At 46.1% G+C, this 136060-nt stretch overlaps 5 protein-coding genes across 5 annotated transcripts in view; 3 read left to right on the forward strand and 2 right to left on the reverse strand.

Moving 5' to 3' along the window:
• Positions 1-2685: 2685 nt before the first annotated feature.
• Positions 2686-21037, reverse strand: LOC307075166 (protein FAM222A-like; the record flags this gene model as incomplete). The annotated part of the gene is made up of 3 exons (XM_079735670.1): positions 20884-21037; positions 10090-10242; positions 2686-4226 (listed from the first exon to the last, which is right to left on the reverse strand). The coding sequence occupies exons 2-3, from the start codon at positions 10214-10216 to the stop codon at positions 2686-2688; spliced, it is 1668 nt and encodes a 555-aa protein (XP_079591796.1). The 5' UTR covers positions 10217-10242; positions 20884-21037.
• Positions 21038-23445: 2408 nt separating this feature from the next.
• Positions 23446-47623, forward strand: cplane1 (ciliogenesis and planar polarity effector 1; the record flags this gene model as incomplete). Its single annotated transcript, XM_079735671.1, has 48 exons — positions 23446-23526; positions 23636-23771; positions 23859-23978; positions 24143-24375; positions 24668-24771; positions 24880-25036; positions 25486-25589; positions 25769-25951; positions 26489-26738; positions 27192-27386; positions 27669-28510; positions 28802-28992; positions 29124-29204; positions 29428-29592; positions 29987-30154; positions 30610-30835; positions 30950-31062; positions 31263-31492; positions 32034-32198; positions 33085-33232; positions 33637-33746; positions 34151-34300; positions 34462-34573; positions 34779-35130; positions 35422-36297; positions 36638-36943; positions 37032-37177; positions 38052-38308; positions 38480-38824; positions 38931-39623; positions 40126-40304; positions 40393-40471; positions 40569-40629; positions 41024-41152; positions 41416-41472; positions 41571-41683; positions 41979-42213; positions 42569-42813; positions 43241-43340; positions 43695-43865; positions 45104-45140; positions 45261-45392; positions 45785-45977; positions 46245-46300; positions 46397-46567; positions 46723-46841; positions 46941-47260; positions 47462-47623. The coding sequence occupies 48 exons, from the start codon at positions 23446-23448 to the stop codon at positions 47621-47623; spliced, it is 9798 nt and encodes a 3265-aa protein (XP_079591797.1).
• A 655-nt stretch (positions 47624-48278) lies between these two features.
• On the forward strand, positions 48279-90740 carry wdr70 (WD repeat domain 70). The gene is made up of 18 exons (XM_079735741.1): positions 48279-48323; positions 48915-48968; positions 49071-49154; positions 49275-49365; positions 49531-49741; positions 50129-50188; positions 50294-50427; positions 52336-52489; positions 54850-54926; positions 64667-64841; positions 73610-73709; positions 74811-74895; positions 75493-75631; positions 83260-83360; positions 83744-83823; positions 86038-86154; positions 87439-87601; positions 90228-90740. Exons 1-18 carry the CDS (start codon positions 48299-48301, stop codon positions 90313-90315), a joined length of 1938 nt encoding a protein of 645 aa, XP_079591867.1. The 5' UTR covers positions 48279-48298; the 3' UTR covers positions 90316-90740.
• Positions 90741-96456: 5716 nt separating this feature from the next.
• On the reverse strand, positions 96457-99867 carry gdnfa (glial cell derived neurotrophic factor a; the record flags this gene model as incomplete). Its single annotated transcript, XM_079734614.1, has 2 exons — positions 99630-99867; positions 96457-97055 (listed from the first exon to the last, which is right to left on the reverse strand). Exons 1-2 carry the CDS (start codon positions 99847-99849, stop codon positions 96457-96459), a joined length of 819 nt encoding a protein of 272 aa, XP_079590740.1. The 5' UTR covers positions 99850-99867.
• Positions 99868-132114: 32247 nt separating this feature from the next.
• opn4xa (opsin 4xa) overlaps positions 132115-136060 on the forward strand; it is a gene marked incomplete at both ends in the record, with an annotated part of 12474 nt that continues 8528 nt past the window's right edge. Inside the window, 1 exon segment of the mRNA XM_079735884.1 lies at positions 132115-132248. Within this exon segment, the coding sequence (XP_079592010.1) occupies positions 132115-132248 (134 nt within the window).

Genomic DNA, 136060 nt, shown 5'->3' on the forward strand with positions numbered 1-136060 from the left:
TGTATTTCGACCAATAACGTTGGTTGGGTTGACGCGCGTAACACGGAATGGGTCTCTACTGGAAACAACCGTCGGAACCACAGCAAACGTGATATGGCTGACTATTACTATCGGATCAACGAGAGGACTGGTAACTGAAACGATAGTCTCGTCTTCCCCTTATCGGCATCCCTCCTTGACCAACAGCGAACGCTAACTCGGCCGTAGATGGTAACGTTAAACGAAACCTTTCCTGTGTGAAGTTAAAACAAGCAAAAACGTCCTTATGCGGACAAAAACTTCCGTGGACGAACCGTCTGTAAAGGTTTAAAGTCCAACCTATGTAGTAGATTGACCGCTGTAGACATTTGTTTAAATCGTGCTCTGACACCTCCATCTTGCGCTCGCGAATTTGTTCATTACCGGGAGTTTATCTCTGTTACAAACCGGAAACGCCGCATAACCCCGCCCCTCTGACTTTCTGGTTTCCTGCAAAGGCGCTGTGCAATCTTCCCCAGAATTATTATTTGGGTATTCTTGTCTGAAATAATTCATAACAGAATAGTAATAAATTGACAAGAATTGTAGGTAGACTTTCACATTCCCTGACAAATAATTGCTTTACGAGAGGACGTTTCTATTTACAAATAATAGAATGTTATTCATTATTCAAGGTAATATATTCTTTCACAAATTCTTTTATCCCAGTGAATCCATGTATTCGTCAGTGGCACAGTTGATCGTAGAGAGGACCTGTACCTTCTCATTTCCATATAAATGGTCCCTTCAAGGTTTTGCTTGCTTCTCCCTGCTATGAACCATATCACCACATCTAGCAAAATGTACTCTTGTGACTTAATTTGGATCACTTATAATGTAAGTATCATCTATTCATCTCAGCATACAAACGTTAAGTGTTTAAGTAGTATTACATTATCATTTAACAGCATTGAACCTATGAAATGAACAATATTGATGCAAATTATAAATATAATTAATATCCATTTACAATGAATGCATGCACATATAGTTACACCTCACATCTATAACTCAGTTTTACATGTTGAATTTCCTTCAATGGAAATATGATGTTTAGTAATGTAGGCTACTGTAAAGTAATTTAAAATTGACAAATACAACTATTGATTCTAATCAGCTTCATACCCTATACCAAAAAAACAACAACAATAATTTGCCATGTTTATAAAAATTGATTTATTTGACAATCTTATTCAAGAATAGGCAAACTGGGTAAGAGATTAGGGTCTTACATTGCAAACGTAGTTCATTTCAACAACATACTCCTATGTAGAGGGTTTACATGTTGATATATTATAATTGCACTTTATAATCATGAAGACAGTTTGTCATGTAACTGGCTGTTGAAAATAAATAGTACTAATGTAGCCAGTACAGACGGACAGAGACGCACACACACGCAGTCATACGACTCACACCATCACCAACAGTATATAGCCCTACCAAGAGGTTCTCTATGAATGATTGAGATGGTCTGTGTTTTCTCCAGTGTAAATCTCTAGCAGACCCGGTTGTGTTGTTTATAACAGTGCTTTCAACTTTCCAGTCACATTAATTTACTACCACTACTCATAATAATAATAATAATAACAAAAAAGAAAGAAATATAAAATACTCTGACATACTGAACAGCCAGGCCTTGGGTCTTAAACGTGGCCCTGAAACGCAACAAATGGCACATCCAGCAGATCCTATGTACCACAGTCATGATTTGAATATGACATTATTGAAACAGTGGAATGCTTGTATTGATTTAGCATAGACCCCCCCCCCCCAACACACACTGTTTCATCAAGTCCATTTGACTACAGAAATGACATGACGTTAATCAGAGTACACACACCGGGGTTATTCACATTTCCACAAAATAATTTAAATGCGACTTCAACCGAGAGAGCAGCAAGTGTAACACGCACGCACGCACGCACACACACACAAACACACACACACACACACACAGTAAAACTAGCCTATGCGATCGGGGGAACAGCCAACGCTTGGCAGCACAGGAATCAACAATCATTAAAGTAAATAAATGGTTACACAACAATAAAGCAGCAAAACAATTAAATACATATCCCCAATAAACAGCAGCAAAATATGGGATGTAGAAAATACACGATATATTCACATGTATGTGAACTATTTCAATGTATCCATATCATTGTTTTACAAGAGCCATGTTACCGCTTACACTTCTGCAAGTTGGAGAACGTTGAGCGTAGTGACGTAATGGATGCTGACTCTGACCCATCACACTTGGTGTCTTGTTTGTCCAGAACGAAACATGTTGTTACAACAGATCGTCAAAAATGGCCTGCAAATCCCAAAGTAATGACTGATTATAACATGATGCACGGCATTGGTATTGTGTGATGAATTGAAGAAAAAATATGAGTGTTAAACATATTAATGCAGTCCCTTCTGGCTTAACTTGTTAACCTTTCTACAAATGCATGCACTGACTAAAACAAGGCATGTCTCGTATATCATCTTCTTGTTTGAACCGATGCACTGCTGTCGACACAAGGGACTTCTCCACCCACACACAGAGGTGTGTGTGTGTGTGTGTGTGTGTGTGTGTGTGTGTGTGTATGTGTATGTGTATATGTGTGTGTGTGTGTCTGTATGTGTGTGAACCTTTTTCAGGTTTGCTTGATTTTCTCTTCACCTGTAGACAGGGAGCTGGATGTTGGGGTGGGGGAGTTGGTGGTGTGGGTGAAGGTGGGGGTGGAGGTGGGGGTGGTGGTGTTGCTCCAGTAGTCTGGCCAGCCCCAAGGCCTCATAGCCGCGGCCCAGCATGCGCTCCTTGATGCAGGGCGGGTGGATCTCGCTGATCAGGCACTCCAGCGACTGCAGGCTACTGCTGAGTACCGAGGCGTGGCACAGGCCGGGGCCCAAGCCTGGGCCCCCACCGTGGGGCCCCATGCCGCCGCCACAGCACACCCCCTGCTCCGCACTGTAGGCCTGCTGGGCGGTCGTTGATGGATGACACTGGGTTGGGTGTGGACGATGGGTGGGGTGGTGGTGGTGGTGGGGATCGAGGCAGTTGTGTGGGTGGGGGTGACCCGTGTCCCTCGGCAGGGCCAGCTCCTGAGCGTAACAGTCGGTGAGGGGTGCGGCCGCCGTCAGGCCGTCCCAGGACGGGGCGTGGTACCGAGGCCCCAGAGAGAAGTCGGCGGCGCAGGAGCTGATCTGCTCCTGCCCCGCCCCTCCGGTGCCCGCGCTGAGCGGGTGGGGCCCGCAGGAAGGGCGGGCAGAGCAGCCCAGCGGGAGGGAGGACTGCGGGGACTGGCCCACCAAGCTCTCTGCTCCCCGGCCGCCCGGAGTACTGCTGAACATCCTCAAGGAGCCCTGCTGGTACTGCTGCTGTAATTGATGATGTTGTTGTTGTTGTTGTTGGTGTTGGTGTTGGTGGTGGTGGTGGTGGTTTGGGTGTTTGTGCTGCCAGACACCGTACTCCCCGCCCTCCAGGTAGCCGACCTTGGCCATGTCCGCGCTCTGGGTGGGCAGCACGGCCCCGGAGAAGGCCAGGCCGCTCTGGGGCGGGGCCACCACCCCCAGCACGAAGCCGGAGTCGGAGCAGGCCACCGCCGCAACCGCCTGGTGGGACGGGCTGACCCGGGCCCCGCCCCCCCACGGCGGGGGCGCCTGGCCGGCGGCGGCGGCCGCGTTCCCGCGCCGCATCAGGGCACCGCGCACCTCGCTCAGCCGGGACCGGTCGTGAGGAGGGGGCGGGGCCTGGCCTCTGGCGGTCGCCGCCGCGGTGCCGGAGGACGGGCCGTCGGGCGCCAAGACCCGGGCTGTGCCGGCGCCGCCGTGGCAGTAGGCCGTGTGCGGCTGGCCGTCGGGGGCGTAGCAGACACCGCCGCCCTCCGGGGGGCCGCTGAACGGCGGCGTCTGAGGGGGAGGGGCGTGTTTAGTCCTCCTGCCGTCTGAGTTTTTCACCACTGCCTTGACCAAGATGGCGGAGCCCTTGACCACGGCCAGGAGGCCGCGGGACCCCAGCGAGGGGGGGTGGGAGTAGGGGCTGAAGCGCTGGCCCGTGGTGTCCAGGCCGTTGACGGTACGGTTGAGCTGCTTGTGCTGGGGCACCCGCACGTTGTTGGGGAAGATGGTGATGGACAGCGGGCTGCTGGCCGTCCTCTGGGCGAAGGCATCAAGCTCGGCCGGGGTGGGGTAACGAGTCGCCGTGGAGACGGAAACCCCTGATAGGGAAAGCATCGAAGAGGGGGGACGGAATAAATGGTGAACAAGGATAAACAGAAATATCAGCTATTGTGGTAATGTGGCCCAAACAGAGGCCAACTTTTGGATACTGTCTACTTTGTGTTCTCATCGTTTCTTTTCCAAATGCGTTAAAGGGAACAAGGGATGACAACTGCCCCTCTTTTAACTCATTTTGGAGGAGAAAGACACCGCGGGCTCGGTTTGATCAGTACTTGATTGAATTAATTCAGACTTATTTCGGTGCACAATCAGATTATCCAGGGAAATCATGGAGAGGAACAGAGGCAAGAGAAAGCGAGAGAGAGGGAGAGAAAAAAAAGAGGAGCTAATTTTACAACGGCTGATAAAATGGAAAGCGCTTGGTTACGAAACCTTTCGCAGGTAGATGTGACAACATGCGGTGCAAAATGTCAAAAGAAAGTGCTAGCGATGGCAAGGACGCAGCGTTACATATAAGCGTATAAAAAAAGGATCCTAGGAGATCGTAATGTGGCACATCACCGGATTAAACACTTCAATTCGCCCTGTCTGTTCTACTGCAGTCCCATTCAATTCACCCCAGTTTCAACCCTTTTAAACCCAATATTACTTAATCACTTTATGAACCTAATTTGACACTAATGTAAAAGACCTAAAGCCCAAGTTGGGAAGGGAGAAAAAAAATAAGTTGAGGGAGGGAAGCAATCACCCGGAATACTGCGATTGAACGGTGTTAGGAAAGGTTGGAGAGACAAAGTCGGATTGGATTGAAGCGCCATTATTCATGCAATTTCATGGCTGCTTAGCTCTCGGTGACAAAGGAGAGGTGGTAGAGGTTCTCCATTTTAAACCCTATACATCACACCTGGTGGGGCTAACCACTACTGTTTAGAGAAACACCAGCCTGGTAGGGAATCTCCCCCCCAAAAAAATACTGAAAATAACCTAGATTACACTGTTATACGTGCAACTCCGGACCCAACCAGGGAAACAGGGCAGTAATCGTTTGGTTTAGGGATAGGACGGGAAGGAAACACAGCCGACAACAACACATTTAATTCCACGTCCACAATAGGGAAAACCCTATTCCAGCCGCGCAGGAAAGAGACCCCTCGCATGTTGTCCCCTTATTTGAAATTGATTTGGGAGTTTCATTTCATTCTAAGCTTCCCTCGACGACGAGCCACCAACTGTGAAGATGATTCAATCTAAAGCATCCATCTCATGAAGGAAATGGATTGGGTGTTTAAAATGGAACAGAAAGTGGCGGTGAGGTGGGAGTGCTTCCAATATATCCAGAGATCCCCCCCCCCCCTTCCCCCGTGGAGAGTCAGAGAAGTAGCAGGGGTGGTGGTGGAGGAGGGAGTGGGAAAGCACCGACCTCTGGTCGAGTTACGAGCGGGGCTGGATGGGCTTTGTTAAGCATCACAACAGCGGTCCAAAAGAAAAAGCCCACGTGAACGTCTATCACATGTCTCCCTGACCCTGTGAGGTAACCCCCCCCCCCCACACACACACACATACACACTGTTGTACAACACCAGATAGACCCAGCGAAGGAGACGGAGGTCGTAGGTAGGAGAAGACATTGAGTAGCGATTTGTTAGAGATGTCTTATGCGAAAAAGTGTTGGTGGATTTTAGACTGTATTTCCGTGACCTGCCCCCACGCTGGTACTTATCCTACTATGTATAGTACGATATATAGTACTTATACTGGTACAAAAGTGAGGAGAGTATATACCAAGAGGAAAAGTAAAGCCTTGTCACCTTATTTGACAAAAACAAGCACGGCAGTTTGGATACATCTTCAAATGGATGAGAGAATTTGTATTACATAATGCAATTTTATTGATTGAATAGGTACTCAGCGGTGAATTAAGGGCCAAACATCTAAAGATGGCTCAAAGACATAGGCAGAAAAAAATGGCATTTCTTGCCATAAAACATTCATTAATCACAAAATAGAAGATGCACTAAAACAGGAGAAAATAGAGAATAGAGTCAATTTAGAGTTAAATTCTCAACCAGCTGTTACTAAACTACAGGGTCTTATATGAAGAGGAGAAGTGGATGTTTGTGTGTCTACCCAATTATCACGTTAATAATAACACTGGAGCTCGAATTGACCTCTTCTTTTTTTCCCCCTCGCCTTTAAATAGATGCAGCTAAGTAGCGGCTGATGTGAAAGAGGCTGCAGACAAGACACCCTGCTGAGCGGCACCATGCAGGGATGAGAAACAGGTGTGCTTTCACACAAAACACCCTAATCCCTTTGCTCTGAGGAGAGACGACAGACACGGATAGAGAGAGAGGAGAGACTGAGAGAGAGAGGAGAGATGGATAGAAAGGGAGACAGAGAAAGGAGAGACAGAGAGGAGAGACGGGTAGACAGAGAAGCGAGACAGAGAGAGGAGAGACAGATAGAGAAAGAGAGACAGAGAGAGAGGAGAGACAGATAGAGAAGAGAAGCATAGAGATAGACAGACAGTGAGATAGGGAGAGAGAGACAGCGAAGGGAGAATGGCGGGTTATCTTACATTCTCAATTAAACGCTGTGGCTAATTAACCGCAAACGTGAAGGTGGCCTGATTAATCATATTCTGGAGTGTAGGCGGATCAAGTCATATCTGTTGATTTATGCGTGGTTGTGGGTCTGCGCCTGAATAAAAGTAAAGTAAATCTGTGATGGAAACGCACAGCAGGAATAAGAACAAAAAACCCATCTCAGATGTTAACCTTGTCACGCTTTGAACAGGCTAAACCCTCGTTTGGCTCACACACACAGAACAACCCTACTCTCAAAAAAACACTTTAAAACTGGTTAATCTCAGTTTCGTTCCTGGGTCACGCTCAAAAGCATTTCAGTCTTGAACCAAGAGCCCGAGACCTCGTTGTTCGTGAGACATTTGAGTTAATCACTGATTTACGGTTGGAGAACCAGGGCCCCAAGGCTCGGCTGGAGAGCAGGGAGCGGGCCTCGCACACTTGCTCTTGCTCTTTCTCTCTCTCTCTCTCTCTCGCTCTCTCTCCCTCTCGCTCCTTTTCCCTCTCTCTGTCTCCCTCCTCTTTCCTCTCCCTATCTCTATCCTGGCCTTCTAGTTCAACACATAAACACAGAGGCAGGAAAAACTGTCAAATAGACAAGATTAGATTAGAAACGTAAACGTCGTTCTACAATTGACAGAAACCTGCCCTTGACAACATTCATTATCAAGGTTTTAATCATCCATATTGTATTCTGATATTATTGTATATTTAGGTTACTCCAACGTTAATATGTAATAATGTGCTTCATTACAATGGAATGTATAAGACGAATCATTACTTGTCTGGCATGTAGCATAAACACGGTACCACAATTAAATCGATGTCTTCTAAATGTATTTCACCTTGAACATGAAACTTTACACAATTGTTTTTTAACACACCAATTTCCAAGTGCTTCAGCCGACCTTCACACACACACAGTGCAAATTAACCGCACATTAAAGAGCTTATTCTTCGTTGCCATGACAACACTCTCTACGCACACACACACACACACAGTTTGGCTTAATAGGCCAACTCATTACAAGCATGTAATTAATTGACCGCACCTCTATTCAGCTGGCGGAGCAGCTTTCTCTAAATGACTATTGTGCTGGTCAAGACCTGAGAGGGCAACAGACCGCACGTTGACGTATCTCCCAGGTTTTAAGACAAGACCATCCTAACTACAACACAAAAATGTACTTTTAAAAAATGTATCTCAATTAGGTCAATGTTCCTGCTCTGACAAAATTGTGGCACTATTCTACGACTTGTATTTAGTATATTACATAGTAGTAGTCTGCATTGTAGTGTATCTACTACTGTGCCATAATGTGACTGTTATATATCAATATTAATGTACTATAGGAGCAAGCCTTTTTAAAAAACAGTTCCTATACGACTCACACACATGCACACGGACAGGCACTTGCGCGCGTGCACGCACACACACACACACACACACACGCACACACACGCACACGCACACACGCACACACACACACACACACACACACACACAGACAACCCCCCCATCTATAACCCACTCTCACAGTCAGCACTTCCTTTTTTTTTTTGCTCAATCTCCTTCCGCAAACACGCACAAACACAAACACAACAAGTCATTCACTCCAGTTTGTCGTCCTCTCCTCCATCTCCTCAACCTCCTCCTCCTCCTCCTCCTCCTCCTCCTCCTCCTCCTCTCCATTCCGGTAAAGTCTTGTCGAGGGCCCATTCAGTGAGCCACCGCGGGGTTGAGCACTTAGCGGTGTTTGCTGGGGAAGACTCTGAACACCAGTGTCACTCCACATTTGTTTCTGAGACGTTTGGCCCCGGCTTGCGGGCTTTTGGGGGGGGGGTGGGTACGGGGTCGGAAAGTGCTCCACCGAAAAAAAGGCTCCTCTATACAACCACAGGCCAGCAGCGTGGGAAAAACAACGTTTCCAGGCCCCTTTATCCCCCGTCGAAGGGGACTCGCGGAGGGGCAAGGCATTAGCTCAATAAATCGTTTGCGCTCGCTTCGGCACCGAAGGCGTTGACGAGAATTCAAATGTTCTGCGACGCGGTCACGTTCTGATGACCTTAAATGAAGATTGCTGTAAAATAGGCTCACAACGTCCATAAACCAAGGTGGTTTGCCCTGGAAAGTTTGAGTTGCATTAAACAGGATTCCCAAAATACTTTATTAGATGAAGCTGCCTGCATGGCCATAGGCACACGGCTGGGATTGGACGAGAAGTTTGCTTCATCTGGTTGTGTTCTAAATGTCAGGCTAGCGCTCCGGGCTAACAGCGGGAGGGGTGTGTGGGGTTGGGAGGAGGAGTTGGGGTTATTCAGTGAGAGTGTTAGCTGCTAGCAAAACAAGGGTGGGCGAGGAGGGGGAGGAGGAGGGGGGTATGTCCTGCAGGTAAACAGTGGGAGAATGGCTGTGATGAGTTCTTGCCTGGGGCGAACCAGGCCCTTCTGTTCTGGCGTTTAGCAGACAGGTGCTCCACTGATTCGCAATTAATAGTTAATAACAGAGAGACAAAAGGGGTGTTTTTTGACCCGAGGAGGTAGTACGTTAGAGGAGGAGGAAACACGGGCAATGTGGGTCATGCGATACGTTGAGTTGAAAAGGTCTTTGCGTAACCATGTTTTTTTTACAAAAACTGCAATTAAAAAATGTTTCAGGACTATATCTATTAACACACTGGGCTCACAGGCAAACCAGGCAGAATGAATTTTCCTTTTGATGATTACCTATTATAATGAGCGCTGATCGGAGACCAACATGCCATGGTCACTACATTTTCGATTTCCTTGTTTTTGAATTGCTTCATCTCGCAATCGCATAACTGTGTGTTTTACAATCTCATGAATGTTTTAGAAGCACTAGATGAGGATTTGTCAGTCCTGTTTGCTTCAGGAATATTGCCAGATAATTAACACGGAGAAGAACTACATGTTTATTTTTCAAATCAATATTGTTCTTGTTCGGGGTTCGCGTCTCGCATGAACCACACAAGATAAACATAGATTATTTTGTAACCACTTTAAAAACGTGAGGTTTTTTTTTTGGAGTATGGGGAAAGGCAATTTCGGTCCACTTTGAAACTTCTTGCAGGGTCGGTCTGACAATAAAGTTCACTTTGACTTTGACATCAACACAGTCAATAGACACCCATAAGGAAATCCTTGTGACGCTTCCCAAAACAAGAGACCCACCAATTCTTTATTTGCTCTTCTATTTGTTGTGAAGATGTCTTATAAATACAGGCGGTCCCGCTCAAAGCTCCCCTGATGTAGGTCAGGATGAGGCAGGGACAGCAGGAGACTCGGTGGGACTCACCTTTGTGAGTGTAGGGCTGTGACGTTGGCATGGCGAGGGCCAGCGGGGGCATCACCTCCAGAACCCTGGTGGTGCATACCAGGTGCTGGGAGGAGAAGTTCTGGTGGCGGGGGATGCAGGCCAACATGGTGTCTCGCTGCGTCGGAGAACCTGCTGGGGATGGAGACGGAGATACATGACACAAGAGTCAATATGCGCTTGCAGGAAGGGAAAGGCGATTCAGCGTATTTCTGTGTGTTTATTTATACTTAGGTCGTATCGTGTTTTATGCGAATGTCAACAGAGAGATGTCTTTATGATGGTACGAATTCTACATCTGAACATTAGATTTAAAAAAAAAAATGAATAAACTGCAAGCTGGCGGAAAGGGTTAGGCCTACCCCACAGGGCCCTCTCTATTCGCACATCAAAAGACGACACCCGCTCCCACTTGCACTTCAATAGCCTTCTTCAAACCGCGCTCACGCATGGGCACTGTGAACACGGTTACAGCCGCCCACCTACACCCCCAAGCCCCCCAACCCCACACGACCCGAGCAGAAACACACATCAACCACCGCCAAAATACTACACATGTAAACCAGTACTTTGCGGTGGTGACTACACAGCCCTCCACCCCCCCCCCCCACCCCCACACACACTCCGCCCCCCTCTCTATCTCCACGTGCTCGTTATGATGTCTCTTTCCCCGTCGTCAACCTTGATCTGTCAGTCGCCAGCGCCAGATCATTTACAAAGGCAACTCTTAGCCCCCCTGCGGCGAGCCGCCTCTAATCTGTAACTGGCGTGTAGAACAGTGTTTCTTTTTTTTAATCCCCTCTTCTTTTTAAATATAATTGCTGTATGAATTGAAGCCAATATTGATTTGCACGGGGAAGGGGGGGGGCGGACTCCGAAAGCGGCTATTTTCCTTTAGAACGGGCGTGTGCTATTTGCAGAGATAAGTATTGTCAGACGTAATGAGTGGCTGAGTGTTGGAGTAACTGCCTCTTCCCCCCCCCCCCCCCCCCCTCCCTCCCCGGCGCCGCTGATTGCAGCCATTTTTCCTGCACTGAAAACGAGGTATTATCTACACACACCCGAGCGCATAGATAAACGCGTCGGAAAATATTCCCTTTCTCTTTTACTTTTTCCCCATGCAGTCAGCAAATCTAAAGGCTGGAAGAGCCCATCGAAAGATGCACCCCCCCGCCCCCCCTCCCCGAGGCCATCAGATATACGCTATACTGAACCAGAAACGAACATCCCTGGAGATAAACAAGTAGCCAAGCGTACACATTCTGCCATTTCCATTCGCACTATTTCAAACTGCTATCTCCTCTTGAAAAAAAAGAGGGTCTCGTAATGAGAACGCAATTAAATCGGAATACTTTTTTTTAAGGCAAAACTACAACTAACTGGCAGGCGACTAGAAGCTTGGAACAAACACATCCTCCTCCACCCCCCTGCCCCCCGTCAGGCATCCTTGATCCTGACTGGCTCATTTCTCTTCTGCCGTTTCTTCTGGGCTGATTGTTTTCATTTCTCCCTGCAGCTCCAGAGGGCGGCTCAAGTGATCCAAACATAGGATGGAGTGTTCGCTGACTAGCTGCAGAAACATGATTACCTCCACCTTCCCCATAGGCAAGGGGGAACAGAGCGGCTTTCATTGTAGTCCCGGGGAGGCCTGAGGAGACCACGTCTACTCCACCTTCTTGATTCCCATCAGTGACAGGCCAACCCCCCACTGCTCAGAAAACAGCGGTTTGAATCGTCTCGGCACACACACGCGTATCTGAAGAGCTAAAAGCCTGGTTGCCCCGTGGTCAGGCTCCATTTTGAAAAACAATGGCAATTTTAAAAACAGCCTGGCCTTACCACACATTTAGAGATGGAGGCTTTGAGGGTTTGGGGAGTGGGGGTGGAAAGGAAGCGGCAAAGAAAAGAAAGATAGAGAGGTTTGCTGTTAACTACTTTACAACCACAAGAGAATGCAAGAACAAGAATTGATTCCATTACTGGGAGAACATGAAAAAGAACAAAGAATCGCAATCCTTTGAAATAACATTACAGTTCAAAGAGAGAGAGCGAGAGAGAGAGGGGGGGGGGGGAGAGAGAGAGAAAAGAGAGACAGAGACAGAGAGAGGGCTTGATTATACTTAAGATAGTTCCCCAGACATCAGTAAGAGAGTGAAAGCATAATTGATGACTTTTTCTCTAATCTCAGTCACACAAAATGTGAAATCTGACATTTCTGTGAAAATTCAAAGCTCCAACCCGACGTGGGATCCATTATTTAAGAGCCCGCGTGCTCCACGGACCAAACATCGGTGCCGCTGAGAGCACCGTTATAATTCTTTCCCTTAAAAGTTGTAGACAAACCTTGACTCAATTCTGCGGTATATGATAGGTAATCCTAATAACAACAACAACAACCCATTTCTCCTGTATAAACACGGATCGCCTTACGCTATGGAACGTGTCGTAACCAAACCATCTCCTATTCGCAACCGTGTTGTCCTTCGAGCCCTTTCCTATCTCAGGTCTCCCTCGGACACATCGATGAGAAGGAGGGAGGACAAAGTTTGGGACAGTCAAGGACGTTGACTCCTTGCGGGCTGTTGGCTTGACACAAGCCGGGTTGATAAGCAGCGTTATCGGGGGGCCCCGATGTGGCCCCGCCGCCGAGGGCCTGCCAGAGAGATAAGCTCCCCCACGCTCAGCAGTCCATCTTTTGTCTTCCCAGGTTTTTTTTTGATAAGGGGCATTTTGGCAGACAAATTGGCCTGTTCCAGCGCTGCTGCTGCTTGACTGCATTTGGAGGTGGTGGTGATGGAGGTGAAGGGAGGTGGTGCAGGCAGAGGCTACAGGCTAAGTCCAAAAAACGGGCTGGCACATAAAATATCATATAAAAATGTCTCTCTTTTTTCTTGCGTTGTGTGTTCTTTTCCCTGGGATCCGGGAAGTAGATCTGACAAGACAATGAGGTCACCGCCACAGAGATGAGCCGTCTCCTGCACCGTCACCACTTCAACATAAATGATGGCTCCGGTGTTCATCATCTGAAGAAGAAGTCGGCAGTGGCCGGATACCGTTTCGAACGCCAGCGTTTTGAAGATCGTGTTTTGAGTTGCGAGGAGGAGGAGGTAGGTGAGTGGGGGAGGGGGGAGGGGTTACAACAAGCATACTGTATAAGGTTACCCGACATCTTCTCTCGGCCCAGTAACCTTATACAGTAATCACACTGGACTACAAATCACATTTCACAGAGAGAACCATCACTGGCTGCCGACCAGAAACGGATCAAAAATTCATATAAAAGGGGGTTGGGGGACGTTGGGGTTGTGGGGCAAGCTGCCCGAAAAAAATCGCAGCTAATGGATATTCTGATTGATGATGGAGAAGTGCTGCACATCAATATCTATCTGGGAAGGGGGGGGGGGGGGTGGAGAGGAAGGTTGAGCGCCGAGTGAGTGACACCATCTGAAAGCCATAAATTACAGCAGTCAGCCTCGACAAGAGGGTCCTGTCTGACCTTCTGGGGGCTCACGGCTGAGGCTGAAGCACCTGCAGCCCGGGGGAGGAAAAGGCAAAGAGTGCCAAGACTCTGCCTTTTAGCCCGCAGATAAAGACCACTACAGATGCATACCAATTCACACACACGCACACACACACACATATACACACACAGACACACACACACACGTGTATTAACATACACACACACTTTTTGTGCTTTGCACGCACATGCTTAGAAATATGTACACATGTACACACATCGGAACACACAAACCCACATGCATGCCACACACTTAGACACACACACAGAACCTAAATTTGGATTAGCATATGAGTGCTATGCTAATAGTCTTCCTTTTTCTCTTTCCGCAGAGGAAATGGAAGAGCAGTTTTGATGATGGAGCAGAACGGGGAAAAGGGGGCACTAGCATGGAACAGTGGAGTACAAAACGGATGGCGGGGTTAATTTAAATATAAATAAATGATTAGCATGGAAGGCGGGCTAGACCGGCTCCAATATAGATGGAAAAAGCGTGGGAGAAGGCTTTGTGGACGTCATTTGAGCCACAACCTACAATAAAGTAATGGAAGTAATGTACCAATACATCACGTTGCATATATACATAATATCCATCCATCCATCCACCCATCTTTGCATTGATATATCTATTTATAGATACACGTGTGTTTGTATATCAGTGTTAATATACAGCCTTGGCAATAGACCCAGCAGAAGTCAGCCTGACTGATGGCGACAGGACGAGCGATTTGACATCCGACACAGACAGACCTAGACAGCGAGCGGTTCTGCTGCAGCTGCCGAGCTCACCGCGGTGCACTCCCCCGCACGAGTCCCCCCCCCCCCCCCCCCCCCCCCCCCCCCCCCCCCCCCCCCCCCCCCCCCCCCCCGCTTTACCCTCATACATTTTTAATAGAATCTATTACTCGCGGATTAGCCTATAAGAGGCTGGCCTGGTTAAATTCTCTCTTAATAGTTTGCATAATGGCCATGAGAGCAGCAAACACAGGAGACACACAGATTTCCCTCGTATGTGTTCTTTGCGATTAGAGGGAGACGGACAGAGAGAGAGTACCAGGGAGACAGGGACAGAGAGAGAGAGAGAGAGAGAGAGAGAGAGAGAGAGAGAGAGAGAGACATACACAAAAGGTTGAAAAACAGGACATCCAAGCAAGCTGGAGTGACTCTGGCTCTTCCTCATACAATAAGCACACTCTGTGGCCCCCGGCAGCTAACAATGACACTCATTCCCACTGAGATGAATGCTGGTAAGAAGAAGGAAAAGGTATTACAACGGTGTTAGCGAGAGGATTTCTGTACAATTCATGCACATGCTGAAAATACAATACAATAAATTACAATATTACATACAATGGCAGTGTAGGTTGTAGCATCTCTAGTGAGAAAACTATGCAGTATTTGTATTGGGCTGAAAGGGATGGTGTCTCACAAAAGTCATTGTACATCCAGTCTGGTACAGCTTTGGTGTATTGTTAAAACCTATTTCCTTCTTATTGCATTGGGAATGCAGGGTTTGATATAAGAAACCAGAGATGGACATTACAATCTGTGTTTTAATGGCCTTCGATTTCTTCAAAGAAAATAAGTTACAACAAGTGTTAAACTCTACTCAAATCAGTTTGTGATTAGTGATCGTATTGGGATATTATATAAAATGAATGTTGAATATAGGTCAGGATAGATGACTAAATTAGTTCATTATGAATGTAACCATGCAAATTAGCTTCCATTCCCAAAACATTTGTGACTAAGGTTTCCTTTCATCTTTTCACATCTCAATATTCATTGGTCTAATAATAAATTTGTGGTTGATGTAATTAACTATCTACAATACTTTATAGGCTTCATTTTAATTTGGGTCATCATGCTAACATGAATAAGACCAGTAACATAATATTGTATATAGGTCAATAAATATTCTGGTCGTTCGAGAGCCGAACATGCAGGAGGAGGATTACCATGTAATAGAGAATGCTTTTCAGTAATATGAACAGGAAGATGTAATATTGACCAACATTGTCCAATGTGTTTTCACAACGTGAATGCCTTTCCTTATTTGCTCTAACTTAATCATGGCGAGAAGTAAAATTGCACGCTTGAATATATAATGGCCCTTACGGAATTCGAGCTGACATCTATCTCAATGGAATCACTTACATATATGACAGTTGATTCAAAACAATACGCCATCTGGCATGGCGGCACAAACAAACCAGTAAGCATAATTGAGAGGAAATACCGACTCAGCCAAAAGAATGTCATACTTTTCACAATCGACGATGGAGTGATGGAGGCTTTTGATTGCAGCTTTGAGACTTTGGTAACAGCTAAATAGGTTTTATAGTTGGACGGTGTGGAGTAAATTTGTTCCAACTGAATTTGTGATGGAGATCTCCAAATATGCAGAGAGAGGGCTACTTCTAGCAAGGACACATAGTTAAGCGATCCAGTCATATTTAAACACAGTCTTTCATTCCAAAACCCCACTTTAGCTTTGGATGTAGGCCTATTCAACCTTGACTTCAAGCAAGGAAATACTGACAAACCAATATGTATCTATATACCTGTTTATAAACATGTACTAGTTCAACAGGCAACAAACATTTGCACACACACACACACACGCACACACACACACAGCTCAAAAGGGGTTGGGTGGAGGGGTAATTAGGTGTTATCTTGGTGGAACAACCTTGGTAGGCAGCAGGAAGCCTTGGACATTCCCAGATCTGCTGTCGCACACAGACGTTGCCAAAGCAAGTAAGAGAGAGAGACAGAGAGCCGAGAGAGGCTTGACCAATGCTAAGTAAGCATCAAATTATGAGGGAGGGTGAGAGCTTATCTTATCCTTATCTGCATATGTGCCACACTCACTGAAACACACACTACAACTCACTGAAGGACCTGAACACTACTCGCTTTGAAAGTCAAAGTTGTTCTGTTTGTCTTTGAGTCGTCTTACCTATAGATATCCTCAGTTCATCTTATTTTTCCAACTCATTATCCTTTGTTTTGTGTTCCACCTTTGTTGATTGTTATTTTTTTATTGTCCTGTCCTTTAGCTTAACCAAGTCCAGTAAGAGTCTTAGTATTGATTACCATTTTTGGTTTTACGTTAGATAATCTCTGACAGTTTTTCATCTTGCTTACTTTGTTCATCTTTTTGTCTTGAAGAATTAAAGTAAATACTTTTTTGTTTAAACCTTGGTTTGAGTCGCCTTTTCAGTCAGGAACCTGATCAAAAAGAATAAAAAAGAAAAGTGAGTGAGCGAGTGGGACAGGGTTTGTTAATGAAGATGTCCTGAGAATGCCACTGTACATTTTAAGTTAATATATTTCATATTTGCTTTTAAAGTGATATGAGACGACAGACAGCTCTGACAGCAGAAACAGGAAATTTCCACTGCAGGAGGGGGAAAAACCAAACTCTTGTGCCAATACGCAGAATGTATAATGTGACAGATTCCTTTATTAAGCTGTTTTGAAAGTATTATATTTTATGAAGCAGATATGTGTGTGACTGTTGTGATTCATATAAAAAGTGCTTTGGAAAGCTCCTTTTATAGCAGAGCTTGATCAAAATGGTAAATGATCATATCTACTGTGCCACTGCCTACTATCTGAAACAGCTCAGCTTATTAAAGAGCTTCTGGCTTGAATAACACCTTGCCCCATAAAATCTATAACTAAAGTCAGATGTGGTTGCTTTCATTGGCACTTGCCCCAGTTTCTACAATAATACTTTAATGCATTTAACCATTGTGAATAATTATCCCAATATAGTGGTTTCTTGGGATGTTTTTATTGTATTCCTTAAAACCCCCATTCCCTGAGCTGATTCAATCCACACAGCAATACTGTAGTACAGCCAGCCCACAGAGCTGTCTCAACCATTCTCTCCATCTCCTCTCCTCTCTCCCGTCTTCCACCGCAGCTCATTACACTGACAACCGGGTCACTGATTCTTTCAAGTAATTAAAAATGAGATAAACCTGAGAACGCTAAAGAAAAAGGATTACCTCTATATTTATATAACACACACATATATATACTATATGTATGACTATATCTCTATAATATATATACACCCATATATATATACATATATATATATAACTATATATATAAATAACTATGATTCTATAATATACAACAATATATTAATGCATTAAAAAAACAAACAAACATATATATATATATATATATTCCCACACATGGGCCATGGGCCATAAGGCCATGGCCTTTGAATTCGCACCACAAAGTGACCAAATTGAAAAATAAATAAAAGCAATATAGCCAAGAGGCTGATGGGATATGGACTTCCTCGGTTCCCTCCCCTCCCCCCACCACTGACCCTGAAGGCCTAGGCCGTAACCCCACCACGCTGAACCCTGCCTCCCTCTAACTCTCTCATCCTATTAAAATGAAAAGACCAATTAGGCAGATTTCAAAAGATGGCAGGCTGTCTCTAATTGCACATGACGTCCTTTGGCAGATGGAGAAGAAGACAAAAAAAAGGTTATTTACCATGGACCCTGAAAGATATGCCTATAACATCCAAAGCGTGGAGCAGCACTGCATTGTCCCTGATAGAGTAGCTCAGCCCTGTGTCCCTTCCAACGGAGGTCACTTTACATAATGTGTTCCCTGCACGGTGGACTTATTGCCAGCATTACATTCAGATCACAGCACCCAGCCTGAAGCTACAGGCCTATAGGTTACGCGGGAGGAAAACACAACACATGTTCTCTGTCGGTCATGCTACTGCTTTCTATAATAACATCGCTAGCGCCAAAACAACAGGGTTGTTTCTCCCTCAGAGGGAACAGCTTGTTTGAGTTTAATTTAATTTAAGTTCAGGTAAACCAGCTTAACTAAAGCTCAACCTATGGCCAGTAGGACAACTGGAGATAAACTGCTGATGGGGTGCGAGTCGGCCGGTGTTAAAACTCCATATGTGCACACATGACAGAATTCATGGACAGAATACAAATTGCAACAGGTTTCTCTTGTGTTGGATTTTACCACCACATAAATGAAAGAGCCAAGGGCAATATCCTGGAAATGAGTAATCCATTGTCTGAATACTGTGATGTATTACCAAGGTACAGCTTGTCTGGCTTCTAATGAAATTAACATCCCTAGCCACCACTATTCAAAACGTAGAGAGGCTATTAAATGAAAAAGTATGTCGAGGATAAGTGAAATGGATTGAACGTCAAAGCAAGATATATAAACAAAGCAATCATCTTGGTCGAGCAATGGCTTTACGTTTTCCGTTGCATTGATTACAATATGGTAACCAACCATGGAACCAATGTTTATCACATAATTGCTCAATTTGAACCGGAACCAGTGAACCTCTAAGTCGAATATATAACAGTGTTAAAGTGGGGGAGAGCGGGGTACAACCTAACACGGGGAGCAAACTAACGGGAACGTATCGATGTTCCCAGGGATCTATGTACTCAGGGTCCTAACCAGGGTCCTATGTTCTCAGGATCCTATGTTCTCAGGATCCTATGTTCCCAGGGTCCTATGTTCCCAGAGTCCTATGTTCTCAGGGTCCTATGTTCTCAGGGTACTATGTTCTCAGGGTCCTATATTCTCAGGGTCCCAGGGTCCTATGTTCTTAGGGTCCTATATTCTCAGGGTCCTATGTTCTTAGGGTCCTATATTCTCAGGGTCCTATGTTCTTAGGGTCCTGTGTTCCCAGGGTTCTCTCAGGGTCCGATATGTCTAGGGTCCAAGGGTTCCCCAGTTGGGAACCTATTGTGTTCGGGTCACACAATTTGAAGGGTTTTTATTTCATTTCTAAAATTATTTCATGATGATGATCATCATATTTCAATTTTATTTCATGATGATGGTCTCTAAAAAATGCCACTGTTTTATTGTAACAATCTCACTGTATTGGTATTTGGACATTTGGGCTAATGTCAAGAAAATCCACTATAGATGAACAGCGTAAGAAAACCAACTGACAAACTAGATACTTAATTCATGTGTTGTGATGTTTGTGTGATGTGATGTTTTTATGTTAGTTAGAAGACAGATGCGAAGTGTGAAATTTACATTCAAAAACATGTATACTAGGCTAGTTTTCACCTAAAGAAGCATTAAGCTTCTTTACAATCTACAAAAATGATAAACATTAAAACAATTCGATTTTGATTTCTAAATATATTGATATTGTCTGAACCTTGGACTTTCAATACATTATTGCTCCAATTGCTGAAAGGGGCAAATCCATTGCATAGGCTACCGTAACCTACTCTTTTGTGCACTTAATACTAATACGCCTGCAACACCCCGTCTCTGACCAATAGATGATCTGACACACGCACTAAAGCGTGCAAGATAGAATTTCACACCTGGTCTATAATCCATAAGACCCTCTGCTGGGGCCAACCTTCCACCTCGGCTGCCACGGGTGCAATGAGGTGCGATGATCCCACCTCCGGCTTAGACAATAGAATTGGAAACTAAGCTTTTCGGAGGTACCTCTGCAGAACCAATAACATAGGCATACTTCAAAGGGTTTCCGGTAACCATTGAGATCCTGGCATGTAAAGACCTCTTTATTGGGAGAGAAAAGCACGGCGTAAGCAGTAGACTATATTGGCTCGACTTTGACAAATGAATACACTTCGCTTGTTTTAAAACAACCGAGAAACTATTCCAAGGACATCGAAGGAATGATTCAAGCTTATGCATATACCGTGCCAGGAAATGGTTCAATAAAAATAAATCATATAAATAGCCACATAGGCCCAATGCAGGATTCAAAGGGTTTTCAGTCTGCAATGATTTAAGTGATCCCATGACATTGCCTATAACTCTTTAGTACTCCCCTGTACATTTGATATGCGACATGAGTCCAGCATTATTACTACTACATTGATTCATTTATGAGAAATGTTTAGGGATGCGTTATCACAAGAGTAGCCCTTAGATGCATATTGGCTAGAAGGGCGATAACGGAGCAATTCATTAAGGCGAACTGAACATATAGGCTACCAATCACATGCGTTGTTTGATAAAAGCAACAGCGTTAAACTCTGTGGTAGGTTGGCTACATAATAAAAGCACAAAATATTTTTCAATAAACTATTTCCTATAATATCAAAGTCAAGTGACTTTGCTAAAACAAAACAACGTTATGAATAGAATACTCTTGCCATTAAAAAAGCGCACATAGGTGTCCACCAAATGATCAATGTAATGAGTTAGAAATGAACGCAACGGTCACTTACAGTTTTATCTTATCATAAGGCTTGTTTATCTTTGGTTCGAAGCGACTGATTGGTTATTCTCTTGGTCGGAAGGCGTTTTTCCTCCGCAAAAGCAATCTCGCCACAAATATCCTGATACGTGAGGGAAAATTCAAGGGGAATATCCATTGGCGAGGTTAACTCCATGTAGATTGCTTCTATGTCATACCCAGGTATATGTTGCTTTTAACGACTAGGTTTTGTTTAAAATAGCTTCCATCTCCTTCCTTGCATCCAACTAAGCTAGGCGACCGTGATGTCGGAGTAGAAATGATGAGTCCACCGCACCGCACTGATGAAACCGGCTTCAGTCCAATCAATCAGGAGACATTTGAATATTCCCACGGTTCAGCCAATCGCTTAAAAGAGAAGGCGGTAGTTCGGTGACGATTATTGCGTCAGAGCAAGCGAGACGTTCTCTCGCGGTAAAGAGCACACTATTGTAGTAGGCCTTCCCATGGTAGTACCCTACTTGCCTTCATTCACAATAATAGTAGTAATAATACGACAGTATAAGCAGTCAACATACAAAACAATGTAATGCACCATGTCTGTTTTCGTCAACAATTCAGCACAATGTAAATGGTTGATATAAAACAAACGTGGTTATGCTGTTATATATATATATATATATATATACACACACACACACACACACACACACACACACACACACACACACACACACGTGTGTGTGTGTGTGTGTGTGTATATGTATATAAATATGCATATAATATAATAATCATAAATGCAAGGCTACAATCTAGGTATCGTAGAACAACTGCACATTTGCTTCTGACTACTTAATATTGTCCACTCTCATCCAATCGGTAACCTATCGTGTGTAGGCCTGTGGAACATAAACATTAGAAGCAATTCACTTACTGATCCTCAATTACCATTACCATGCTTTGTTATAACCTTTTTTGATTATACTCCGTTGAAAGTCTGTCACAATGTGAACCAACCAGTACCAGCAAGTAACTCAACAAAGAAAACACTTTTGTATCCTTTAATATGCCATGGACACACAGAGTGAACCTAAAATAGACACAGTTGTTGTGAGAGATTATAACAGTGTTTCTAATGGCATGTTAGATTAGTGGCCAAACTCTTTAAAAACTGACGTATTAAAAATCACATGATTAGGGTATTAGTGTTTTGATTACTCAAGTTGCACTAAGATGCTCATGAAAGAAATGGGAAAACAGAGATAATATTGTGTATTCAATAAATAGCCAAGTGTGAGAAAATATGAAGTCTGAAAATAGCCTTATGTATAATGTAGGTCGAGTTATTATTGTGATACTGTGGGACCATCAAAACAACATTTCAAGGCTTTTCAAATTTATTCTGACAGTATAAAGGAGGAATGGAAATCAACTGTCAGGTTTATAAAATTGTGTTTGTGTATTGTTAAAAAGTTTCACATTAAAATATGGCCAGTGTACGAAAAGTAGCAACTATGAATTTCGAAAACCCATTTTCTATTCAATAAGTCAAAGAAGCCAATATCCTGAGATAATAAAAAATAAAAAAAACACTAATAAAATGCTGTTCATCACCCAATAGGTATGACAGGACTTAATGAAATATGTGTGTGCCCGGATGACAAGTAAGGAAAGCATTTGACTATAGTCTGGGTGAACCTGGCACCGACAAAAGCACACCTGTGCCTGACAGGCACTGAAAAATAAATCACTCAGGTTCTTGGCGACATCTTTCTAACATCAATACATATTATTGAACCATTCTGCCCCCTGTTGGCATAAATAAGTTACACATAGATCTATTCACGTCGAATACTTGACCTTTTGTAAACATACTCTTAAATTCAATAAATCACTGTGCTTATCCGTGCATAAAAATCCAATAAATATTGATTCATAGGTTATTAACTATGGACATTTTGGCACTTATTTTGCAGTTTGTAGTGAGATGTTTACGTTGTCAGCTGTTGCCTGCAGCTCGGCGTGAGTCCGCCCTGGTTCCCAGGGAAACGCTTTTAGCTTCGCTCAGAGGGATCATGGGAATGAATGTGGACGGAGGGAAATTCGAAATATTTCATAAAAACTGTACAATACCGTACCTACATAGTTCATTTTACTCGTTCTCAGTTGTATGTATGTGTGTGTAACAAGACAGAGGAGTGAGATGCGGTTTAGAGGCACATTACGGCGTTTGAATGGTGGAATTAACCTAGCTAGCTAACTTAAGCTAGCCAGTTATGCTGGAACATAAACAAGAAGACAGCAGAAGTCAACACAGTTATGGTATGATAATAACTCAGTTTAGATAGTTGAATGCATGAATACATAAATGTTACCGTGCAATGTATTAATTGCTTTGAATTTATAATGTTAAATGACTATTCAATATAACCGTTTGATGGTGGTCAGGCAGGAAAAATAAGTTTGGAAATCTACATTGGGTTATCATCTTGCTAGCTGCAGTAGAACTGTTGTTAGCATCTTCTACTTTCGTTTCCTTCAGCCTAGATGATTCCTCTATAATCAATTACGGGACATATGCGTTTCCTCAAAAATGGAGCTGAAGTTGGAAGTTGTCCTGTCATCCAGCATCAAAAGAAAGAAACCATGGCCGCGATTCTGCTGGCTTGGTCAGGTAAATATACCTTGTTTGTGAGCAAGTGGTCACTGGCTTGGAACAATTCTGTCTGATTATAGCTATTGGTACATTTGAATCGTACGAATGTGTTCACTCCATCCACCAGGAGAAGGAGGCTGTCTTCCTGTTGGATGACAAGCGAATCAGTGAAATCAACATGGTGACTGGTCGCACTAAGAAAAAGACCCCTAAACTACATCCCTTGCTCAATACTGTGGTCACTATGGCAGCATCTCAGACAGGTAGGGTTCAATTCTACAATCAACGCAATGTTTAATTAGCATGGTATCATCATAACACTTCTAGTTACTACTTGTTTTTCCCCTCAGGTGCATGGCTTGCTGGACTGCTGGTATCAGGGGAGCTGTTTCTATGGAACAGGGATAAAGATTGGTTGAAAACTGCTTCAGCAGTGCCAGAAGTAGCACAACTGATTGCTTCTGTTAAAGGTAGATGCAGTTAGGTGTGCCCAAAAGGCCAAAGGAACCATATAAAACCAATTGTTGCCCTAAGGACAAGATTACATCTTGATTGTGCAAGATTTTCATCCATGTTGTGATCACAGTGCACCACTCTCAGTTGTCTGGATTCAACCTTTTTCTGTTGTTTTCAGGGAATTCTCCCCGTTTAGCCCTCCGTGTCTCAGGGGACGGGATGCGCGTGGTTCTTGCAGCGGTTACAGGGCCCATATACCTGTGGGAGTGTGCTGACGTCAGGGATCTGACGAGGGTGCGAGATGGGGCCGTCGGGGGACGCTGGGCACACATACAACCCGCTGAAGATGCTGCTCTGCCTTTGCTCAAAGATAAAGAAGCAAGCCAGCAAGGCATCTTTGTCAAGAATGAGGTTTCTTATTTTACTATTACTATTTTATTACAAATTGATTTTGCTGTTTAGTTCTTTAGAATGGAACTTTATTTTCCACAAGGAGAAATGTGTTGTGCACAGGGTTGGCAAAAACATAAAAACTTGTCTGTACAAATCACAATAAAACATTTTTTTGACATAACGGGTAAATATACCTGATTATACCACTGTTCATATATTTCAAGTGACCTTACAAAGTAAAGGTCATTTGAAATATGAATTGAAATAGACTGTATTTGCTTGCTGTAATTTGTAATGAACTTCAAAACAGGCTGTTGGGGATATCTTCTTATCAGCATGGGTGTTCACATCTGGGAACAAGCTTAGCATTACCTTCCTGAAAGTCCGATGGGAGGAGGTGCTGGCGAGAGAAGTGTGGTATGTGAGAGAAATCGTATCCAACCATTGCATCGTTAAGGGTGAATCTGAAGGCGTTGTAAATCCGCTGAAATCCCAGTGTTATAACGAGCCATTTCTGTGTAGTGGTGTAGATTACAGCGTCAAGTGGGCCACCAAGACGTACCCCATGGCCAGTCTCACTCCGCCCTGTAAGCCAGTGAAGTCCAGAGGGGCACTGGTGCCAGCCCTGTCCCCTGATGGTCGACTGCTCGCTGTAGCCTTAAACCAGAGAGACCCCAGGGTGAGTCCCAGCCCCAGTGTCTCTGTAGCCACAATTGTAATTGCCACTTTAACCAGGGCTGCATGATTAGGACCAAAAATGTAATGGTGATGAAATTGCCCGATATTGTGATTGCAATAATATATTAGGATTAACAGCTTATCAATTCAATTAATATCCTGTGGTGCCTACTGTATATAAAACAATTAATAATAATAAAGCAATTGCTGAGTTGCAACGGTTTGTCATTTTAATTTGAGTGGGCGTAGAACAGCTGATTAATTTATGTTTTTCTAATTTCTTTTGGAACAAATGTATGAATTAATTGCAAACTCTGGCAAAGGCCAAATTGCCATTTTCGATTAATTTGCAATCAATGGTGCAGCCCTACTTTCAACGACTAGTTCTGTGTTTGTTTGTTTTGCATTTCTGCATTTGCTTACTGTTATGTTGCATGTCTTGTGTTGCAGGCTACACAGGTTCTCTTTGTTAGCACACAGAACTTTGTGTCAATAGCCAGAGGATTAGGCGGATGTGGGAGCAAGAACTTGACTATCCCTTCTAAATATTTAAGGTATGGGTGGAAATGTGTAATTAAAGTTCAATTATTTCATATTGATTGTTTGTACCTTTAGAACAAAACTAATTAATCTTTGAATATCCTTAATAAAAAAAAAAAGTCATTAGTAGCCCTTGTTGGATGGCATTTGTCTAATGAATGGAAATCTGGTCATGATGCTCTATGGTCCTCAGATCCTACTGGGTGGGCGGTGTGAGCTGGTCTCCCACAGGGCTCTTCCTGGCTTGTGTTCTGAAGAGAGGGTCCCTTCTCATGCTGGCACGGCTCGGAGAGCTGCTCAGTCTGTCCAGCTCCGGCTGCAACGTCGACTTTGGGCCCGCCCACTTCCTACCACTGCACCCTCTGGTCACCTACAGGTAGCTCTCTCTCTCTCATAATCACTCTCACTCTCTCACTCTCACTCTCACTCTCACTCTCTAACTCTCTCACTCTCACACTCTCATTCTCTGTCTCTCTCATTCTCTCACTCTCTCACTTTCACACTCTCACTCTCTGTCTCTCTCATTCTCTCTCTTACTCTTTCTTTCTCATTCACTCTCACGCTCTCACTTTCACACTCTCACTCTCTCTCTCTCATTCTCTCTCTCACTCTCTCTTTCTCATTCACTCTCTCATCCACTGACTTGCTCTCTGCCGCTCTCTGTCTCAAACACACACACATAAATATACATTTTTAAATAGGGAAATACATCTCAAATGATTAATATTTGTTCCCTTCTTTTAATCAAAAGTTATGAGTGCAAAATGCACCTTAATTTAGGCTTTACAAATGAACTGGAACGAGACATCAACCCATTCCATTATTTAGCAGAACCCCCGTCTCCATTTCCACCCTCTATTCATATACGGTCAAATGATATAATTCACCCACAAACAACCTGTCCTTCACCCAGGCCGCCAGAGTCCTCCCGGGGAGCGGAGGCTTCTCTCTCCAGCTCCAGCGTGTCCTTCTGGGACGTGCTGAGGCAGCGCTTCTCCGTGACCTGGCACCCCCGGCTCTGCTACCTGGTGGTGTCCGACGGCTACATGGTCACGGTGCTGCGGCTGCTGGACGGGGCCACCCCGGCGCTGCTCATGACCGCCCTGCTGCAGGAGGCCAGCAGGGACATGGAGGGCACCGTCCAGCGGCTGGCGAAGACCCAGGTGAGAGACCCAAGGCCTTTTGACATGGTCCTTTGCAAAGGTTTTTTTCAAAAACTGTTTTGAAAGTTGCATCACTTGTTAAGATTTGAACTAGTATAGTGATCCTAAAAACACTATACTAATCAAAAAGGGGAAAAAATCTGAAAACTTAATTAAATTGTTAAGCTTCACCTTTTAAAAAAGAGAGAGGTACGGGCTGGCCAGAATCTTTTATTTATAGAGTATAATATTGGATGTGATTTTATTTATAACATGAGTAAAATTTCCATCACTCATTGACTCCGGGCTAGCTTAAATGTTACTCATTGATATTTTAATCCTTAAAACTAATTTGAATCCAAGCTGATTTAAATGGATTCAATGCATATATTATAACTTTACCATGCATTATTTTCTTTTTCATTGGTCTTCGAGCAATACTGTATCCCATTGAACTTCCTCTTCTGTTCTCAGACGAATATTAGGGCATGGTTGGACTCTGTGTCTTGCCTGGGCAGCCAGAAGGAGGAAATGGATCCCTCTATTACGTCTGGACCCAATACGCTCCAACCTAAGGCCCCTTCACCGGCCCATGCCAGCTCTCTACCCCTCTTCCTGCAGGACCAGGGAACCATGAGTGACACTCGCGAGCTTCTTCACAAAGCACAGGCATGTCTAGTGCATTTCATATACTTATATGCACGTTGGCGTAAAATCACATGTTTTTATTGGAATCTAATGGATAGTCGTGATGGAATGTCTTTTCAGAATCTCAGCCACGATAGACTGTTCTTTCATTGATATCCAACTAAAACAAGTTATCTGTAGGTTGTTGTTAAGCAAGGCATCCCTAATGAGATGCATGGTCCTGAATACACTGTAAATCGCTCTAGATAAAGTAGGTCACTTATTTGTGTTGTTCCTAACCTAATATTAGCTTATTTGTTACAGGCTTTTTTTGAGGACGACTCCGATGTCGACGTGCGTGCGGCCGGTTCGCACAGGGAAGACGGCGGCGTTTTAGAGTTCGCCTCCATGTTCGACACGCTCCACGCCAGGCCTCACCCCCACTCGACCGGGTCCCCCGGGGGGCCCGCGGATCCGCAGGGTGACCCAACGGCGACCTGGGACTCCTCCTCAGCCACCTGCTCAGAGAAGAAGACATCTTGGTCTATGAGGACCCTGGGGGGGGTCAAGGTTCACCTGCTGACTGCCTGGGCTCTTGGGCTGTCTCTGGGAGGAGCGTCTGAGGAGCACCAGTACCTCCTGACCCACACCGTCCGCCTTGTGCTACGGCTAGCCGCCTTGCTTCATTTTACCGCTAGCACCACCGCCAGCACCGCCGCTGGCCACACTGGTACAGGCGGCGTTTGCGGCAGCTCTCGCGTCTCACAGCTTTTCAGTGCCTTCCTTGTGTTCCTCTCCTGGGACGCGTTACACCCCGGCGGTCAGAGTCGCCTGGCGTCGGTGGTGGAACTCACCCAAAGGCTGGCACATCTGCTGCTGTCCCCGCTACCCGATGCCTTGCCCAAGGGTCGCTCCGGCTCACAGTTATCGTCCCAGAGCATATCCAGCGCCCTGCGCGTTGTGAGGCAGGGGGCAGACAGTCTAGACCACGCCTACACTCTCCAGCAGAGACAGGTCTGGGCGTCTGCACCTCAGGGGTCCGGTAAGGACAGACCCACAGAGCTCTGGTCTTCTGATGTTTACCGTGTGCCTCTCCTACAAGACTTCAACGAAGGGAGGACTGAATTCAGTCAGTCGCTGCCCGTTCCTCAACGGCCGTCTAGCAGGTAGATAAGGTCTTGTTATCTCGTTGTTCACTATTTGGTTTATTCAAGAATTTAAAAAGAAACAGCAGAGATATTAATATACGTTCCCATTCCTCCCTCCCTTTCTCCCACCCTATCTATAATCATATTTAAGATTATTTATTACACTGTTAACTACAATAGAACACACCATCGTCAGCTTGAGCAGTCATGCACGTAGTAATAGAAAAACAAATAATATTCTGGTCATCGGGCCGTATGTGAACGTGAGGTGACTTCTTTGTGTGTGTCATCCTGTGTGTGCGGGGGCAGGCTGCTGGGGGCGTGGCAGTGGCTCTACAGCCTCACCCAGCGCTACATAGAGGAGCTGCAGGGCTACGCGGGCTGCGACGGCTGGGCGGAGGAGCAGGGCCAGGCGTCCGTCGTGCTGTCCCAGATTCAGGAGGCTCTCCAGGGCACAGGGGCCAGGCTGGAGGACGGACCGGCCCTGCTCAGCTGTCAAGGTCCGTCTGACGGATTACCGCTCTGCATAATGTGTGACACATAGAGTCAAGGGCTGTACCCTGGAACTTTATTTTTATGCTTCTTTTGAAGCAAGCGTCTTTATCATGTCTGTGTCCCTTTTTCGATTTAGGAGAACGCCACTTCTTGTTTGGGTCATATGCTGAGAGTGCAGACGCATGGAGGTCAGAGATGTGGACCGAGAGGAACATAAGTAAGAAACGGTTACTGCAGTCGTTTCGTAATCATCATCAATAACTGTCAATAATGTAGCATCAATAATGTTTACCCGTGTCAGGGTTGATGTTTACTGATGTACTGTGTGGACTGCTTGTTCTACATTTCGCACCTGGGATTAATGATGTTAATCTTATTTAAATAAATTATTTTTGTGTGTAATGGTCTCATGGTATTTGACGTGTGTCTCTGCGTGTCAGGTAGTGAACGCAGCGTGTTCCAGGAGACGCGGCTGTGCCTGGCCATGCTGTACGGACTGCTGTTCCAGTACCGTCTGAGGGAAGCCCAGGCCCTGGGGGACCGCATGGCCCGGCTGGTGCTGGACCCTGCCCCCCCCGGCCCGCAGAGCACTGACCCCACAGAAGGTCTCCTAGATAATGTTATCACATGTCTTAGGGCAGAGCAGACGCCAGCCAATGGGTTGAGGCAATGTCTAGCAAAATCATTTTTTTGGTAATGGGGGCACGGATAGTGGGATGGTTAGAATGTTTGATGGAAGGTGGGGGGTTCTCAGTTTAACGGTACCTTTAGGTACTGTAAGCATCTAATCGGTTGAGTCAGACAACTATGGGTAACCTGTCTCCTGTGTTTGAACGTCTGCCAAATGCCCTAAATGTAAATGATCAATCCTAGTTTATTTTACTGCAGACCGTTTAACAATCAAAAGCAGCTACTCCTTTATATCTCATATGAAAACTCAGGTTTGTAATAGGTCCACAAACCGATCTTCCCTCGTGATGTTGTGTCCTCCTGGTGCAGGCGGGGCCCAGGGTGAGTCCTGGCTCCCGGCTGACCTCCACCGGGACGCGGCCCGCGCGGCGGTGCAGACCCTGGCGAGGTTCATGGCCTCCTACTTCACCAACCAGCCCCTCTGCATCCTGCCCCCGCACAGCGTGGAGCTGCTGCCTCCGCTCCACCTGCCTCACGGTGAGACGCCGCTCCGCACCGACTGACACACAAGTGAGGCTGAGGACAATCAAGGCCTACAGGTCCGCATTGCCAAGTATAAAAACACAAACATCTGGAGAGAGAGTATCTGTAGGGATCTCAAAGACCCCTTTTAATTATTTTATAGTAAGGGAGAGTTACAAATCAGAGACACAGAGATTGTGCATGAGAAAAGTTGGTTCAACATCCAATTCAATTAGGAGCTGAAGAACAACAATAATAATAAAAAAAACATCAAATTTATTTAGCGCTTTTCCCAATGCTCAAAGACGCTTCATAATAACAGCTAAATCATACGAAACAAGCAATGTAGCATGAGTCAGTTTATGATATATTCTCTCGGATAGAGTTTGGCCTTTCTTTATGAAGGATACTGCAGTTTTCCTCCTGTATTTTTCCTGAATTCTTTGGGTAATTTTGTATATATATACCAGAACCCTCCGTGGGTCGCCTGGTGCCCCTGTGCCAGGAGAGGGTCTCCCGGGCGGTGAGGGAGCAACACGTGTCTGACGTGTGGACGGTGGACTACGCCCAGGACCTGCTGCTCATAGGCGGGCTGCTGCCCGAGGCCGTGTGGCTGGCCGACCGCCTCGGAGACTGGAAGACCGCCGCCTCGCTCAGCCTGGCTTATACCAGCTTCCGGGACGAGCACTTCCCCGGGTCAGTAGTACTCTGCTTATAACCAAGAGGTTCTTCTCTAATACCCTTATAAACTGCACTGTATGACGAGCTCTCATAGGTTTTTCGTATTAACAGGATCTTTTATTTTTGCAGGGTGTGGTTGAGAGAACTCCATTTCCCAGCAGCCTTAGAGACAGGAAGTATTCTTCAGGATCAGCTGGATTTTCTTCTCAGTCGAAACGCTGACTCAAATGAGACCGAAGGAGGTAAAAACAACTTCAAAATATCTTTACCCTTCTCTAAAATATAAACATTTCATATGACATAGGCTGAAGACAATTTTATTTTTTATTTTGTAACATGTTTTTTTGTGACATGAGCATTTGTGGCATTTTTATTACTCATATTTATGCAATTTTATAATAAAAACATTTATAATCTTTTACTCAATGACTCTTTTTTGAAGGCTGTTCCCCGGAGTGGTCGGAGGGTGAGGACTGGGACGTTGTGCAGGCCTCGGTGCAGGAGATTCTGAAGGCCGCGGTCATGGCCGGGGTGGACGTGGTCTCAGGGCTGCTGTCTGACCTCATGGAGTCGGCTAAGGCCCTGTCCTCCTGTCTGCCTGCCCTGGTGCCCCAGGAACTCTACCTCCCTGCCCCTCCACTGTACTGCCCCCAGCCCGCCTCCAACACACAGGTGGGCCTCATGCGGAGAACCACCACATTATATTATATATCACTAGATTAACAAACGACAAGTAGGGAACGTAACAGTGGACAAACACGATGGTAGCATTTAAAGACACGATGATGCAGTTAGCATAAATCCGGAATAAATATTATTCATGGAACATAAAAACGGACAAGGAGTACTGATAACAACATACAATGCATATGAATATGTTAGCACACAATATTAACATAACCTTTAAAAGCTAGGTAGCTAAATGGAAATGTTAATGTAACATTTCTCCTGAAAATGAGGTAAGAAAAAACACCATCTGTCTTTTTTAACCTCTTTCGGTTTCATATGAGCCAGCATTTCGGCCGAGAAATTATAAATGTTAGTGAACCCCAAACCCGATATAGGAGTAACATCAAAAGGAACGAGCAACGTAGACGATTTATAATATATATTTCACAGTAATGCATCATTTTTACTACATTGCTACAAAGCGATAACAAAAAGGTAAGCTCCAGCACGCTGTGACCGCGAGGTGCGTTGTGTCCCCGCCCAGGACCCTTTGGGGACGGGGGGCCGTCCCTCGGAGGTCCCCTCCCGTCACAGGGTCTCCGCCGTGCTGCAGAGGCTGCTGCTGCTGCTGAGGTCTGCTCGCTGCTGCCGCCCCGCGGCCCGGTGGTACATCAGCCAGCTGCGGCGCGCCAGGCACCTCCAGTACAAGGTACTGCCCCCCCCTCCAGTACAAGGTACTGTCCCCCCTCCAGTACAAGGTACTGCCCCCCCCTCCAGTACAAGGTACTGCCCCCCCCCCCCCCCCCTCCAGTACAAGGTACTGCCCCCCCCTCCAGTACAAGGTACTGTCCCCCCTCCAGTACAAGGTACTGCCCCCCCCCCCCCCCCTCCAGTACAAGGTACTGCCCCCCCCTCCAGTACAAGGTACTGCCCCCCCCCCCCCCCCCCCCCCCTCCAGTACAAGGTACTGCCCCCCCCTCCAGTACAAGGTACTGTCCCCCCCTCCAGTACAAGGTACTGCCCCCCCCCCCCTCCAGTACAAGGTACTGCCCCCCCCTCCAGTACAAGGTACTGCCCCCCCCCCCCCCTCCAGTACAAGGTACTGTCCCCCCCTCCAGTACAAGGTACTGCCCCCCCCCCCCTCCAGTACAAGGTACTGTCCCCCCCTCCAGTACAAGGTACTGTCCCCCCCCCCCCCTCCAGTACAAGGTACTGTCCCCCCCTCCAGTACAAGGTACTGTCCCCCCCCCCCTCCAGTACAAGGTACTGCCCCCCCACTGCCCGTCCCCCCCCTTCAGGGCAGGGGCTGTCTGGGGCTGTGTGGACTGTGGGAACCTAGTCAACCCCACAACGTTAACAGAAACGGATCTCTGCTAGCTTAAAGTACAAAAAAAAGATTCAATGCAATAACGTTCCTGTTTGCTGTATTATCTGTATTATTTGCTGTACTATCTGTATTATTTCCGTTATTTACAAAGTCGTACAAAGTGTTATTTCAGGATACTGCTCTTTTCTTGTACCTTGCATGTTGATTTGCACTGTACAAACCATGTCTTTGGTGGTATGCTTTACACACGGATGCATTTTGTAACCAGATCAAGAAGAAGTACGGCCACCCGTGTGCTGCTGAAGAGGAGGGGGTGTTCCCAGAGGGGCTGGGGAACCTGGTGACCCGCGCTGGGTTCTTCGGGAAAGGCACCAATAGAGACGGGCAGCTGGACCCCGTCACAATCCAGACTATAAGTAAGACACCATCTAAATTACTTATGTATACTCGTCCACATGTTAAAGGTGCTGTAGGTAAGATTGAAGAGCTGAGAGCTAAGAGTGTAATTTATTAAAAAATGGAACAGCCATCTGTCAGCTATTAGTGAGCGTGAGAATATCTGGTTTGAGTTGGGCATGCCTTTGTATGAGACCTTTTATGTTTGAGACGGATCCCGGCTCATATCTGACCAATCAGGGTATCTCTTCCCTGATTGGTTTAAGGAATCCATCTGGCCTGTCAATCACAGGCACATGAAATGCAACACTTCTCAATGGTGGAGAATGATAAAGAGCGACTGACCATAGAGGGAGGGGACGTTTTCTAGGACGCTTAGGTTAAAAATAAACTCAGTTCTCTCTTGTGGTTTTGTTTGTTTCAGGCTGCTTCAGGGACCTGTGTGGGCTCTGCTGGCTGCTTCACGTCAGGGACCAGCTGTCTATATCCTGTCGGAGGTATCAGGCAGCCAGGCACGCTCAGAGAGACTCACAGGTAGCCGCTCCTTTACACATGTGTTTACCTAACTACCCTATGCAGTAGCAGTACAGACGATAATAACGATAAGGATAACCATGATATTGACAATCAAACAGCAGGTATATTATTGAGGGTTAAACATGATTACTACTAAAAGCTTGGGATACGCACCTGTGCTTTTTAGTCAGATGCCATGTGTGTGTGAGAATGAACGAGAGACGGTGACTAAGGAAGTTAGAGGAAGAGGCGTCTCTCAGTATTTTAATGGACCCACCTTGATACCAGGGAGAGAGGCTTTTGCATGTTCCTCACAGTATTTGGTTCGTCAATGACTTTGAGACCCAATGGGGATTTGTGATCTACAAATTCCCCTTGGAGCACTGAGTGATCCATCAGAACTATTGTATTCGACCTGCTAGGAGTTTGATGACCCTGAGATGATCTCTTCCTGCGTGGAAGCGGTCCACTGGGCCTGCAGACTGCTGCCCTTCTCCCGCTTCCTCAACGCAGAGGAGATGCTGCAGGACGTCCTGCTCAGCCTTGTGTCCGAACTACCGCCCCTTTCTATGGTGAGTACATCCCCAGCCTGCCTGCAGCCCCATCCCACGCTGCCTTCAGCCCCGGAATAACGCTGCAGTGCATGGCCCTCTCTCAGCCTACCGTCACCCACATGAGGATTATTTGATGTCCATTCAGGTTGACATGTCTGTTCGTCATCCATCCCTCTCAGGTGGCAGACACTCTGGTCCGGGCGTTCCCAGCAGAAGAGGAATCGGTGCGGGTTCCTCTGAGGGAGAAATACCACTCTCTGCTGGAGAGACTAAAGAACTGCACAGTGCTTGGTACTTGCATGACATCTGCATAATTAATATCTGAATGCTTCATATATCACCTTTATTGTTCACAGTGGATACTAATGGTTATAGAGGGGTAATAGATGATACAATAAAACGAAACATAAATCGATATGATTTACTCTTTGACCTTCCTCATTCATTCCCATCCTTACTTTAATCAAACGTGCCGCTCTGCGCTCTTATCTTGAAGGAGACCCCGGGGAGGCGAGCAGTGAGGTCATGATGGTCACGCTCCAAGTCAAGAGGAGGCAGAGGAGGAAGGACCTGCAGCGCCTGCAGAGACACCTGGCCCCGCCCCAGCTCTTCCTGTGGGAGAGGGAGGAGGAGGAGGACAACAGAGGTGGAGGAGGAGGTGGAGGTGGAGGAGGAGCAGGAGGAGGTGGCCGGGGAACGGCCCTCCCGGGGCATCTCTCCCTGGGCACCAGTCTGAGTGCCAGCACCCTGACGGACCGGGGGCAGCCCATGGTGTACAGCGACGGAGACACGGCGGAGAACACATCGGAAGCTCTGTCTACGGACCTGCCGTCCAGAACCACCGCCAGGTAGCTCAGACCTATTTATGCTATCATAGATATGTATATATGTGTATCATTGACCAGGCAATCATCGACCAGGCAAGTTAATTAATAAAAGATTTGATTTATTATTATGAGAGGCAGAACACAACAAAAACCCATGAAAAATACAACAGATGCAGAAAAACAGGGATTTAAAATACAATACCTCACAGATATTATTCAAGCATCCTCTCTAGCAGTTGTCTTAAAAACAGGAATGGATTCAACAAGATTTATCTGAAAAGCGGATAATTTGTGTTTCGCCTTTTTTAACAGCAAACGAGTGCAAGACGGCGTCAAAGCAAAGAAAGCTCCCTCCAAGACGCACAAGGTCCTCCGAGCGGGGCGGGACAGGGGCCCGGCCTCCTCCAAGCAGCCCGAGGCTCCCCAGCCGGATCCTGACCGCCCCGCCTTACCCGCGGTCGGCACCTGGGAGTTTGAGCTGGACGACGAGGAGTACCCGCGTTTCCTGGAGCTCTTCCTCAGCTACGTGCTGGAGAAGGACGGCTCGGAGGCCTCTGGGGGGGAGGACGGCTGCGAGCTCCCCCTGCTGCAGGGCTTCACCGCCCCGCTGCGGGAGCGCGAGCTGCACTCCCTCACCTTCGACGTGCTCTCCACGCTGCGCCGCCGCCAGCGGGACGGGGGCCGCGCCGGCAGGAAGCCGCCCGGGACCGGCCCCGACGCGCCCAGGCCCGTGTTCAGGGCGGGACACTGTTACAGAGCCGCCCCTGTTCGCGAGGTCGCCCGATCGGAGCCGCCGTCCTCCGTGGCCTCCACCCAGCCGTCCATGGCCTCTCTGCCTGGGCTGAGCCCTGGGAGGCAGCAGGGTCTGTTTGGCCTCCAGCAGCAGCAGCAGAAGGCTACTCCAGCTCCAGCGTCGAGCACCATGGGGGGTAGCGTACGATCGGCCCTGAGCCCCAGACAGAGCGACGTTCCCTGGGAGAATCTGTCTGAGAGCTGGGCCTTCGGCACGCCCGTTTCCACAGAGATACGGGCAGATCTGCAGCAAGGCCTGGACTCCAAGATGGAGGCACAGTTCCCCGAGCTGGGCCGCCTCCTGGAGTGGATGGTCCGCTGGGCCAATAGGAGGACACCGCTCGGAAACCATGGCATGATGAAGAGGAAGAAGAAGAGCGGGCCAGAGGATGGAAGGTAGGGCTGGGCGATCGCTGAAACCATCTCCAAACTAACTCAAATTATCAGGTTGAAACTGTATTTTTTATGTAATTCTTCATTACATGTTTTATAGAAATTGCAGAATTTAGAAAGAACAGCTGGATAACATATTTGTACATTATTTTATTTTTGAACAAATTCTATTTGAACATTTTGTGTGTTTTTTTCAAGGGGGAAATTCAAGGTTTTTTTTTCTGAGAGAAACGCTGAATAAATGCATCATGTTTTCAAACTCAAAAATAATCCTTTGAATAATCATGATTTCAATAATTGACCAAAACAACCGTGATTATGATTTCTTTCCATAATGGAGCAGCCCTGATGGAGGGGCGTCCGACGGAGGGGTGGTGATCCGGGTCAAGGCGTCCGCCCCGGCCGTGCTCACGGCGCTCAGCCTGCTGGAGCACAGGCGCTCCGCTGCCCTCCTCCCGCCCGCCGACCCCGGTACCGGACCCCCGCGGACCCCTGTGGCAGAGCCACGCGTCAGCTCGGCCCCGGCGCTGCTGCCCGAGGCGGGCCGGAAGCAGGCGGAAGAGTGCAGCGTCGACACCGGCTACCCGGGGTCGACCAACACCCCGGTCACCCTCCCTGATCCCCGGCTGATACCTGAAGACCCGTCGTTGTATGTGTGCCGCACCTCTTAGACGTTTAGACTTGGTTGTCTGTGTCTACATTGTTTTGTTTGACATTCGATCTCGATGTCACGTCAGCGCATCGGAAGAGGTGACGGAGACGGGGGCTTCTCGAAACACAACGGACCACACCACCCAGGAAGCTGTTACTTATGACTCTGAGATGGGAACGATGACGTCACAGCAGCCCTCACTGTGTGACCATGTTGTAGCTGAGGAAGAAGGTACGCTGTTATACTGTGTTATTGTGCCATTATAGTGGTTCTCTTGGTAAAGATGCTTAGAGGTAAGTGCTATATTTGAGTGTCTTCTGTTGTTCAGGGATTCCACCTTGCATCTCATTCTCAAGTGTGTAAATGCATGGAAGAAGAGATGTAGCGACAGACCAGGGCTGTTTCTGGGTTGTTTGTTTGCAAAATCTTTTGAGAGTTGTTTGTTGTGCCTTTTTACAACTCTCCAATCTTACCTACAGCACCTCTATTGTAACCCAATCTCATGTCATCCTATTTTTGTACATTTCTATAGAGCCCAGCAGTTCCAGTCAGGACACAAGCGCCCTCTCTGTTCTTCCTGTTGATAAGCTCTGTGGTAACACCCAATCACTTGATACAGTGAGTACCCCTTCATAGGATTCTTAATTACATTTTCCTCTGTTTGAATGTGCTCGTCATACATGACAAGCTTGTTATTCATGTGAGCTTTAAAAAGCGTGGGACATTTTTAACTAAGGCCTGTCCACATTGTTATTAACTATCTTAGTTTCTCAAAATAATATGACGATGCAATTAAAATGTATTCATAATGTTTCAATTACTTCAAGTGCTTATCTTCCCCTTGATCAGGTTCTGAAACTGGAGGATCTTCGTTGTTCAGAGAGAGTCGGGGAAGCATCCAGCGCAACTTCACAGTAAGTTCTAAACCGCAGAGCAGGGGATCGATTTAAACGTTGCAACTAAATCAAAAACGGGAATAGGGAACCGACAGACCTGTTTCACAGCCCTGCTTCGAACACCACTATTGATGATTAAGACGACAGATTTGAATCTCCAGTCTTTGCCCATATTTCACCCAGTGTTCCCAGCATCCCCGCTGGGCCAGAAGCGCCCAGTGAGCCCGACCCTCCAGCCGCCCCCCCAGTGAGGGAAGCCCAGGTTGGGCCTGCACCACCTCGGCCCTCCGACCGGTCCACCCCGCTCACCGTCCGTCACCCAGCTGACCCTCCTCACCCTCAGCCCTCAGAGTCCTCCAGAACCACAGCTCCCCCTCCCGTCACCATGGTGACCAACGACACTCCAGCCCCTCAGGCTGAGCCTGTGAGGCAGCTCGTGAACGATGAGCTCTTCAGGATGGTCCAGGTATAACAAGAGGGTCAAATAGAAGTTAAATAAAAAATTCAATAGAAGTCATCCGGTTGTAATTATTCTTATTATATTGGTGAAAAAGCCCTTGGACTGATTTATGTTCATACTGAGAATCGAGGTGCAAACTCAAAAGTGTGTGTGTGTGTGTGCTATATCGTCTTTCAGTTGCAGCAGATCAACTTCATGAGCCTCATGCACATGGTGGGCTCCACCTTTGCCAGCCTCCCCTACATGCAGCTGGCCCAGTCTAACACACTCCTGTCGCAGCCGTCAGCGGCTCAGCCCGCCCCCTTCCCACCCTCTCAGCCAAACACCTTCTTCCCTCCGGTCCGCACCAACACCTACGAACAGCTTCAGACTCAAGCTGGCGTCCCACTGCGCTCTGAACGCAGCGATGTTCTGCCCAATCTGGCATCCACTTACAATACTTCAGCTGGGCCGGAGCCAGACAGGCGGACGGACCATTCTTCCACTTCCAGGAATCATCCCGGCAACATCGACAGCGCAGAGGTAAATTCTTGGATTGTCTCTTATTGTTTGTGCGTTGTGGATGAGTGGTTGTACATGGATCTTGTGTGTTTTGATCACTATGACAACGAGATCTTTTGGTTTCCAGTCGATGCAGCCGTTTAGGGTACAGGCCGAGCCCCCAGGAAGTCCTCCGGGAGAGAGTCGGCGGTTGATCCAGACCTCCCAGGGGCTGCAGGCCGCCCTCGACCGCGAAAAACCTCTCCCCTCCATCCCCATGCCCTTACCCTCTGACCTCGACACCACCAGCCACACCACTCCCTCCCTCCTCCTCCCGGGGCTCAAGCTGCTCCGTCTTCCCCCATCGCCCGATTCCCCCGTCCGACAGGCCTGGGGGCCCGAGGCTCCAGACATCGGCCTTCCCCACCCCGACCGACGCGCATGCGACGAAGACCGGGCAGCCTCGTTCTGGGCAAACGAAGAAGAAGAAGTAGAAGAAGAGGAAGTGTTGTTTGCTCCACCAGCCCGCCACAGTCAATATTCAGCCATGGGCTCTGGACGTAGGAGAACCCGGGCGTCACGGCCCTACTCCAGGACCTCCCAAAGGGCAGAGATGTCATCGCTTCCCCACCCTGACCTTCCAGCCCGCGGGGCCCCGCCGGTGGTGGGGCTCCGCCTGCTCAGCTGTCACTCCCCGACGGCCCCCACCCCAACCGCGTTCCCCCGAGTCTCCCGACCGTCCACCCACAGACCGGTCACCACCCTCATCCCTGCTTTCAGCCAACCACCACCACCACCACCCACTATCCAGCTGCTATACATCGACCCTGAACCTAGAACGGTAGGAGTTGCGGTTGCAAACATGATTAAATATGGTGTCGAATCTAGAGGCTAGGGGAACAGACGTGGAAATGGAAAATAATATTCATAAGAATGTTTTATTAAGTTCATAATCCCATGGGAATTACACCTAACAGAGCAATACAGGTCATCGTAACTTATGCTTCATTGGAAAGGGAGAGGTGAGGGGGAGGGTGTTTAGTTGGGTGCAATCTGCAACTTAACTTAACTAACTTGGCACTAAATCCTAAACACGGCACCTTTTAATGATGATAATGCGTCATTGTTTCATCATGTAGCAGACGCTTTTATCCTAGGTGACTCACATTGGCACTTTTTTACAGGGCAGGTAGGGGTGAGGCAGATTGCAGTTAGTTGATTGTGGACATTGGGGATAAAACCCAGTACTGTTCCTACTGGGAGTCAGAAACACCCAACTATCCTGTCCCCCTAGTACATATTTTAAAATCTCTTGACTGGCTTGACCTGAACTCTCGTTTCAGGTGTTTCCCCGCTCCACTCCTGCACCCGAAATCAACTATGTGGACCTTCTGCAGGACCTGAGGAGACTAGACCCTGAGGTTAGGACCCCATCAGGCCTCCAGCTGATCTCAGTGAACCCACCACCAGAGAACCGAAGCGGAGCAGCACTCCTTGATGCCTCGCTCTCTTCCCGCAAAACGTACGGCCTCAACGCTCTTCATAAACGTTTATATTGTTTTAGACGGCATGTTTTACACAATTCGCTTACGGCTGCTTGTCTTTTAAAGGAGGAGTAGAAAAGACAGGGCGAAGACCGGAGAGAAAGTCACATTCAGACCGGAGGAGTCGATCATTCCCACCCAAGAGGTAGGTGATGATTACCTATACCTTTTGATCTGTATGAATATGTATGCATATGACCAGCTCATCGATTGCGACACTACAATGTAATTGTTGTTCTTAGCCAAACGATGGACGTGCCAATGATCAGTCTGCAGTTGGCAGAGACTTGGCTGTTCCCTTTGGTGAGTGTCTTCTCTGAACATTTTATTTTCCTCTTAACAAGATTAATTTAGGACTAGAATGTATTCTTTTTTTGGTTATGTGTGAAAGTGTGAACTTACTTTAAAAACACTAAGTATAATACAAGCCAAATGGAAGGAAGTAAGAAACCAAGCCGACGCTTTAAGTAGTGCAACCCTTTTCTGTCAGACAAACTAAAATATACCACAATCATGGGAATCAAATGGAAGTGATAACAAAAACACTTTTCAAAAGTATTTTTGTAGGCGAGGTCAAAGGCGATAATAAATGCGATCAAGACAAAATGCATTCACAGCAAGCACCCTTCAGGTCTCAGGCTACAACTCGTTATTCTTCCGTCTAATTCTTGGATTAAATCCGTCCTCCTCGGTCCAGATGATCCCCTGCTTGTGGGTCAGAGGTTAATGGACAAGGCCTACGCCACCTCAGCAGAGCTCCACGCCTTTGCCTCCACACACAAGAGCCCGCCAGAGAGCCATGACGCCTTCACCAACACGGACCCCGGTCAGTAGCCGTGGAGCAACACTAGAACGACCTGAGATCGAGTTGGCAATACGTTTAGCAATACGCAACCAACATTTTTAGCAATATACCCAAAAATGCTATCTTCTGTGAGTTGATAGGGTCTGTACTAGAGACATGGATGTATCATTCATAATGCATAAAGATGGCATTAGATTAACCTATACACTACCAGGTGTGAAAATGTATTTTGTTAATATCCTTTGAATTTTGATTTTTCTGTTTCTGATTTTGTGTGTGTTTAGCTGGGCAGTCTAAACTTGTGGATAAAGCTGTATCTGCAATTGCTTCAAACCCTGAATGTAAGTCATGTTTTCTACCACCAACAACATTATAATGCAGGTAGATTTCATCATGGATAGACTAATAATCGGTGTGTGTGTGTGTGTTATCGATTCAGCACAACGGCCTTCATTGGTTTCACCACCAGAGGTGTTGATGAACCACTGGCTCCCCAGAGAGAGCCCTGTCCGGGACACAGAGGAGAGCCAGAAGAGACCCCAGCAGAACCAGGTGATTCCCCCAACATGTGAACTCCATCAGTCGTTAGGCTTCTTCTATTTCATCATTGTGTTGCATTATGATAATTGATGAATTTATTAGTATCAAATAAAGATTAGCATTTTACGAAGTGACTGAGTATTGGCTTTTAATTTGTCTTGTCAAATCAGCTTGTAATCAAAGTTTTGGAAAGCTGCAAATAATAATCCAATATACTTATTACTATTGATGTTGCAATTGTTAGCATTAAAGTGTAACAGTCATAACGGTCCCCACCTTTCTTGTGTTTCCCGCCCCTCTTGGTCAGGATTCGCCCAGCCGGCAGTTCCTGAACGTAGTGGACCTGGAGGAAGAGGAGGAGTCCCCGCTCAGAGACCCCGCCCCCGGGTCCCGCCCAAGGTCCCAGCAGGACATACCGCACCCGGCTCCCTCTTCAGCCCAGCTCCATCTCATCGCAGCCGCCGTCGTGAGCAACGCCGCCGCCGGGGCGGGTACCTCAGACACATCCGCCGGGGAGATGGCTGAGACCGTACCTCCACCAGGTAGGGCTCTGGGTTCTGTGATGGGGCTGCTGGATCGTCTGGTGGGGTTCAGGGCTGTTTGATCCCCAGCCGTAAGGTTCCGGGTTCGAAACACAGATGTCTGCAAACTACCTGTAGGCATCCTTGTGCTGGATGCCCTACCACCTACCTGCTCATTAATGTCATGTATCAAAAGATATATATACAAAATCGAAACATTATGCATAATATGACATTATTTAACTATAATTATATAAGATGCACATAAGCGTCAGCTAAATTACTCAGTGGTAGATCAATTAACTATATATTCAGTCTTATTATTTCCTTTCACGTACAGTAAAATCATCCCTAATGTGTTTTATGCTCTCTGTAGATCTCCCAGACCCCCCTCTCGTGACGTCCACCGGCGATTGTGTGACGGACGTTCTACTGCAGGGCTGGCCGGGGCCCTCTCACACCGGTAGGGCCCCTGAACCACAGAGCCCCGGGCCCCTAGGGGCCTCGACCGGGCCCCAGGGGGCTCACTTCTCCAGCTGCCTGACGGAGATGGACGCCCAGCTGGCCGCACTGCAGAGCATCGCCGACCACATGGAGACAGAGTTTGTCAACTCCAGGATGGTAGGGTGCTGTTGTGTGTTGTGTGTTTGTTGTTTATTTGTTTTGCTAGAGTTATATGTCCGTCCATTGGGCTGCTAAACTCCTAGAGCAAGGAGGGTAAGTGGAATGTGGGTCGCCCTTTGAGACTGGATCTTTGATGAAGGGCGATATATAGATGTTTATCTTGACCCTGATCCTACAGTTAATCAGATATGTTTTATATATAAATGTGTTTCAGTGTTATTCATTTATAAATATGCACTGTTAATTGGCTGCTGCCGTCTGCCTGCCTTCACAAGGTATTGTTGAAAAAAATAGGTTTTTAATTTACATAAAAGTTTATTAAATAAGAAAATCACAGAAAGGCCGCTTAATGGTACATATATGAAGGCCTGCTGTTCTTTGTTATTACATTTTGCTTTACTTGATGTTGCCTCTTTCTCTTCAGTTGGTGCCCACCATCGACACATTGACCCCGGTCTCGGCTCAGGGACTCGATAGCAAGATGACCCAGAGCAAAACAGTCAGCCTCTTCCTCCCAGACAAAGGTGAACCTCGACTGTCTTAACAGTATCAGTGTGTGACTAGATTTTTAAGATACTTGTAGTATCTTAAATGAAAACATACCATTTTCAGTTTAACTTTCTTACCTAACTTAAATATAGTGTTCTTCTCAAATGTATCTATTTTTGTGTATTTTTTTGGTAATTTTTTCCTAAATGTTTAGTTTTAAACAGATTTCTTGTTTCTGTTGTTCCCCTTGTCGAGGAAATTGTATTGCTGTTTTTCCCACAAAAAGTGTTTTACATACAAAGTTGGATGAATTGAAGGTACACACAATGTGAGAACCATCCATTAACCCTGCCTTATCCATTTGATCTCATGGCCCTTGTCTTCACCAGCATGGCGGTCGCCCTCTCGTGCTAACAAAGAGAATATGTCTGAAGGAAGGCAGCGAGGACGCTGTGAAAGTCAGACCGACTCATCAGTTGCTAAGAGACAGTCTCTCTCTCTCTCACCCCTGTCTCCGAACACCCATAGAGAAGCTCCGTCCAGCCCTCGTACCCCTACAAGTAAACTCTAACTGACTTATTTAAACCTGCTCGCTGTGTACGGTTTCCCATTAGCAGCCTCTACTGGCTTTAGTAGTAGCTACAGTTATGGCTATTACATTTTCAGACTATAGGGTCTACTCCCCCATGGTGGGGAAGGGGTAGAAGTGGACCAGAATTAAAGTATTTATAGAGGTTAATTCACTGAATGGGTTGACTCTTGGATGGGCACACTTAATTCTTTATTTTCTTTTTTTAAATGACAGTAACTAGCTTTAGTAGAGAGGTTAAACAGTGCAGGTTTAAACACACTGACACGTGCACTTGGCTTCTCTGCATTGTGCACCAGAATGATTATACTTCTGCAGAGGCCTTTAAACTCCTGCCAATTATGGTGATCCATCTTGGGAATTTTATAGGTCACACACTTGCAGAGTTGTTTTGTTGACAAAATATGCAACGATAGCACGACTGTGAGTTTCTCTTGGAAACCTACCTGTCTTTGGGATCAACTGCTATGTGCTTGTGTAAACATGACAACGGTAATGAATAACGTCTACGCCTAAAAAATACTTTAAGCCGGCGTATCCAGTACCAGATTGATGGCAGATTTCAGAGACATCATAAGCCATGATACTAATTAGTTAAGTGCCACCCTTAACTTCTGTCCACTATAAAGTAGCCTGCAGGTTTCAGTTACCGTAAACATTGATCTCAGCTCGCGTTACGTGAACACCAGAGCCCGCGTCTGGTCGCGTCGATACAACCACTAATCCATCGGCATTCACAGCCAGCCGACGCGGCGATGGTGGCCTCTACGGTTTCTGTCCTAAGGTTGTCTCCTGGCAGATTGAGAGGATAGTATGTCTTGTGATCTGTGAGTCAGGGTCAGGGTAAGGGGGGGGGGGGGGGGAGGGAAGAGTTATCCACCCACACCCCCTGTCTCTCGAAGGCTCTCGTCACCCAACACTATGCACCCAACCCTCAGGCTGCTGTCAGTAGGTGCCAGGCCAGCAGAATGCCCTCAGCAGACACTAGGAGAGACACCAAGCAGTAGTAGTTTAGATTGTAGAACTCAAGGTTGAAATTCAAGGACAGATTAGGGCCGGGCTATTTCCTTTAAAATAAATCCTCCTAAACCATTAATTCGAATTACGATTCCAAATTGATTATTTGCGAAGCTCTGGGACAGATCCTGTTTTGAATCGCTACTTTTGCCGTTCTCTATTTTGTTAATGATAACTGTGTTGTATCAACAGGCACGAAAGACCACAAGTTCCACGAAGCAACCAGGATGTAAGTTGGCGGATGTTCAGGGATTTATGCCTTTTATTGATGTTATTCATGTATTTTCCTACAACACACGATCCATTCACTCTAACCCTCCCCCCGCCCCCCGCTGCTGTTCCCCTCCAGGTCGGTGGACAGCAGTCTGGGGCTCAGCGGGCTGAGTGACATGACTGATATCCTGGGGGAGCTGGTGAGGGAGGGGGCCCTCTCCCCGTCTGACCTGGAGGTGTCCCACGCCCAAGCTGCTCGTCTCCACAGGTGCAGTAACTCCCCTGCTGTGATCCATGACCAGGACTACCTTAAGGCCTAATCATTTAATTAACCATGTTATCCAAAGTGAAGTCGGGAGTTGGTAAAAACGACCAGATTTTTAAAAATACAGCTAGAACGAATAAATAAAAATCAGAGTAGGGAAAAAGTTTCTACAGCTAGACCGAGGCCAGGGTAGCTAGCTATAGTAGTCAGAAAAAACATCTTGGTAGAAATTAAACAGTTTTTTTATGAGTGCTTCATAGTTACTTCTCAATGATAACACAACTAAGTCAGCTATGAGACGGTACACAACTAGGTCACACAAAATCACAGCCCCGAAAGCATACGAGTGTCACCACGATGATCGTCTGACGACAACCCGTGTGATTGGCTACCAGACTGCAGCATCAGCAGCAGCTACAGCGAGCGGATTGGTCGCTGCGGAGCCGTGCGGCCGATGACCGGGAGAGCGGCAAGGAGCTGCGGACCTGGATGAGGCGGAAGCAGCGAGAGAGACAGGCCTCCTACCAGAAACAGCGGGAGGAGATGAGGCAGCGGGAGCACCGGCCGTTTGCCAGCGCCAAACCACTGGTGAAAAGGCCTTTTCATTTTTTTGATCAATGCATTTTATTGCTGCACTGCTTTGGGTTGGGTTTTTAGTTGTGCTATGTTCTTTTATTGCTTTTTCTTCTTCTGCAATTGCACAGAACTCAGATTGTCAGATTGTTATTTCTCCTTCTTCTGACAAATGTATTTATTGTAGGTCCCTTTGGATAAAAGCGTTTGCTAAATGCCCTAAATGTAAATGTAATCTTTTTTCGTCTTCCATTCATAAATCCTGATTCCACCCTTCCACAGAATACCACTTTCACGTTCCAGGCTGCGGTCAAGAAAATCAAAGAAGATAAAGAGAAGTATGTTCCCATGCTCAGCGTTTACACACAGTGGGTTGCGTGGTGTCCTTATGTTGGTGTTCATACTGAAAGCATTGTTCGGTACCTCTTTATCAGGGTGGTGCTTCTGGAGCAGTACAACCAGAGGACCAGGGATGCCTGCCTGTTGGTCAGTGATCTGCCGCAAGCTACGTTGACCGTGCCCAGCGCCGCACGGACAGGAAGTGCTCTCTCCCCCTCTTCTATACAACCCGCTGCAGCGCACATCTCCGCAAGTTCAAGACCCAGGTAGTTCTCCGCCATTCAACCGATTGAGCTCAATCGTCGTCTACTTATTGGGTCTCTTAAGGGTTATGTTACCCTCTCATCTGGATATGATTTTAAGAAACGCGGTTAACCAAACTGTTTGTGTATGGTTTATTTTTTTTGTACTCAAATTCTAGTCCCAAGGTCCAGTCAAGACCATCACAGCCCCTCTTTTATCCCTGGGAACAGCCTGAACAGAAACAAAGATGGCGATCACCTTTGGAGAACCAGCAGAGATTTGGACTACATAGACCAGGTATCAGAAAAAAAGTTTAACATTATCCATTACATGCTTCATGAAATAAACTATTAAATGATTTGGGGATCATTCGGTAACTGTGGTTTCTTGTATTAGTGAGCACCCTGCCGAAGGACCGTCTGTCTCAGGTGACCCGGCGCGGTATGATCAGTGAGGCGAGAGGCAGGGCCACACCGCACGGGCCGGCCAATCAGGGCCGAGCACCGCACAGGGAAGGCCCAATCAAATCGGCGATGAACAGATCTCCTTCCAGAGCGGCCTCTGCTGGATGGAGAGAGAGGAGCGACGAGATGGAGAGAGAAGCGAGGCAGGAGATGGAGAGAGAAGAGTTGGAGAGAGAGGAGAATGAGGCATCAACCTCATGGAGCCCGCCCCTGGAGATCCCCAGACACCTGAATGGGAAGGAGCCTAAAACAGTAAGAATGGCACCCTGTCAATCATTCATAGTTAAATACCAGAGGACTTAGGCTTGCAGATGTGGCACTTTTTGAGGAATGTCTGCATTCTTTGGATTTTGTTAATTGGCCTCTAAATGTCTGTTTAGATATCTGTATTGTTGTTAATGTTTTAAACAAATTAGTTTTTTTGTAAAACAAAGCAATAAATGTGCTTCACAGGGTCTGGCTGGGCTGTCTGAAGATGAGGAGGAGGAGGAGGCGGAGGCGGAAGGAGCCGAAGAGATGTCTTGGCTGGAGAGGCTCTCTGACACTGACACAAGTAACCTCAGCAAGATCGACTGGGCTGAGATTGAAAGACTGGTAGCCACAGAGGAAATTTGAAGAATACTTTCCAAAGTGCTTTCATGACTTTTAATTGTCAAGCCTTAGTACACAGACTTTTTGTTATTTAAAAATATGTGCCTTTACACAAGCAACACCTCAACACATTTTTGGAATTGCCTATTTATAAAGTAATTTAGGCTTGATAGATACGGCAAGATATGAGTTTGTTCTAATGCGATGCAGTATGTTATCATTTTATATCTGTCTGCTTATTTTAGGTCATTGTGTGACTATTATTTGTTTCAGTAAAGTGATTAGGAGAGAATATTTTGTATTTTTATAATTTATTTGTGAAATCTAAAAATAATAAAATCGTTTTTTTTATTAAATGTATATCAGTGAGAGTCCTTTGTCAGTTGAAGAAGATTCATACAGATATACACCGCACAAATGTGTGGTTATGGGTACACAGTAAAACTTAGCATCTCATATTATGCCTATTGGTCTACATAATTTCGAAAATGTATTTCCCCATATATGTATTCTCATATATTAATTCTTAGTTTCGGAAGGAAAGGAATTGGTAAGCTTTTTCTGCGACCCCTATGCATAGGAAAGTCCGTGCTTAGGAACCTTCCTACGTATCGAGTTTGTAAGAGGGACATTAACATTTGGGACACAGCCTCGATGTAGCATTACTTCCGGGCTAAAGGCTGCCTTGCAAACATCAACATGGACCCTAACAAAATAAAAGAAGGTACCGCGGTTTTACATTTCTTGGTTTATATTAAGTCTTGTACGTATTATGAGACTCAAGTTTTGGGTTCTAAACGACTTGGACATCTTTATGCAATTAACCATCTGGCTAAAATGTTAAAATGTCTGATCTTGCCTGTTATTAAGGTTCGCTGTGTTGCTGTTTTGGCTCCATGCAAGAATAGCAATACATATTCATTTAGAATAAGTTGATGTATCATCTACTAAATGATGCGTATTCACCAGATTATACTTACATAGTAACTTGACGACAATGTTTTAATATGAAAACAAGAGCTTGGCTAAAATTTTGCAGTCAACTAAGTGAATCTCATTTAATGACATATATTTCCAGGGACTATTCCACACATAAGTTCTTAAATATTGAGATACTATTTGTCAGATCCTTAAATTATTCACATGACGGATGTATAAGCATACAAAGCAGCCTCTGTCTGCTTGAAGGAAGCAAATGAACATCACAGTTTTTCTTGGCCTTTGTCTTTCGAACTAAGAATGTGTTGAATTAGAATATAGGATGATGTGGACATTTGCTCTGAGAGACTTCATGCCAACTTATCTTTTCTTCTAGACACTATGGATAATGATGGAGAAATGGCCTCTGTCATGGGATTCTCGGGCTTTGGTATGTTGTTATTGATATTTTTAACACAAAATACCTATATATTATAATAATACATTTCAGACCGCACCAAAGAGTAAGACTAACTTACTGGTACTTCTTCAGGTAAGAAGGCTCGCACATTTGACCTGGATGCCATTTTCGAAACGACTCGAAGAACCGCCATTGAAAGGAGTCAGCATGTATTAGGTGAGTTACAATGTCAAGAAGAATATATCTGCATAAATTCATACACACGTATACTACATACCTCTCTTAAATATACCTAAACTCTATGTCTCTCCCTCACCATCATCTTTGCCCTCATAGAAGAACGACAGAAAGAGGACGGAGCGTCGAGCTCTCAGTCCAAGAAGCCTGTAGCTCATTTAAAGAAACCTGCAGGACCCGCAAAACCCAAGTAAACACTGATGAGATTTCATTCATTTTCATTGTAAGCTTAACTTTTTGTGGACCCTAGTGAAAGAGGCCTAAGGACTGTGGTTCAACACATGGATCATGTGAGATTATTTTATAAGTCTTCATTTATGTTTACATTTTATTTGAACATCTTTTTTCTGCCCAGGAAACAGCAAAGCGAGAGCAGCAGTGACAGTGATTCAGACAGTGACTCAGAGCTCATCGGACCCCCGGTTCCGCCCCCGCAGGAAGAGGACGAGGAGGATGACGAGGACATGGTGGGGCCGCCGCTACCCCCAGGTTACACAGGAAGTACGGCTCAGGAGGACGAAGACGATGACGAGGATGATGGGGAGCCAGGAGAAGATGAGGATGATGTAAGTTATTAAGCATGTCAGCAATGGCTCTCCCCTTTGATTTTTAATTTCTTCAGTATATATTCAGTATATATTCAGTTCTAAACTTCAGGTAAAAACGTTTCTTTATATCAAGGTGGTAATAATTAGGAGTTTAACTCTGTCCACTAGATGGCGACAAAGGAAAATATGATTGCTGGTTTTACAGAAAAATGATTACCGGTATATCCATTTTTTATGTACCTGTGTTTTCTAAAACCAACTTTAGTGCCTTATACCCCATGTCTTTAAAATGACAATTTTCTCAACACATGTGTAAGGCGGGACGGTTCGCATCCGGTTACATTATGCATTATTATGTTTGTGTTATTGGAGTCATGTATATATTTGTGTACACTTATTTCATAGAATCCAGTGAAGAAGATTCCAGACACCCATGAAATCACCATGCAGCATGGCACGAAAACGGTAAGCGTCTCGGTACATTTGCTGCCTTCTTATTGTCCAGTATTTGAAACCTTCATGGATGGTCTCTAGTCTGTAGCCAGCTGAATGAGTGTGTTGTCCTCCCAGGTCTCAGCGCTGGCTTTGGACCCCTCTGGAGCCCGCCTGGTCACCGGGGGATTCGACTACGACGTACGCTTCTGGGACTTTGCGGGAATGGACCAGTCGTTGCAGGCTTTCAGATCCCTGCAGCCCTGTGAATGGTTAGTCCCATTCTGTCCGATCACATGATGCACCTTTTATACCAGATGCACATATTGTAGTAGTTACTCACTCTCTTTAAGTTCACTGAGCATTTTTTCCCTTTTTGAAAAATGTAATTCCATAAATTATATTTGTGAACATGGTTTAAATCTGGCGTAGACAATGAAGGAGAGGGTTATGGATCGTTCCACTCTACAGTCACACTACACACCCGCATGTAATGGGGTTGTCCACTAGGTAGAAGCCGTGATATGTGGTAAATGTGATTGGCTATGGGACATTTCATGGAACCAAATACTCTCTAAGAACTCGTCATTAGCACAGAAAATAAAGATACAATTACTTGAACCACGTTTGAAAGCGCTTTTTCATCAAAAACAAATCCTGAATAGAAACTTGTAAGATGGACCTTCACAACAGCCAGACAGTCATCTTAATTGAGGGACAATCATAACCAGTCATCATAAATTATCCAATACACAGTGCACATGCAGCCAAGGTAAAGTCTCAGAACACAAGCTAGTATTTAGCCGTACAACATGTTCCAGCGTATCAGGCAATGACGTGTAGAATCTGGCCAGCTCATTATGATGGATTACAATATATGAGGAAATTATGTTGTCTGGCTGAGCTGAGCTGTTGGCATCCACTTTCAGATGTGTCTATGGGCAGACACACACACACACACACACACACACCGCTTCATTTAGCATTGTTGTGCAGAATCCTGGAAGAGCCTTTCCTTTTTCATTCAAACCAATCAAACGTGCTGGTGTGTTTGTATGCCTTGTTAATGTTTATTGTGCCGTCACGGAAGTCCTCATCAGAGACGGAGTTCTCCTTCTCGCCGTTTTGGCTGCCAATGGGCTGTGCCGGAGAGCCGTTCTCCCCCGTGTTTACAAAGCCGCATGGCACATTAAATGTGATTGCAGGGGCAGTCCCATTAGCCCGGTAGGGTCACTGGCGTGCCGGGGCCGTGGTTACAAATTCGTACTTTGGGGTTGCCTCCTTGTCTATTTTCCTTTTTCCACCTCAGTGACCACGAGGGGTCTGTCCTCCTCTGAGGAGGCTATGTCCCAACTGAAACTATAAGGACCCCCTTGCCTTAAGCGATGCCCCCAAACCCCCTCAAATATATACGAAATGGCACAAAAGAGCGGCGTCCTGATTTAATCCGAACAATGGATGTTTTTGCTGCTCGACGTACAGAAACACGATTGCCCTGCCTACCTCCTGCTGTGTTAATGCAATTTTTCGTATTGACCTCAATTGCCAGCCATACTGTGGTAAAGTGGGCCCCATTCATGTCCATGACAACACACTTGACCATGACCCAAGTACTCAGAAGCTGCTGTGTGTTCTACCGAAGCTGTGTCGTCATCTGAAGCTATGTCGTTTTATAATGGAAAGTCTCCAATGACCGGCTTCGTTTTCAGTAATTCATTCATTGATTCATGTTTCTTGGTGTTTGTGAAATGGCTAATGGAGTGAATGGTTACGATGGAGCATGAGCAATGATTATCCGTTTTTAAATTATAAAGTGTAAACACGTTGATCAGGCCATAGATCAGATATGGCCTGATCTATACGTTTCTTTTGTTTCGATACATGCAGGAAGTGACTGATGCCCACATTATTTCATCAGACATTATAGTACATTGATACATGCTGCCGAGGAATTAACCCTGTACAGCACACCTAGCCTTCCAATAAACATATATATATATATATATATATATATATATACATAATCATCTTATCATGCAAGCAGTTTGAGTAGCTCTGGTCCTTACACCCAACTCTCTGTATCCAAGACGATAGCAGACAGGCAGCAGCAATGGACCGTGAAAGCATCCCTTCCTTTTATCCATGTCTCGTCTTCACCTCTTCCTTCTCCTCCTCCGCAGCCACCAGATCAAGACCCTGCAGTACAGCATCACAGGTGACATGCTGCTGGTGGTCTCTGGCAACGCCCAGGCCAAGATCCTGGACCGCGATGGCTTCAACGTGATGGAGTGCCCCAAGGGAGATCAGTACATTGTGGACATGGTCAACACCAAGGTACGCAATGGTAGCTTGTTCACACATCACCATAGAATGTATTTAACATGGATGTGGTGTCCGTGGCGTCAACCATTCCTCTCGCCTTGTGGAATGCTTCGGTCACGAGCAATGAGAGCGTGTGGGCAGGTAGCCATGTAGGTAGGTAGACAGACAGATAGGCGAGCCAATCATTTTGTTCGGGCCGAAATGAAACTATTGGTCAGCTTGTTACAGGCCTGTGACGGCCACAGTTACAGTTTTTTTATTGTCAGAGCATTCGATTGATTGATTGCGGTTTGGGATGTGAAGCGAATTTCAAAAAATGTATTCAAATAAATTGCATGCCCCAGCTTTAAGGACCCCTGTGGGTCTTCCTCCTAAAGTGATGCCCAGCTGGCATTAGGTGGGGAACGCCGGTCAGTGGAGCAGCACCTGCCCGCAGCGTGCGGCTGTGTTTGGGGAAGCCACATTGGTGGTCAGTGACCGTCCTCTGGACGTGCAGTCAGGCTGTTCGCAGACTGTGACTAGAGTTCCTCTCCCACATTCCTGTTCAAACATCCAGCAGATGTAGTGTGTTCAGTCTAAGGGAAACACAATGTTGAACGTACAATATTCCCTCGCTTGATTGCTTGCATCTTCCTTATATATAGTGGACAGATATTGCTACGCACCCCTGCACATCCACAGCGGAACACTGCATGGTGAATATGAATACCATATGCATTGTCCTCTTTGTTTTTATTCAAACACTGTTTTTTGGGGATTTTCACAAATCAGAAGCATGACTGTACACGACAAGTCTGCGAAAGTCTTTATCGCTAATATAAAACATTCTCAACTGGAGAGGATTCTTGTTTTTGCGACTGGGTGGCCCCCTTCTCTGTTGTTGCTGTACAATCTGGTTCCTTTTAGTCAATGGCAATTTGATCCGTTGGCCCGGAAAGAGAGTCAGATGCACCTTCATTAACCAATAGCTTTCATCACTTCGACTCAGTTCAACTTGTGTCTGTGCTTGTTGGCATCCGCGCGGAGGTAATTCACTCATGGTACCGCTGTTTAAGTTTACAACGCGTGTCGCTTGTTGCCTTTACCGCGAAACAAACAAACCCCGACAGAGCGTCGACCTCAAGGATTAGGAGAGCGGCCCTCCGTGAAAGCACAACGCCGAAGAGCACCTGACGGATACACGTTCCCGATCTATCGTGAAACCGACCCGATTTGGTCAGTTTCATGATCCATGCTGGCCCCCGCTGTCAGCCAATAGTGTGTCAGGTTCCTGGACGGCACGCTGTGTTCTCTCACCTCCTAAGTAGTGAGAGAAGCTTGCGTTCTGAGTGGATTCTCGGACGGTGATGAATTTCCTTTGGGTAATATTAGCGGATAGTCACATTCCTCCACGGTACATTTCCCTAATTATTCATTTTTTTATGATGAGGTTTTTATTTTTTGGACGCAGGCCCCAAGACCGGCACTTTCCTATTATTACCATGGCCTTCAACTCCTGAATCCTGCATGTGCTCTGGCGCATTATAGGGACTCATTTATTTATTTTTTATTCATTCATGTGTTCGTTCATATTCGGAAATGTACATTTATATCTAATGATGGACAAGAGATTGATAGACGGAGACTATTTATTGATTGGACATATGTACATAGATAAGTGACAGACAGTACATGTGTTCACTCTTTGAGAGATCCGGTGCAAATGTCTAGGGCCAGCTGCTCAGTGTTTCACTGAATCTATATTTGTATCCTTATTTATATATTTTCTCTTATTATCTTGGTTGTGTTCTGTTCTCGTACTCCTACCTGTATTTCCCCTGTGAGTCATATCATTGCTGTTGCTGCTATGAAACCTGAATTTCCTTCCGGGAATTAATAAAGGTTTATCTTATCTATGAGATATAACATCTTGATCTGTCCAAATTCTCCCTTTGAAATATTATTCTGCACATATTATATTGCCATAACATTGTTTGATGAAAAAACATGAAGGTGATCGATTCTTTTCCATATTGTATATGTTTTGTATTTATTCAGCTATCATTGATTGCGCTTTCTCAGATAAACAAGTCTATTTTTTCTCCTTTTGTTTTGAGGGCATCTTTGGGGAGTGCAATGTACACCGAAAGAATCGGGTTTGTGTTTGTATTAGTGTTAATATAGCTTGAATTTCTTCCTATTTTACGGCAGTGTGTCTTACCTCCATTCCCCCACACAGGGTACGTTTAAGATTATGGCCCGGTATAAGTCTAGCCGTCTTCAACCCGTCCTATCGATGCATACAAAAAGTGCCCAAACCCCTTTCTCGATGAAAGGTTGTCAGCGGGTTTGACAGTCACCTAACTTGGCTCCCTTCTTCTCGTCTTCCCCAGGGTCACACCGCCATGTTGAATAGTGGCTGTTGGCACCCCAAGATCAAGGAGGAGTTCATGACCTGCTCCAATGATGGGTGAGTTTCTCTTTAAGTCCTTTTCTTTCTGCTGTCTAACCAACAAGCAGTGTCACACATCTGTCAAAGTGTTACAAGTGAAACCGTTTTCCAAATGAAACCATTCATCTGGAATGCAATATTTCTCTAATAATATAAAGTATATGCACTATAATTATTTTTTTTATTTGAATACACACAATATAAATAAGGAATTCACGAAATAAAAATAAATAAATAATCTGTATAAAGCACTCCACTAGATATAAACATAAAATACTAAAAACTTTAAAATACAAGATCCATCGAGGTTGTATTGTATATCACCTGTGGAAATCATATTGAGATCAGAGAGGCTGAGGATGCTAGCAGTAACAGTGAGCGCTGAATTACCCCCCCCCGGATTTATCTCTATATCATCTTACACAATATTTGGGCCAGGCCATTTTATTTAGTGATTCCCATCGATTGAATCTCGAGTTGCAGTCATTCCTGTCCTTCAGCTCAAGCTTCTGTGTGGCTTGTCAGAGGCTCTGAGTGTCGTTACTTGCATCTCTTGCTCACAGTCACCAGCAGGGAGTCCTCTGCACCAGTGTATTGCATCTGCAGAGCACCGCGTTTCTCCATCAAGCAGTGTACTGTGGACAGGAGATATGTAGACCTTTATCAAACTGTGAGACCTGGGTTTTAATTAATAGTGCATACATCTGGATCATCTTTGATATTTTTGGTTCTAGTATGGTTGGCTCATACGTATGCTGGTTCTTCCGTGTGCATTTTATTTTTCACTTAATGAAAACTGAAATTAGACCTGGTAGTCAAATGCCTGAACCAGGGAAATGCACAGTATCGGATACGATAATATTAAAGTGAAAGTACATCCCCAAAATACTGGCAATGTACGAAAAAACGTTCTTTGTATGTTGTGTTTTACATTTATGTCCGTTTGAAGTTTGGCCGTTTAATCCAGTATGTATGTGAACCAAAACACATAATGGTGATTACTAGAACCCGCCTCTGTTGGCCTCCCCAGTAGTGCCTTCTTCAGGCCTTTTACTGGTTCCAATTTGCTTTATTGTGTTTTCAGCCAATCAAAACAGTTCCTCAAAATGCAATAGCCAATGAAAATGTTGAGCAGGAAGCTCTCATCTATCAGCCCACCCCATCTGTCAAAACTAAATGATCTGAATGCAGAAAAAAAGCCATATAAATAGTGTCTCGGTCGAGACTTTGTTCCCTCTGTTAGATTCATTTGTGTTCATGTACGAATAGCAACAGTAAACCTGTGAGTACTAATATTGATGTAATTTATCCAAGAGCGCGGCAATCACTGCCTTCGCTTTGTCTTGAGGCTCTCTTTCTATTCATTTTCCCATGGGTTTTTAAACAAAGAGCCCTACCTAAAAATATCCTTCTATAATTAAACCATCCCTGTATTCAACCACCCATCAAAATCTGCCGTGCATCCGGTAACACACTCCTTACTTTTGTGTTCCCATTCAAGCAACGCAAACAAACAGAAATCAAGTGCGTAGTACCCAGTTGTCAAAGTTGGACCGTGAGTTAGCATGTGGTAAGGCACTTCTTAGTGTTTATACACGTGTGTGTGTGTGTGTGTGTGTATATTTGCTTTCACATGTGTGCCTGCTTACGCACATGTTGGCCTCCAACGTGTACGTTAAGACTCTCGGGGAGAAGCCCTGAATCCTGGGGCTATCAGCAGCTTGTATAAAGCCAAATCCCAAAGGCCCAGCCCCTCTCTCTCGTCCAGTGGGAGGGCCGCGGCGCTGGGCTGTTTACCAGCAGCGCTCCGGCCCTCCCAGATGTGGAGGCTGGTTTATTTAGTTCCTACCCAGGCTCTGGAACTCTTCCCCTGGCACGTTAAGGCTGGATGTTCCCTCAAGGGCCGGCTCACAGCAGAGGAGGGGGGGATGTAGGAGAGAGAGAGAGAGAGAGAAAGGAGCTACAGCAGAGTTGTTCCCGGGCGGGCGACAGCTGCATGTGGACATTGTGTAGGCCGCTGACGGTGGGAGGCCAGGTAGTCTGGGGTGGAGGGTGCCTAAGGATTTGGGAAATTGAGGTGATGACAGAGAGGTCTCGGTGTGCTGGCGATGAGTGCATTGCCGTTCAATTCCTCACTGGCTGGCTGTCGGATTCCTTGTGAGGCTTGTCCGTGAAATTCCTGGATTGTATGTTGATGTTCCGAGGGGAAAGTGGAGGTCTTTTGGAGCGGTCGTAGTTTGATTCAAGGATACTGGTGGATATACATTTATTTTCCTGGTCGTGTAAGAGATTATATCAAAGGCCAGTGTGTTCCTCAGATATTCTATCTTCTAGGTATTGTAGTCGATGGAAAAGTGGGCCGGGTGTAATATAAATACCTATTCCCCTTAACTGCTTTGTAACTATGAATCACCCTATAGAAAACGGATAACCTGAATGAGCTAGCGGTGGGACATGGGGTTCCCCGTCTATGACACACCGGCAGTCGTGGATGGACAAACGAGGCTTTGATCCCTCCATAGCGAGCCGTCCGCTCATTGTGAAGGGAGATCTTTGAATCTCTTCCGTCCCTCCACCCTCCTCCACACCACCCATGACTCTCCCGGCTCCACCTGAACGTCGCTGTGTTTGTAGTGACCCCGGCCCGGCCTTGAGGCACTGGTGCCTCAGTGTTTCCCCCCCACAATGCACCGGCGGTGCCGCGGGCCGCCTGGTACCGGTCTGATGTATCCACTGAAGAACAAGAGAGCCAGGTACTCCTTCTCCCGGGGAGTCGATTGAGCGAGGTCTCGCATTGTGTCGGGGCTGAATGGCTTATTAAATGCGAGCACTGAACCGCCAAGCGTCCTTTTTATTGAGATCCATCGGTGCTCATGTGGAATCTCATTCATCGGCGCGCGCTTTCACACACACACTCGCCCTTTCAGCGTGGAGAACTCTCTCTCTCTCTCTCTCTCTTTCTTTCTCCTCTTGACGGTTTCCTGATAGAATGTGTTAATAGGGCCGCAGTGGGATTCATCCCTGAACTCTGGATAGAGGTCAGTGATTTATAGTGCAAAGGGGGTTCCGTCAAGGATGTTTTCGTCTTGACAACGTTGTTGAAACTTTTTCGTAACGCTTCATCTGGAACGAATAACCCCCTGTGGGTCCGCACGTCTCGACTGTGACATTATAGTTTCTGGTACGTTTACGTCCGTGAACGTGTTATTTACGCCTGTTCCCGTCGAGATCGGCTGAAGAGAGATATAAGAGGGGGAGCCACTCGGGGTAATTCCTCGCTGAAAGAATGAACACCTGTTTGAAGGATAAATTATGTCCCCAGGCTGCAAATTAAATTTCTCTCGGGGTGTCGGCAGTTTATCCTGGGCCCTGGCCCCTGGCCCGGTCCGAATACTCCCGGCCAAATCTAAGATGGGAGTAGACGTCAAAAAAACAGAGGGCTTTTCTTTTTCCCTTATTTTCTTCAGTGGCTTGAATTAGAAAGCGCAGCAATTTGTAAACAAACCGAAATAATATTGATATTTTTCCAGATTACTGGAAACAAACCAGGATCTTGAAAATATAAGTCTGCCTCGATCTGAAAGGCTGCTGGGAGAGCTGGGATTGATGGGGTGGCGTTCCCAGTGCTGAGGTTCACGTTCCCAAAAGGCATGTGGCGGCATTAGGAATGGCTCCACATGTCACTGCTCCTGACCCCCCTGGTTTTAACTCAACGGGGTGAAGACGTCCCAAGACACACACACACACACACACACACACACACACACACACACACACACACACACACACACACACACACACACACACACACACACACACACACACACACACACACACACACACACAGAGTGAGGAATGTGTTCCAGGAGGCCTGGATGCCAGGGATTCCCTCTGTGTTGGCCTGATGTCAGGGCTGCAGCTGGGGCTAGGGCTGTAGCTGGAGCGCAGCTAGCACCCGGAGGCCTGCATCAGGGCAGTCCTTCTGCTGCTCGTGAAACACTTTTTACACTTTGAGTTTCAAAAGTGACTGTTTACCTCGGTCTAAAAAGCGTCACGGTATTGAGGTATAAAAGGGAAAGAACTTGAAGTAAGCGTTTACCTCGTTTGTATATATTGAACCATTTAGTTTGCATTTTTAATGCTTTATTATAGTGAGATAGAGAGGAGGGTATGCAAGATAGAGGGAAGGACATGCAGCAAAGGACCACGGGCAGGATTCGAACCCGGGTCACTGCCAACTGAGCCAATATGGTACACGCTCTACCCGGTGAGCCACCAGGGCGCCCCCATATATTAAACTATTAAAAGATAATCGAACAAACATTGAGCCTCACTCGTACTATTATTGTTAATATTCTGTATGTCTTTCAAGCTGGAAACCTCGAAACTTCTCACTGTTTCTATTTAAAGTCGGCTTCTACACCGTTATAACTCTACATAACGCCCTGACGCTATTCTACCTGGAGGTAATTGTACACAACTCCATGACCCACCCCCCCATACAACATTTTGAGAACAAAAAGCAAAAAGTCCCCTAGGAATACAGGCACGGTCATCGGAAAGATACATTCTGTTCATTCTGGTCTTCATTCTCAATTCTGGTTTCGGATTTACAGCAGAAGCCAGTGTTCAGTGTCCCGCCGTCCTTGTAAATCAATCCTGTGTCTCCTGCCTTCTCGTTTATCTCTCCCGTCTCCCGTTTGATCTTTTATGGCACATTCATCTGTCAAAAATAGTAACCTGATGCCCATACAAAAAACACATCTTGGAACCTGAGCTGGCTGCTGTTGCTGCACTTGTTTTCAGAAGAAAAAGAGGACAGGAAAAACGCAAATCCCTGCTGAAGAGCCGCTCTGTTAAGGGATGATCTGAGTGATGATAAACTCGGAGATCACGCAGGCGAGGGAGAACGACGTTCTCAGGGAACATGCCAAGGCGCCGTGTTCACGGATGGACACTTTGTCGGCGGTTCAGCCACAGTCCATACAGTCTGAAGCCGCTCTCTCCCCCTTACAGTGCAGGCGGTCCGTGTCCATACCAAGAATGCACAGACCCTGATTGAAAGTGGAGAATTTGGCCTCTTATTCGTCCCGTCTCCGGTGACACTGTAGATTTGTTTAGTTTCAGAGCAGCCATCAGTAACCCGTGCAGTTCATTTTTGTTTTCAAAACGTAGGGAATTTTACCTGAAAGCCACTTGAGTCGTTTGTCTTCGATGTGTATCTCTATGGAGAGCATCCTTTTGAAGGAACTGCTAAAGCTGGTCTCTCAATAGGGGGCGCCACTTATGCGGTAATCTCTCATTTATATTAATACAATTTGTGTTTTTAACTTGACCTTCTTTGTGTCATAGTGTCATTGACTCTATAACGGACTGCGATTTACGGAATGACATTGCTTTAGGGTCTATTCTAAACATTTGTATTACTTTTTAACAATTCTTTATGATTTGTGGTCTGTCAGTGGTATCCCAAAAAGTGATCTAGCATCTACTATCTGTAGTTTACTGAAGCATGTGACCAATTCTCCCATCATACTTAAGATCAAATGTTTCAAATTTCGAAAACGAAATTTGAAAAAACGTTTGGTTTCGAAAACGTTTGGTCAATCACATGAATGTATTTGCAATACATTTATACGCCTATTGCTTAGGCAAATCAACCTGGCTTTTTTTTTTTATGAAACTGTCACAATTAAAAACACACCTGTATTTTTATTAGCTATAAAAAACAATCTTGTGTAAAATAAAATAGCTTTTAAGTTATATATGATCCATTTTATTGGAATGTGAATGTAGAATGCGACCAGTTTGGCAAAGTAGACTTTAAGTTTCTAATAACAAAGACCAACTAAATCAATGTGTTTGTGTACTTTTTCGCTCATGGATGGCCCTACATGGAAAGTATGATTGTTGAGTTGTCATCTTATGAATCCAGTAAGTCAACAAGGCACTCTGCCCTGCTCTCATTGGGATTGTCTGGGATAATGATGCTAGCAAAGTATATGGCACTGAACCCAGGAGTCTGGCAATTCGATGTGGTCGTTTCATCGCCCAATGAAACAACCACTGGTAATAGTAGTAATCGTATAAATAGTGTCCTGGCCTTGTTTTTTAAAGCCAACCGATATTACTGAGCTCTTTTTCAACATGTTTTCCACCTTCGACTTGGTACCACAAATAAGAACAATGTCTGCTTGTTAGTGTCTTAATACCTCAACATGCTTGGACTGCAGTGATTCTCTCTCTTTTGCTCAACGTCTTCCACTCCTCTCCTTTTGACTGCTTTATCTCCTTTATCTCCCCCCTGCTACATCAGTTATCTTGCTGATAACAGGCGTTATAAAACCCTTGTACAAAACCCCCAAACTCTTGTTTATTTGTGTTTTTCCTCCAACTTATCCCTCCATCTCAGGGGGTGGTCAAAGCCACCACCAAAAACACCAGACCTATTGCCCTAGTGCGCTAATAGAATCTGTGTCGGAATGGGGGGGCACCTCTCCCCCTTCCCTTGGTTTGATGTGTGAACGGCCCTGCTACCTCGTAAAAAGAGTGCATGGTCGACTAGGGCTGTATGGGCCACGTCTTTTACCACATTCCCACCTTGGGTTCTTAAGCATGTGCAGCGGAGGAGGAAAAGGGTGGTGCTGACGGAGGGGAAAACAAGAGGGACCAGGGGGGAAAGAGGCTGAGTAAATAGTCCCCTGATTGGCCCAAATGTTTTGATTCGTCCCCGCGCTGTGTGTGAACGCCTTGTCACCTCGTAAGAATGGCGAATGACGGAGAAGGAATGCACGACTCTGGGGTTTTGTGTCACGATTACAACTCGACCACCTCCTAATGAATACCGCTTTGGTTTGTCTTCTCGGGTTTGTTGGATACGAAATGAAATCACCAAGTTCGATTATCTGAAGGTTTTCGCAATAAGGTCGCTTCTCCTAGTCCGCCGATCATTATTTCCGTACACTGATTCGATTCCCTGGATTTGATCCCATGCAGGCTGATTAGTTTAACCAGCGGATGCTCTTTCTCCTGCCCTTTCCCTGCGCCTGGCCCCTGACAGGTGAGGCAGCAGCACGAGATTCAACCCCCCCCCCCCCCCCCTCTCGCTCTCTCTCTCTCTCTCTCTCTCTCTCTCTCTCTCCCCCGCCCCCCCCCCCCATCAGCCAGCAGTGCCATGTTTTGGAAAGAGATGGACGATAGATTGCATTCCGGGCGGCGGCGTGCGCGACGTGAAAGGTTATGTTGTCTTATTGTCGTGACAGACGCCCGCGCTCCTCTGTAAACACGCCAGAGAGAGTCTGCGGCGGGCAGCAGGTGGAGCCATCCGTCATGCCGCACGTGGCGGATGAAACCGACCTCTCCCCTCCGGCCTTCCCCCCTCCCAACACCACCCACATCCACCCAACCCTTCCCACTTTCCTGGTCGCAGACACACTCTGTCGGGCACCATCACGTAAACACAGGCTGGTTTACACATCTTTGCTTCTCCTGATGTAGCTCTGAGGGAAACAATGGCGGGTTCGGCCTCGTAGCAACGCAGGTAGCAGCAGTCTGGGAGGAAGACTGCTGCTACCAGCAGTCTGATTCAGTGGCACTGATGCGGGACAGTCGAGGGGATTAGGAGGGCAGTTCATTATTTTTTTTAGTGAGACAGAGAGTAAGGTATGGTAGGTAGAGGGGAGGACATGCAGCAAATGACCCCGGGCAGGATTCAATCCCGGGTCACTGCCTTCAGGACTGAGCCTATACGGTATGCGCTGTACCCGGTAAGCCAAGGGCAGTTCATTATTAAAGCTATTTTTCCTAACAGCATCCTAGACCACAATTTCCACACCCTTGCCACACCGTTTTCGTTTTTCAGCCTTTGAATCTATGTCTAACTTAACCTAAGACCAAAATAAAAAGAATAAATCCAAGCCAATACAATATTGGCATTCGTGTCGTTTTGTCGACTTATCCAAACAAAGGTCACGCCAGTGTTTCGGTCTGCTAGCGGGCAAGGGATGGAGGGGGGTCCGTCCCAGCAGGAGTAAGCCCCGCCCAGCCGTTAGCAGACCCTGGCTGTCTGTGTGTTTACGCTGCAGAGCTGACCACCCGCGACCCCGCGGGTCACGCTCACTCAAGCACCCAGCGGCTCATGCACACACTTGGACACACTCTTTCCTGTGTGTGTGTGTGTGTGTGTGTGCGTGTCTGTGTGCGCGTGGGTCTGTGTGTGTGCGTGCATGTTTACGCGTGCCTCGTCTTCTTGTGTAAACCACTGGCGGCTGACCCCTGTGTGTTTTGACGAGGGCCCGGGTCGTCCTGAAGAGCCCTGGCCGGCGGTATCGGGGGGGGGGGGGGGGGGGGTTCTCGCTCTCTTACTCTTCCCCGCGCTTCCTCTCGTAACATTGTTTATCCCCGTCCCCCATCTCCCCCCGCTCCTTCCACAACCCTCTTATCGATATTTTATCTCGTCTTCCTCACCCGTAGCCGAGGGCTCTCTCTGTGTTTTAGTAGCGTGAAGACAGCCGGTGAAAGGCTGGATGGCTAGGTAAGTGTATTGACGAGTGATGTTAAAGGAGGCTGTAAGGATGCCCCCCACTCTCCCCCCTCCTCCTCCTTTCTTCTACTTTCTTCCACCTCTCCTCCAGACAGGAAGTTGTGTTCAAAGGTCGCATGTTCTTCCTTGTTTGATCTAAATCATCTCGCTGGCGTCTCGACACAAATTAGTTGTGCATTAGGCTGTAATACTCCTGTTGGCTGGGTTTGTTGTTGTTATTCTCCTAGAGACGTCCTTTTGTTTATTGTCCGTGACCAGGGGATGACAGGCCAATTTATGACTTGGTTTTTCGGCTTTCGTTTCGTTTGATGCAAGACTTATAATTGAGCTGTGTTGATGGTTACTAGTGTTCAGTGTGTAGTAACGCTTCATGCTATTGTTCATATATTGAGAAAATATGTTATTGTTATTACTTTAACATCTGAAAGTAAATATTAACAATCTGTTAATGTTAAAGATTCTTGTCCATTATGAGTGTAGCATATTATTTGTTTAGAAAGTCAACGGCCGTCATAGCAATTTTTAGATCTGCGCCAAATGACCGAGCATTTGCTTCAGCCACAAAAAAGAAAACATCCTATTGAAACCCTCTCACACATTTAAATGAGGAATGTTTTGGGTTTTAATTCCTTTTGCTTCCTGATTGTATGGGTGGCTAATGTGTTGAGCAGATGTAGGGAAGAGAATCAGGATTTCCTGGGAGCTGCAGTCGTGGGCTTGCAGCCTGATCTGCTGTTCACTCAGTTTCGTGTGTGTGTGTGTGTGTGTGTGCGTGTGTGTGTGTGTGCGTGCGTGTGTGTGTGTTGTCCATCACATGCTCCCCCTGCAGGGGCTCACTGTAAGCCCCGGTGGGATTTGTAAACTGCTCACGTTTTGTCAATGTGGCCGAGAATAGGCCGGGCGCGTCAGAAGAACTCGGCACATGCTGACAAATGTGGAGTTGTGCTGATGCCCTTTGTGCTTTCCATCAAAAAGAACAAAGAAACACGTGCTTTTCATGCCATTTAAAAGCTTTTTTGTGAATTTGTCCATTTTTGCTCCATGTGGTAATTGTTCTCTCCCTCTGTTTCTCTCTCTCTATCTGTCTCCGTCTCTGTCGCTCTCTCTCTCCTTCTCTGTCTCTCTGTCTCTCTGTCTCGGTCTCTGTCTCTCTACTCTCGCTGTCTCCCTCTCTGTCGGACTGTCTGTCACTCTGTCCCTCGCTCTCTCTCTGCAGCACGGTGCGCACGTGGGACGTGAACAACGACAAGAAGCACAAGTCGGTGTTCAAGCCTCGCACCTTCCAGGGGAAAAAGGTCACGCCCACCTGCTGTGCCTACAGCCGGGACGGCAAGCTCATCGCCGCCGGCTGCCAGGACGGCAGCATCCAGATCTGGGACCGCAACCTCAGTGTGAGTACCCCCACCCCAACCCACCTCACCCCACCCACCTCACCCCACCCACCGCTACAAATATTAGATCCCAGCCAGGGGGAGGGGGAGAGTAGACAGGAGAAGACCAGGATGGGAACTTGGACTGTGGTGTTATGGCCCTGGGTGGGGTGTGAGGGGGAGAGAAGGGGGGTCGGCAGAGACATGGGTCAACTGGTCACAGGGCATGGGGGTCAAAGTTGAAAAGGTCCAGACAACAGAGCAGGACGTATGTTGTTAAATAAAACCATGGGTGGGAGAGTGATCCTTGTGTTTGGGAAATGGCCCTAATTTAAACCATGCCCGTTCCCTGTTATCTGTTGGGTTATGGGTATGATGGAATGCAAACGCGCTGCGTTGTAAAAGGGCAAATCGAGACAGCAGTCCCAAATGAAAATATTGAATCATTGAAATAGATGAATGCTATCACGCACAGTAGACCAGTCGGTCTGAAAACGAAAACTGGGAGGCTTACCTCCTTCCCAGTACAGTCTGAAGCTTGCCTTTTCTTCTGGTTGACATTCTTTCATGGGTACCGTTGCCTGAAGACCTGGAACTGCTGCCTGCTTTGTGGACGCCAATTAGTCTGTATGACTTGACTTCAACTTTTTTCGAGAAAGAGAACATTTTTCTTTTGGAACACTTTTCAAGCATGAAATATTTTCGGGGAAAAAAACTGAAATTCCAGTCCAAAAATGGTGGTTCAGCTGCACATAGGCCATATGTTGATATTTTTCATATCCATAAATCCCCTTGATCAACGATTAGTCGAATGGAAAGTATTACCAGCAAAGATATTTACCCCATGTGACCTATATGAACATATTTCGATTTCAAACTGGGAACATCCAGGAAAATGTCTGCAGCTTCCTACATACATGTTCCGGTTGATAACGGTTAACGCCTTAAGCTATGTCAATGCTGATTTGCCTTAGGCTGGACTCAGGAAGCACCAGGTTAACGAGGGCCAATGTCTGCATTTCCTTGCTCTAAATCACCACCCCTTCCTGTTGTGGAGTCCATTGGATTGGCTGACAAATATATAAAGTGTTGTTTCCAACCACATCGAGAGTGCCAAACTCCCCCCATCATTGTCTCATACATCTGCATACATCTGTGGTGTAAGTCTGGTCCCCTTGAGACCTGTGCTGTTGTAGTGTAGTGGTGATGTTTGATGATGGATTGGACATCCATGGAGGTCTAATCACCATCTTTGTACTTTTTTCTTTTTATTCGTCTCCACTCTTTGTTAATTATGCAATTAAGCGATCAAAGTGGGCGCATTCCATTTCTCTTCATTCCGGGTGGTTGAGGTTAATAGTGTGTTTTGGCTTTTGGGACGCATTCCTCTCGCAGACCGGTGCTGTTTACACAAGAGATAGATGACTAAGCCTCACTGCGGTTTATAAAAAATGACTGAAGAGAAAGAGAGCGTATCTCTGTTTGACGAGAGCCTCTAATGAATAAGTAATCTGTCTGATTTCTCCCTTTCCCGCAAATTTGGGCTTCTCCGAATGACCTCTTCGCTCTTCTCTTTTCCGAGCTCTGGCTGGCTCCCGCTGGCCTTAGTTACTCCATCCAAAAAAAACCCCTCCCTTTTCGTCGAGGGTTTCCAAGGAGACACACTTCTGGGCCGTGTCGAGGAATCACCGAGAAACCCCTGGCACTCCACTGCCATCGGAGGGATGAAGTAGAAAGTGGCTTCGGGCTGCCTGTGGCTCACTTGGTTGCTTAGTATTGCCACAACTCATGAACTCACCTCGACTACAGAGCTATGGGGAGGAGGGTGAGGGAGAGTTTTGCAGGGCGTTTGAGTGGTGTGAACTGGGAACTTCTTGCCAGACTGCTCACCATGGAGGTTTTTTCCATTTCCCCACACCGCTCCACATGTCAATCAAATCTGCGCATTCTTCTCATTATGCTAATGTCTTCCCAACTGTATTTACACATCACACACACATTCCTTCCCTAATACACTCATAAAAGAGTGAGAGAGTTTTTCAGGGTGTTTGAGTGGTTTGAACTGGAATCGTCTTGCCAGACTGCTCACCACTGAGGATTTGTCGGTTTGCCACACCGCTCCAGTTGTCAATCAAATCTGCGCATTCTTCTCATTATGCTAATATCTCCCTAACTGTATTTACACATCACACTCACATTCCTTTCCTATTACGCTCCTAAAGGATTTATTGTTGTAGAAGTGCTATTATTGTTCACTCTTATTGTGTACATCTGTCCTTTTTTAATCCTTTTGTAATTCTTCGTCCTCCGATACCCCTCCTTCCTCAGTTCGATGAGGTTGAGCGATTCTGTTATTTGAGGGCGATGACACTGACAATCAAGCCGTACCCGGCGAGTCGGAACAGCGTGATTATGCACACTGAGGGGGGTCCAGATTATTCAAATGGGGAAGTAGGCTGCATGGTTATTACACAAAACAATCAGCGGCGCTTTTTGTTCCGTCCGGGGGGGGGGGGGGGGGGGAGCACGCACTGTCGTGTTTGACTGAGGAATTTGTTTCTTTTCTCCCTCACTAACTAAAGCACTACGTTTGTGCTTTGAGTCATGTCCCCCCCCCCCCCCACTGTCAGCTCACACACGTCGCACGCACATACCCAAGTTCACACACAGCGCAAACCTTTTAGCCCCTTGCCCACCCACGCTCTGCCCTTTCCCACCCACCCTAAACTAAACGGGGCTTTCTATAGCCGCGGACTGCACCTTATTAAAAGTGCTCTTAATTTATTACCTCTGCTTCGCTAATGCTAAATATTTACCCTGCTCCCACTGGCGGCTTACAATAACAGTGTGTGATCCCTGATTCACAGAAACCCGAGCCTATCAGGCTTTTAATGCAGAGGTCAAGACTGCCCTCCAACCCCGCTGCCTCCGGTCCTCCTTGTCTTCCACACTTGATTGGGACACAAAGTCCTGAGAGGCAGACAAACAACAGAAATAACATCTTACCATTTGGTCTTTGATTTGGTCTCTCTCCGTCTCTCTCTCTGTTTCTGTCTCTCTCTCTCTCTGTCTCTTGGTCTAGATAAGTGAGACCTTACTCACTGCTGTATCACCACCAATTACTCATGCACCAAGTATGCACCCCGACGAGATCAATCCCACTCCTGACCTTGATCTGTGGCTCAGCCTGCGGGCCATCTATTGGGGCTGACACATCTCACTCCTGAACTCTGGCACGGGCTGATTGATCCAGTGATAGGAGTCAGGAAGGTCTCCTCCACCGGCCTGCCCCCGAGACAGTGATTGCGTGCTCATGCGTAGAGCCTCAGAGGTCCAGGCCAAAATTGCCAGGGTTCAAATGCATGGTTGCCAGGTGAAGTGCAGTCTGTCGTGCCCTGGGCAACAGGCTCTGGGTGGAAGGTGCTGGCCTCGGTTCCAGAATATCACTGAGGAGATCAGTGGAATGTGGTGAGGTCATTGTTCTCTGAGGAGCTTTCATTGCTCAAGGGAAATCCGTGATCAATTCTGACAATCTTTTAATTTGTTATTTGTCCAACATATGAAACATCCCCTTGTATAACCCGGCTCTACCTCTCTTGCTCCTTGCCACTGACGCAACAATGCATTGATCCCAGCTTTAGTTTGGTTGGGTTGCTTAACAAGATTCCCAGTCCGCCCTGTTCCAATCCAGTCAAACATATTTACTATTTTCCGCATGAATCGACCGACGGTGCCAGCAGGCCTGTACGTTAGGAGTCAGCAGACTTAACAGGACCCTCAGCTCAGCATTATGACTCTGCGCAGTGTCACTGCGAACCAGTAAATCCTCCCTGGGTCATAAAAGATAAGACCCGGCATAAGAGACACCCAGGAGCCTGGAGAGCCAGGAGTCCTACCAGGGGGGGCAAAAATGTAGAGCAGAGGATTCGGACGCATGGTTTCCCCATTAGTGGAGCATCGCATGAACACCGCCCGGAATTAGGTTTTCGATTCTTACCGGAGCCACCGATGCTAGCAATGTATTGCGCTGCACTAGCGTGCTTTGGATAAGTATCACCCGAATGGCATATATTTTATATATATATATATATATATATATCTGTATGTATGGTTCAAAACCAAAGATTGCCTGTACTACAGCTACCATATACCGCATTCCAATGACCTATCAATATGATACTCTTATTCTGCTCCTGGTTGTGTTGGGGGTAGGTGTGAGTGGGTAGTGTGTAGGTGTGGTGTGGTGGGGGGTGGCCGCGGCTTGGGTGATGGGGCTCGGGCTGACATGCCTCACTTTATCGGTACATTGTGTAGCTGAGAAGTACACCAAAGAACACACAAGTATTCCCACTCACAGAAGGCACGTCAGGATCGCGGCCGCGCACACTCGTGTGAGATATCAAATATGAACACACACGCGCAGGGCACACTCTCTCTCTGTTTCACACACACACACACACACACACACACACACACACACACACACACACACACACACACACACACACACACACACACACACACACACACACACGGGCACACGCGCACACGCAGTGTTACTACCCGCCACTTGTTGATTTCCATGACAGACCAGAGCAGCTGTTCTGGACTGTGGTTTGGCCACTTGATCCTTGAAGCGTAGAGGGGTCGGCGAGATCCCAGATCTGGCGACACACAGGCCATCATAAAGTGTCTCAGGTGTGTGTGTCGCCGCCGTGAAGCGGGGTAGGGGGGGAGACCGGTGGCGGCGGCGGTGGTGGTGGGCGATATTGATATAACATCACTTGGATGGCATCGACAGGAATAGTTTCTGCCTGTGGTGGATCACCATCCTCATCATCATCATCATCCTCGTCCTCTCAGGGTTGAAACCCAACGCCAACCCCGCCCCCCCGCCCCAGTTGTGGATTTGTGCAGAGTGTCTTGCAAAGCTGTGTGTGTGTGTGTGGGGTTGCGCGTTTGCTAAAGGATCTTGCATGCTACAGCCGTGCATGCTGCAATGCTATCCTCGCTGCAGGACTTTCGCGCTCGATCCGATTGCACGCTCGTAATACTGCAACGCTTCCCTCCATTGTGCTGCACCGGCTCATCTCTCGACACGGAGAAATGCATTGCAAAAATACAGTTGCGTTCCAAACGGTTGCCCTGCAAATGAAAGGTTTGCTGCGTAACATGAAGACTTTGGGTCTTAGGATACCTCTTACCGCGTTCTTTTGAACGTGATGTCACCTGCTGACGAGATGGGTGATATTGTATTGGTATTTGACTGGTATTGGTAGCTGCTATTCCCGTCTACTCATCCTGTGTGAATCTTTGGTTGGCAATACAATGCGTGATGTGGAAATAGAATGTGGAAGATGCTTCTTTGATATAATGGGAACTTGTGTTGACACCTTCTCCCATCATGCACTAGGAGATGGCAAAGTGAAAGAACTGTAAAAAATGTTGGAAAAGTACAACCAAAAATGGAAATGATGAAGTGGTTTTGGGTGTTTTAACATTCATAATTTAGCGGAGGTTGCACTTTGAGGCATACACTTGCTTAGGTCATTTCAGCCCAACACTGATCCGATTGAAACTTGTGAGGTGTGAAGAAGCTTCAAGCGACTCCTGTTTCACAGGCCGGCCGCATAGATTATCGCAGGAAGGGAGTATCACCTGCCAGCCCCGCACCGGCATTAGGACAACAAACACCAACAACACTCCCTCATAACAGCACAAGGTTCATAGGAATAGGAGAAGGAATATTATTTTATGTAATCCATGGATCCAAAATGTGCCACGTTGGTCTGCATCTCTAATGAATGGTCAAGTCTTCGAGATATGAAATATTTGGAAGACATCTACTGGAGTGATTGCTATGTTATCATTTATATATTTGTCTTGCCTTGACCTCAAAACTTCTTTGGTTTGACTTTGTCTACACACTCTTTTGCAGACACGTTCTTACCTCTCTCGTGAACTCTGATAACGGGCGTAGAGGCTGAATATTTAATGTTGAAAGTTGTCTCAAAAAATGTTCCCCCCTGAAGCAACGTTGCTTATCTTGTATCTGGAGTTCAGCGCAGGGAGAAGCGGTGAGCCAGCCAGCCAGCCCTGCCGGGGGAAAGAAAAGTTATTATCCCTTTTTGAAACGCTGACATTCGCATCATTCATTACTTAGTTTTGTTTGTTTTATTAAAAACATTCTAAGTGGAATTCAGATTCCCTCAAAGCATAGAGAACCCTCTCTTTGGTTTTAAATCGTAATGAATTCTAAGCAATAGTCATACCCCCTGCAAGGAATAGATTGAACATTGAATGACATCACAAGTAAGAGAAGAGCTTGCATGAGTAAAAATAAAAGTACATGCAACATGAAAAAATTAAAAAGAAAGTTAACAAAAAAGCGCCAGAAAATTACCATTTTAGGAAGGGGCGCCAGCAGAGCAAGGTGAGCCAGCGCTCGGTAGGCAGTGAATAAGAAAGGGAACGCCGTATCTGCAACACAGGATAGCGGCGTTATCTCTATCCCCCAGGTTAATAACTTCCCTTCCATTTACTGGGATTCAAGTGCTTATGACCAGGTTTCCTCTTCTTGTATCTATCTTATGGGCGCCATAACTCATTTCCCCCCTGGCTCTCCTCCTCTGCTCGCTATAGCCCCTTGTCCTTCTCTTTTATAGCCAGCACTTCTCTTATCGGCCCCTCAACGTTCTTGCACACGTTTTCTGTAATCCCCTCTTTTAATGCACCTTTTAATGCATAATTCCTGCCACAAAATGTCCTTCTGAGTTACCTGTGATGCTTTCAGTGCTCAGCGACCCTCGGAGCCATAACTGGCCCTGGCCTCGTGGCCGTAAGCCCGGGTTAAACTAAAGCTACACTTTGGCACACCTCTACATCCAGGATATCAGATGTCCACCATATAGTGCTAGGCAAAGCCCTTTTTTACTATGGGATCCATCCCCTATATTTTGCGTGCCTTTCTCTTTTTATGCCTATTCTTTGTATTCTCTGGGGTGTGAGATTAAACGAGGGGGTGAATGGTATCGCCTCCCTCCTACAGCGACCTTGCCTTGGCCCAGTTTATACTGTGCACCGCCTGCGCTCCAGTTGTAAAGCACTCAGAATAAGCACTGAGGTAACACGGTATGGCCCACCATCTTGGAGACACCTGTTGGCCGGACCTGAGTTTAACGGCGTCTATCTGCCCAGGGAGCGAAGCTGGGATGTATGGGGGGGGGGGGTTGACTGCCTGCCTGCCTGCCTGCCTGCCTGCCTGCCTGCCTGCCTGTTGGAATGAGGTTTTCAGGGATTCTTGGAACTAAATATGCTTTTAAAATGGCTCAGCGACGATACAATGTGCCCCACCCACCCTCCCAAAATGTAGAGGCTGGTGGGTGTTTAGATGCCATTGTTCCATTTTCCTGCCTTTTTTGAAAGGTCATTAAAAATAATGACGGAATTAACTGTTCCCCATTCAGAACTCTTTGTCCTTATTGGGATTATCCAATTTTATAATGCAATTTAGGGATATTTGTCTTCAGAACTTTCTCAGTTCTACATGCCAACGCACTCGTAGAGATATAGAGATTTGAACACTTAACTATTCACACCTTAAGATGCAAATCCGGGTATAATCTCATTTATTTCCTTTAATTTATAGCGGCTGGAGTTTAGTGTCCTTAAAGGTCATAATTGTTTTTTCGTAAACCAAAGAATTAAAACTTACACATTGCTAAAAAAAACATTTTAATTTAAAACTCATGAGTTGTACTCGTTACCCAAAGTAAGACATTATGACATCAGGTGCTTGATTTAAACGTTGTTTATCGGGGATATGTATGAATACAGTATAATGACCTCCCTTTGACCCGTGTCAAGACTGTATCAAGAAAGCATCCTAAGTCGAGCTCTCGAAAAGCTTGAAAGTCTTAGCGGGCCACCGGCGAAGATCTTGTATTTTATAAAACATTGGCCTTTATGGTGAAGGTGTAAACCATGCCACCGTGATGCTGCACTAGATATCGATTTAAAAAAAACAACCAAACAGCAGCTGTTGGACAGACACTGGAGCTTGCCAGGCTACATTTTCGGATGCTTTAGCGTGTGGATAATGTTCCGGGCTGCTAGGTTTTCATAGGTGGTGGTTGACTCTCGCTTGATTCCAATAGTGTACCATGTCCCGGGAGGAAATGGGAACCGCATGTTGTTTTTGAACAGCGGGAGCATGAAAAGGTCTTTATGTTACTGCAGTGGCAGAGTTCAACATGCACAGAGGAAAAATACATTTTCAAAGGGGTTTCCATGTCAGAAAAAAAAAGAAACTTTATTCTTTCATTTTCTTCCTGACCCTTTTCCGAGGGCTGTCACGCTAGGCCATGCCAGTAATATTACGCACCATTTCAAACTCACAAATTGTTGCCAGAATTGAATTTTACAGGTAATTTAGATGAGTAGTCCTGAATGCTGTAGTCTTTTTTCAATAGTCGGGTTTTTGAATGCTTACCACCCGTAGGGAACAAAAGCAAGGGCACGGTAAGTACTTGCCTAAACTGCAGTTTGGATATTGTAAGATAAGTATAGATAAGTGTGTAATCCAAGTAGTGGTTCAAAGCATAGTTTCAATTTGTAATCCAACGATCCATCGCCTCTTCCCACACACTGCTATCGTAACGGTCGTACGGGATTAAAGGAGGTAAATTGAGTAGCCTTGGTGTAACATAGAAATGGCTCATTTTAAACTGGCTTATCTCAATGTAAGCCCATTTAACGCCCAATCAACTCCATTTTCCTTTCACTTCCAGGTCCACACAAAGTTCCACTGCAAGCAGGCCCACACCCCGGGATCCGACCCGTCCTGCCTCGCCTTCTCCTACGATGGCACCACTCTGGCCTCTCGCGGAGGTAACGACAAAATACTGACATACTTACTGTTTAAACGAGGGTCATACCATAGTGTACCAACTGTCCCCTTGAAAACGACTGCCAGTCCTTACAGTATTCTTAAGTACTACAGCCAGCCCTTACCTTATCCTTAAGAACTATTGCCAGCCCTTACCACAGCCAGCCCTTGCCTTACCCTCAAAAAACTAATGGCAGCCCTTACTGTACTAATAAAACTACTTCCAGCCCTTACCACACCCTGAGAACTACTGGCAGCCCTAACCACACCCTTACAATGTGTCATATTGTAAGGTATAACGGTATAATTCAGGAGCTTGAGAAATTACCTTTTGCTGCCTCCAATTTTTGGGATTTTATGGTATTTGGCGCTATTGTTTAGTTTGGCAGATGCCAAACAAAATTGGCCTCTGCAGCCAGAAAACAGCTAATCACTAATCAAAACGAGAAATTTGACTCAATCAACAAAGTAAACATCAGGCACTCGTACACATACGTGGAACGTTCCACTGTTTACTCTGAGCTCTTAGTTGATTAGTTTCTCTCATGGGTAGCACTTCCAAACACTGGCTAAACCATGGAAACAACCAATAAACAGACTGTTAGCGGTCATCGCTTACTTTTATTAAACAAATGGTTATTGAATGAACATTTGGTCCTGCATTACCGTCCATTGCAGTCTAATTTAAAACAACATTAGGAGAGACCAGATGCAGTCAAGTCAATCAAGTCAAGTTGGTTGTATTTGTATAGCCCTTAACCACAGTAACTGTCTCAAAGGTCTTCACAGGCTCCACATTATACGACCCCCCCCAACCCTAAGCACCCTATAGGACAAGGAAGAACTCCCATAATCATGAATGAAGGAACATAGAAGAGGGATCCCTCCTTCCAGGGAAGGTTAGGGGGTCCTTGGGTGCCCAACATGTGCTGCCAAAGTGGCAGTCTATCAAATAAAACAGAGCTCAAGACAAAGGAAACTGTTTCAATGAGAAAATGAGTAACAAGTCCACGCGGTGGTGTTGAGGTGGTAGCTTGTGCGTGACCTGATCTCTGTTTGACTTCTGACCCCTCTCCACGACTCCTACTGTCCTCCTCTCCCAGGTGACGACACCCTGAAGACCTGGGACATACGTAACTTCAAGAAGCCTCTGAACGTGGCCACCGGGCTCACCACCTACTTCACCATGTGAGTCACCAATCTCTCAGTAACCACCCTCTCATCTACGTTCAGACGAGTGACCGTTTCCACAAGCAAATTGATGCCCATTACTAGCCCTGGGAGGCCATCCTGATTTTGCAAGTTCACGTTCTGTTCCCCTCTTCACACCAGTCTTGCCTCGAGCCCTTTAGAAACAAAATGACATGATGAGTCCACCCTCGGGCTAGGGAGGGTGGTTCATGACCAGCGAGGAGCGTCGCGGTCCGCTGCTTCTCTAAAACAATGGTGGCGCCGAAAGGAGAGTGTTGCAATAGATGGAACAATAAAACCTTCTTGATTAACGGTATTAAAAGATGAAGTGAAATAGTCATGGAAGGCCTTTCTCTGAGGAGACCGTGTTTTTTGCTTGACTTCCAACCGAATTCAGACAGAACAAGCAGAGCAAGAGCGTGACTTAAGTTATTATTTAATACACTTTGCTGTAGTTTTTGCAAACCCGTAAAGGCCGTCACCATTTGTGGAAATCAATCGCCGCCCAGCCAGAACCCCAAAAAAATATCCATTGCGAAATAAAACCGTGTGGAATGGTGGCTCAAGGACACTGTGTTGTGCTTTTCCTACCAGGACGGACTGCTGTTTCAGCCCCGACGACAAGCTGGTGGTGACGGGCACGTCAGTGAAGAAGAACGAAGGCAACGGGAAGCTGGTGTTCTTCGACAGAGCCTCCTTCCAGAAGGTCTACGAGGTGGAAGTGACCAACGCAGTGAGTAATGCCTCAACGTCCACTTTGGCGGCCATTCAGATTGATAGATATAGATGTATACTTTATTGATCCCCAGGGGAAATTCAAAGTCCAAGTAGCTTGAAGGCAATGGTCTTGGAGTTGGAAGGGGATGTATTGCGTATATTTGAAAGTTGAAGATAGACATTTAATTAATGATATAATAATGTTTAATGGGAAATGTATTAATTTGGTTAAGTGTGCATTTTTTATTGAGATTGAGTTCAAATATTTACAAATAAGATATTCAACTGCAAAGAAAATGCAGTTTTGAATTGTTTTATTCACAGCCTTCTCCCTAATACCATATGCTTAATATTAGACATTGTTTCTATCCAACTAAACTGGGCCCAGAGATGATATGACTCTATGTAGGAAAACAAGTAAATAATGATTCACGCTTCAGCAACAATGAGCTGAGCCAGCTCTGCATCGGTTATCCTCTGCTTTCGTCTTTAACTGTCTTACAGACGGCAAAGATTTAAACGGGACAACAGAAAACGAGCCAGGAAATGGTGAATTAAACGACTTGCAGTTTCTGTCTTGTAAAATATAACACTTAATGGAAACCATGCGCGTCTATGCATTCCCAGTAAGTGTCAGTCTCACTGAGAAGAGCATAAAAAACAATGGAGTCTGTCGGACTGCAGGAGCGAGTGTCCCAACCAATGAGTGTTTTTCTCTGTATTCCCCTCAAACGGAGACGTGAGGGTGCCATTTTGTCAACCCTGCCACAAATTTATTTGGATCACCGTTTTGGGATACAATTGAGAAGAATGCTAGGAGGAGGTTTAGTGGAGGGAGGAATGTCACCAGGTCTGCTTTTTTACTGCCAAACTACGAGAAAGTTGGGAAATTTGACCTTTTTAGTTTTTTGCGCCACCGCAAACTTTTGGATGGAGATCTGCTGGTTGATTTAAGAGCTATTGCATTGGATGATTTGATTTCACATCCAATTCAAGCACAAGACTTGGGAGGGTGCTGTCTCTTTAACAAACTAAAGATCAAATAAAAAAGATGCAATAAAATATTTTAACCACTCCATGCCACTATAGAAACTCATGCCTCCCAAATCCATCTGGGGGAGACACCCCGACGAAGGTGCTAAAAGGAAGGCGTAGGGAAACTGTCTCCATGTCACTTTTTTCTTTGGCTTTTTTTGGTGCGACTCCCTTTATTCTTCCCTGCGTTCCCGCGGCCCCTTTTGAGCAGATTTACCACTGTGTACATTTAATCATAACAGAGGTAGGCTAATAGCCTCCAACTCTGTCTCTCTCTCGCCTCAGACAGTCACTTTCTCATGGGGATTGACTCGTCAATTTTTAAGAGAGAGAGAAAGAAAGGAGAACAAAGAGAAACTAGCTCTGTGTGTGTGTGTGTGTGGGTGCGCACACGTGTAAATGAGCACACGTAGTATCAAAGTGTAGACAGGACTATGGCGCTGTTATTAATAGAAGGGAGGAAGTAAGGAAATCTACTAGAGCCATAGAGCTGCCATGTATAGATAAGACCCTCCTACAGGGGCCTCTCCTATGCTCATGTAGGTCAGCGATTGTAAAGCTGAATTCAAATCCATTGAATAGACAAAGCAAGAAGCTGATTTGTCTTCAGCATGAATCTGCATGAATCAGAACTCCTTTATAGCTGTATAATTGGTGTGCTTCTAAAGGGGTTAAGAAGGAACGATAAGCACCAAATTACCTTCGCTCCAATGAGTAAGGTGTGGATGAAATTGTGAAGGAAATTATCATTTAGAACGCTCAACAATAACTGGCCTCCAAGTGTCTGGCTGACGTTAGCATAATGTTTCTGGCATTTGGCCAACAAGGCTACATTTATCTTCGGTTTTTCAAAAGAACAATGCAGAAACCTTCAAAGTGAAAGAAATCCTAGTCAACCACATCGACTCTTGATAGACCCTCTGACCCCCCATATCTTCCATAACTCCCAGTCCACACACCCAGCACCCCAAGCCCTCACCCCTCATCCGACAGGGCCAGCCGCAGAAGGTGGCAAAGGTTTGTTTTTGCAGCGGAATCCGTTATTTCTCGGTGACATCTACTCAGAGGTGGTGGTGGGGGGAAACTTGATGAATGAGATATTTACTATGTTTACATCCACGGTCTGCCTCTCGGATGGCCGGGGGGGAATCTAAGTGCAGTCTTTATGAAGTGGTGCAGCAGGCATCCGAGTGAAAGGATGGGCCACCAATCATCTCTACCTAAACAGTCTATATAACCCCAGACCTGGGTTCTCGGGGCCCGGGGAGGTACACTCTCTGGGAGTGGAGGCTGTTTTATGCTCTCCTGATAAATACCTACAGTGGGGTCTGTTTCTCTGCTTATCTCCCCCCCTATCTTACCTCCCCTCCATCCTGTCATGTCACATGGCAGGGCAGGGCCCAGGTGAGACTCATGCTGACCTAAGCAGGATGTCCGGTTGTGCATTTGAAATGGATCGTTGTCGTTTCTCTGTATTGAGTTAGTAAATGAATTCCCAGAGGCTTGTCGTAACCCCCGAAGGTATTCCTTGCTTTGTTTTCTCACTTCGGGCCAATGGGTTGATTCTGTCTCTGGTTGGCTCATATTTATTAGATTTCCTGCCTGCTCTGGCTGCTGCTGGAGGTTCTCAAACCCGATGCTCACCTCCTATCCCTGCTTTTTGAGAGTTAAGGGAATGAATCGGTCTGTCAACATTGAGCCAGTAAATCCTCCTTTCTATCATCATGGCTGCCAATTGCAAACGTTTACCACCGTCACTGGTTGTCATGGTGTTCAATGACAATTAATTATTGAAAAGAATGCAACACAGAATTGTAACTTCCTCGCGAGTCTATAATATATATATATTTTATATTTATTAATGAGGTGTGTGTGCACGGGTGCGTTCCAACTAAATCTGTGTAATCAGTTCTTTGTTCAGCATTGGCTAACGATATTGACAAATCTTTTTTTTGTGTCGAGTGCGCCATGATGTTTTTGGCAGATGTAACCACTTGTGTCAGCTCTCGTTGAACCTAGTGGTTCAGGCTAACACGTTAAACGTCCCCGCTTCGTGGCATTCAGAAAGCCATTCCTGGCAACCCCTTTTTTTCTGTAAGTCAGTTCGTCTCTCACTGGAACGGTGGTTCTTTTCAACCGTACTGAGCACTGACGCTGTGGGAATCTGTCAGAGACCCCTTCCCATCTTTGTGGCCTCTGATGCTAAGCTTGTCCTGTTTTAAGGGGAATCTTGCCATTGCGTCCTCGCTCAATAAGAAAAAACAACACTTTCACAGGAGATGGTTTGTATTAATTACCCACTGTATAATGGATGTTTTGCCCAGGACAGCCTGTAGCTAAGGTGCTACAGACTAGCATTCTTTCTCTCCTACTGCATCTACTTGGCCTGCGTAGCCTCGCTGTCAACACAAAACACATTAGTCCAAACTCACTAGTGGCTACCCAAGGAACACAGCTGTGAGAGAGAGAGAGAGAGAGAGAGAGAGAGAGGTGGCCTTGGCGAACACTGCATAACTCAACCCCAGTTTCATAACCAGCGTACATATTAGGACAATCGGCGTCGAGAACTGCCTATTATTTACTCTCTTCTTGTTTTGTGTGGTTTTTAAACGAGCCGCCAGCTTTGAGCGGTGCTAGGAGGTCAACGGGGGGCGACTACCGAATGCGCAGACTAATCAACTCTCTCTCCCTCTGTCTCTCTCTCCCTTCGAGCCGTGATGTGCTGTTATTTTGCGGAGTGGAAACTTAAACAGGGCTTTTGTTAAGTGTAAACACGGTACTCTGAATATCTTGTTGGCAGGCCCCTGGCCCCGGATTGGGCCCCGGGGCCGTGTGCTGCACAGCGCCCTGGGGACCCAGATGGGGGTGGAATCCTCTCTCCCGCTCTCTGTTCCAGAACCACTTCCCAACCCCAACCCCACCCTCCTCTACCCCCCTTCTGCTGCAACCTTGTCAGCCTGTTGACAAGCTCGTTTTGTTAGTTTTGTCGTTTTCTTTTTTGTGCGTCTGAATTGAATTGCCAATCAAGATCAGTTTGATCTTGATTTTGGCGCTTTTTCCGCTGGCGCTGTGTCGGGTCTCTGCCGATCTTGCTAAGGGGTTTCCTCTGCCCTAGAGCAGGGACACAGTTACGGTACAGTGAGTCCACCGGGCTTTTGATTGAGTGCGCTCTCTCCGGAGAATAGGATTCCTGGTTGTCGCTCCTGCCTGTTCCCTGCACCGTGATGAAAGGTGATGTGTAACTTTGGGAACGCTGACAGACTGTTTATTACACCTTACCCATTCACTGTCAGTGGTGCCACTCAGCAACAGGCACAATAGAAAGTGGTCTAAAACACGCATAGGCAGGCAGGCACAGCCAGAAAAACACACACTCACCCACCCACTCACTCACTCACACTCTCACTCGCACACATACGCACAGGTGCTTGGTTCTTTGTTAGAATAGTTAAAGCATTAGTATTCATACTAGATCAATACATTACACATTTTTTATAAATATTTCACAGGCTATAAACTTCTAGCTAAGGCAACTGCATCTGTAATGCTATAATCTACCCTGGTGTAGTATGTTTTTATTTCCGCGAAAGCTACTTCTTTGTGACTTTTAAAGAATACAGCAACACATTTTTGGTTGAAGGACTTCATACTGTCCTATAAATATATTGGTGGGATTATCTTAAATAAGGCATGCTGTTTATATCAGTTTCTGGATCTTGCTAAATCATCAATTAAGACCACCACGTGATGTGTAGGACAATTAACCCTCATCTGTCTAGTCCAGAGCGTGTGTGTGTGTGTGTGTGTGTGTGTGTGTGTGTGTGTGTGCGTGTGCGTGTGCGTATGCACGTACAAATCATGTGTGTGTGTGCATACAGACTGTGTGTGTGTGTGTGTGTGTGTGTGTGTGTGTGTGTGTGAACCTGCATACGGATGACGCATATGCATGTCTGTGTTGCCTGTGTGTGCGTACATACAGTGTGTGCGTGTGTTATACACTGAGTGATGGAGGCTCCTTACACTGGGAACTGGATGGGAAGCTGAACAGCTGGGCGTTAAGCAGCTTTAGACGCAGGCCCTGTCACAGAATCTGGACGTCCCGGTCGTGGTCTTAACCACCCACATCCACATACCCTGCCCCCGCCACCTCGTGCATGGCCTGATTCTCTCTCTCTCTCTCTCTCTCTCTCTCTCTCTCTGTCTCTGTCTGTCTGTCTGTCTGTCTGTCTGTCTGTCTGTCTGTCTGTCTGTCTGTCTGTCTGTCTGTCTGTCTGTCTGTCTGTCTGTCTGTCTGTCTGTCTGTCTGTCTGTCTGTCTGTCTGTCTGTCTGTCTGTCTGTCTGTCTGTCTGTCTGTCTGTCTGTCTGTCTGTCTGTCTGTCTGTCTGTCTGTCTGTCTGTCTGTCTGTCTGTCTGTCTGTCTGTCTCGCTCTCGCTCGCTCTTTCTCTATCTCTCTGTCTCTCTCTCTATATTTCTGTCTCTCACTCACGCACTCACTTGTTCACTTCCTCTGTCTCTCTACCTCTCTGTTTCTCTCCCTCTCTGTCTCTCACTCACTGACTTGCTTTCTCTCTTTCTCTCTGTCTCTCTATATTTCTCTGTCACTCACTCAATCACTTGCTCTGTCCCTCTCTGTCGCTCTGTCTGTTTCTCTCCCTCTCTGTCTCTCACTCACTCACTTGTTCTCTCTCTGTCTCTCTATATTTCTCTGTCACTCACTCGATCACATGCTCTGTCCCTCTCGATCACTCCCTCACTCCCTCTCTCTCAGTCTCACGGTAGGGCGGCGCGCCACACACTCCCGTGGGTGGGGGGGGGGGGGGGGGGGGGCCCGCGCCTGTCTGCTCCTCTCGCTCCCCCCCCCCCCTTCTTCGCGCAGAGAAAGGGCTACAGCGAGCCCTGAGTGCGATCGGGAAGCAGATGTCTACATTTAGACTGTATGGACGCATGCCACGCAGGCCTCCCCCTGCTCCACAGGCCTGAGTCCCAACGCAAGCTTTCCCAGGCCTAGGCACCGTGTCCTTCTGCATTCCATGTGAACGGATCGGCTACAGTAAGCCCCTCTACGGCTGGCAGCAACGCCGTTCTACGTTGTTCTACGTTGTTCTACGTTGTACTACGTTGTTGTTTTATTGCCGCGGCAACCTCTGCTCAGGGCTGTTTGTCCCGGGGCATGTCAGAGGCCGTGTAGAGACATTCCTGCTGGACATGTTGGGGAAGGCATGTCGTGAGCAGGAGGCCTACGGTAAGCCTGTATGTTGGCTGTCGGAGGAACATGGCTGTTGTACATTCCGGAATGCACATGGAAACACGTGAAGTGCAGCTGGGCCTGTATCGTAAGGATCAGCGCAACTACAGGAGGTTTTCATCACAGTAGAGTGTGGGGGGGGGGGGGGAGACCCTATGCTTTTACTCACTGCACGCACACGTGCACTCAGGCACGCACACGCACGCACACACACACTCAGGGACACACGGATCTGACTCTGGATGAATATGGTCGCTGTCGCCTTTTGGCGGTGGGCCATCATCTTTCTCTCTCTCACACACACACTCTCTCTCTCTCTCTCTCTCTCTCTCTCTCTCTCTCTCTCTCTCTCTCTCTCTCTCTCTCTCTCTCTCTCTCTCTCTCTCTCTCTCTCTCTCTCTCTCTCTCTCTCTCTCTCTCTCTCTCTCTCTCTCTCTCTCTCTCCAGACAGAGACAGACAGACAGGGGACATCTTAAACCACCAAATATAGTCAACTGGAGCAGGCGGTGAAGCAACACACACACACACACACCAGTGATCTCCAGGCGGTACCTCATCCACCTGGGTCACGCGCCTGAAGCGCTGCCGGTGCGCTGGACCTGCACAGGCTATTAAGTCACCTATTAAACACAGCCTTCAATGGCTGTTAGGCACACATCGTTTAGTTACCACTGTCCTTCAAGAGCGCAGTGTTTGGGGAAAGGGCTGAAACGGTGCCAGGATGGACCCAAGCTAAATTACCCACATCTGCAGACCGTGATCTGGGAACTACCTCAGTTGCTGGCTTCTGGTTAGACTACCTAGTGGGCTACCTAGTCACACATAGGTTCTTAATCTAATGTCTGATAGCTGACTAGCTCTAATCTGGGTACTGGGCGTTTCCATCTTTATCGCTTCCAATTTGGTTTGACCAGTGGTGTCGCTGAAGGCGGGGATTTGTAAGCGTGTCATTGGCCAAAAGGGAGCACACAAACTCTAACCCAACCGGTGGGAAGACGAGCTGAACCATCCGGTTTGGACACCAAGGTTCTGATTAAAAAGTGGCTGCACTTACCAACCTGATATTTTTTCTTCTTTCTTTTTATTTTCTACCTTTAATTTAACATATGACTTTTGATATGTCTGTAACCCCCCCCCCCCCCCCCGTTCCATTTGAAAAAGAATAACAATAAAAATGTTGATCACAAAAAAAAAAAGTGGCTGCAAAGGTTTCAAATCCACACACCGTGTAGACTGGCCACTGTAGATAAACACATTAAAAATCCCCTTCTGAAAGCTCATCCAAATGAGCTTCTCTGGGTAGATTGCCCGCAACAAAACGGTAAACCCCCCCCCCCCCCCCCCCCCGCTGCGCTCCACAGAGTGTCGTCCGCTGCCTGTGGCATCCTAAGCTGAACCAGATCATGGTGGGCACCGCCAACGGACTGGCCAAAGTGTACTACGACCCGCTCAAGAGCCACAGGTAGGTCCCGCCCCCATCCCAGATGGGATGTCTTTCAATGTCACCTCTACTTGTTGTCATGGTCATCTCTTGTTGTGTCAATGTCACCGTCACCTCTTGTTGTGTTGATGTCAGGGTCACCTGTTGTTGCGTCAACGTCGTGGTCACCTCTTGTTGTGACAATGTCACGGTTACCTGTTGTTGTATCAACGTCGTGGTCACCTCTTGTGTTTTAATGTCACCTCTTGTGTCAATGTCACCTCTTGTTGTGTCAATGTCACGGTCACCTCTTGTGCTTTAATGTCACCTCTTGTTGTGTCAATGTCACGGTCACCTCTTTAGTGTTTTTCCATGTACGGGTCACATGCACAGGGGGATGTTTAAATAGATGGTTTCCTTTACAGGGGCGCTAAGCTGTGTGTGGTGAAGAGCCAGCGGAAGGAGAGACATGCAGAAACACTCACGCAGGATTACATCATCACACGTAGGTTTCCGTTCGCTCGTACTTACACGCACACGCAGAAACACGCACGCATATATAAACAAACAAACAACCGCACACACAATCAAACACACACCAACTCACACACACACAGACACCCACACACACACACACCCATCCACGTCACACACACACACACCTATCCACGTCACACTGCGAGCCCCTAGCAGAACAGTAGTGATGGTTCATGTAGCCGTTAGCTTCTCTCTCCCCACCTACGAGATCAGCGTCTTACCGGCCGCGGCACTGGGGTCCGCTTTTAGCAGCGCGCCCGCCGATGGCGAACGGCGCCCTTGCCCTAACCCCCAGCGTTTCCAATCAAGAGAACACGGGGATTTGTGGTGAGGCGTAGGGCCCGATCACATCACCGCGCTGACTCGCGTCACATCTCTCTCTTTAGCTCTCGCTCTCTCTTTAGCTCTCGTTCTCGCTTTCTCCTTCCATCCTTCTCTCTGTCTCTGAATCTGTCTTTGTCTCTGGATGTGTTTCTGTCTCTGTCTCTGACTCCGTATCTGTCTCTCTCTCTGTCTCTGTCTCTCTGTCTTTGTGTGTCTTCTCCATGATCTCCCTGTAACTCACGCAATCCCTCCTCCTTCGCACAATTATTCACTCAATCCCCCACACACACACCCACAACAGTTATTCATATGCACGCACACACACACACCTTCACGTCTCCCTCATCTGTGGCAGTTCGAAAGGCAGGACTCGGGGCCATTAGCTGATGGTGTGGGTTGGGTGGGGGCCACGGGGTCAGGTGGGGTAATGGGTGGACCGGACGGACAGCCTTAAGGGCATCATGTGTCCACCACGAGCTGACCACACAACGGACATCCACCTGTCCTTCTGCTCCTCACGTGGACACACACACACACACACACACACACACACACACACACACACACACACACACACACACACACACACACACACACACACACACCTGAGGCCTAGGTAATGAACCTATGGTAACTGAACAGCTGCCAGTAGCACTTGGCTCCTGATTGGAGGTTAGTCCCATCCACCACTTATTGTTTGGGCGGCGGGGGGAGGGGGGAGGGGGAGAAGGAGAAGGATGTGCACGTACCTGTCCGTACGCGGCCTTTTGATAGCATCTCCAGCACGCCAGCGAGGTGTGGAGTGTGACGCACTCGGTGCCCCGGGCGCTGGAAAATCGGCGAAGGGGGACAGGAAGTGAGTGGCGGCCCGCTGAGAGACGCGAGGGAATCTGTTAGCGGTCGCCCGTTTGCTTAATGTAGCGCGGCGGAGCGGGGAATTAGCAGGGCGGCGCGCTGGATGGAAAACCACTCCATCCAGAGACCCCTCTCGCTGGAGTGTCTCTTTGTAACCCCGCGAGCAGGGAGCACGTGCACCTCGGCATAGACACCAGAACACACACACACACACACACGTACGTATGCACGAATGCACGTATGCACGCACAGATGACCGCAAACACACACACACACACACACACAGATGGACGCACACGCAGAGAAACACCGATGGACACACACATACACACACACACACACACACACACACACACACACGCACACTCTCAGATGGATGCACACACACACAGATGGAGACACGTACACACACACACACACAAATGTGTCTATTCTCTCCTCTTACACACACACACACACACACACACACACACACACACACACACACACACACACACACACACACACACACACACACACACACACACACACACACAGATGGACACACATTTTAGGGCACTCATTGTCATGCCCTCATTCACTCACTTACTCAAGCCGGGGGCTTTTATTGTGGTGGTGCTCAGCAAAGTGTAAAGAGTAGCGGCGGTAAAGTGTGGGACTATCAGCCAGGGATTTGTAATGAGCCCGCTTGGTGTCCACTACAGCAGAACAACGCTAAGTACACACACTCGGGCGGGAGATCATGTGGGCCATGCGTGCACCTCATGCTCACACTGCATGCTTGTCCGTGTTGTGACTTTGCCTGCGTCCGACGATTTCGGCTTTAGCCTCACGCAAGGGCACGCTGGAACGCAACTTAAAGGTCCCCTCGCATGTCCATCTGGATGGCTCATGTTATGTAATCGTGTGTTAGCTTGGGTTTTTCGTGGGAATATTAGTATCTTAATGTGCGTGTGTGTGTGTCTGTGTCTGTGTGTGCGTGTGTGTGTCTCTCTCTCTCCAGCCCACGCCCTGCCCATGTTCCGCGAGGCCCGGCAGCGCAGCACCAGGAAGCAGCTGGAGAAGGACCGCCTGGACCCCATGAAGTCCAACAAGCCCGAGCCCCCGGTGTCCGGACCAGGTAACCCCTGGACACGCCCACTAGTGATGTCACAATGCTGCACATTTTCAAACCTGCTTGTAATGGCTAATCACACTCACACCTGGTGGTATGATATGCCCCCTTTAGTCACTGTTGGTAACTGTGGTGTAAGTCAGTTGGTAACTGTGGTGTAAGTCAGTTTGTAACTGGTAAAAGTCAGTTGGTAAGCGTGGTGTAAGTCAGTTGGTAACTGGGGTGTAAGTCAGTTTGTAACTGTGGTGAAAGTCAGTTGGTAACTGTGATATAAGTCAGTTGGCAAGGGGGTATGAGCGGCACAAACCACGACAGGCTGTCCCGTTATTGGAAAATCCTGTAACTTACTGGTACATTAGTTCCTGTACTCCTATGCACACAGGCACGCACGCACACATACACACACACACACACACAGACACACCATTGGTTAAGGTCAGCATTAAACTGAGATGCGAGAGGACAGAACATCCCATCTGGCTGGCTGACGTTTTTTTGGGGTAAATATTCCATATGTATAAAGATGTTGCAGTCGTACAGATGCAAGGAGGAAATGTTCTAAATTTTATGATCATCTATATATTAGATCTATGTATTCAATTATTACATGCAACAGGCACGTGTTTGCGTACTTTCTTCACAATGCATGCGAAAGTCCGGAAATGCTTACAAGCAAGTTAAATGTACACTACTGACTATGCTGATATACACATATTTTCCTGGGTTCACAAAAAATCAATATACACCTTCAGAATTGCATTTAAGTTCCATGTCCTTACATTTAACTATACCAACAACCAAGAAGTATGTATAAGATGTACAAAGCTGTCTGCAACATCAACAACATTGTATGTGACACACTAGTATATGAATTTAAGCTATGTTCCCGTCACACCCTGCGAATAATGACAAAAGGCACATGGGTCTTTGTGCAATCAAACAGGTTCATAACAACCTGCAGCCTAACAGATATCATATGTCATACATGTATATCCTGGGTTTCCTACATGTTTACCCAAACGTCTCCTCGACTTTCGTTGACTTTGCTACTTATTTGTTTACGTGTGTGTGCGTGTGTGTGCACCTTGATACATGTGTTTGCTTTGTGTGTTCCTGACTGTGGGATTGTATGTATGTGTGCATTGATACGTTAGCTTAGATTTTGTGTGTGCGTGTGTACGTGTGCGTGTGTGCATGCTTACATACGCCTGTGAGGGTGTGTGTGTGTGTGTGTGGGTCTGGCCTGCCACACCGGTGCCTGGCTCTTAACCTGGTGGTCCTCTCTCTCAGGTCGCGGGGGTCGCGTGGCGGCTCACGGGGGCACCCTGTCCTCCTTCATCGTGAAGAACATCGCCCTGGACAAGACGGACGACAGCAACCCACGAGAGGCCATCCTCAGACACGCCAAGGAGGCCTCAGAGAACCCCTATTGGGTGGCCCCCGCCTACTCAAAGTAGGGATCCCCTCAATCGGCTACGCTAACGTTAATGCTAATGCTAACCTTCTTGTCTTAGTCCTTTAACTGAGGCTTCATCCATAGTGACTCGGAAGGAGCCCAGATAGGCTCCATCAAAGAAGCAATTAGGGGTCTTTCGCAAGGGTGCTTGCGGGGTACAGACTGCTGACATGATGGATCGAATGCTAATGCTAACACTAATGCTATTGCTGTTGTCCTGGTCCTTTAACTGAGGCTTCATTCATAGTGACTTGCAGTGTGGTCAGATAGGTTCCATCAAGGAAGCAGTTAGGGGTCGTGCTCAAGGGTGCTAGCGGCGTACAGACTGCTGAGATGGGGGATTGAATGCTAATGCTAAGGTTAATGCTAATGCTGTTGTCTTGGTCATTTAGCTTAGGCTTCATCCATAGTGACTCAGAGGGAGCTCCGATAGGTTCCATAGAGGAACACTCAGAGTTCTTGCTCAATAATACTAGTGGGGTACAGACTGCTGACATGAGGAATCAAACCCAGTACCTTTGCAGCGGTCGTAAAGGTGCAGCCAGATGGGTTGCTGGTGCAGGGATAAGCATAGAGGGTTAGTCTGGGCGGGTCTGGGGAATTGAACCCATGGCCCTTGTGTACATCGTGTGAATCGAACACTCAAACCATGAGACGACTTTCATTCTGCGTCTATCTTCAACACCGTCAGCGCCTACAGTGGGCGTACATGTGTTATCCCAGTCGAGTGCTTGTGTGTTGTCAACTATGCACTGTACACGCATTTGGAAGAGATTCAGTGGTGCATGAAAGTGGTGCATCAAAAATCCAAACCTCTGGCGGTTCGAGTGTGAACGCAGCTCCAAAACAGGAGCGTTCCTCGTACAATAGGGCTGCGCCTGTTGCCCGAGGCAACCTCTTTCATCTGCAGGTGTGGCGGCGTCTCGCCATGTACAGACCTGACCTGAAATAAAAAGGTCACATTTTTTCTGAGGTTGACGTTTCTGCTACTGTGGAGCTGTTTACACCTAGGATGCCCTGATTAGTGATCACACGAGGCTCTAAACCAAAAACGATCGGGCGATTGTAGATACCTTTTGCCTGGCTATAGTACAGACACCAGCTACTGCAAATGTTCAAATCAAAGAGGGTTTTTTTCTTTCTTTTTTCTCGGTTGAGGTATCTCAACATATACATATGTTTTCTCTTTGAGGCGGTTTTTGAATATGTTTTGCTGTGCCTTTAGTTTGTGCTGTTCGGTACTTCAGAGTAGAAAGTAGAGAAGAGGAATGACGTTTTCATGGATCCTGACGATGAAAACGATGTTCTTATTGTGTCTGGCAGAGCGGGTTTATGTTCAATAACTCGGACACCCGTAGACGCCATAAACATATCTTGATAACGATTGCTGTGGTGTAAAACTCCACATGACACAGCATACCATTCTTCACATGTCGCCCAGCCCCAACCACAAGCCTTTTATTAGAGAACAATTCAACAAACTATTATCAATCACTTAAGATGTCCCGACAAAGAAAAGACCACCAATAGGGTCACCACTGTACGGTGAGCAGTTGACCTACCTCTCCATGGACAACAAACCCCCCCCCCCTCCCCTGTCTCCAGGCATTCCGCTCAGATTACATGATTCAGGATTCATTCTGGGTTCCCATGTTAAGCGTATAGACCTGGGTCCTCTGGCTCCAAGCGGCCTGAAGCCGGTCATTAGCAGCACTAATGGGGTCGCTGATGCTCACGGCGGCCGCTGTGGTGTTCAGCGCTGCCCAGCACGCCCGCTCAGCCCTCCCTGTCTCCTAGGGGGGGGGGGGGTGGCGGGCAGTGGTCCCCTTTTTTTTTCCGTCTCTCTGGGTAATTGGTTTTCCCCTGGCGCGCGAACCTAACTTGTCGCCGTGTACACGCACACATATTCACACACACACATATTCACACGCACACATATTCACACAACTATACCTATACGCATATACACGCACGCCTATCACACACACACCTATCACACACACCCATTCCAATATACATGCACACACCTATATACCCGCACGCACACACACCTGTCACACACTCGTATACATGCACACCTATCACACACACACACACCTATCACACACACACGCACCTATCAGACACACACACCTATCACACACACCCACTCCATTATACACGCACGCACACACACCTATCACACACATATAGACACGCGCAAAGACGTTTGTCGTGCGTTGTATATATCGTTTATGGATATTTTAAAACGATCAGCGATGCGCTTGAGGCAGAGCATCGCGTGCTGCTTTCCCAGGTCCTCCCATCGACTGTTCCATCCATAACTCTCCCATGAATAAGTGGTAGGTTCTACTCACTGCTTAACATTCGATTCCCCCACACCCCTGGCTATTATTGGTTTCCATCCAAGGGAAAAACAAGCAGAGCCTGGTTTCCCCTTTGTGTCTCTCATGGTCTGTCCCCCCCCTCTCCCTTACCCCCACCCCCGCCTGTCTCCATATATTATGTTCCGCTGATCCGGAGTGAACCCGTACACACTCGCCGCCATGTATATTGCACAACAGCCAAGTTCAAACAAACAGATCATAAAGCATGACCGTGTGTTAAAATGTGCCCTGGTTAGGACCCAGCCAGAGACCCTGTTCCACGAGGACTCAGAGGAGGACGAGGAGGCCGACAAGGAGCCCGAGTGGAAGAAACGCAAGATCTGAACACAGGCGGACACACGTCGGCCATTTTTATATGTGTTGTTATACGCCTGAGGGTCCATCTCTACGGCTCGGGCTCCGTTAATTGAACGCAAAAGCATTTTCCGTCAGGCGTTTTTGGTGGATCCCATGCGTCGAGTAGAAGATATTGTTTTGATCTAATTTTTGTTACTGGAATATTTTCCTTTTTTTTATTGTCTCTGCCCCCCCGGAATTTGCTGATGCCTCTTTAATGGAGGCCAGATTTTGTGGTCTGTGAGCATTCGACTTTTATGGGCAGTATGGGATACTCCTCAACGTGTTTGCAAATTGAATGTTAGACTTGATATAAAGAGGCCCCAATCTTTTTACAGCGTTGAATAGCAGGTGGGTCATTTGTTTCACATTAAAACCATCTTTTTATAAATATATTTGTTGTGTGATCTTGATCTTGCGGTCTCTGAATGTATTTTTACAGGAGTTTTAAGATGTGTTGATGTATGCAAAAATATTTGCATAAAACGTTTTGCTGCCCAATTACTTCATTTGTAGATAACCGATTCAAATAGTGCATCATTTAAGTGTTACACAAGCAATGGAAATGTCAACATTGTTATTTTCAGTTATTTTTGCAAAATGTAAATATTATTCTACAGGCAAATTGACAAAAGAACGTCATAAATAAGACAAAGTTGAGTTATTAATACTTGACTACCTCAGTCGTCAAAACCCTCTTGTGAAAAATCACATTATTGTCGTGGTCCTACTTTCTCCAACATTTGTCATATGACGTTGCAGTAACCTTATAATTTGGCATATCCGTTATATTCTTTGAATATATGTGTCATGTTGTATATGTGACGTATGAAGTCATTTCTGCTGCGGTTTTGGGTTTCCTTTGAATACTTTGGACTAAAATATCCACGGATATTTCCATGGACAGACAGCCAAAACATACAGATCCCATAACACAAACAGTTTGTGTTCATTGTAAATGCTGGTGGAATCCATTCTCTAGCCATACCAACATAACATAACGTGACACAACAACATGGCCACCTGATTGTTAAACTTGAGGTCTGCTCTGCAATAGCACAACAGGACAACATGTTTGTCAGCTGGTATCCGTCTCGTGCATCGCCCTTCATGGTCGCTTGTTAAAAGTATTTGGATTTTCTAGAATACCAGGAACAGAGAACGTAGAATGGTTAGCGTATCACAGCAATGGTAACCTGGTAATGTGTTTATGAGTGCAGGAGAGACATGGAGGAGGGAAGGTCTGGAAAAAGCTGAGGGTTGACGACTAGGGTAGAAGAAGAAGAAGAATATAGGTCATAGGAGGATCTCATTTTAAGGGTTCAATGGCCAGTTGATGTGGAAATAAAAAACGGAGATTGTTAGAGATTACCACACTTAATTAAACACAAAATCATAAATTTCTGCTTTATAACATCAATATTAAAATAAGTCATACATTTCAAAAGAAGTACCCTTGTCACATCATAAGTGGGTGTGTCCACCCAGATCCATGATGGATCATATTATCAGGCATCATCCAGGTGGACTGAACCAACTGGGAGGCACTTGTGATGTGCACAGATTTCAAAGTATCTCGCAGTAACTTAGAAACTGCACACTTATGGTTAAATAGGACCCTTTAAAAATATATATGAATTATTAAATGAAAAAATAATTTATCAGCAACAAAAATGAGCTGTGCTCCAATTGACTTTGTATTGAGTCATCTAGTAATGAATGTATTTATAGATATGGACCAAATATACAAATATTTGTTCTATTTTGGTACCACCATCAACAGGCCGGTCGGTCTCCTTAGTTCTTAACACGGACGAGCCAAATGGGACTAAAGGTCACCCCAGTTGTTTACCGGCTGACTCATCTCCGTAGGTATTGCACGTTTATACAAATCCCCGGTTGTTGCTTGAACATCTCAACAAGTGGTGTTCCTGTCTCTTCAAAATGTCCAGATACAGAGTATTTTAGGGCAAAGCTTTTCGGGAGCTGCTCAGATTATCTGCCCTGAGGAAAGTTTGCTTTAGAAAGGGAAAGAAATCGCCCGCAGCACCCTTAAAAACAGTGTTGTGATTTCACACAGGGATTAGAGTACTCTGTCGTCTAATCCTGCATCTGCATCTTCCCGTCATGGTGGGTGGGGGTGGAGGTAGTGGGGTATGGAGGAGGAGGTGGTGGTGGTGGTGATGTCGGCAGCTACAGCCACCCCGTGTGTCCGTGCCAACCATAGAATGCTGGAATTATGCGATTAGGCGATGTCATAGTCGACGCAGAACCTGTTATCCCACACCTTGTGAATGAAAGCGAAAGGGTGTGTTCGGGTAGTGCCACAGCGATACTCCTCACCTAAGCCAGCTTGATCTGGCAAATTCAATACGTTTTGATCCCATTGTTTGTTTTTTTAATTCAAATCACTTTCCACCTTTTGAAGTATCTGTTTCGTATCATTGTGAGTCTGTGGATGATTGGTGTGTGTGTATGTGTGTGGCCGTGTTGTCTAAATCTGAGAGCAACATTAATAGATCTGTCATTTGTGTGACAGGCTGTGGGGAAGAAGCAGGCCTGTCACAGGGAACATAAACTAGGGCTTGTAGACACACACTGACAGCATTATGTCAAGAAGCCCCGCTCACTGACTCATCCGGTTCTCGTTGCCGTTTTTTCTTAACAGCCATTTAAACGTTGGCCCCGGGCGCTTCGCTTTACAGCTCAGCGTGGCTTTATGGCCGTCGTTTGTTTACTGTACGACCCTGAGCCCGGGCTCAGCAATCCTCAACAGAGCCCCACTCCATTTAGGAACATGTATTGGAGCCATTCTTGCAGTTCTTTTAATTCACCTCAATTCACATTGTGTTTGCTTTTTTTCTGAACATGCAAGGTTGGGTTTTGGTAAACATTTCTGCCGAGTGGGAAAGGGACTCTCCTCAAGAGATCTAGTTGGACCGCTGGTGATGAGGCCAGAAGACCCAGAAAGAGAGAGACACACACACTCACGTTTAATATAAACAAGTTTAATTCTGTAAAAAGTTATAAAATGAATATAGTACAAAAATAAAGTTTGTTGAGCTTTGGTTCAGTAACACAAAACATAGTCCGACATAATGACAGGTCTGCCGCTGAGGTGCTAAACACAAAACAAGAGTGAAAACGTTGCAGTCCCATTTTATTTTCCCTCCTCCTCCTTCTCCTCCTCCTCCTCCTCTAATGTTTACGCTAAAGACTCTGGTCTCTGCTCCAGTCAGGGCGTGTTTACCTTCGCAATCAAACCCAACAACAAAATGGAGGCGCAATCAACACACGGGAGGATGACAAATGCACAGAGTGAAGCGAATGACAGACAGAGAGAGAGAGGGACAGTGGTCACAAATAGTTCACACACACACACACACACACACACGGACGGACACACACACATTTCTTTTAAGGATGGTATAGGGGTTCCAGAGGGCTGCGAGGGAAGTCTCCTAAATGCACATTGTCATCTGGAAAGGCTTAAGCACGAATCAGTTGTTACAGGGGGACGAGATGATCCAATTGACGAAGTATGCTGTGATAAAAGCAAGAATCCTTTTTTTTAGTGGCGGCAATTCTTTTGTATGTCAGTTTCTGTGTAGTGTTTGGCCTACATTCAGCCTGATATGGTGGATTTGTTCTGTGTATGTGATTGTGTGTGTTGGGGGGGGGGGGGGGGTCGGGGGATTACAGCGTAAAGCTGGCCTGGTTGCTATTGGGTGAACAGAAACCCGGGTCCTTAATCCACACCAACATGGAAGACCTGCCCCAGGGTTCACACTTTTGACTCTGTGTCTTTTTCTCCCTCTTATCCTGAATGTACTTGTTGTTGTTTTCAATCAAAGGGGATTATTTGACGTTGGTTGTGAGGGGATCATTGCCCTCTAGAATAACCCCACTAGGAACAAAAGTACAAAAAATGGTTACAGTTAACCTCAAGAGGGGCCATGGGCTAGATCTTCCTTAAATGGTCCTAGAATCTCTTAAGGTGGCCATCGCCAGTGGGAGTAAAGTTTGTTAATCCTCATGCTGGAGGATCGCTTTCAAATCCCCACCCACCCACCACAGTGCACTACCCACGTCAGGGAGAAAATAAGTGTCTGTCAGAGCGACACACTGGAAACAGGCAATCCAGGGAAAAAAGCTAAACAACAGGAAACAACCGGTAACCACTACAAAGCCTTGGACTGAGACCTGGCACAGAGCCCGAGTCTGGAGGGTTCAGGGGATGTGTTCAGGAGTCTGACACTAGCAGCGTGCTTCTGCTCTGCTCCTGGCTCACCAGAGGACAATGGAGCACCGGAAGTACTCTCTCTCTACATCGTCGCAAAACGATCATGTGTCACACTAAAGGATCACTGTGAAGCATGTCTACTGTCACAACTGCAGGTTTTATGTTGATGTTGTTACAGTGGATAAAACCTTGATTTGGTACTGTTGACCACGGATTCGACTATTGTATAAATATAATAAAGGCTTTTCTAAGTTAGACTAGTGTTGTCGTGGAGTTGTTTTCTAACCGAGCCCAGAGGCAGGTATGGCTGTATTTATGTGTTGGTTTGTAAACAGATGAATCTGACATGCGACGGTTTGGCGAGGTGGTTCTGGCTGTAAACCGTAAGCGTGTGACTCATCGCTCCCAGCCTGCGACGGCTCTCTCTCTGTAGTCTGGCATTCTGGTCCCAGTCAGGGACGACAAGGTGAACCGTCAAAAAATAAGACTCACGACATCTGCCATCCCTCTGCAACACGGTGTAAAAAAGCGAGAACTAAGATAGTCTATTGGAAAAAAAAATCGTTGTATTGGTCCATTGCTTTCTATGTCTCTCTCGCTCTCTCTCTCTCTTTCTCTCTTTCCCTCGCTCCCCTCTCTCTCACTCTAACTCTGAATAATTCCACAATGTTCTTGGAATCGGCAAACGGATGTGGATTATTTAGGATATCGCGGAATTGTGTGAACTCGGGTTGGAACAGTGTGCGTTACTGTGGCGTTTGAGTTTGATGAGCTGTGGCTGTACCTATGTGCTGCTTCCTCTCTGCGGGACGCCCCCCCCCCCTTAAATATACGGTTCACTTTGGCACTATCAAGGACAGAACAAAAGCCGTTTTAAATAAATAAGAAAACTGAACAAAACAAAAAAACATTTCTTTCATACAATGGATTGCAATAAATATCAATAAGTTAATTTCGTATTAATAAATACATCTCTTACATATATTCCATTTATGTGTTTTTTTCGGATTTTACATAGACGTGTTTTTGCACCAAGAAAAAAAAATGTCTTCGCTTGAAATGTGTGGAAATACTCGTCCCTTGGTCCTGGGGTTGTAAAAGGGTCTACATCCAGGTTTTTGCAGTGGAAAGGGAATTGGACTGCAGTTCAACTTCTTTCTGTCAATCTCAGGGTCACTCTCCTCTGTCTCCGTGCCTCCAGAGAGTTCGGAGCCCAAGACATGAAAAATCGATGTTCCTGGGAAAAACGAATGTTCCCAGAGCAAATACTGGCATCGCTGGCCAACTTTCTCACAGTAGAGCCTCCGCTTCAGTCTTGCCTTCAGTTAAGAAAGGACACTCTGTATATATAATAGCGACATATCTGCAAACGGATATAACCCACCTGTGTCGGTTTGCCGTTTGAAACCAAGAAACAAATGTTTTTTTTTAGTTAGGTCACCTTCACGAAATTCTCATCTCTACTCTGAAAGGAAACACTACAATCCCCTTCTCTTTGCAGGCTTGCTACGTCATCGTTCAAGATGAAGCATGTGATGTCATTCGTCGGGTATACGCTTACCCACGACATACCCAAGATTCTCCTCTTGAGCGGACCTGCCAGAGCGATCCACAGAGAAAGCCGGACACCTCTCTCGTCGGCTCGCATATCGATCGTGCATCGCCATGTGGCTGAAGGTTCTTTTTGGATATAGCAGCTGTTTTGTGACGTCTCGTGACTTTTGACATCAGCCATGGCTCGTGATGTGACTCTCTCGCGATGTGACTCTCTCGCAATGTCAGTCTCTCGAGATGTCAGTCTCTCGCGATGTGAGTCTCTTGCCGCACACCGGCCCTTTAACCCCGACCCCCTCCCCCAACCCCCCCCCCCCCCCCCCCCCCCCCCCTCAGACGCAGGCGCACCTCCTCGCCGAGTGCTTCTTGAGCGTGTGGTACACCACGTCGTCGTCCAGGAAGGACAGGTCGTCGTCAAAGGCGACGGGGCGGCAGCAGGTCCGCGACGGCGCCTCCTTGTCCAGCTTCCTGTTGTGCGTGAGGTTGTTGAGGATCTTATCGTAGTTGGTCTCCGCCTCCACACATGGCCCGCTGCAGTAGCGGAAGATGAGCTCCTCTTTGGTGCGGTAGCCCAGCCCCAGGTCCGTGACGTTGAGGTGCACCTCCTTCAGCAGGCAGCCGCGCGTCGTCACGGCGATGCTGTCCTTGGGCTTCTCCGAGCGGCCGCCCTTACCGCCGCGACCCCCGTTCCGCCCGCGACCTTTCCTCTTGTCCCTGTGTCCTCCTCCTCCTCCTCCTCCTCTTTCTCCTCCATAGCCATCTCCTCCTCTTTCTCCTCCTGTGTTTGCTGCTCCCCTCTGTCTCGCCTGCTGCTCCCTCCTTCCCCGCATCTCCGCGCCCGTCTCGGAAGACCGCCGGAGTCGGCCGATGGTGGCTTCGATAAAATCCATTACGTCATCGAACTGCTCCGGGTAAGGGTCTGCAATGTCATCTGGAAGAGGGAAGAGGAAGAGGAGAGAGAGAGATTGAGTAACAATGACACACTTCGAAACATGATGTGATTATTATGCAAATCCTGAAAGGGAGCCAATACCAACAGTATGAGTGTACGGGAAGTCGCAGAAGCCAAGACTCGTGGAGCATTTACACTCTCGCCAGATCCGTTTGTCAAAGGGGTGAGTCAACCACGGCCGTCGTTCATATATCTCAACGGGGTCTTAAATAATTGTTTTCTTTTATGATCCCAGCTGGATTGATCGTACAAAAGACATCGGAGAATGAAGAGCATTGAAAACATCGAGGAGTCGCTCTGCTGTCCAGACTGAGAACCCTGAACCTGAGCGCCCTGCCCTCTGGTGTGGTGGGAACGTTAAGGACCCACTGGTGTCTTTGATCCTCCTGCATTACACTCTGATTCAATTACTGCCTAATTCCCCTTCTGGTCCGCCGTTTTGAACACCGAACGGACGGCCTGGCACCAATCAGCCATCGCTGCAAGCGTCACAAAGTACTAATGAAAAATGACTGAAAGGAAAACAGTCATTAGGTAACCAAAGGGCACCCGGGCCCATGGGTTTTTGTGTGTGGCATGCTCTGTGCGTGTTCGCTCGCATGCAATGCCTCATGCACACATGCAATGCAATCTCACATGCAAATCAATGGCCCGTGATCCATTTTTTTTTATGTTTGCGTGTACATTCGAATGCCTGCGTGTGTGTTACCGTATTTATGCATCTAGTCCTTTCAAAAGTGTGTCAAGTAGTTTAGGTGGTGGTGTCTGGTAGGTGTAGGTATCTGTAACCCTGCTCCTCGCTCTCTCTCTCCCTAGCTCTCTCCCCCGCCATCCTTCTGGCAGTGTCACCTATATATTGATACTAGTGTATCAAATTAACCTGGGCTAATCTGTGTAGACAACACTGCCACCCCCCCCATTCCCTTTGATTTAGACCGCTCTCGTTCTCTCCTGTCAGATGAATGTTGTGCGATGGCTATAGTTGCTATAGCTGCTCACACACTAATCCAGCGGTCCTACTCTGTTTAAGGAGAACTTCAGGGGGTAGATAGCACATTTATAACGTCAACTACTTCTTGCCAAGTGACTGTTGATTGCTAATGTGATTGGTCGAATATATAAAGCTAGATATAAGCTAGTCTGTCATCATAATTCAGATGTTGATCTGGACTTTCATACTTTAGATATTAATCTAAAGTATGACTACTCACACAGTAACCAGATTGTTCTAATGACAGGACAATATCATACAATCTTTTTGTAAACAATATCAATGTCCCTTTTCCTCGTCACTCACATTTTTTTCCTCGTCACTCATAGTTTTGCAACAATATTGATAACCAGCATGCCAAAATACCATAGAAAAAAATACACAATCCTTGTCTTTCCATTTTAGCGGTAATATATTCCTGTTCACTGCACATTCTTCCCTGCCTTGGCCCCTGAGAAACTCTAGCCGGCGGATAGTTTATAACTGAAGAACAGGCTCTGTATCTTTCCGTTGACACGCCGCGCAACACAAGGAAAAAACACACACACCAACGGAGCCACAGCTCCCATTGAGCGGCAGTGTTGTTTACACCGCGGTGCATAGTTAATGGTCTAAGGTTACAGGAACAGTAAGGGATGGGGACTGGGGGACCGGGAGAGGTGGGGAGGGGGGTGCGAGGACACCACGGTTGAGCGGTGTACGAGGCCGGAGGGAACGCGGTTGTTTTAACCGTTGTCCCGTTGCTTATCTGTCCCGCTGAGCGTGGTGGCTTGCCGACACGGTCTCACACCAGAGTCAAACAAAGAGGAGGATTCCTCGCGTCTGTCGCGGTTCAAACTGAACATAAACACACTGGAGGGCTCGCCCCCCCCCCCCCCCCCCCCCAAATCTACTCTGAGATTCCAGTCATCTGGTTCAGATTGCTTCATCTAATTTCTAACTTGGTTAGAATTTCCCCCCCTTTACCCCACCACCAATTCTACTTCCCCCATCCCCCCCACCCTACCCAGACGCTCATTCATCAATCTGGAGAACGGAGGAGAGGGACGAGAGAATCCTGGGTCTCCAACGGCAACAGAGGCCGAGGGGAGCTAACATAAACAATGCGACGGGAGCTCTTCATCGCAGACAGGAGGTGCCGCTCTCTCTCCCTCCCCTCCTCTCCCTCTCCCACTCTCTCCCCCCTCTCTCTCCCCCTCTGTCTCAAGGCTCCTGAAACACGACTGAGAGCCTCGTGCCCTCCGGCACTGTGGTGCTCAGCGCTTGATAAGGGCCCCGTCCTGAGTGAGGGCCCTTATCGCTGACCCCCAGTGGCCCCATCAATGTAATAAAGAGCTCATCTTCATTATGTAATGTGAAAAGCTTCCAAGAAAGCCATGACACTCAAAAAGTCCCGATGAGCGTTTTATCAAACAATGAGGAACCTCAATACCCTCTGATCTGCTTCACTTGTATTTGACACAATTGAAGCCGGCCGCCCTCCCCCCCTCCCCCTCTCTCTCTAGCACGCCATACAGGGGAACACAAAGCCAATGTCTAAAAGACCCTCACGGTAGCCTTACACTGCTCCTCCACGGACATCCCCTGGAGGCGACGGTCTTTGGGGGGGAATTCCGGTTTGTCCTCCTCCTCGTCCTCCTGCTCCAGGGAAGGGGCCAGGGAGTCGCTGTGGCTACTGGGGAAATAGGGCTTCTTGGCTGGGTGAAGGTTTCGGTAGAGGGGCCTTGCGGAGACTGAGCTCAGGAGCAACAAACACATTGCCAACGCGTCCCATAACTTCATCTTAGACTCGGTTCCTATAAAGGAATCTGCAAGAAAGAGGGGAAGAGAGACAGGATGAGTGATGGGTCAGTGTGTCGAGAGGGAAATAAACAAGACAATAGAATAAGGGGGGGGGGGGGGGAGGTAATAAAATGCAGAAACACACACGATGGAGACATCTTCAAATGCTTTTAGAAGATGAGAAAGAAGATGAAACTAATTGGATTGCGTAATGTAAACAATGCAAATTGAACTTTATAGTCTCCAGCCGGCTTAGCAGACGATGTATTGCAACAACACGCAGTGGTTTGGGACAGTCTGTTATTAGGTGAAGCGCTAACTTTGCATCATTCTTTTCTGGCATGTTGCGGTTGGGATTTTGGTTTAGAGCTGAACTATTCAATAAATGCCAACAAGCAAGGACGCAACCTATGCGTAACGCGGTTGTTTATGGGAACATGTTTAAACAAAAGAAAATAAATGTGCCCTTTTATTAAAATCTATTTAGATAACTAATACGTCTCGTTGTAGTTAAGTATCACACGTAGTATGTGTTTGAGGAGCGTTTGAGGAGTTGTGCTACAGCAAGGAGAAACGGCAGTTTCAGGGTGCGCCTTGACGCGGAGCATTCGTTGGAAAAAGCGAGCACCAAAGTGCACTGGCAACAATAGACTAAATACAAGTGAGTTGGCCAGATGGTAATTCCCAATGCTTACGTGACTATACTTAATGCCATGTTGAGTCTGCAGCAAAGCCAAACATTCCCGCATGCATAACTACTGGAATTAAACATTGTTTAACCGCCTTCATGCAAAGTGGAGTTATTGAAACGAACTTCCCAATGTAAAAAAAAGAAAACGTATTTTAATTAAAACAAGATAGGCCTTACTTCATTTAATATCAGGTTGACACTTAGTCCATCGCAGATAAATGCGATGTGTTATGTCTTAATACACCAACATTGCGAATGCCTTTCGTACTAACCTTAAATAGGGTCCATGCAGACCTGCAAACACTTTGCGGCTTTTCGTCAAATCCAAATGGAAGAATAGCCACATTTAACGTCCCAAGCTTAGTCCACTATACCAATGGTTTTCTTGTTGTTGTTGTTGTTGTTGTTGTTGTTGACAGTTGATAGTTCTTCAAACAGTTAGGCCCACTGGTATTATTTGGGATTCACTTCACACTTCACAAAATCATGAATCGTTTCCAGAAACGCATGGAAAACCAGGTCTAGGAGGAAGGTAGCGCACCACGCGTCCTCTGCGCACCGTGGAGTCCAAAGGTGGCCGAGACGCTCTGGGGGAACGGGTCGCAGTCGCCGATGAATTGGATGCTACGTTTCCACGCTGGAAACCCGAGGAAGCTCCACCATATCCAACGCAGACGACAAGTCAAATGAAGACATCAGTGTTTCCTCCACCGCACACGCGTCGCCGCACAGGCAGCGATGCGCAAAAAAGAAAACCCCCAAAAACGGCGACAGAAACGGAACGACTCTTTCAGGGGGGGGGGGGGGGGGGGGGGGGCTGTGAGCTACTTGCGTGTCGTCTCTTTAACTTTAACAAAAAAGGTCCGTTATATCCACAGCAGGGAGGGGGCCACTGACTGGACTCAACGTCAACTGCGCCGCGCGTAAATGTTCATAATCGCCAGAATTTCACATAACCTGGATATCGTAACCAAAACAACCGTAGGTTTTTATTCTCCATTTTCTTCCGTTACCAAAATGTGACCCCCCCCCAAAAAAAGTATGATAGTAGTTTCCACGTGAGCGGGTCCTTATACTTTGGACAGCTTTGCAGATGCTCCACTGTGCTCTGCGCGTAACACCATAGCGCGGGCAGGAGGCGGCCGGACGGGATTTATAGTCAAGTGCGCGCTGACGTCTCGGAGCCCCGCCCCCTCTTTCTCGACCCCTGCAAAAAAAAAACACCCAAGTGGGCCTTACACACACACACACACACACACACACACACACACACACACACACACACACACACACACACACACACACACACACACACAACAGTCCCTCTAAAGCACCCTTGGCGCCCCGTTTGGAAGGGGGTGCAGTTTGGAGATGTCTTGAGGATTATGTCACACTTCTGATGTCCTCGGATTAGGTGTCAGTATGCGGAAGGCGACTTTGGGAGATGATCTGTTGTGAAGCATGTTTTCTAGCGCACCCATCCCTCGCGTAAGGCGCGGGAGGGGTGAGGGTGGAAGCGCGCGCGTACAGCACGGGAGGGAGTTGTGGAGGGGAGGGGGGGTGTCGGGTTCCGTCTGGTGGTTACACACCCGTCTCAAATTAGGACGCGCGCGAGCCGCATCTTTATTTACTTCACAACACATTTTCTTACGGGAGTACCGCGTGCCAAGGCACGGCACGCGGCGTTCGCGGGGTTTGCAGTTGGGGTGGGGGGGGGGGGGGGTGTATCGACCCTCTGTCATTGGGCCCCTTGACAAAATAACCAGCCAATAACCAGCCTGCATGGACCACCAAACTCTTCTGTGATTTGATTGACATGCCCAACCTCCCGTGGGGGGAGGAAGGGGTCCACCTGGGCCGTCTTGATTGTTTCAAGAATTCCAATCGCGTGCGCTCATAAACAACACGCGACGTCCTCCCCTTGATCGGAGCGCCTCGCTCTAGTAAGGGAAAGAAAAAAGGAATCCAGTTGATTTTTTTTTTTTTTACCTTTTTCTGCTGGACTGTTAAAAAGCAGGACGAGCGTGACACCTTTAATCCTCACGGGCTCGGGGCTCGAATGAACTGCGCTTCCACGAATGAAGCTTCGTGTTAAAACAAGTGTTCATACTTCTGTGGGCCCTACCCCTATGAGAGCCTCCGCCTGGTGTAGCCTCCACCTTGTGTTTTGGCGAGACAGGTTTTTACTAACGCGTCTGCAGAGTATTGGGTAAGCAGGTTGTTGTTTTTTCACATATCTCCGTAGTATCAAAAGGTCAGGGTTACTACGAGGATTGGACTCTCCTGAGTGACGTGTTCACCGTCATCTGTTTTTGGGATGTCACCGAAATCCTTCTTTCTTCTTGGATGCGTTTGTATCTTCGAAAAAAGAGCTGGTTTATTATTGTTTTTTCCGTTCATGCAAATTCATTCTTCAGATTCCTCAATTCATGTTTTATTTGATTGATGCATCAGGGATGTTATCGTTATTTTTAATTGTCAAGTTAAGGATGACACAATCACACACTATTGAAATGCTTAGTAGCTCAGGTTTTTATGGGGAGAGATCGGATAGCATGGGGACATAAAGTGATATCACATTAAACAGAAACACTGTCATGTGTTTTGGAGCACAACCCCATCACCGCATCAAAGGAAAGGGTCTGACGGCAGAGGGGCTTCTGGGAGTGTGAGTCTTTATATTCAGGCAGTTAGTCATGACCTTTAACCATATGAAGAGACAGTGAGTGCGATTCTGTCCGTTATTAGTCATGCACTCTTTATCTGCTTGTGGTTAAGTTTGATCTGTTATTTTCCACTTTTTAAAATAGACACATACTGCTTCATTCAGTTTCTCTTTCCATATCTAACTTTTTAATCCTGATTTCCCACATGACAGTTCTATGGAATGGACAATGTCCCTACAATGAGGCGTTTATCCATCGTCATATCATCTCATTCATTAACCTTCAATAAACATGTATTATCTTGTTGCTGATCCTTCTGCGATCATGCATGACATAACTTTACTACACATTTGTTTTGGAAAGGAATCAAGGTAATGTCAGACTAAGTAGACACATTCTACACACGCACACAAACACACACACACACACACCCACACACACAAACACACTCAAACCGTGAACTATTGCAATTCATGGTTTAAAATAAACACTGTCCATCAGCCTCACGCATATAACCTCACTGAAATAGTGACACATTTTTTTTTTCCACTTTATTGTATCTGATGGTGTGACGCTCAGAGGCTCAATAACCCTCCACTCTGTAAGACACAAGATGTCTTTGTTCACCATGGGACCACCACTCTGTGGTGTCACCATCCTCTCTCTGTGACTGCCACAGGTCAGAGGTCATATTGCTCACCAAAATTATCACCAATTTAGTGTGAGAAAGGGACTCCACACATGCATGCACACGTGCATGCATTAACTCTCACACACACACACACACACACACACACACACACACACATAAATGCGTTCATTAAAGTACGCAAAACCAAAAAAGAATGACTCAACACACACACACACACACACACACGCACACACACACACACACGCAGACACACACACACACACACACACACACACACACACACACACACGTCACCCTACTTCACACCTGAGCTCAGTGGCCTACTACTATAGTGTCTTAACATCAAATATTTATTGGTTTGGTGCGGTGTAACGTGAGTAAGATGAATGAATCACCAGCAGCAGCAGCGGCGGTGTCACACGTTAGGGGAAAAGACGAGTCACTCCGTTAATTACCCCCGTGCTAACGAAGAGACAGCCGCCATTGTTGGGGAAGGGCCCCTCTCTCTTTGACTCTCAAATGAGCTGTTCTGCTTAATGCCTTTTTTTAAATGCCAAATTAACTACATTTTTAATAATGATAATATATATATAGATTTTTTTTTTGGAGTACATATGAATACTCATATGGTGAACATAGTGAGTTTAACTACAGTTCATATTTGATGTACATTGTGAATTAATTTTGGAGATAGATACTTTAAATGAATTGTAGGTTAGTTGAAAGCATGCATATTTGAGGTGCATAGTAAAATACAATCTTTTGGAGGCATATGTATATCGTTATTTTATTGACAGTGTATATTTCAGGTATATAGTCAAATACTTACTTTTGGAGATATATTCTTTGCGTATATCATTAGTTCATTGACAGTATATATATATATAGGTATATAGTAAAATACAGTGCCTATAAACGTGCATTCCTAGTGTCTGTCTACTGTCTTTCTAGTCTATGTCTTGGGTTTTTATAAACCACCATGAAAGTATTTTTTTATACCTTTATTATGATGATTAATGAATGCCTCTTTTGAGAAATTTGTGCTATGTTTATAGTGAATAGATTAAGAGATACAGATAAAATAAGACTGGAAACTAGGTAAAAAATGAACATGCAATATGATGACTACAGGACGAATTGCTTCAATGTAAACTTGGTGTCAGATGGAATCAGTCATAAAATAGATGTATTAATAACCACATCCATGGAATGCAATTCAATGACACTATTTCAAAAAACTCGCATAACTTAACTCTAGATGTTATTATTATAACTTTTTAAAATCTGTCATAGAAATAGGACAATCCTTAACATGTATAGAAATTGCCTTCAAGTAAGGGACAAGAGGGACTCACGCTGTTTAAAGACATTGTAGAAATACTTTTTATACCAGCAGTATGGTCATGCGGTTCTTCATATATTTTTGATACGTTGTTGGTGCAAACAGATATATTGTGTAATCCCTACACCGTCATTCCTCGCTACATTTGTTCAAACAAATTTGAACAAAATCACTAATGAATCAAGTTCTATGTACATTCCAACAGCCTATCATTTTTAAGGTACTACAGTCATTTAGATTTCTGTGTTTTTACACAGTGTCCAAATGGCACTGCCCTGCATCCGCCTTGGCACGTCGGTTGGGACTCGCAGGGGCCGCAGGTAATAGTCAGCACAAACAGGGCCGCGCTCGGCACAGCATAGCTCTCATCCGATCCATTAGGACATGCTAGAATTCAGAAGTGGTGGCGTGCCAGACGCCGGGGCAGCGCGGCATCCAGAGCAGAGGCTCCTTGTGACCGCTCCAACGCTCGCATGCCACAGGAGGATTTGTTGGCCCGCGTGTTCGCAGAGATTCTCGTCTGTTTGTACGCATAGGTGTGTGTGCGTGCGTGTGTGTGCGCAATTGTGTGCACGTGTGTGTATGTGTTTGTTTTGTGTTTGTGTCTGTGTGTGTCTGTGTGTATGTGTGTGCACAGATGTATGTGTGTGTGTGTGTATGTATGTGTGTGTGTGTGTGTTTGTGTGCATGTGCGCATTTCTGTGCACGTGTGTGTGTATGTGTTTGTTTTTGGGTGTGGGTGTGTGTGAGTGAGTGTGTTCACATGGTTGTGTGTGTAAATGGGCACACATAGTATCAGAGTGCAGGCCGGACTATGACACTGTTATAAATAGAAGGGAGGAAGCTAGGAAGGTTAAATCCGCTAAACATAGAGCTGCAATGTATTGATGGGACGCCATTTCCTGACCCTGTTCTACATTAATGTCTTCTATCTCAGAATGCTTTCCTGTCATTACTAATGTTTCTCTGCTCAGAATAATGCGTGTGAAATTCTGATTCCTTTGCAGCCCATGCCTCAGTTACAACCACATTTAGCTAGCAATGCATTTTTTTGTGATGTATATGTGGTGTTTGTTAAAATTTGGGAAATCCCACGATGTGTATAAAGCATCAGCTGCTGTTGGCTGGCCGGCTCTCCATCAGGGACCTGAAAGCGTCTGTTGCTAGGTCGTTTCTAAGGCCCGTCCTAGTGGATTGAGTAGACGGTATCATTTTTGTTTTAATCAACAGACATTATTAGGTATAAGTCAGACCCCATCTGAGTTATATCAGGTGCCCTGGAATACAAATAACAAAAAATGATCTATTCGTAAATTGCCTAACAATACGATTACATCTTGATTTTATATTTTGAATTGTCGGTAATCGTGATATAATCGCGGGCATAATAATTACACTAAGACTGTAGTGACTCTTGCTTGTGGGGCTCATTCCTTAAATCATCACTGCTGTGCCAACAATGATGGTAAAGCACACCCTCGGGTGTAACCGGCCTGTGGCGGAAGTCCGACACAGAAGCCGGGCTGTACCTGTTGGCAATCTGTAGGGGAATTCGAACAGCGAGGTGTGATCGTGTTATCGATAAAGATCAAATGTAAAACAACTCCCCTCTTTTTCCCTTCTCACGCTCCCTGCTACTTATAGAGCGGGCTTTTATTTTGAAGTCTCCGAGGTCGACCACAGTGTGGGAGAACAGAACCGAACAGGTTATTGCTCAAGGGTAAATTATCACCCCCGCGGATCCAAACGAGAACCACTAAATCTCTCTCTCTCTCTCTCTCTCTCTCTCTGTCTCTCTCTCTCTCTCTCTCCCTCTCTCTCTCTCTCGCCCGCCTGCCCGACCCACGGTCCGATGACTTCATTGGTCCCTGCGATAAATAACAAAAAAAGAAGCTTAGCTCCAAACGAGCGGTGATGCCCTATGGGCTTTATTCCCCGGTAGAAAGCATCTGCATGTGAGTGACAGCTCAAAGGAGCGGAGGCGGTGGGAGGCCTGGGGAGGGGAGAGGGTAGGGGCTGTCAAAGATGAGGTGAGTCGATACAGTTCTGTACGGGAGATGCTTCAGTGGATGCTTTGGCCGTGGCCCAGGCTGCTGTGTTCAGCTGTCTGCATGACCAAACTTGGGAGCGAAGGCGGAGATTCCGGGGGGCCCGCTGAGTCCTGGCCAGGGCGCGTATTTAAGTGTGCGAAGGGGTTTGGGTGACCCGGGTTTTAACGGGTCACACAAGCTTCCATCGTGGGGGGCTGGTGTATATACCGACCCGGTCGCAGGCGTTGGCTGTAGGGACGGTCGCACACACACGCAAACATAACCACACGCACAATCGCACTCGTGCAACGGTACGCGTGCAAACACACAATCGCACAACTGTACTGATGCAACCGCATGCATGCAAACACACAATAGCACAACCGCACTCGTGCAACCGCACACATCCAAACACACACACACGCGCACACACGCATACACACACACACACACACACACACACACACACACACACACACACAAGCATACAGTATTGTGTGTAAGGAACCCAACACATGGGCCGGTGGTGTGGTAAGGCTGGTACAGAGGGCCCAAGGTTGTAGGACGTACCCTAGCTCATCCGCTCCTTTTGGACAGAGCTGTCCGTAGGCTACCTGGGAACGGCTCCGCTGATCCACTAGACTCAGCAGCTGTCGTGGGACGATGATCCGCTGAGCGAGCAGGAGCGAGCAAACCCCCCAGCCCCTCTCCCCCCCATGGTGTCACAGCATCCCACTGCGGGCTTCTTCAGTCAAAGAACATCCCTTCTCCTCCTCCTCCTCCTCCTCCCCCCCGCCTGCCCCCCCTTTCCTCCTCCACCTCCTTATCCTCTTCTTTTTTTGTTCTCCTCCTCCTCCCCCTCCCTTCTCCTTCTTCTCCTCCTTCTTCTTTTCCTTCTTCTCCACCTCCCCCTTCCCCTCCACCACCTCCTCCACCTCCTCCATCTCCTTCCCCCTCCTCCACCTCCCCTTCCATCTTCTCCTCATCCTCCTTCTCCATCCCCCCCTCCCCCTCTTCCCCTCTTCCTCCTCCTCCTCCTCCTCCTCCTCCTCAACCTCCGACTGGGAGTCAACCCCTGACTCTCAGACTTCCGAAGGGGAGCCAGAGACGACTCTACACCGGCTCTGTGGTCTGTCGGGGTCCTTGTGCAGACAGCCCAGAGGGACAGTGGAGCGGGCCCCGTGTTGACGGAGCTGCCGCTTGACTTTCACTGCGCTCCCTGTCCCGCCGCCAACGGTGCAACAAGGTCGTACTAATTGGGGGAGGAAGTGCCGGGGATGTTTCTCCTGGAGGGACGGGGACTGGGGGGGGGGTCGATCAGGATGAGGAGGAGGATGGGAGGGATCCGGTGTCCACGCTCTAGTTGTTGGTTGTAATCCAGCGTAGTGTGTGTGTGTGTGTGTGTGTGTGTGTGTGTGTGTGTGTGTGTGTGTGTGTGTGTGTTATGGGGGGGAGAGAGATGTGGGTAGTCAGAGCACACCACACCCTTGAATTCGGTTGCCCGGTGTTGTAAGACCTGTTAACTCTATACTTCCCCCCCCCCCAACACACACACACACACACACACTCACAAACACACACAAACACACACACAAAAACACACACCTGTCACCTGCGTTGTGAGATGTTAATAGACATGTTACAGGGCCTTGGGTTCACGGGGGGTGAGGTTCCGTTCAGCCTGAGATCAGGAAGTTTAGCGGGCAGACAGCTGAGCCGGCCACCTGATGGGTCCATGTCAACCGCTCACACAAACCCACCCGCAGAGACGCTCCCGTGTGGGTGGGTGGGTGAGATGCGCACGCACGCACGCACGCACATAAACACACACACACAGACACATACAGACACACACACACACACACACACACAAACAAACAACAAAATGCATGAAAATGCAAATAAGCACACACAAGCAGGGACATGCACATACATACACACCCATTCCCGCACACAGTCATACAAGATGACACACACGAACACACACACAAGCACAGACAAACACAGGCAAACACACATTCAGGGGCACACATACGGACACACATGCACACACACACACACGCGTGCAAACACACACTAACACAGAAAGAAACGCAAACACACATTCAGGGGCACACACATACACACACACACAGGGGCACAAGCTGACACACACACACACACACACACACACACACACACACACGCACAGATAATTGCACGTGCACACTCACACCCCCACACTAAATCACACAGCACATATCGGGCTGCCTGTCAGTTGGACCCAGAGGATATGATGTCTCTCAGATCAGAGCCGCGGGGCCACTTTGATGTCAACAACATGACACCGATGTCCCGCTTTAATGGAACACATCAATAATACCCACGGTACAACATGAATAGCACACACGCCTTCCCGCTTCCTGTTTAGCTCACGAAAAACAGGTTCACAAACGGTAACCCAAGCCACCCAAAGGGGACAATGTCTCCCTTTTCGACGCTCGGGCCAATAGGACTCCGGCCTGGCCCGTGAGAGGCGGGCGGCGTTGGCGGGGTTGTTTACAGACGGCCGTTGAGGCGGATACAGGGCAGTGCCAACGAGACAGCTCATTGTCCCTCTCCGCCGCCGCTAAATAAGCCATGACATGAGTCTGACACCCCACTCGAGGTCGGCACTGTTGTTTGTGTTGCCGAGAAACGCCAGCGTCGGGTGCGTCTCCCTTACGCCCACGTCGTAGTCAACATTGTCCCCGGCGCATGAATGATCGCCATCGTTGACAGACTGTCATCTGCCCTCCGCTTTAATCAGAGCGGCCGGGGTGAACCAGAGAACCTGTCCAGTGCAGGGCACATGGGGCGAATAAAATGGAATAATCTGAAGCTGTGGCTCTCCAAATGTACTGTATGTGTATACATACATATATATATATATATATATATATGTTTTTTTTATTGTTTTATTAGGTAGTCATAGTGTATCTGTGGATACCTATTGTTGGAATTCTTCTTCTTATTTTTAATTATTATTATTTATATATATATATTGGGCTGCCTGTCAGTTGGATATATATATATACATTTTTATATAGTTATATAAATGGACAGACGTTGAAGCACCGTTTTGAACGTGGTTCCAGAACAAAGAAGCTCTTCTCTCCCGTCAGCGATAGTACGGGCGGTAGATGAGTATCGGATGTGTGTCGGAGCGCGGCGGCAGCATGCCACCATCATGTAAGGGTCTAAATATGACTCAGAAACATTACGCGCACACTTGGGTGAGCAGGGCCGAGGAGCCCGGTGGGAAAAGGTCAGCGCGGGGTGTCATAAATCATGGGTCCGAGACGTAGGAACAGTAGCACGTTAAAGCTGGCCTCTTTCTCTCTTTCTCTCTCTCTCTCTCTCTCTCTCTCTCTCTCTCTCTCTCGCTTTCTCTCTCACGCTCACGCTTTCTCTCTCTCTCTCTCTCTCTCTAACTCTCTCTCTCTCTCTCTCTCTAACTCTCTCTCTCTCTCTCCTGCTCGATCCCTCTTTCTCTCTCTCTCTCTCTCCTGCTTGATCCCTCTTTCTCTCTCTCTCTCTCTCTCTTTCTCTCTCTTTCTCTCTCTCTCCTGCTTTCTCCCTATTACTCTCTCACACGCTTTCTCTCTCTCTCTCTCTCCCTCCTGCTTTCTCCCTCTTCCTCTCTCACACTCTCCCTATTACGCTCTCTCTCTCTCTCTCTCTCTCTCTCTCTCTCTCTCTCTCTCTCCCTCGCTCTCTCTCGGAGACATGGCCAAACAGTCTACTCATCGCCTATTTCTGTTTGGCAGGCTAAATAAGGGGGCTCTTACTTCCTCTTTGATCCTGCGCTACAAAGAAACATTATCCGCACTATGCTAGTATTGTTACAGCTGCCGCCTCCCTTCCTGTCTTAGATTTAGATATACGACAGCAACTGCAAGATAGAGGATGCTGCACTCTTCCAGGTATGACACCCTTACATAACCGTCAACACGCAGTAAACAGGCTTATTGTCGTGTTTACTGTTGGGGTTTGAAGTCTGTTTTATTGCAGCGGTTGTTTAGCGGCAGGATTTGAGTTCCTGGGCTTGGTGAACTATTCAAAGAGGTCCATAAGAGCTATTTCTTGGTAATCTGAACACACAGACATGTATACGCGCACGAATATCGAATATCCCCCTATCCCCCCCCCCCCCCCCCCCCCCCCCCCCCCCACACACACACACAGCCCAGAAGCGAATTATAGTTTACACAGTTTAATAGAGAATGTAATAAAAAAAATGATGCTCTGAGATTCTCTGTTTAGGTGTTTGAGGCCTTTTAGCTTGAGCGAAGTAACTTATATCCAGGTAATATTCAAGAACGCGCGGCCACTGCTAAACAAATAATGATCACCTGAGACACCATGGTCCAAGGCCTGTTGCGAGTGACCTTCTCAGAACTGTTCCATCCCACAAGGAAGACGCAGCCCGGTCAGGGAGACAACAGCATCAGCCTTGACCTCTGCCTCGCTATCGTCCAAACAGTCAATAAAACAAACAAAATGGGGGGGGGAACAAAGATTGGAAAGTTAGCGTAACTCTGGTGTTAATCTAATCTCGTCAGGGCCTTACGGGCGCCAGCCGGGGGCGTGCTCAAGGCTATGGGATCACCTTAGACTGTGGCGCTACTTCCAAGGCCTGCGGTCAATGAGCTATACTGGGGGGGGGGGGGGGTTTGGGGGGAGGGGGAGGGAAGAAGCTGAGAGTCTGGATCCCCTCCGATGAGGTGACGGTTCAGACGTGACCTCATCAGACGGGTTGGCTGGGCTGGATGGTTCGGCTTGGATGAATGGACCTGGCAACCCGCGTCTGTTCCTAATGGGACGGACACTGTCCAGCCCCCGGCTCGACACACGCACCACACCACACGTGGCCATTGTTAAAAGACAGGATTCAGCCTTGATTTGATTTTGGGGGAAGGGGTGATCGGTGTTGAGTCACTCAAGATTTGTGTGCGTGAGTGTAAGAGATTTTGTGTTTGTGTGTGTGTGTGTCTGTGTGAGATTTTGTGTGTGTGTATGTGTGTGATTTTATGTTTGTGTGTGTGATTGTGTGTATTTGTCTGTTTATCTATGTGTATTTGTTTGTGTGTGTGTGTGTGTGTGTGTGTTTGTGTGTGTGTGTGTGTGTGTGTATGTGTGTGTGTGTTTGTGTGAGATTTTGTGTGTGTGATTTTGTGTTTGTGTGTGTGTGTGTGATTGTCTGTATTTGTCTGTTTATCTATGTGTATGTGTGTGTGTGTGTGTGTGTGTGTGTGTTTGTATGTATGTGTGTGTATGTGTCTGGATGAGCCAGTCTGGGGATTTTCTTTTTTACGAAGCGTCCCTGATTAGCGCTTATCAGATAAGAAGGGGATGTCGAAACCTAATTAGCCTATCGTCTTATCAGCACGTGAAGAACAGTCCTGCAGCATGAGGCTTCAAGGCTAGGATCTACTGGCGACCACGTGCCCCGCAACACTTAGGTCGTCCGAGACAGACGATCCCCCTGGAATCACGCCCTGCCTGGTAATGACCCTACAGGGTGACTGAACCCAGGTGTAGACGCAGCAGGGAGAGCACCCAGGAGTACGAAAAAGCACCACCTCGTGTGGTTCAAAGGTCAACGTTTGTGGTGTCAGGTGTGTGTTTGTATGCTTTACTTCTAATGTTCTCATTAGGAGTCGTGTGTCTAAGCTGTGACGGGCCGCGAATGCATCTGGGCAACGTCCTTCTTTGGGGGAATTACTATAATGAACTTACTAAATGTGACCGCCGATTAAAGTCGACTAAACGGGACTAAACTGTGTGTTCTCCTGTTTAATTCCGAGTTTAACCTCGATGGGTATGCGTTCCTCATCCGGGTACGTTTCTATCCCACCACAACGTACTCCTCATGTCCTAGCATAACACCGTGGGGCCTCCGTCCCAAAACGCTACAGCTGTCCTTTTGACTTTTAATATCGAGGTTAGGTTTGGGGGTGTGGGTGTGGGTAGGGGTGTTACCGTGGCCCAGGAGGCCGGCTGGTCTCATGTTTCCGTCCGTACGTGTGCATGTATGATCTGCGCTTCGTCCCTCGCCAAACAGCTGGGCCGTCCGAGCGACAGCTGAAACCACAGCCAGCCACGGCGGATAAAGAAGACCCAACAGATCCATAAGCTGCACTGATAGTCTTGAGGAAGGGATGTATGGGGAGATGTTGTTGACCCTACCCTGTGCTGCACATTGATGTCTGCATGCATGCATCGTGTTTATGTATCTACTTTGTGTGTGTGTGTGTGTGTGTGTGTGTGTGTGTGTGTGTGTGTGTGTGTGTGTGTGTGTGTGTGTGTGTGTGTGTGTGTGTAATTACTTCGGGTGTGTGTGTGTGTATGTTTGTATGTATGTATGAATGTATGTATGTGTTTGCGTGTATGTACGTACGTATGTTTGTATGTATGCATGTACTGTGTATATGTATGTATCTATCTATGAATGTATCTATCTATTTATCTGTTTCTGTCATCACTAAAGCTAAACCGTTCACACTGTTGGCCAGCTGTAACAACAAAGTACGAAACAATCCTCACGCATCAAGACAAACTTAACTACGTGTCCAGAATAAAACCAACAAGATAATATCTTAACAAGCGTATTAGTGTCACAAAGAGGCCTACAGGCCAAGGTTTCCAGAGAGAAAAAAACAAAATGAAAACACCAGTGGCATTTATACTGGCCTCTATGTGTAACTGAAGGGCCGCGGTCCACTGTCGGACGCGTTTGGAACGGAGAGGTGTCAAACGGAGAAACGTGATATGCGCTGCCAAACAAAGAGACGCAGACGATCAAGGGATCGTACCAGACACCGAGGTGAAAAGGCACCTGAGTCCCCAAAGCAGATGGGTGCTCTCCCATATTATAGCCGGGGGGGGGGGGCAAGGCTCCCCTGGCTATAATCCTCCCCGCCACACAAACACACACACATGCATGCGCACATACATACACACACGGTCACATGCACAATCACACACATGCACACACGCACACATGCACACACACACACACACACACACACAGCCACACACACACACACACACAGCCACACACACACACACACACACACAGCCACACACACACGCAAACACACACACAAACGCACACATTCACACACGCACACACACGCCATTAAATACGTGGACGCGAGACCACAAGAAAGGCTGGAGAGGTGGTGGTCTATGACACATGTTCCCCCCCTGTGTAGGAGGGGACCGGCTCACCTGGCCTTTGGTGTGTCATCGGGTTACCCTCTCTTCTGAGGATCCAACACCCCCCCTACCCAAACAGCACCACCACCTCACCTCCATCCCACCCACCCACCACCTCCACCACCACGCGCGTTATTGTACATTAGCCTTGGCGGACAGGATGGGTGGGTGGGGGGGATAAAGAGATAATAGACGGGGACAAAAGGAGCGGGACTGACAAGGTGGATAGGGTGGGCGGCGGGGGTGGGGGGCTGCTCATTGTGTCCGGTGTATCGCTTCTTTAAAAGCACGCTAAAGTGAGGGATAAAGGCCGTCCTCCAAAGGTAGAAACGAACAGAACGGATGGCCGCCCCTTGTCTTCTGATGCAAGCCGAGGCGCACTTATTCACTGTCTGTCAGCCGGACAAAAAGGCAAGTTCTGAAGGTAGAGGAGGGGGAGGGGCTGACGGGGGGGAAAATGGCGTTTGCCGGTGGGCGATGTTGAATGATGAATGCCAGTGTCTTTAAAACTCTGGAGCCCAAAGAAAAAATGCGGTGTTTGTTAATGGCTACCACATCGAGGTGAGGAGGAGAGCCCCCCCCTCCATGCCCCACCTGGGCATCCCCTCCCCGCGTTTTGAAGTGAACGCTTCTAATGTTTCTCCGCCTCTGTTCGAGAGATTTATGATAAACCTTGTGGAAGATATCAAGTAAAACCTTTTCTCTGTTCGTGGGATTGATGGTTGAATAACGTGAGTGATTAAAAGAAAGAGAGAGAAACCGGACGGCGGTCTGTGTGTGTGTATGTGTGTGTGTGTGTGTGTGTGTGTGTCTGTGTGTGCGAGTGTGTGCGTGTGGGTGTGTGTGTGTGTGTGCGAGTGTGCGTGCATTGAAACTCGGTGCTTGTCACATGCATAACGCACCCATATGCTTAACGTCAACGACAACCTCATCTGGCTCATCTGCCATGCGCTGTGATACAGAGCAACACACAACCCTAAAAAACAAATACAAATCTGCCAATCGAGAGGCCACATTATACGCCCCCGACAGCCAATCACAAACCCTTTTGCATGTTGTGTGTGCAAAGCAGAGCTTTGTCAGGATATATGTGTGGAAGTGGACTAGACATCCGCCACTTAGAATTTAGCATGCAGGGCCAGGTCAAGTATGTGGAGTATAAACAAATAGTAAATATTGTTTAGCATGTGAAGGTAGCAAACACGAGACACCTTGGAACATGAGCCACTTGAAACTCACTCGTGCAGCCCCTAAAAAGACCTCCACTGAGGTCTGAGCCTCAGAGAGAGAGTGTGGAACATGATGTGTGCGTCTGTGCATATATTTGTGTGTGCGTGTGTGTGTGTGTGGGTGTGTGTGGGTGTGTGTGTGTGCACGTTTTTGTGACGGAGTGCTGCTTAACTGTGAGCGAGAGAGAGGGTGTGTGAGTGTGTATGCGTATTTGTGTGTGCGTGTGGGTGTGTGCGTCCGTGTGTGTGTGTGTGTGTGTGTGTGTGTGTGTGTGTGTGTGTGTGTGTGTGTGTGTTACAGTCTGAGGGAGGTGCCGCCATGATCAAGAGCAGCCCACCAGGTGGTAAAGCTAAGCTTTCAGAGGTCAGATGTCAAAGACACTGCAGTGGTCACACACACACGTGTCGGGAACACTATTTACAGCTGGCTGGACCACCGTAAGACCACCTACCGACTGAACAACATACACTGCATCTGTAGAAACCGGTTCTGCCTTGAGCAAAACTACCTCCGGTCTCCACTAGGTGGCGGTAAACAGTCAGGTATCAGCGTTACAAGAATAGCGTTGTATCTGTTATGTTCTAGGTTTTAGGCTAGTTAGTTACTAGTTTACTAGTTACTTCAAAACATTACCTTTGACACAAACAGCACAATACAGATAATAATAAAGCATTAATAAATTGGTAGATTAATAAATACATCAAATATTAAACACAAAAATAAATTGATGAATAGCATTGTTATAGGGAAATGTATACATTTCATTGAAATCGAAATTTCACAATTACAATTCGGTTATTTTTTATATTAAACTATTATGTTAAGACATTGTGTGAAATTATTTCATAAAGTGTTGACGGTTTGAAAGTGTTGAAATATAACAGTTGTGCATGGTTATGAGCGCGCATGTGTGTGTGAGTATGTCTTCATTTGAAATACCGTCCGTAACCTTTGAGCTTTGGATCCAAGGTCAGAGGGGAGTTTAGGGGGCAGGTCAGGCCGGGGATAACGCTGTTGGAATGCATGTTAGCGCAGTCCCACATCCTAAATTTATCACCGAAATACCCAAAATAGAAAGAAACGAAAAGATGTGCAATCCGAGAGCTTCATCTCCGATTCAAACGGCAGGCATATCTTCGGATGCTTGATACGTTCCCAGTCATGATACAGGATTACACTCCTTGTAAGTTATTCATGTGTACATTCATACAAGTTATTAATAGATACTTATTTCGCGATACGTTATACAATGGAATACATTATTTTAGTTTTTAAAGTACAGATCAAGAAGACGATGAATCGCTATTATCTACAATCAAAAAATATATATGTACAGCCTATCTGTGCGTCAGGATTTGAGCATAATGGTATTAGGCCCCTTGGTGGGTTTCCAAGAACATTCAGCAGACTCATATTGATGGGTAGCGGGAAGCCAGCTAGAGCCTCCGGGACAACCTGCTGATGTGAACACAGCGATCCGCGGTGCCGCTGGGCGTCAATAGCGCGCTATGATTCATGATTCCTGACGGACAGCTGGCTGCCGAGAAGAGGATTACGCTCCCATGAAAAACGAATGTTATGCCGGTGTCAGTGACGTAATTCTGGGCGCTGGAATAGGTTAACAGCATATGGAGATTGATTTTATGTATAATGGGAGGTGGATTTATGAGATTTTCTTTTGCGTTGATCGCTGGAATTGTTGCAGGCCAGCATGTGGAGCAAAGTCGACTGTGTTCCATAGCCTAGTTGTACAACTGTTATTGTCGCCCCCTGGTGGTTGGACGAAGAAGTAAGAGTGACAGCCTGGATACTGCAAAACTTGACCATACGTGACCATATTTCCTCGTAGAACCAATCACTCACAGAGTTGTCATCGTTAGAAACAAACACAAAGGTTTCACTTCTGAATTTTCATTCATGGAAAAAATAATACGAATCAAGTTATAATAGAGATGACATGTGAAATTCCAATTTGTTTAAACTGTTTCTCAAAAGATTTTTCAGAGGATATTAAGCTATACATATTTTCAGACACAAGACATGTTTTCCCCTAATTACAAAATTTACATTTTTTCATGAATGATTCTGTTCAATCTATTGTTTAAGTCTTTAATGATGATGGTGATGTCAAAAGGTCAAGAATCAAATGGAGTCAAATCAAATAGTGCTGTCACTACATTGTGTATGCTTTCAAAGCGTTCATACACTGCAAATCACATTGTGATTGAATCCCCTGAAGATATATTTCCATCAAACCATAAACCATTCTACACTAAGGCACCAACAATCTCTGGTTTAATTCAAACATCAGTGATATCAAACTTTAAACCATTGATGATAGGCCGTATAATTAGTACAACGACATCCACTTTCAGCACCACGGACAGCGTGCATTATGTATGTTTATCTGTGAACTATTAGTTCCCTGGTAAATGTTTAATCAGACATCATGGGTCTGACTATAAATGTAATAATATCTATAATATACAGGAATACTAACATCTTACTTTCTTAACTTTCAGCAATGAGCATTAAAGCTCAAAGGAGCTTCAACGTTTTTATTTGGTGTTTGGATCGCCTATGGCGAGACCACAACAGGCTGAGCGGCGGCCAGTGAAGTCAACAACTCACCGCCTCACTTCCTTCCCGGAACGGGTTTACAACGGCAACATGCTCACCACTTCATTAAGTGGAGCGTCGTCACGGTGGATTTGGGCGGGTTCAACGGACCGCAGAGGACAGCTGTGGCTCGCCTCAGCAGGCAATCTAAACGGACTCAGATGTGACCGAAGATGAGGTCTGTCCCAGCACATGCAGGTTACTGCAGGACTTGTCTGAGCGCGCACAGGGTGACTTGGGGTCTTTGAGGTTTTTTGGGGACATTTAGAAGTTCAGGGAAAAATATTGTTACTGGTGTGGGATTTTACTTGCTGTCACTGAACTTGGGCTGCATCAACGAGACAAGCGGTATCCATGAGTTGAGCAATATAATGCTTGAGGATATACTTATGCAGTGTAAACTGGTACAAAATGATTTCACCCATAACAGTGTTATGCTTAGCAAACGGCAATCTTTATATTGTTTAACTTGTCTTGTAGTCTGGTTTGTTAAATGTTAGATTCAGTAGAAACTCTATGTCCAAAATGATTATCCTTTGGGACTTTTATCTGGGCTTATCTCATTTGATTTGTGTAATAAGATGAGATAAGCTTTAGCATAACACCAACCTAGTGGTTTACCTTCCCCGAGTTAAAACTGAGGCCTTCTGTTCAGCGAAACCTTGAAGCTGTGGTGAAGTGCTCCACAAATACAAATCCACCTGACTCAAAACAGGGAGGATGGGGGACAGGGGGAGGATTCCTGATGCTGTTGTATGATACAGGATATGTGGTAGAAAAATACCTGACCTTATAGATTGAGATATAGGCAGGCAAGATTTTCTGGCGTGTGTGGTTAGGGTGTTTGATTTCTAGACGAATGGTTGTGTGTTTGAACCACAATGTCAACTTTTCTTGTGAGCCTCCTTCAGCAAGATGCATCAAACACCCCCCCCCCCCCCCCTGCTCCTCCTAAACAAATACAATTACTTCTAGTCGATTGAAGACATCTGTTAATGTGTTGATTTTATCATCTAGTCTGTGTCATTACTCCATCCAGGAACTATGCTGAACTATGCTGCGTTTTGAGTTTCAAATTTGAAACTTTTGATGATTTATGGCTAAGGATGAACAACAGCTACAACAGGCGTTGACTGTAATTATCAGCGAAAGCTAATAACAATATTCTGTTGGAATCTACTACATATAAATCTTGATACAAAGAGACAGAGATGGAGATGTTGTTGTCATTTTTAAAAAGTCATTTTAAATGGCTACAGATTTAACAATCTGCTGTTAGTGGCTGTGACAAACTAAATGCTGTAAAACACATCAGCGGCTCTCAGTGACTTGTTGTGGTGTCTGGAGGAGGCCTAAAAGGGAGCACAGAATACATTCTTTGTGGGCGGTTGACTACTGTGTCACTTTGAAGTGCCAGTAAATAGTGTATGTTTGGATGCATGTTTACACAACATTTATTGCACCGTTCATCGAGAAAGTAAGACGGAATAGTGAGTTTTACTCTGCAGTTAAACTATACTACAGTTTAACTAGAAAAACAATTACAACAAAACTATGTTCAGAAAGCCATGTTTCAAAGCCTAAAAAACGTTTGGGGGGTGAAAAGTTACAAAAAACATCTTTTCCATTTTAATTTGGGCCAAGACACGTTCCCGTGTTGCAGTGACTTGAATTGAATGAGGGTCATCTAGCGGCCATCTTGCATTCTTCAAGCTAACTGGGTGGTGGAACTGAATGAGCTATTCCACATTCCAGCCCCAGACCGGTTCTGATGGGCGGCTTTTGGATCTCTGAGTACGGGCCTATGCTTATGGCAAATGTCACGCACCAAACGATTGAACTCCTGTACTCATTTAAAACAGCAGGGAACAACATTCAGCATGCTGACTGTTATCAGCAACACCGGGCAAGTCCCACAACACATTGTACTGCATAGTCTTTCCCACCTAACCAATAGTATAATAACCTATTGGTCATTGGTCACCTTAAGTCTACTGTTGCAGGTTCTTGTTCAACCACAAGGTGTCACTAAAGTCCACGTTGATGACAGCAAAACCCATGGACAAGCGGCCAGAAATGGGAGCGGGTAGGGGCCTATTGAAAAGAGGGCCTCTCAAGCAGTCTGGGTAACTGTCAACTGTAGACTTTATGTTATGTGTTGGAGCCGTTTTCCTTTATTTGGTTAAGACGCATTTAAATGAATGAGCAATGCCGCCATCTGGTGTCGACCAGTGTTAGCGTTCAAAGGCCTTATAATAAGGGCAGTAATTGCATGCAGCAGGTGTGCACAACGAACAGTGAATGCCAGAGAGCACACAGTATTTTAGTTCTCCCAACAAACTTTCATTTTTGAGTATGTAATCCACACTCAACTTCAACAGGCCAAGTGGGTGCAGTGACAAAGGAAACTGGAAGCAAGTGCAAGAATCTCTCAAAGGCATTAAGGCTGTAGCTAGCCCCAATCCAAAGAAGCTACTGATCTAACAATTTGTATTGTGATATTAATATATTTAGGACTGACTTACCTGAATATAAGCCCACATGCAGACAGAAGAACAAAAAAATCCATACAGAAGCCAGAGACATTAAAAGGCTTTTAAGGGATTAAGTCAATGCTGTCACTCGCTACCATTTGAATGGACATCCAGTGATGCATGAAGGTCTGGATGTTTCATACAACATGAGTCACAATGCACGGTGATTATCGACCAATACTTGGTTGTTTTGCAGTCAACGACAGCAGTTCAATAACCGGTGATGGAGGTGAAAGGCATTGATGACTGATGAACTGGCGTATTGACAAGAGTACTCTCTGTAATATTGTTCCAGTACTAATTGAAGGCGCTCATCGACTTTAGATGTTATCTTTGAGTCCTTGTCAGCATAAAGGGGAAGGTGGACGTGTAAATGGATGATAAAGATCCTGGAAGTGAAGACTCCACAATAGGCCCTTGATTCAAACCCTACTTTTTAATTGTGGGTGGAGATACACTTGGGTAAAAAAAATAGGTTCACATTTTCCTTTGTTCCATGTGCGTTTAATGTGCTTCGTTTGCACTGAACACGCTTCATTTGCACTAAACTGCTCTGCTCAGCAGCACTTCAAAACGCATCTTTTTTTCTTTGGTTTGTTTGCTGCAACTCAATGTCTTCACGTTGTGTCTGTTTTTACCCACTGTAGGTCAGATTTTCCCACGAGTGACAGCAAGGATCTGACCTGACACTGAGGCCATGTGTTGGTCGTAAGACGTATTGGGCATTACCAAATTGCACACTTTGCTGTCTGGATTAGACCTACTAAGTCGGTGACTTATCTCTGCCTATGTGTTTGTGTTCGAAACAATTTCTGTGAATGAGAAACCCTTGAAATCATATGGACTCACATGGTTTCCCTTATCAGTGCAAAAGCTTAGATAAGAGGCAGACTCTGGGGAACCTGCTCTATCTCTCTTCCTTTGAATCTGTCTTTATCTCTCTCTCCCCCTTTGTCTCTCTCTCTCTCTCTCACCCTGTGTCTTTCTTCCTTGTCCTCTGTATAAACTGCAAACTGCAGAGGCTGTTCAGTATAACCTCTTCTCTATATACACGACCTCCCCAGACTCCTATACCTGAACCCCCAGCTTCTCTCCCGACTACAGCCAGCAGGCTGTTGTTTACCCTCATCATGTTCCCCATTCCTGGAACTCTGCCGGGAGTCCACTGAACACCACCTCCAGCCCCGGTCATAGATCGGGCTTCACTGCACCGTCATTTTAGACACCGGTTCGCTGATGCGATGACTTCCATATGATTGGATACAGGAAATAGATGTTTTAGTGTTAAGTACACTTTTCTGGAGATCAGTTGGCGATAGTGATGCTATATCTTTTTCTTTCATTGGAATGTACTTTTTAATTATGTGCCAACATGGTACACCTAGGTAATTGAATGTATTTTCTAATAGATGCATGATTTAGAGTCAATGTACCGTCCTCTGGGGTATACTGTGACAAACAGCTTTTTTTTTATAAATAAGGTAAAAAAATATTGTTTGTTCCAAATCTCCATCTTTAGGACTCACAGACGCTATATGCACACAAGGGAGAGGCTGGCCTTCAGGAAAGTATTCTGCCAGAAAGGCTTTAGGAAGTGAGGGGACATAGAATAAAGAGTGACAAAGAACATATAATAAGGTGGTTGTTGTGGTTGAATTGATTGTTCAACCACATTCACGGTGTACGCGTTCATGGTCTACCTTCAAAGCTGTTGAACAGCGCCACCCTCTGGCCAGCAACGAGACGTGCCAGCGTCTAGCAGGATAGAACTGACAAGGATGGCCAAAAGTAGACCATTTTGAGCTTGGTCAAATATCGGTATCCTTTTTCTAGATATCATGCTAAAGACATCTTGGCTGTAGCTTGATGATGTTTTCTTTCACCTGCACTCCTATACCTGCTCTAGAACACCAAAGCGCATTGGTTGTTGATCTAGACTAGGTTGAGTGATGTAACATCAGTAATGTGCAATCATTTTCATATATATAGATAGATATGTATATATAATATATAGATAGATGGATATATATATAGATTTAACAATCAGCTCTTCCCAACTATTCACGGAGCCTAAGGTGAATAATTGTTTTAGTATGTATACTACACGTGAACAATCCAAAAATAACCAAGATAACACTTTTTGCTGGGATTAATTTGTTTTTATGAAAACAATATCCCGAGTTTGAGATCTCAATCATGGGATATTGTCCAATATCCCGAGATAGAGAACCAATCAAATTGCGCCACCTAAGGAGGTTCACGTGTAGCATTCACTAAATAGATATATAGATAGATAGATACACACAATAATGCAAGGGGGCTATTTACCCGCACACATACCCACAGACGCACACGCAACATTCCTCATTCCTTCATATTGTAGGCATTGTTTATCAGTGGAACTACAATAAAAAATCGGCGTCATAGCGTGAACAACAGCAGTCTCTTAAAACGAAAGTACGCATGAGGACTCTAATGGACAATCATGCTATGAAAGTCTCTCTCACTCTCATCCTAATCACTCCTTTGATGGATTCCAAAAAGCAAGATCGAGAAACCTCTTACGGCTTTCTTGCTGCAGGTGAGAGGCACCTCAGTGGCGCCCCAAAGGAGAGGCCGGGGGGGGTGCAAGGACGCACAATCGTTGTCCCCCAGATTGCCTCCTCAGGCATATTCGCATTAAATGCTTAATATGCATCTGATATTTTACAATAGGTACGATTCATTGAAATCAATAATATAGATATGTCGTAATAGTTAATAGTAATAGTTAATGTGAAAGAAGATGACAAATGCATAGCCAACCAGCCCTAGTAATTGTTGTAAGGACATTGACCTTACAATCAATGAACTCCTTCAAATTAAAGCAGTATTACGCTTTTTTTAAACTACATATCCAATCAATAATTGCATGGGTCCTAATTGTAGCATAGCTCAAGAAGGGAAATATAGATTCGGTGTGGATTTGATTCAATATATCAGACAGTGATGAGCATATTGATTCAATATGCTCATCCCTGCACTTTGAATAAAACTTTAGCCATCCTGAGTCCATCAAGGTTTGCAAACAATTTGCATAGTATCCAATGGAAAGGACTTGATGAAGGAGGAATTGGATATGTATTGACCAGAATTTGAATCCAGTGATGGTGCCCATGTCCTGCATCCCAACAACACCCCACTGTCATTTGCCCTGTTTATAAAAAATGGATGATCATAACCATAGTCGAACAGCCATAGTGTAAATATATTTTAGGCTGCTGCCAAAACGACTTTGAGTCATCCAGTACAGAGCGTTGGCATCAAGGGATACATATATATACGTCTTATCTGACCTTTCCTTGACTTGGACTAAAATACCAGACCAGCCCACACCTAATCCACCTATAATCCCTCATCATCCCGCGTCAACTTCACTTCGGACTTCACCAAGTGGGCCTGTCAGTCACAGGTGTCGCTCATTTCCATGCCGACAGGCCGCCCGGGTTTGAACCGGGATTGTGTTTTTCCAATGGAAAAATCGAGTGTTGGAATCAATATCTATCTTTGCCCACCATGATACTTAATATGGAGCTGTTTTTGCCAAGCGAGCGACGGTCGATACAAATCCCTATAGACCGTGGTGCCCCCCCCCCCCCCCCCCCCCCCCCAGTAACAGGGGAACGCTTCTGTGACTCACATGCACGTTGTGTGGTGGAACTCTGGCGTAACGGGGCGTTACCCAACATCAACGTCCATGAGATGGGTTGGGCATGTATGTTACACAACATGCAGACTCTCCCCCCCCTTCCCCCCAGATGTTGTATTATCTGATGGCCCCTGACCCACATACCCTAAGCACGTAGCTAAAACGCCGCTAGGTGATTTATTCAGGTTACAGGGAGAACAACGTGTAGAGATCGCACAGTAAACCCTACACTGAAGGGGTTATTTTATCAATGTTGACCATTTTCTCATTCTAAGTGTGTGTCCTTTGTTTTTTGCTGGGTGGAAAGATGAACTTTAAATATTAGTGTTTGTAGGACCCCTTTCAGGGATGACATTGTAACCAGGCAGAACATGCCTAATTGAATGTGACGGTACCGGAGATATAGTTAAACCTTCATCACCCCTTCGTCGCATTTAAATAAGGTGAAAAAATACAAATAGGGAATATGAAGTCTCGTCACTCTCACGTCACTGCAACATATGAGACTGTAGTTTCAGTATTATTTGAGTGGAATTAACAGTTGAAAATATAAATACTTCTAAAACTAAGTTCTTGGACGGGAAGTACAATTTAAAAAAAACAACAAAAAACAACGGTCCTGAGAGGGCAATCTCCTCTATCGCCCTCAGGAACATCCTATTGACCAGGATATTGTACTTAAAACATGGCTATCTACCATAAGTTCTAAAACTGAGTGACGTAATTTCCCTATTCCGTTAGCCAAGTTATAAACAAACCAGCACACTGCACACCATCATGAATACCGCACAGCCACTATAAGCTTGCAAAAAAATCAAGAATGCACTAAAAGTTAAGAAATTACTTTGAAATTAATCAATTAGTTGACATGGTTTTTCCTCGCTCGTTCTTGATTGGGGTTGAGGGGGCATGTTAGCTCGCTAACGTCTCGTCGCTAGAGAGACAGTCATGGGAAAACAGGGTTTGTTCCGCACGACTTGATGGCTACGAATAGCGACACTCGACCTGATCCTCGACGCTCCATGGAACAGAACAGTGCACGCAAAACAGAAATAGAACGCCGTAAATTATGGAAATGAACGCATGACATGCTAGAGGCGAAACAACCAAAGTGGTCGTTAAGGGTTGTATTTAACAACTTTGGATTCAATAAATGACAATGAAAATGCAGTAAGGAGATGGAATACACCCCTGGGGGTAAGTCTGGGATCCACAAAATCACAAATATCACCACTAATTGCTATTTTAAAGGCAGTCATATGTCATCTCTTTTTGCAGCTAGCTCCTATGCACTTAACATAATAATAATAATAATAATAATAATAAAAAAAAAAAAGTAATACTCATATTGATATTCTCCCTCCCCTGTCATTTGCTTCGGATAAAACATGAGTGTGCTGAAATAGTAAATGTAGTCCGCTTGTAAGATAGGCCTACAATATGTGCTTTACAGTGAAGGGGGGACCTCACTAACCACCACCAATGTGTAGCACCCACATGGGTGATGCGAGTGTGTGTGTGTGTGTGTGTGTGCGTGTGTGTGTGTGTGTGTGTGTGTGTGTGTGTGTGTGTGTGTGTGTTTTTTGGGGGGGTATGTGTGTGTGCATGTACTGTATATCGAACTGTAATAACGGACCTTACTATGCTCTTAACATAGCAGTGGACCACCTGCCAATACACCACGCTACAGCTATGCCCAGTCTAAGTGTTATTGATAATCTTTTCTTTCTATGTTACATTGCCTCTGGTCTTTAACAACAGCAAATCCCTGCTAATCCATACAAACAGTGCACTACTCTGTATAAATGAATAGTGCATCCCCTCTGACATAACATCAAACGTTTCTGTCTGAATGGCTAGCATTCAAAGGGTAGAAACTTACTTCATTTATATTGTGTCTAGGCCTACTGTACACAAGGAGAAACGAGAATGTAAGTAACAAAAAGCTTATTGGCACATCTTGTTTTTAAAGAGGAACGTTCTACACTAATCAGTGAGGAAGAAAATCAATATATACAACTACAGTGTGAACATAGAAGCACTTTTTGTTACATAACGGCCATTTAAATATCAGCTACACATTAAATTAATTATGGGTCCAGCTTATTAATAATAATAATATATAATAAACATAGTAGTTGTTCTGGCTTATTGATTGCTGTACCCAGAAGGCTAGTCTCTGTCCCATAGCCGTGACTTGTGAAGCCATGGTTAATGTGATGAAAAAGTTGCGTTAGAATTGCATGGACCAATAGCCATTTAAAGCAGCTAACATGGGATTTTTTTACTTTTTTATTTCATACATGTGATGCTTAGCAGGTCGGTAGACAAAAGATTAGACCCTTTGGCTCTTATGAGTGCTCTGAATTGAACTTTCGGGAAGTTTACTTCAGCTACGGTAGTCAGAAGAAGCAGTTCCATCATCCTTCCATTTTGAACTGGTCCGCAGTCATGCCCTTTCTTAATTGATTTAAAGGTTATTATTATACCACCAGGTGGAAGTGTGATTAGTTTTGAAAATCTGCCTCTTCTGACATCACAAGTGGGCGTGTCCACCTAGATGAATGACGGATAGATGAGCAACATTTGCTACAGTCCACGACTAGGCTGGTAGACTGATCTATCCAGCACACATCTAGGTAGACACGCACACTTGTGATGTCAGAAGAGGCAGATATTCCAAAGGCTTGTAACGGCTAATCACGCTCACACTCACACACTGACTGAGCTAATCACATCTGAATAGAAACACCTGCTGCCTACAGGAGTCATCAGTCTGGCTGCATTCACTGTATTCTCTCATGTCTAGCTGGAGTTTGTCTGACAATTTGATTGTAGCCTTTCACCTGAGCCTTTGGAGTAGTGCGTGTCTAGACACTGGAAATCTTATTGAATGAAAATAACGCAATTACAAGCAAATTATCCTATTCACGTGAAATGAACCCTCACTGAATTATTTATTTAAATCCTTTCCTGATGACTCAATAGCAGGCGATGTATGCTAGTTGTACTGCAGCTACAATAAACAAGGATCATTTGAAGAAACCACCCGGCCACAACATAATTGACTTCTACCACATGCTAATATGTTGTCCTGATACATTTAAGGTCACTTTACCTATTCAAATTTCCAAGCTTTTGAATCTCTTTAACTCCTGATTTGTGCTCTTTGAGTTACCAGATTTAAACATGTTTTTCTATCGTGTTAATATACGTCTTGCCTAATATTCCTTTGGTCAATTGTTTAACCAACCCCAATTATTATCACTTTTGCATATAAATTGTCACATATTTTTGTCATCCTCTATTAATACTGGAATTGTCACTTTCTGTTATTCATGATTACATTTTTGGGGAAAATGTGTGCAGACAGCACACGCACGCACGCACGCACGCACGCACGCACACACACACACACACACACACACACAAATGATCTCTCTCTAGCCTGCTGTTTCCCTCTCTCCCTTGCTGTTTCCCTCTCTCTCTATCTCTCTCCCCCATCTCTATCTCTTTATCTCTCTATCGCACTTCACATGTCATCAGTAGAATCAGCCCACTTGACAGTAATCCGACGGCTAAGTGAGTTCCCTCTGGTCGGCCTAGGTAGACGGGTGACTAAGACACCTCAGTTCATCCACCTTATTTCAAACATTTATTTTATCCTCTTTGTGTCCCTCACCTCAAACACAACCTTTGACGAATCTTGGCGCTTGCAAAGTCAGTGTTCCTTCTTTATGGAGTACAAAATGTTCCAAAACATTAAGAAAAGATGTGACTTAAAGTCTGTCTAGACAGGCTTCAGAACACTGCTATGGCTAAGCCCAAGGCCACCAAACGACGTGTGAAATGTAACTGAACATAGACAAGAGACTCCAGAGACAGGAGAATCCCCTGTCCGGCACCTGTACATTCCCATTGGCTGGTGCGTGATTGTGAGGCATGCCCCTCTTCCAGATTCATCTTTACTTCTGTAGTTTTCACTATTCAGCTTGCAGCAAAGGCCGAAGCTGAAAGGTTTCATTGTGCAAAGCGTTGATCTGGGAACACACGTTAGCTTTGTGGCTCCCATGATGCTAGTTGGCTCATACGTGAAATCAGCTGGTGATCACAAACATAGGGTTTGACCCAGATCATTATAAGAAATGATTAAGCCTCAGGCTGGAAACCGTCTGAGGAGAAGACAAACATGAATCAAAAACAGTGGACTGTGTGGTCCTAACTCGCACACGCAAACATTTCTTCTTCAGTCTTTTATATCATGACGCTAGAGGCAAGACCTTCGGGAACGAAGGGAAATGTAGTTCTCAGAGGTGGAGGAAGAGGAGGGGAGGTACAGCTGCTTGCTCAGTTGGGTGTGAGATGATGAACACCAGGAGGCTTTTATCTGGCTGAGTGCTCCCCTCTCCTCGGATTCTCATTCTCCTCCTTGTCTCCTCGCACCAGGTTGAGCAGCGAACAAGGCCTGATTCCCTATATACCCCCAGGACCTCACTCTCTCTTTCTCTGTCTCTCTTTTTCACTGTATGTCTCTCTCTTTCCCTTCAGTTTTCTGTCTCCCTCCCTCTCTTTCTTTTCCTCTCTCTCTCTCTCTCTCTCTCCCTCCCTCCCTCCCTCCCTCCCTCCCTCCCTCCCTCCCTCGTGGGATGCAGCCCGGCCAGGCTGTTGTTATAATCCAACCTTGCAGGCAATCAACTCAGATGTAATGCTCCACATGCTGTTTACATACAGCAAATGTGGAGTTTAAAAGCACCCCCGGCTTTAGTGGAACCACTACAGCTACAGGAACTACATGTCCTTTGATCTGTATCCCTTATTATTTAAGTTTGAAACAGGAATTGGTTTAGAATTGCTTTTTTAACTTTAACAGAAGTTGATTACGACGCAAAATGAAGTTACAAAAATCATCAGTCTTAGTGATTAAACTATTCTAATGCCAGGGTTCTTAAGGAATAGGAGCATCCAGAGCAGACAAGGACTTCTGCCTTGAGCGTTGTACATTCTCCCACATGAGACTCCAGATGAACTTAGAGAGCGAGAGATTTGAAGGCTTGTGTTACTTCCACTATGTTCAACATGATCAACTGACTTTCTACTGTTGCATAGACATGCATGAACGCACATGCAAGTGCGTGCACGCACGCACACAGGGACAAACACACACACAGGGACACACACCGGGGCAGACGCACACACAGACACACACACACACACACACACACAGGGACACACACCGGGGCAGACACACACACACAGACACACACACACAGACTATTCACATACACACACACACACACAAACGATTTGATCAATTTCAACACGTGAAAGCTGTGTGTGTGTGTGTGTGTGTGTGTGTGTGTGTGTGTGTGTGTGTGTGTGTGTGTGAAGGCAGCGGGTGTTGTTGGGAGGGGAGGGAGTATCGAGCGCTGATGCTGCCTCTACCGCTTTCTGTGCATCTGCCTGCTCTCGCTCTCCCCCCCCGTGCCTGTGTTTATCCTTCCTCAGTGTGGACCAATCAAGCACACCATCTGTAGCAGCGGCAGATCCTCCTCGTCGGCTCCGACAGAAAGGAGGAGATCCCAGGCAGAGGCAGAAGCAATCGATCCATCGTCCCTCCTTCCCCCCTCCCCTTTTTTTTGCATAGTGAAGTGTGTTTTTTTCAGTCGTTTTTCGTTCAAAACATTGTTGTTTTCTTTCGGCCGCCAAAACCCTTTCTTGTGAAGAAAATATACAAGAGCTCTACTGGAAGAGTCTAAGTCGGATTGTTGGGTCTTTTTTTACACACCCCCAGGACCTGGAGAGGGCAGGAAGAAGGGAGGAGAGGTGCACTTCTGGAGAGCAGGTAGGGGCACTAAGTTTAGGAGGCTGGCGAGCAGACTCTGTTCCTCCAGTGCACCGCTGAGGCCATTAGTTTTCATCTGAACACTGCTGTATGTAGGTTAGGGAGCACAAATCTAAGAATATATTATATTTATAATCCCACATGTCTGTACAAGGTTTCTAAAAGACACAAGCAGAGAGACTGAGGTGACGTGAACCAGTGCGGTTGAAGTATGGTGTTTATTTCTTTCTTTCTCCAGTTGCCCCATAGTGTTCCACGTGACACTATCCCTTGCACTTATTCATTCATTGTTTTATACCTTAAACAAACACCCACTTCTACTGAGAAAAGCATGTGATTCAGTCCCTTCTTCCAGTGGATCGGGAACACTTAGTGGTTCACATTGCCACATGTGATTTCAGATGTGTGATTGCATGTTGTTCCAGATCCTTCCGCCTTGGTTCTGCTAACGAAGGTTGTGTTGTTGGTAAATGGCTGTGTGCCGACAAATGATAAATAATATATTAAGACGAAGAGATGTTTGTTCTTTCAACATTCATGGTGCATTTTCCCTTGACAGGTCCTTGGGCCCATTATCTCATTATACTGGGTATTATGGGTTTTGAAACTGCCACACATGCATGCCCATCAAACATGTACAAAGTTTTATTTTGTAAATCATATATAGGGGCAAGGCTTGTTTGAATAAGGTACTGAGAATATTGAGGAAGAACTCGTTATTTTAAAGAGTTATGTTCGATTATCTCAACCATTTCCACATATGGATATAGTTAAAACCATCCTAGACACAGTCATGCATATTCCTCGTAACCCATTACACACATTGTCAAAAACAGTTGTGCTTTGCGTTTATAAATCTGTACATTATTTTAGGCACACAAGTAGTGTGAGGGATTGTGTAAAGGTGAGAACAGTGTGCTTAGTACAGGTGAGGGTAATGTGATACATACAGGTGAGAATGCCCATTGTTCAGGTAAGCGTAGCATGCAGGTTCTGGAGGTGGATCAGTAAGGCCTAGAAGATGAGTATTATAGCATAACCAATGCATTCCCAACTCCTTCCCAAAATAAGTTAATGGCAGTTGTTTGTTTTAAATTTCTCAACTTGAACAATGTTGTCGCACAAATAAATGACGATTCAAACACGATGAAATATCGGAATTGTTATTCGGGATTGGATGACTATTGTGTAAAGAGCATGATGGGTTACGATGGGACGGGGGGCCCTCCTGATTCCATCACATTAACAACATACAGATCAAAAGAAATCCTCTTAGGATTCCTGTCCTCCATTTGAGGAGCGGTCATGGAAATGACACGGACATTCAAGCCCATTTAATTATCAAGCAAAGCTGATGTTTAATCACTACTTCAAGTTAATATGTTTCTCTAATTTTATAATCACTCGTTTTTCATTACGGCTTAAAATACGGCTAAGTAGGCTACTCCATTATGAATACGTTTTTCCTTTTTTTTGTGAGAGCTGTTTCCCGCCGGATCAATCCAATCATATTGAGTGAGGCTAACCTTGCAGAATAAATGCAATGTGACAGGTTGTGTTCTGAGGTCATACCTTCTACCTGGAAGTGATCAATATCCCACTGACTGACTATAAGCTTGGAAAGTGTGGGCTAAATCTATATCATCCCTCGTTCGTACCGGTCAACAAAAATCGTTGGGCGGTCGGAAGTCTTGGCTGACGACGCTCCTCTGCTTCTCTCCCCCAGAACATGGACATGGACCGCGGGTTCTACCGCAAGGTGGACGTCCCGGACCACGCCCACTACGTGATCGCCTTCTTCGTGCTCATCATCGGAGTGGTTGGTGTGACCGGCAACGCCCTGGTCATGTACGCCTTCTTGTGGTACGTCCCTTTGTCTTCCACAGGGGGTTGGAGCTCAGAATGGGAGAGACTTAGCATCACCCGGACAGTTTTGCCGGAATGCATATTACTCTTGAACTGCCTATTCATTTTTGATTACCAAGGGGCGTGTACCAAAATTTCCCCCGGAGGTGATACAATCAAACTACTACCAATCAGAGCCATCTTGGTTGTTTATGAAAATGCCTCAACGGCGCCCCCATAGGGAGGTCCTCTTCACAATCATGGTAACAAACCCGCCCCATATTAGATGAACGGTAATGATTGGCCTGACCCAGGGCAGGTCTGCTGGAAATCTGTCTGAATGGGAAGGATCCAAAACCGGATCCAAAACCAACGAGTTTGGTTTTAGATCTAGCTGTTTTCCAGTAGACGAGTTTGGGTGGATGAGTGTGAATTGCAACTTAGTATGCCTTTTTTAAGCGTGGTCTTTTCAAGAATGTCAGTGCGTGAAGAGCGTGTATTTCAATCGATTTATGACAACTTGGGACACCTGTGACCTATGGCGATGCTGAAAACACAGGGTTTCTATGGAAACGTGTCATTTGTAATTAAGGAATTAGACCTGAGGGTAGGGATTCAGATGTGTCTCTTGCTGTGTTTGTGTCTCTTTTCCCATGCGGTCAGACAGACCACATGACCTGTACATACCACACACAACAAACATCCATCAAACAGCAGTTTGATCTTCGTACGGTGTGTTGTGTAGAGTGATGGAAGATATTAGTGCGAAACTGATTGCTCTGATGATAGTATATATGAGTATAAAAACATCAGTCAAAAGCTGTTGATTGAAGAGTAATTTCTCCTGGTTATACAGCTGTCTGTAATTTAGAAGTGACATAATATCACTTGTGCGACAAGGTAGATAATGTGTTTGGGTATAAGGGTACATGGTGGAGACTACAGCTGCAGTCATTTGTAGAGCAACATCAAGAGGAATCTTATTCTCATGTCTCATTCCCAAAGGTTTTTATTTTGCGCTACCACCTACTAGCTTCGGAGAATCATTAAAGTATCCCTTTTGATGTCTTTGACCAAAGCAAATGAGTGTAGTGGCCTCCTTTTAACAGTTGACAGATTAACGTTTTGCTAAATAGTTTTATGTATTCGTTATGCTGTTTCATGTTTTTATCTGCTTTCTCTTTTTTTCTAGGTATAGAAAGTGATTAAATCCCCCCAAAATGCCATCAGAACGATTTATATTGGCTTTATATATGCATGTATTATTCATAAGGTACATCTAAGAAGCAGTTTAGGAGTCTAGCTCTGTTGGTTTTATTCAAGGCATGACTATGATTCACATCGACATAGTGGTGTTCTCTCTGACAATAAGACTTATTTTTGACGTCGCCAGAAGGGATGGGCTGATGCCATAACTCAGGGTGACAGATAGGAGACCGAAACATAGGAGGCTCAAGACAGAAAGGAGTCTCTATAAACTCACCGTAAGACAGATAGGAGACTCAGTACAAGATAGATAGGAGACAGTACAAGACAGATAGGAGAAAGTACAAGACAGATAGGAGACAGTAAAAGACAGATAGGAGACTCAATATAACACAGACTCAGTAGAAGACACACAGGAGACTCAGTACAAGACAGATAAGAGACTCAGTACATAGGAGACTCGATTTAAGGAAGTAAGCAGACATGACACAAGACAGCAGACTAGTCTGTCTAGTCTGATAGCTGGTTTTATTTTGAAATGTTTAGTAATGCAATAAAACAAAAATGAAATAGTGGAAACAGATATTGAATTGATTACTTAATATATGAATGGAGTAATATGTACGATTCAGATCTTTCTACGCATGTTGAATGACCTGGATATGTTTCCACAGGATTTGTATCATTCGTATCACTATTTGGTTTCATACTTCCATGTCTTAAAGACTAAACGATACGTCAATGTAGTAATGATAAATAAGACAACCGAAAATCCTTTTGAAACAATCTTTGTGTGGTTTAACGTAGTTAGATATTTGAACACACGGTTGTAAAGCATGCTTTTAAATGGAAAGATATTGCACTGTGTAAGTCACAGAACAAAAAACACATTTCTGACCTTTTGGTTACTGTTACATGCGTGGCCGCTGGGGCTCTGGCTGGCTGACTGAAGTGAAGAGGCAAATGGTGGTTTCTTGTCGTCTGTCACACAGTTAAAGGCCATTACTCTTGCAGGCACGGCCGGTTACATGGTTCCTGCATTAGTGACCTGGAGCTGGTGGCGTCTTCCAGTTCACCCATGTGTCACACCCGCACCCATCACTCAACATTCCTCAAAGATTTGCCACACGATTTACACACAAAAACACATCCACACACGTATCTGCATACACGCACGCATGCACGCACTCACATACACCCGCTATGTCATACGTTCAACTTTCGCGAGACATTGAAAGAGTAATACTATATACATTTTTAACAAACAAGTACATGAGACCTCGTCTAGATTATTTATTTGGACCACAGAATCGTGTCACAGGCAAAGTTCGGTGCATTTCCCCCCTATTTGTTCTAACCCCATCCCCTCCATATTAGGTTTATAGTACGTTTATAGTTCCCAAAGCTAGTTATGTAGACGATAAATCTATAAACGCACAAAATAAAATTATAAAATCCTATCCTTTATCCTATCCATAATGCTCACCGAGTTTCTAGGAGAAGAATATTTTGCTGCGGTTCATTTTAGTTAAGGGTGCAGAAGTACTTGAAAGAGAATAAGATATTGTGGAATGACATCTTTGACAGTTTCAACCTTCAGAGAAGAACCCATCTCTACATTGTATAAAGCGATGGATTGACGCAGAGATATGTCTGTACTCGAACTGTACTTAAACTTTTACGAGCAGCTTCTTTTGTGCGTGGATGAACATGTATCGGTATTTTATGTAAGTTGCTTTGAATAAGTGGCGACTTATTGACAAAAATGTAATTATGCAAGCATATACAAGAATCCCAGCACACTAGTATGTGTGGACAACAGGTGTTATACATAAACAAGCCTGTGAGACAGACGCAAGTGTTTTTCACATCACAGGGTGAGGTATGCCCATGATCAAAGCGCCGTTCCGTTGGCTACAGGCTTAACACACTTTCATCAGGAAAACCTTTTCAAAACAAGGTAACGGCATCGGCTTGGGGCTGGAGCGGCATCGCGTTCATTGTTCACAAGTAGTCAAGGAAGCTCTGCTAGGCAACTCTGTTGACCTCTGGAAGCAGTTTGGTCTGCATTGTTCGCCACAAGACAGGGTTTTATTTTGAAAAATGGGCACAGATTTAATAGTGAGGTAACCCCTTTATAATAAGGGGACATTAATTAACCGTTAATTAACAATAGTGAATGCCGTTATGCACATTAATTAACGATTAATTAACTCTTCACTAAAGGTCTAGTAATCATTTTCGGTTTTATGTTTACTAATGGTCTTGATGAAATCGTAGGCAATGGTGTGTATTATAACTAAGGTATACATTTTTACATTCCTTATTAGGGACCAGCTAACCCATCCCCCTAACCACTATGCTAATGCTATGTATGAATATTTAGAACTCCATTGACTAATGTTTCTTAATGGTTAATTAAGTAACCCTTATTGAAAAGTATTGCCAACTATATTCAGTCCTCAATGTGAAAGACATTTAATAAGAGACACTATGCAAGAGGCTTGGCAGGGGGTTCAAGGTAGGATTCTTCTTACAAAAAAAGAAAGTAATGTTATGAAAGAGCAATTGTGCTTGACTGAAAGTGCATCTGACATGTGACAACAGGTAACTGGCTATTGTCT

The sequence above is a fragment of the Pollachius pollachius genome (genome assembly GCF_949987615.1).
Source record: "Pollachius pollachius genome assembly, chromosome: 4".
NCBI classification, from domain to species: Eukaryota; Metazoa; Chordata; class Actinopteri; order Gadiformes; family Gadidae; genus Pollachius; species Pollachius pollachius.

What these genes read in the sequence shown, in the direction of transcription:
- wdr70 (XM_079735741.1), top strand. Translation starts at nt 48,299, where the DNA reads ATGGACCCTAACAAAATAAAAGAAG. An exon ending in CATGGGATTCTCGGGCTTTG is followed by an intron (nt 48,969 to 49,070) that starts GTATGTTGTTAT and finishes GTACTTCTTCAG; the next exon opens with GTAAGAAGGCTCGCACATTT. An exon ending in CACTCTGGCCTCTCGCGGAG is followed by an intron (nt 73,710 to 74,810) that starts GTAACGACAAAA and finishes CTCCTCTCCCAG; the next exon opens with GTGACGACACCCTGAAGACC.